Raw genomic sequence first — 109,390 nt, forward strand, 5'->3', positions numbered from 1 at the left:
GATATTATTCCTAAACTAATGAAAGATATTATTCCTAAACTAATGAAAGATATTATTCCAAAACTAATGAAAGATATAATTCCAAAATTAATGAAAGAGACAGATCCCGAATTAATGAAAGAGACAGATCCCGAATTAATGAGATATAATTTCAGAATTAATAAAAGAAATAATTCTAGCATTAAAAAAAAAGAAACAATTTCAGCATTAATGAAAGAAATAATTTCAGCCTTAATGAAAGAAACAAATCCAGAATTGATGAAAGCAATTATTTCAGAAGTAATGACAGAAATAATAATTAATAAAGGAAATAAATCCAGAATTAATAAAGGAAATAAATCCAGAATTAATGAAGGAACATTTTTGAGCATTAACGAAAGAAATTACTCCAGCGTTAATGAAATAAATTATTCAAGTATTAATGAAATAAATAATTAAATCTTTTTTCACCTTTAGATGAGTTCACGATCCTGTTTTTTAATCGTTAAAATGCAATATTTACAGACCAAACTCTTCATTTCTATGGGCAAATTGCCAGGCGGGAACTTTGTTTTCACCGAGTCCCGTGATTTCCTTGCATTCGATGGCGCTGCCGTCGCTGCGGCTGGATGCTCCCTCCAGTAACGAGCCGTTAAAACCCAAAACGGCTCAGTGATATGATTGGCTGATGAGGGAGTGACGTCAGTATAAACGTACTAACGTTGTTTCATTAGTTTATCATATTTGGCAAGAAATTATACTTTTCCATCTTAGAAACAAGTCGCCAAGATGACCTTATGTTGCTATCTTTCAAAACAGAACTGCATCTGGAAATCGTATGACCATGTAATCTGTATTTTACGGGACAAAATTACGTAGAACTCAGAAAATTGCAAAATTTCCCCCGTTATCACGTCATTTCTCAGAAAAATACACATTTTGTGGATTTTCGTCTTCGAGAGAATTTTTTTTTTTTTCAAACCGTGAATTTTTAATTCTAATGAAAATTTCCCATCCATGAAATTTCTCGTTTTGAGATATTGGTTGCATTCAATACTACTGTGCTGTTGTTTCATACATGCTCGAACCATGGCCAACTGTGGTCCTCGGACTTATCTGATGTGGCCAGCGACCTCAAACTTAATTTTGTAAAAATTTTCAGATCACTTGAGTGACCGCCGCACAGTTCCAGAGCACACTTAAACGGTCCGTGGCACATTTACAGAGAACTTGAATGGCTCTTGGAACAGTTTAACATCAATCACTCAAGTGACCCGCGACATATACACAGGTCACTTACCTGCGGCATGGTCTAGAACACTTGAGCGAACGCGACACATTTCCAGATCATTTTAGTGATCCGCGGCACATTTTAGATCACTTAAGGGGCCTTTGGAACAGTTCACATCGCTCAAGTGGCCCGCGACACATTTACAAATCAGTCAAGTGACCCACGACATATTTACAGATCATTTAAGTGATGTGCGGCACAGTTCCAGAGCACGTAAGCGGCCTGCGGTGCAGTTCCACATATTACTCGTTACCCGTGGCTCAGCTCCAGAACACTCAAGTGGCCCACGGTATATCTCCACATGAACTAAGTGGACCGTGACACATTTTCAAATTAACGAGGAAGTGGCCCGCGCTCTCCTAAAGATTGAGTATCCTTGCATTACAGTAATGTTGAAGCGAAGGGTCAATGGCAAGATTCCAGTTGGTCCGTGTAATCACACGGACTAAACTTTTTTCACTTCCAAGCTTATAAGCGAAAAAAGTTTCGTCATGATTCTTATGAGTATAGTGTTTCAACAATAAGAGAGCAACTACATCAAATGGACCCCAGGACCAGGGCAGCAAACAGATTTGGTGCCCCGGACCAGAGGGGGCGCAAATATAATCTATTAACCCCACCTTCATTATTAGAAGGACGAGGCACCAAAATGCGTGCTTGCATCGGCTAACTAAGCATCTGTAGTTGCGGCCCTGTCCAGAAATTTATTTTTGAGGGGAGGGGACAGAATAATAGAGAACAAACGAATGTACCATGTTATAACATATATCTCTGTCATTTTCTTAGGTTTTGAGGGGATGGACCCCCCCTCCCGGCACTGATGGACAATTGAAAGCTTTTACCGATTCTCAAAATTTTTTTCAAAAATACAATTTTATAATTACTTGTCATAAATTTTCAATTGCGTATTTCTTTCATTCATTCTAAATTTTCAACAATGGGGTTATAATTAACTCTCACATTAGATTTTAATAATGTATCTCTTACAATTCTAAATTTTCATAATTTTTTACTTATTATATGTTCATATTTTTAGTTTTCATCATTATATATATACTGAGTATGCTGTACTAATGTGCAACATGCTGAAAAAAAAGCGCAGAACCGCTGACGTACGCAAGATGGGGTTCAAAACCCCCAAACAGAAGGCTACGCAGGGGGGTGCTCAGGGAACCTATATGCCCTCCCCAAGCTATCAGTGTTTTTTTTTTTTTGCAGTTAAAAAAAATGAGCACCTCTCCTTAAGAAAATCCTGCGTACGCTACTGAGCAGAGACCAACGGAGAGATCAGTAATTTGGCAGATTTTTTTAATTGCTGGAAAAAGAGACGTTGACACAAAATGAAATGTTGTTCAAACAACAAACTATCAAATCAAATTCTTCGGTGCCAGTCTTTCTATGCTTTGGTTTTACACTTGAAGTATTGGAAATACTGCACAAATAAATTGAGCTATTCAAAATTTCGTTTGTTTGTATGCGCTCGCGTTATCAGGTTTCACCCAAGTTTTGTGCTTTAATCACTAGAGGAATGATGGCTTGGATGGGAAAACAAGCAACCTATTGTTTTTACATTGCTTTGCACTAAATATTATGGGAAAAGAGTTAGTGGCCCCCTGCTGTAAAGACAGTGCAAGAAATATTGTGTCACTGGCGTTTTTCCTCGAGCTAATTGACTCGGATTCCAGAAAGCACAAATGTGGTAAACTTTTTCTCGCTGTAGATTTTTTTTTTTAACTTAGTGAGTTCAGCCCTGACTTTAAGGATTGTAGGTGTGTTATCATTGAATTCAAGGTCTGAAAGGGTAATAACATTCTTTTGTATAGGCTACCATTATTGCCAAAAAAGCAATACCTAAATACCTTTATATTTTCAAAATTCAATGTTATTCAAAATATCTTCCACTTCTCAAATATCAAAATTCATAAGCTGGTGAATATAAATGAATACAGTAACAAAGGATAGGAATCAGACTTGTTTAGAAAAAGTTCAAAAGCACCTCCGCTCCAAATCCTAGCAAGTCAGTGAATGAAAGAGTTCAATGAAAATTTCACATCATTTTTGTAAATAAATCACAAAATAAATTGAAATTTAAGTATTTATTGATGAAAAAATATCAACTAATGTTCATTTACAATACATATGATTGCAGCCACTATGCACATGCAAAAGACTTTCTAAACTTTCGATCATTTCTACTTTCTCCTGTTGGATGTTGTGTCTTTTTGGTGATTAAATGTTTCCTCTCCAGAACTGAAACTAATGAATCTCTGATATCATCTAGTGTTTTGTGGAGAAAGACCCCAGCTTTCATTTTATCTGAAAAGAGAATGAAAACAATTGTAAAATACTAGACAAGCAGTTATGATGAAAAAACATTCATTTAACAATTAATAATACAAATACAAAATGTAAGGCCACAACAGGGAAATTTCCCAAGCGAGGACTGATGCTGGGAATAGGTTTTTAACTCAAGCAAGGACGGCGAGCAAACAGATGGTGTTTCAAAAGAGATGGGATAGTTTTAAAAAGATGGCAGAACAGGTGAAATCCCATTTTCACCTTAGCATCCTGCATGGAACAAAAAACGTGCTACAATACACTTGAGCAGAATTGACTTCTGAGAGGGGGGGTGCGGACAAGGAATTTTCTACAGAAAAACTTTAAAAGTTACCAACCTTTAAAAAATGATTTAAATCAATTGAAAATGATTACAATAGCACGTAAAAGGTGTTTTCTTTTGTAATATTTTTTTCTGAAAATATTTGAAATCATTATTATAATATATTTAAAATTTTGCTGACAAGGGAGGTGGAGGGTATCGGAGGAGGCCAAAATTCTTTTTACACAATACAGTAGACGCGGTTTATTGAAATCATGCATAATGCTATCATTTGGATATTGCTATCAATCACTAATATAAAATATAGAATGGACCAATATTGTAACATAGGCAAAAGTTCATTGACAGTTATCAGGACTTATGGCTTTTGTTATTTTTTTTTTTTGCATTTAGACGCTGAGATTTAACCATACTTTTGTAGATTAAAAAATGTAAAACCCCCCCCCCATTGACAAACATTTCTGTATTCTGGATGATGATTTTTGTTTGCACATGACATCATTGATAGGCTATCTGAATATTACTAGCTGCTATAATCCATGGACGTGTGAAGCTGCTTTTGTAATGAGCTTCTGGCAATGTAGGCACACTAAAGGTAAGATCAAAAAAAGAAACTTCAAATTCTCAGTCAATAATCCAAATCGAGTTTTTACTTGAAAGACTATCTCGAGGGATCTATGGAACACATACAGTACATAAATTAAACGCATGACTGAATTAAAAAAAAAAATTTTAGCTTAAAGGGAAAAAAAACCCATCATGATTTTTCCTCAAAACAGTCCTAAATAATGTTTTTCGACTTTTCAGAGACTTAATGACTCCTCCTGATGTTGAAAGGCACACTGCAATAAAATCAGAAAATTTTGTGCCACCCTTTAGACTCCATTTTAATAATCACATGAATATCAGGCGACCATTTACCCACTTTATAATCACCACATCGACTGAGATTTGTCAAGCCCTGAGCTATATGTAAAATGGAGTTGCCCTGTTTTCATGTATCCTGTTTGACCAAGTAGGACTCAAGATCATCATTTGGCTTCTGGGTTTCTTTCGGCTATAGTTATCAATTGGTTATTGTTATCAGAAACTATACGAGTCCTCATTTTGGAAGAAAAAATATTGGTTTGTTTTTTTTCTTCATTTTTTATGAAAGCCCCATTTTTTGTGATTCCAAAACAGGCCTTTGACGCTTAGAACCGAAGCTATGCCCACTTTAGAGTTGCATTTTTACCAGGATTGGCAAGTTTTTGACGGTTTAAACATTCCCATCAAAAACCTCAAATATTGCTTTTCAATATAAAAATTCTCATTGGAAATGCACATGTTAATTACATGTAATGTTCAAAGTGACTGTTATACAAAGAATAAATACTTAATATGATTGTAAAATAACTTTCTACTCTAAAGAATTATTTTGGACAATATATGTTTTCTTTCTTATAAATACACTTCTAATAAATATACACTTTTTAATAAAGCATAGCATAAATGCTGAACGAAAAACTATGGAATGATTTAATATTCTTCAATCCAAGATTATTCTTGATCCTCCATAATTTCTTTAACTGCTTATATATGTGTATTGATATAAATCATCTGCTGTACTCTTTTCATAACAGAGAGGTATTTAAAAAAGTTCTTTTACATCATATATGTAATGTTGTTTTCTGTTATTATTAAATTATCTAAATAATCACTGATATTCAAAGCGATACCCTTATCGTGCATAACATTAGAATATATCTAGCAATCAAAATAATAAATTGTAAGACTAAAATTTTCTCTAATTTGGCAGTGCTGGCTTGTATATGATGCTTAAGAAACTCTTGTAACTTAGTGCATGAGTAAGGATAAGTTTTTTTACTATGATATGGTATATTTACTAGCATTTATAATGCAATGGTTTTTTTGACTGAAGCTGTAATCTAAATATGCAATGGGCATCATGTCCTGCCAGTTCTTTGATTAAAAATACTTGTTAAAACTCTGGATTTATATGACCTAAGATATAAAATTTTTAGGTGAGAACAAATAAGCACAATTAGTGTATTAACAGATGCTACACGAGAAATTTTATATGGAATAAAATTTTGTGGGTAGATCAGAAAATTTAAAATATTAAAATAGATATTTTGTGCTCAGTAATTATAATTCAAAATATAAAAACATGTAAGTGTTATTATTACATGTTATAATTATTACATTATTATTTGTTGTATTACACTACATAAAAGTGTTTTGTTATTCAACCTATCTATCAGGTTAACAAAAACTATTTGACATCAGAGTATTTGACATCATAAGTTTTTGACTGTTTTAATACTGAGCTAATTTCTGAGGTAAGAAACCTATCCCTGATCTCTTATCACACATATTTTGAATAAACAGCTCCACTTTGCTAAGTAAATTGAAACACAGGTAATCAGTAGTGTAGATAAAATTAAACATATGAAAGTGTTTTTCATAATACAAATACAAATACAACGCCACAACAGGCAAATTGCCCAACGAGGTGGCTGACTTAAGAACATCATGGATCCCGAGCCATTTTTTTTTTTGGAGGCCCTACCCACTACTGCTACACCAAACATGCACCCCGCGGAACCCCCAACGAATCGGTACATACGGGAATGTGCGTGTACGTGTAGTGCAACCTGACGTAAAGTTTGTTTCTGTGTAATGCCTGTTATGTGTAGTGCTACCATCTGCCACCAGTTTTTCTAACTATGAGTGAAGTGTTATGATTGAATGATTTATCGTTGTAGGACTGTTGCTCTCTGTGGCGAGGCTTTTTAACGGGGAGTTATAAGTATATAATGTTATATACTTATTGTGTTCAAAACATTATCCAAAACAATTCATTTAAGATTTTGATGGTTCAAACCAGTTTTTGACACTTATGTCAAAAACCCAACCCTGGTTTTTACATCAAGTAATCTGTGAATGAAAATTTTAATGCCGTTTTATGAAGAATGTTATTTCTGACATTTTACTTGGGTTTAAAACACAATTTCTAAAAATCTATTGACTGTATCATTGCAAAATTTTATTATATTTTGCCATTTATTGTTAAGTGTCATAAACAAAAACCTAAGGTGTATAAAAATCTAAGTATTTGTCTAATTGCAGTGTTTTACATACACGATATGTTAAGTGAGATTTCAAAAAACTCCCATGTACATCAATTGAGTGAAATGATATTTTTGCCAAAATTTGGGATTCAAATCGGAGTGAAAACGTAGTGTAGTTGAAGTTATATGATGCATAAATGAAATATAACTTTTTTTTTAAAAAAGTATAGAGAATAATTGAAGCTAAACCTAATCGTAATATAAATGAGAAAGTATTATAAATTAGTTATATAAACAGAGTTACACTGTAAATAAGTGATTTCCCAAATTGTCTGGAAATACAATATCCTGTTCCCGGAGGCTCAAAAATGTCAGAAATTTAGAAACCCTAATGCCAGCCTCTCTCGCAAGAGTTTTCTTTAGGGGCAGCACACAAGGCTTTGCGCCCAGGCCGCCGTTAAGCTCGAGCTGCCCCTGGTTGAGGGGGCCCATGGTACTATTTCTAATATAACATTGATTTTTAGATTGTTTCTGTAGTTTTCATGGCTATAACATTTTTGGGGAAAAAAAAAGAAGGCACAATTGAATATAGAAAAATGTAGGTTAGCGTGTTAATGACTTCATTGCTACCAACATGTCATTAAATATAGAGGTAGCTCAATAACTAGAAAAGATTCATTAAGGAAGGGGGAAGAATCACAATTTCTTACCTCTCTGCTTTGGTAAGAGCCAAAGGTTTGCCCAAAGTGACTTTGCCAGTGCTGTACTTTGATTCCTGAAATTTCAAATAATATTATTTCAGCAGGACACTAGACATTCATCTTTCCGCTACCCTGACTTTTGCAACCTTTATGGCCAGTGCATCTGCTGGTGAAATTTCCTGACCTATGACAGACATAGGTCTTCCACATTCATTCTTTTGAATCATTCTGATGTTGCTTTTGATAGAAATATTTTGACTGCCTTTCCAAAGATCAAAATCTACAAAAAAAGAAAATCACGTATTTCAAAAACACAACTCAGGGCCAGAACTGAAGGGGGGGGGGGGCAACAAAATTCAGCAGGGCTGCTAATTTTACATGGGGAAAAAACACAGTTGCAAAATCATTAATCAAATTCTAGTGGTGGGAGCAGCAAAATCACACTTGGCCCCACAAAAATCACAGTAAACCCTTACAGCGGCAATCTTGAGATATCTTGTTAAACTTGATCTACTTTATTTTGGTCACACCGAAATATCTCTGGTTCTTTTAGCACACTTTTATAAACATAAGTGGCAATTGCGATGCACATCAGGAAAAATTTAAAAACTGCTTAAAGGGTTAAGGTTCTGGCATAATTTCCATTTTCAGTCATTTTAAAGTTGTCGCCACTGGCGATTTCATAATGGGGTGAACAAAAAAAAAAAATGTTTTACCTTTATGTTTGCTTTACATGCAAACAAACATATAATTTAAGAAATATGTCAGATACTAAAGATATTTGTTTACGTAGATTAAATGAATTAATGGAAATACAGTGAACAAACGTTATAATGGCCACGTTCTTATCACTACCCGATTCTTCAACGTTTCCTATTGTGGAAAAACCATTATTTTATCCTAATTAGCTTATTTATTCAATATAAATTGAAATCAATTTTTTAAATGTATCACGATATCCTCATTGAACCTTGGTTTTCCCGCATGCTGGAAATGGACTGGACTACAAATTTCAATAAGCTGGATTCTCTCCTAATTTTTAAGGCATACCATTAAGGCAGGAAATTGGCTACTGTAACTTTGATGCCAGTGTCATCTTAATGCATGGGACCACCCCAGCGTGTGGTGTCGCCGCCGTCGACCCCCCCCCCCCCCCCCACCCACAGACTTAGGGCCTCGAGAGCAGCATGACTGAGATGCGGTTTAAATTAGTAAGCATGGCAATTGGTGGGCAACAATTTCTGTCCAGGTGGGGGTTCCTCATTTTTTCCTAATTTTTGGTCGGTTTGGGAAGGGGGGGGGCCCCCCGGCACTGCGTACGCCTTTGGGGCCCGTGATGCCCTTGCCCAGCAATTTTAATGATGGTCGTATCACGATTTCCTTGATTTAAGGAAGTTTCTGTGCATATATCTGCATTAATGTCGCCCCCTCCCCTCCCGATAAAACAATTTTCTCAATTTAAGGTATGGAAATGCCGGTTTTACACAATTCGTTTAATCGAAGTTCGACACTTTATTACGAATAATTTTAACAAACGAATCAACTCACCCAGGATCGATGAGAATACATGCTCCTCGCATTCAATTTCATGTCAATAGCTTTCAATCAGATGATTGCGAAGAATGTTGAGCCGAATGTTTCCACATTCTGAACGCATCAACAGTAGTCGAAGTAGAATGTATTGTTTGTTGGCCGTTTATTTTCGTCATGGAATGACAATTACGAATTAAAAAACCGAGAAAAAAACAAGCGCAAAACGTGAGGGAAAAATGGCGTTACGATCAGCGAAGAAGGAAAGCATAAACAAAATGAAATTTCGACGCCAACCATGTACTGCCACTTTCTTCACCAAATCCCTCGCAGCCGGTAACCCATTCATTTTTGTTACATCATCGGCAGCCAATCATATCACGGAGCCGTTTTGGGTTTTAATGGCTCATCCTCCAGTAGTATAAGCTCGACGTAAACATCAATAATCTCTGTCGTCTGCGTCTCTCCAGGTTACTTGTTTTGGACGTCTCCTTGTGTCCTGAAAAAATAACCGAACTGGCAGTTTAAACTTCCAGGTCCGTTTGTGAGCTCAGCTTGTAGGGAACCGACTTCTTGTCTGTCGTCTGCTCACTAAGAGGCAATTCGTTTTGGACGTCTCCTTATGCTCATATGAAATAACCGAACTTTCAGTTTAAATTTCCAGTTCAGTTTATGAGCCTTGTTTATAAGGAACTGAACGGAATAAAGAATATAGTTTTTTTACTTTAAACTTCATCATCACCACATGAGTCACTTTTAAATTCAACACTAGATGGCAGCACATTACTTTAAAGTGGAATGTGGAAAAATTCACTTTTTATGATCTTACCTGTGGTCTGCTTGTGTGGAGAGTGTTTTTTCCTCCGTTTTGGATGTCTCTTTGGGCCTTGAATAAATTACTCAATTGGAAGTTTGATCTTTCAGGTCAGTTTATAAGCTTTGTTTATAAGGATCAAAGCTGAATGAAGAATTTAGTTTTTTATACCTGAGCTTCGTCCTCACCACATAAGGCACTTCTGATTTTGAAAGTAGATAGCAGCACCAACAATAGTTTTAAAAATGAATGTCCTAAAGTAGGGGTCTTCAACGTTTTACGCTCGAGGGCCACATAAAAAATTTGTCGCGTTCCGCGGGCCACTCATTAATGGCGTAGGGGGGGGGGGTACGGGGGGACCCCCCCTCCCCGTCCAAAAACGATCACAAATTAAATATATTTCAAAATATTTTACAGAATTTAAACATTCAATTCAATTAATTTTAACAAACATTAATTTTGAATGATTTAAAAAAAAAACATTTCAAATTATAGTGTCAAAAAATTCCTTTTTTGCTATATTAATACATTTCTGTTACTGGAAAATGCTTTTGAAAGTTGGTAAATCTGAATTTTTCTCAGAGATTTCTTGTGCTTCCAATCAATTCAGTGTGTCCCACACCCCTGCCAAAGGTTGATCCCACGTACGCTCAGATACGAAAAATTAAAATGAGACGCGTACTGCATACTTTATGATTTCATTATGTAGCGTTTTAAAAAATTAAGCTGAATTGAAGTAAGACCAATTATTTTAGGTATTTTTTACATTGTATGAAACAGAATGAAAATGGATGATTCTATACATATATATATGTTGAATTAATTACGCACCAAATAAAAAAAAATCTTTGGTTACTTACATTACGAATGCGATTGGATATAATTCCTAAATTAATGCGAAACTTGGCTGTGTAAAGCTTCAATGTTAGGTAAAATTTGTGTTGCCATTCGTCAAGTATCCTCCAAATGCTGATCAGTCAGACGTATTCTAGTTTTTGATTTTGTATTCTTAATTCGACTAAACAACTATTCACATATGCAAGTGCTGCCAAATATAGAAGATATTAACAATGAATATTTGCGTATTTCTGGATACTTTTGTTCGGACATATACTTAGAATAAAAATCAATTAATGAAGGAATTTAAAAAAAACAACAACTTGCATTTAACTGCAGAGTCACATTGCAAATCCACAAATTCTAATTGTAGCTTTGATGGAACACTTTCAATATCGACTGAGAATGGTGAGGTAAATGAGGAAAATGTTTTCATAGAAATTTCGTTCTCGCGGAAGTCGGAAAATCTGCTTCTGAATTCCATGCTCAGATTTGAAATGCACTGTCCATAATCGTCCAGTTTCCAAGTTGTAGATCTATTTACCAACTTCAATAATTTTGCATGCAGTTTTTGTTTTGCAATTGACGTTTCCAAAGGACTAATTTAGTTTCGAACGCTTTTACGTTGTCATAAAAATTATGGACAAGTAGGTCTTTTCCCAGTAAGTGGTAGTTTAGATCATTCAGATGACCAGTGACATCGACAAGAAATGTGAAATTTCCCCCTCCCCCCACTTTTTATCTTGAAACTCTCCAGTAAGTTTTCCTTTGGATTTCATGAATTCATCACCTTCCTCCTTCAAGGAAAACAGGTGCTGAAGCATCTAGGGATGACCACTTTTCTTGAAAAAATGTCTCATTTTTTCTTCAATTTTCCTTTTTTTTTAATCACGGTTATCCAGGACCCCACCTTCACCCAAGAGAGAGAGAGACCCTTTCTATTTATCGAATGTAATTCATTAATAAAAAGTAAACTTGTAATGATCAAAAATTTTATAAGATCGATCTCTGGGACCCTGGCACGGATCTGGAACGCGGGTGATCATCTCTCCCAACAGTCGCTTTTTTTTTTTCGGAAAATAATGAGTCGGTGTGAAATACGGGACAATCCATCGAACCTACACGATAAATCAACCCTTCCGACTCATCACACTGGGTCTGCGCCTACCATGGGCGGAGATACGGGGGGGGGGACTATTCCCCCCCCCCTCCCAGCGTCAAAGGTTGAGTCGACTGATCTAATGTATATATGTATATATGAATTGACATCACATCATCGTGCCCCCAGCAATAATGACCCTGCCCCCCCCAGACTTCCAAGTCTATCTCCGCCTATGGCACCTACCCTGGGCTAGAGTTCAGTGAGCTTCCTTCTTGTGGAGGTTTTACACATGGCCATCTAACCATCATAGGGTCTTTCGGAGGAAAGTGATGTTCTGGGGTCCCATACCTTCCTGGAATTTAAGTTTTTTTTGCATATTTATATTTGAAAATCATAGCACTAAATCTCATTGTGTAGCCCCAACCTTTAAATATGCGGCACCGAGTTATACCTGCATGGTCCGTGGGTTAAGATGGTCATGGTTCTTTTCGACAACTCTTCTGTGGATTCTGAAAATAGTCGTATGTTTTTCGACCATACTTCATTTGAAAGCTTTATTTCTTCACAGCTCTTTGTATCCCACCCCCTTTACCACTTGTCGTGGCTCCCCCTTACATCTGATTTTCACCCGTGGCCCCCCCCCCCCATAGAATATCCTAGGACCACAAGGGTGCCGTATAACCCCAGGGTGAGTAACACTGATCTAATTGATATTGGAATAAGTATGAATTCAAAATTTCTCATTAAAAAATATAGTATTATTAATAAACTCCAGTTTTTCAGCGTAGTGCATGTCTTTAGTGATTTAGTAAATTTAAAATTATGTCAACTTTTTCGACCACAGATCAACAGAAACATTCTCGCAAGCAGCCTATTTCTTCTCTACAGAATTCTTATTAGCATAGGGTGACCAGATGTCCCGGTTTTTCGTTATTAAATTCACTATCTCGAAAAAGGTTTTCGCGGGACGGTTTCCCTTTGCGCAATTAAAGAAATAGAATTACTGTAAACCTCATTAGTTCGTTGTTGGTCATATGATGGACAATACGAGATATGGTCGTTTTAAAATGAGTATAAAAATGAGATATGAATGCTTACGTTTCCATATTATAAGGTTTATTGCTCATACATTAGAAAAATGATTCTATTGTTTTTATCATTGAGTATCTGTTTTAGTGTAACATTATGAGTAATAAAGAACTTAGATTTGAAATTCACTATAAAATAGTATAGCAATGGTGAATTACATTCATTTCATGTTCATATTGCAGCTGAAATGGTATAATAATAAATGTGCAAAATACGTTAAGTTATTGAGAAATTATGACGGTTTAAGCGGATTAACGACTTAAGCGAAATGCCTTCAGTTTCAATGTGCAGTATTGTGAAAATCGTATAATTTAAAAGTTATATAAAAAAATTTAAAATACGAATTAAAACTACAACATCAACGAAATTTATGTATTACAAAAGGAAAAAAAAACGAAATTCTGTGACCTTTTTGAGCTATTAGTAGATATTTTACTTATTATGGTAAAATACACTGCTACATTTATGAATAATTCATGATGCCGAATACAACGTCGAACACGGGTGCAATTTTGACTTCAGGAGGTCCTATAGGCAGGGCAAAGGAAACGCTTTCTTTTTTCCTTTCAAACCTATCACCATCTATGGGCGATTTACTACCTAGTGAGTTTTGCCGGAAGTGTAACTGTGTGTGTGTGTACCTAACAGTCTGAGTGCGTATGTAGTGTTGTGTTTGATTTTTCAGTGTCGTCATCTATATTTCAGAAGTGAAGTGAGTGATGTGTTATGATTGCATTACATTTGCATTGTTTGTAGGTCTGTTGCTCTCTGTGGCGAGGCCTTTTTAAAGGGGAGATCGGCTCGCATTTGCGCCTTGAAGTTGGGAACCACGGAAAACCAACTTCAGCCATCCAACACTGCGGTAACGGTGGGGTTCGAACCCGTCACTATGACCACTCGACCACCACAGTGGCGCAAAGTAAACACTAGAAGGCCTCAATTGGGGAAAAAATGTCTGTTTTAAAATGCAGGTATATTTGTTTATTGCCTATATTTTGTTTAAATTTCAAGCCTTAAATCAGGGGGGGGGGGCGCATGCAGAAATCGGGTCAAGCTAGAACAGTCCCCTAAAGTTTGTAGAAATTTTATTTTTTTCAGTTAGTAAATGACTTCCTCAGCGTAACCTTCATTATTGAGCAGTTCCGTTGTGTACATAAGGCTTTTATGGTCACTTTTGAAAGTATGGCAATGCTGTTACCAAACTTTTTCTTTAAAGGGAGCCATAGAAATCATCTGTTCCTCTCTATCAAACTTTTCCACAGTGAAGAGTCAACTGAAATAAGCGACGAGTAAAAGAGGGTTATCTATGAAAGCTATACAGGACCGAAGAAAGATGACGACTCATTAGGGTGACGAGTTAATAAGGTTTTACTGCATGTTCAATAGTTTTCTTGGCAACGCTATTTAATTCTTAAATTTCAAGCTACGTGCGTGCTTTTGTAATTGAGAACAGTCTTGTGTAGGTATCTTTGCTGTCTTGAGGTTGCAATGATCATAATTTCAGAATCACCAGGGTTTTAAGCCCATTCTGGTGGTGTCAGAATTTGTGAACGAGAAAATGGAGGATCACCGCGTTACAAATGCGATTTGCTCTGCAAACTGATGAATGACTCGTTGGCTATGAGTACAAAGTTGGCCAGCTTATCTTCTTTTTTTATTTGTCGGACATAATCACAAAAGTATTCTATCTTGTGTTTTGTGCTTAAACATGCGTCACAAAAACAGATTATATAATTTCCTGTGTATGACGCATAACAGTTATCGTTCGCTGAAAGGACCTATCAGTTCGGGACGTACTGGACATACTATACTGTTTACAGGCTATTTTGAAAGGTTAGACACACATTCTTAGACCAATTAGCGGAAGCCCAATATAATATGCGTATATCCCTGGGCCTCACATTTTGAAGCAGGGTCCTTAGGCTGGGATGTTTGGTGGGTCTGCAGGCCAGACTTTACTCTGGCCCTTCTATAGTGAATTTATAGAGAGAGAATTTATTTTTTTAAGAATTGTCTCGGTCCCCAAGGCTGGAGCCCTGTCAGCCTCATCTTTGGGGGGGGGGGGACCATTCGTATAACACCAGTATATATAAATATTCCTCTCAGGAATTAGTGAATGCTGGAAAGTCTTGTATATGTTACTGCCAAAGTCCGAAGTTGGCTACTTATCGAACTGGCCAGCCCAATTGACGCGGCCCATGTCCGAAATTCGTGCTTTCGCCGGACTTTGGCAGGCCCCTGTATGTCGATCTCTATACGTCCCTATATATCGGGATCACTAAGATATCGATACTCAGATTTTTTTGATTGATAGGGTTGCCATAGCTAAGCATAATAACAATGGTTATCTTCGGCCGCTAATAAATAACCATTATTATCACAAAAAATACATCAACGGGGTGATGACCCAGAATCATAAGAATCGATACGAAGATATCAATATATAGGGGGCCGGCCAAAATCCCGAATTTCGAACATCAACCAGGCTGGAGACTGGAGAGACCGCGAAACACCCAGGCTCTGTCGCAAAAAGCAACGTATGCTCTTCACCCCCCCCCCCCCCCGGAGGAGAGTGGTCCAGGGCAAAACCAAAATTTATTGATACGTCAAAGATTACATATAGTGCAAGGAAATTAAAAATTATGCAAAACGAAGAACCAAATTAATCAAGTTAAAGTCAAAGTGCAACGCGGACACGGATAATAAATAATCATAGAAAGTTGTATAAAACCTTAGCCTAAAAGTCTATATCGCAAAAGGCGCGATCAGAAATTTGATTGATCAAGGATTGCATGACAGAAGGGCAGAGCACCCCATTGCGCTCGGGCAGTTCAATACACTCAGTCCAATTCGCTTTTGAAAGGCAAATAGGGGTAACTAGGCTGTCCAGATCGCCAAGTGGCCGAAAATTCAGTTTTTGGCAGTAACATATATACTTATATAGTACTTCGGAGGTCTTAACACATATGCCGAATGCCGCTGATTAAAGAACTTCATGATAACCTCGTATTGCAGTTAATATCACTTGTGATTATAGGCAAGGCATGGGTGACAATACACAGTTTAACCATTTAAACCAGTTTTGTGGATCGACACCATCCCGAGGCACCAACGGGTCGGGCGATCAAAAACGCTACAAATGCGTCCCTACAAGCATTTTATAATTAGCGTTAATATATATATTTTGAAATAATTACTGTTTCCGGTAATTCAAGTGCTTTTTGGCACAGAATGGGGAGGGGGGAGGGGAGTTGCTAATTCTTAATTAAAATGGTAAATTTACTTTCTGCTCTTACCGTTGTAGGAGAATTTTTAGCGACAAGTGGCAGTATTTTGCCGAACTCAAGATGCCAATTTCTCATATTTTCTCAATAAAATGAGGGACACCCCAGTCACGATCAATGCCATTTTTTCTAAAATAAATCAATGTCTATTGTCATTTGCTGTGGTTCTTCATTTCTCTGCCCTTCAGCGATTTTAACAGAAATTAGAAACTTCAAAATATCTTTTTTTCGGTGGTAATTATAGATATATTTCTAGTATTTAGGACCTCAATTGCCATGATATCGATGAAATATGGTCATCTCAAGTGTATGTTATGGTCTTATGGGGCGATGGAAGACTCCAGGGGCGGTAGAAGCTTTGGGTTTAGTATATAATCCTATAAGGGGCCGTTAAATTATTAAGTTAGCAAATTTTTAGCCATTTTTGACTCCCCACCCTTGTCAGCAAAACTAACCCCCCCCCCGTCGGCAAAATTTCGTCATCACTGCCCCCTACCTCCTAACGCATATTGGAAGGATCTGAAACGTACGCGGGAGGGGGGGGGGCATAGGAGATCGCGTGCTTCCCCCCCCCCCCAAGAAGGAAAAAAATATTTAAAAAAATTTAAAATTTCGGAAGAAAATACCTTTATATGTTATTATAATCGATTTCTGTTACTTTCAATGCTATGTGAAGGCATAGTGACGGACTCCCGACGCGAGGATCCGGGTTCGAACCCCACAGTGGTGGTCGGCTGAAGTTGGTTTTCTGTGGTTCCCAACTTCAAGGCGCAAATGCGAGCCGATCTCCCCGTTAAAAATTCTCGCCACAGAGAGCAACAGTCCTACAACGATAAATCATTCAATCATAACACTTCACTCATAGTTAGAAAAACTGGTGGCAGATGGCAGCACTACACATAACAAGCATTACAGAGAAACAAAAAAAACTTCACGTCAGGTTTCACTACACGTACACGCACATTCCCGCAGGTACCGATTCGTTGGGGGTGTGTGGGCGGGGTGCATGTGTGGTGTAGCAGTAGTAGGTAGGGCCTCCAAAAAATGGCTCGGGGATCCAGGATGTTCTTAAGTCAGCTACCTCACCTCGTTGGGCAATTTGCCTGTTGTGGCATTGTATTTGTATTTGTATATTTGTATAAGGGCAAGAACTCCAAATTTCTCTTTAAAAAATTCATTGCGACCCACCCTTTAAGCCATATATGGTAAGCCCTTGACCCGCGGACCAAATGTGGCTCTGAAGTTTATCTGATGTGGCTCGCACCTCACAAACTTAATTTTGTAAAAATGAACTAAGCGGCACACTTACAAATTGCTTAAATGACATTTAGAGCACTTAAGTGACCCCCCCACTGCGGCTCTACGTCATTCAAGTTACCCGCGGAACATTACCAGATCACTTGAATGATGCGTGGCGCAGTTCCAGAGCACTTAAGCGGCCCGGAAACATTTCCAGAGCACTCGAAAGAACCGTGAAACATTTAGAGATCATTTAAGTGGCTCTGTAAGGGAATGTTGGTTCAGGTGCCCAATAACTAACGAAAGGTTTTTCCGTTTATGGCGCACCGAATAAGATGCCATTGAGAATATTTCATATCTTCATAATGAGTGGTTGATGCCGTAAGCATCATCCAACCCCCCCCCCCTCCCCCCTTGTCATCAAACGTCAGCAAATCGGAAGCCCCCTCCCCACCCATCGATGCTGCTGTAATACTTGAATGCTCCCTAAGGAGGCTTGAGTTGGGAGGTGATGAGAACAAAAAATTTTGAAGAACTGGGGCGATGGATCAAAAAGTTTCGGAAACTATTTTCTAATACTTTATGTGAAGGTATAAGAATATTACTACACTTTGGTCCATGGATACGAAAGCGAGGGAACCCCTTTGCCAAGGAGGCCACAAATCCTTACAGAATGATATTATCACATACATAATATGAGTTATATAAATTGAATATTTTTTTTCATTTTTAATTAAACAAGAAATAAATAATCAAGTCTGCGGCCCCACACAAAGCCGTAACTAGGATTTTTGCCACCCGGGGCAAGCATTGTTTTGCCCTCCCCCCGCAATTTTAAAATTCGATAATTTTGTAACAGTAATTTTGTAACTACTTGTTCACTCTTTTGATCACACACTATCTACTGTAGGTCACGTTTTGGGTTACTCCAATGCTTAAACTCGCTCTAGGTTACTCTTTTTGATCACTACCATGCTCTCACACTCTCTGACCTGGGCTCTTGCTCTATAGGTCATTCACGTGATTTTCACGCTTGCACACACCCTAGGTCACGCTTTTGTTCTTTGTTTCCATCTAAAACTGCCACCCCCTAAATCTGGCCGCCCGACACGCAGTTACCCCCCCCCCCCTGCCCCCTCTAGTTCCGACCTTGGGCCCACAGGTCAAGAAACACTAGTTTACAGAGTTTAGTGATTTTGCGTGCGTGTACATACACCTAATCGTTTCCACTGCCCGGGGCAGTAACTGTGGGTTTTTCCCCCAGGATGGGTGAAAACGTAATTTTAATAATACATGGCTCTCTCTCTCTCTCACCTGTGGCTTCTTAGAATAGTTTACTAGATATTTCCACTTATAAAAGAACCACTTCAAAGTACTAATTGGCTCACAAATCAATATCTCCAGCACCAGGCCCATAGAGACATAGAGAAATTTCGTTAAGGAGGGACGCGATCAGTGACAGAACAATAGATTCGGCCATATTTTTCGGTCATTTTCTCACATTTCGAGGGGGGGGGGAGGAGGACTTGGGTTGTCTACTTCACCAAACATCAGCTCTAGCCATATCGCTATATTGCAATTTACTGCCCTTAATGAGATTGGTTGGAAATGAAGGCGCTGTCTATAGGTGGTCGCCTCAAGCTCGTTAGGAAAAATATCTTACCTATATATTCTTCCTTAGGTTTGAACGCGGGACCATGACAGCAACCTTGGGAGACGAGCATCTTGCCACCACGCCACTCGGGTGCGACTTGGGGGGTATGGTCCCCCCCTCCTCCCCTCCTCGCTACGGCCTTTTTCAGCACTCCGTAACGCCCCTAGGAGCCTTATTGATTGTTTTCTCATCAAAGCTCACGAACATGGCCGTAATGTGTCTTCTTGGGGCAGACTTTTTCTTGAAAGGGTTACTATTATGCAAAATAAGTGCATATTTGTGCGCCCTGCCCCTGTTGTCCCGGCCTAGTTACGGGTCAGCTCCCGAATACCCAGAGGTGCATTTATTACTTTTGTCGCCGTTCTCCTATGCTGGTCTAGTTTTCTTGACGATTCATTCCTCAGATCTGCTGCCATGGGCCATAGGTAGACCCAAGCCCCTGTAAATACGCCCCCTATCTTCGAGTCATTATTTTTGTCACTCATTAGCTAGCGTGCTCTTTTGGTCATTATCATGCGCACACACTCTTTAGGTCATTCACTGACCTGCAGCGGCGGATCTGTGGTTTGTTTTTACCTAGGGGGAGAGTACGCAAATTTTGCGACCGCTCATTCCTCGGAATTTGAAGCCCTCCTCCTCCGAACTTTCCACCCTGGGCCTCCGTAAATACGTCACAGCAGATACCTTTGAATCTCTTCAAATACTTCTTGAAAGTCCATGATAATATGATTTTATTATACATAGAATCAAATTGTTACCCCCCCCCCATGCCCAGCTCCTGGCTGATTGTGGGGTTACGAACGGGCCCAGTAAGGCCTATGAAGAAGGGGGAAAAAAATAGACTGTCAGTTTTGTAAGATAATTAGTGTGTGTGCATGTATGTGTTTTGTGTGGGAAAGAAAGCAGTCAAATCCAGGTCACGGTCATAGCTATACAGAATTTAGCCTAAATGCAGATAAATCACTAAGAAAATGCCACCACAACTCTTCGATGACACGTCACTTCCGGATGGTGATTTTATTATACATATTTGTAGTCAATAATACCTATAGTATGATGCTGTAATTATCAGTTAGCTTACGATGCGTCTTATTGGACTGAAATTCATTATCAAATAATTGATGGAATATTTTAATTATGTCAAAAAAATGTTAACTCTAGTTATTTTAAACTAAACTATGGAAATAATTTAATTCATTTATTATTTTTTGTCGTTTATTTCATTGATTCATTCCCGAAAATACTTTTAAGTGATAGTTGGAAACAAACCCAGTAGATGGCGCTAAAACGCATCTGGTCCGTAACGAGTAAAAAAAGTATTCTTGAATCAAGTACCGCGCGTAACTTCCTTCATTCATGATTTCGTGTCCATTAAAGACGGATGGTCATCTTTATTAGTGGACATTTAGTTCCATGGTAATTTTTTTGTGTTATTCGGGTGATCATGTGAACATTACAGTGTTTTCTCATTGACACAAAGGAATTAATTAGTGACCGATCAGTTCGATATTGCTCAGTGGATATTTCTTTCGTTTTCATGGACTTTACATACAGATTCTAAACAGATTAGATTCTTCATAAAAGTAAGTTTTCTAATTTTTGATAATTATTTATAAAATTAAATATTTTAGTAAAATTAATTAGTAAAAGAAAGCGATTAGTTTAAAATTACTTGAAAATTGCAGAATAAACTATTGATACGTAATCATTGAATAAATTTAAAAAAAACTTGAAAGTTTTATTAAATATTAATGATTGCAAAGCTCTAAATGCCTTTGTATTTTCATTTCTTCATATCACAATATTTTGATAATTACATGAAAATTTTAATTTCTCTTTTATGGAAGTAAACGGTAATTAGAACAATGAATTAATGATAAATTCATTGTGTATAATAATAATATGAATAAATATTGCTGACAATAATTCTGATAAAGGTGATTATTAGGTAAAAAAAGATACATAATTGAAATTTTTTATACATTAATAATCACATTTCGAAGAATATTATAATAGTAATTGGGGCAGTTTTAAGAGTTCATTGGGGCAGTTTTAAGAGTTCATTGGGGCAGTTTTAAGAGTTCATTATTCCCCGATAGGCAAATTTACATGATTACTCTGGAAAATTAAACCAGATATTATTTTTGTGCGGCTTCCTTTCTATGAGGCTCACGGGCCGTGCCCTGGTAGCCCCATGCGTTAAGACGGTACTGATTGGAATATATATGCGTCTGGATCAATGGTCCCACATCCTGAAAAAAAAGTGGGCCGTTATCCACGATTTTTATACAAACATTTCTTTATGCATAATATTTTCAAACACGCACCCCATAAATACGGTACTTTTACAAACCAAACTGCTTTATCATGCATTTATATCTTTTATAAATAATCGACAATTAATTAATCGAAGGATTAATTAACAATAAATTCAAGATAAAAATAAAGAAATATTAATTACTAAAAATAAAATAATTAAAAAATTCTAAATCCGAATTTTTTATATCAGTTAAAAGTTATTTAAAGAGTATTAATTTAGATATTCTAATCAAACTTTTTTAATACTTCGTTCACAGGCCTTCATAGCTAGTTTGAATGCTGACAGGCGGCCCATAGGGCTGGGAAGCAGCCAAAATTTAGCTCTGGTCTGGTTTAATACTTCTCATTGAATGGATAGGTAGATAATTATACGGGCCTCTTTGCAACAATATTTTGAATCAGAATACAAATGTGACCGTGGGTTTTTGGACTGAAGTACTTTTGTCGGCTCTATTACGAGTCAGATAATAACTTCTTAATTCAGCGTGAATTACATTCGGTTTTCCCGGTTGTTGGACCAGGGGTTCTCAAACTTTTTCACCCGCGGTGCCTCTTTCCCCTAATCAAAGCTTATCCGCGGCTTCTCAGAGCAGTGTTTAACAAAAAGTTTCTTTTCGAAAAACCTTTGTCAGGGCCGCCGCTCCACTGCGCACAGTTTCAGAACTCCGGTGTAGGGCCATGGTCTAAGAAATTCAATTCTTGACGTTTTGACACATCTGTGGCAGTGATATCTTCAGACAAGGGCGTTAGAGCCTGTGGGTGCTCTTCTTGGGTTTCAAGTAGGAGATTTAAATTTCCGAATCAATTGTACTCTGGGTGCTCGGACCAGCTCCACAAACTTTCGTGGGAGCTTCAGCACCCCTGGCGCTACTGTCTTCAGAGGTTTAGGCTCTAAACACACAAAGGTTTCTTCAACAAGCGAGAAAGGTGTCGTATAGGTTCTTAGGGAACATTGGTTGCATTTTTTTCCAAGTTTTGTAAGAGATCTTTTATCAAACTTTTATACAGTATTTACAGATTCTGACGTACGGCTGTCAGAACTCGGAATTAGTTATCAGATAATTCCGGTATCTGATAACCGGTAAGGTTTTTAAGTATATTTATTTATCTCATGATTATCTTTATAATTATGATAATTATTAAAAACATTGGTATGAGAAATATTGGAAGCTAATAAATATCAAAAAGTAATTAGAAAATAATGTATACCACAATAAGACCTCTCTGTGAAGGGTTAGAGATTATTCGGGCCAATTATTTCTTTTTTAGACCCCCTTATCTTTTTGTATTAGCTCACTTTTTATTGGGGGGGGGGGGAGCGTTCCTGTACCGGGCCGTGAGTGTCATTTGGTATTTCTATTTTCCCCATTTATTTACCATCAATCGTGTGCCTGACCGGGCACCCATAAAAATGAATCAACCGGGCCGCAGTCTTCCAAGGGTTGAGGTTGAGAACCACCATATCAGGAGGGAGGGGCACCCGGCAGTTTTTTTTTGAGGAATGGACAGTGGCCGTCCTAGAGAGGTCTCAATGTATGTCCGATCACCATTCGCAAGATCCTGATAATATAGTCGCATTCCGTTATCATTCGATTGATGAACCCGGTGTCTGGGTAGCTCGAGGGCCTGAACCACAACAACCCGATACGCCTCAGTATCATTTTCTCATCCGCTACGAGCACGTGACCTTCCCGTAATAACGCGACGCGTCGCGCATTATAACGACACATATTAGTTCGTATACACGGTATAAAAAAAAATACGTAGAGTTCTTCTCTACGCTTTTTAATGTGTAGCCTGTACGGAACTGTTTTCGTTATAAGCCCAGGGGATTAGTACACCCTACACTCACCCACACAACCCGAGCCTTTAAAAGCCTTCTATTTACACTCCATATTTAATCCGTTTTTTAACACAGATAACAAAAATAAATAAAAGCCTCGAACCAGAAAATAACACCAGATAAGGTCTCAGCACCATTTCCCTCATTTCTTTTTTGCCTTGCATTGTATGTACCGTATCAACAAATAGCGATGGACCCGTTTTTATCGTACGTAATCCTCTTGTTGTTGTCCTGCGCATGATAACTGGAGTTCCTGGATAGGATTGACAATGTAGGGGATCAGGATATTGTATTGTTTGGACTCCTAGAATGTTAGTACGCGTACGGACCCCCCTAGGAGTACCTGATGGGCTGTTCAGGGGTACGCAAATGGCAGAAAAACAAGAGGAGGTGATAATAAAACTCAGAAGCGTTGGTTATGGCCGAATCCTTCTCTTTTTTTCTCCAGCGTGGCTTCGTTAACCGCTTATGGGGACAGAGTGCATAGGCGGAGATAGACTTGGAAGTCTAGGGGGGGGGGCAAGGTCATTATTGCTGGGGGGGGGGCACGATGATTATGATGTCAATTCATATATACACATATACATTAGATCTGCCCACTCCACTTTTGAGGCTGGGAGTTTTCACATCCCTCCGTATCTCCCACCCATGGCAGAGTGGGAGCCATATTCTAGTTTGTGGTGCTTATGGCCGAATCAAAGCTGTAGCTGCATATTTTCAACCAGCTTTCGGCCGAATATATAGGAACAAGCATCCTAAGCATTGATAGGAGTACGCAAGCATTGTACTCATTCCAAGGCTTGTGGACGCCCTCTACGAATTTAAAGGTCTTGATTTTCTTATCCAGTTTTTTTTAGAAAAACGCAAACGTTATAAGCATATTTTTTTTCGGGGGGGGGGGGGCTACGCAAGCATTGGGCGATTTTTTAAGTGTTAACTGTGCGATGACGGTGCTTGAGTTTCTCTGAAAATGGGTAAGGGGATTTCGTACCTCTTTGGAATGCGTAGATGGCATTCACAACCCTCCCAATGCGTACGCAAATGTTCTCAATGCACAAAATTCCCCCAATGCAAAAGTGGCTAGTGTGTTCGAAATGCGGGTGCGTAAATTATCGACGTCGATTTGTAGGACGTAATTTGCACAGTAATTCACGTCAGCTATATATAGTAATGCTATGCTGAAATTATGAGATCTGCGAACTTACCGAAAAGTTATGCACGCAATGTACGCATTTTCAAGGATATGAAAGCCTTTTCCAAATTCTTAGAAATACGCAAGCATCGTATGCATTTTTAGGGATATGTAATTTGGGGAGGAGAGGACATACGAAGACCTTATACCTATTGTAATTGATACGAAAGTCTTTTTTGGAAATTATAGAGTTAGGCTTGCTTTAATTCGTAGAGTGGCCTGATACGGATTTCAAGTGGTACGCACGTCTTCGCAATATTCAAGCCTTTTATACCCTTTGTCGAGGGGTACACATGATTTCTACGTAATCCTGGGAGTATGCAAGATAACTTAACATTTCTGGGTGGGGGGTACTTGATTGTATTCAAGAATCAACGCTATGCTGATATGAGCTCCAGAATTATAAGGCAACGGGGCCGGGGTGCCGTAGGTGATCGGGCACCGGCACCCATTTTTTATAGAACGGGCCCGAGCACCCGTATAACTAATAAAAAATTTCTTACGTAAAGCTCAAGTCGAGCACCCGCATGTCTAAAACTCTTCCTACGCCCCTGGATGGAGGTACTCTACTTCCGAAGATGGACATAGAAGACTAGGGTCTCGCTCTACCAGAGGACCTGGTGCAGAAATGAAGGCTTCTCAGTAGCAAAGCCGCTTGTAAGTGTACTCTTAATGCAGCTTTGCTCAGTAGGCTATATCATAGATATTCAAATCCAGGGGCCCGTCGCTGCCGTAATTGCCACCCCCCATTCCCGTAAGGGCTGCTATTGTATATACGGTGCACAAGTTAAAAAAAGTGAAGTAATCTTTTTAGTTATCTTGACATGATCTAAAAACTTCTTTTTAGAGATTGACTACAAAAGATAGAAACTTTTTTTAGCCATAAAATATAGCCGAAGACATTCCTCAGAGTTCTCTATGGGGACCCCTCCCCCCCCCCCCCCCAATTGTGATTATTTTTAAGAAGCCCCTTTAAGATATGATTGTGAACTTACTGTCTTTTTCAGCTGCATTCATTGCCCTTGAAAAAGCCATATGCCCTTGGTCTGTTTAATCTTTAGGAGTGAAACGTAGATAAAAGAATTAGGCAATACAAAGGTACAAAAGCCTCTAGAAAACGGAGGGAGGGTCATCATGACCATTTCATGTTTTTGTTAAGGGTCATTTCTTTGCACAATGCAGTAAAACCTCTCTTTAGTAGAGATAAACGCAACTCTTTAAAAATGGCTCTTGAGTAGAAGTAAATGTACCTCTATAAAGTGAAGGTGATATCTCTCTTTATAGAGTCACCTTCACTCTTTATAGAGTGAAGTGACTCTTTAGTAGAGCTTTCACTGTATTTTTGAACGGAGACGGGGGTTGCGTGAAAAGTCTTGTCTTGGGTACCCTTTAAAACTTAGCGCCGGAGGACAGTGTTTCTCAACCGCCGGGCCGCGGCCCAGTGCGGGGGCCCTAACTAGTGTTACACAAGGCCGTGAGTGATTGCAGTTTCATTTTTCCTATTAATTTCACGTCAGTTGTGTGTATGACCGGGTCTTTCACTTACACAAAAGCCATTTACCGAGCCGCGGGCTTCCAAAAAGGTAAGAGAACCGCTGCCGTAGAAGACCCGTATTTTATTTGTTTGCAGAATGCTAATCGCAATGAAATGCGTGTGAATGTATTTTAACATGTGTTACGGTCCTTAATATCTTGCGGTCCTAAAAGAAATCTGGGGCTCTTTTTAGCAGTATACGTGATCAGTGTAATTAATTAATACCGACCGTGAATATCTACAGTAGAGTCATCTTAGTGTATGCGTCATGATCTCTACATCGAGCAGCAGGGCCCCTAGGCTGGAATCTTTGGTGGGCCGGGAAAATAAATTAAGAATCTTCTCGGGCCCCTAGCTTGAACCCTGTCATCCCCACCCCCTGAGGGAAGGGGCATGGCATGCGTTTACTAGACATGGCCCTGAGACATCGAGTACATAGGGGACCTCATGAGAATTAGATCGGATCATTGGCGTACGCAAGGGGGGGGGGGATTCTAACCCCCCCGTCAAGATTATCTTGCGTCAAGATTATTGTGTTATTTTGCAGACCCCCCCCTCCCCAAAGGAAAAAAATCTGAAAACACCCCCCCCCCCCGAAAAAATTCGGCGTACGCCTATGGATCGGATACAATCGTTCTATAAAGTAAATACAGTGAAACCTCGGTACAACGATACTCGGTATAACGATAAATCCCCTTGTAATGATATTTTTTCAAGCCTAGTTAGTTTAGAAATGTTTGTACTACAGTGTCAAACTGCCGCCTCTCGATATAACGATAATCGTACTGCAGCGATATTTTTTTCCTTGGTCGCGCGGAGTATCTTTATATTGAGCTCTCACTGTACGTCAATTCGTAGGCAGGTACTACTAGTCAAGTAGAGGGCTCTCAGAAAATATCGCCAAATCACTTTGCCTGAAGGTCCATAATGACTGTAGGACAGCCCTGAGCCCTATCCCGGAAACTCAAGGTATATAAAAATATTAATATAAAAAATTATTAGAAAATTATAATTATTTTATTATTAAGCTTATAACGTTCCCACTCAGAACATTTTCCCGCTTAGTACGACTAAGTTTCGTGATCTCAACACTAATTCTCATAAAGATTTACCGTTTATAAGCGTTTCTCGGTTACAACGTTTTTTCGTGATGTTTTTTTTTGTAAAACGTTATTAGCGGGATCCACTGTATTCTCGTAAATCAATATAGGACCCGGTACAATTTTCGACATGAGGGGCTGATAAAAAATTCTTGCTTAGAAGGGATCCGAACGTATGCGGGAACTAGAACCTGATTCATATAGGACTTCAATTTACGCAACCTTATAAACAATCTTATCTTTACGATTTTTCTCGTAAGAATCCATTCTCATAATTTCACAACCACGGACAATGGAGGAAAAAGAAGCCACCGTAAATCACGTCTCGTTTCTCTTGTGTATTATTATATTATGCGGGGGCCTCGCGACAAAAAAATATGAATATAAAATATGAAGCCCCCCCCCCCTCCTCTTTTTTTACAGCTGATATAACTATTATTCACGCGTGTGATGTGGTTAGGGTTAGCAACAATCCTTTACGCATTTAATCACGCGTCGTAAAAAAAAAAAAGGAAGCAGCATATATGAGCCTTATCATTGGCTATGGTGCTTTTCTGTTGTGAAGGTCATTCGTGTGTAATGTCTTTTTATTACCCACCTAGACTAGATGACGGCTATGAGATGGTCATGCTATTTCTTTGAGAATAATAACCCGTGGAAGAGATGAGTTCCACAAAGGCACGTTTTCAGGATTACAGCGTGTATGGACGTTAAGGTGAAATCCACGAAATCTTGCTGTTCGTGATCCTTGAAGTTGTTGGGGAGGTGCAGCTGCTTGTCTTGATGAAAAACAAGCGTCTGCAATGCGTTATCTTGAACAGTTGGTTTCTAAAATTTTGGTCCCTTGCCGTAGTAACAAAGAAAAGTAACATTTATGCGACTCTCTTTGGCTTAATTGGACTTTTTACCGCTGTTTTTTTGCCAGAGTGCGGCCTTTTTTCAACAACGTCTGTTTATTTAAGGCTTCCTTCACCCTAGTGTTGTTGTTCCGCGGCTTCCCTCGCCATTACCGTGGCTTCCTCACACCAACGGAACTATGATCGCGGTCGTGTAGGCATCACGGCCCGCGATGATAGCTCACACTTTGAAAGCCATTGCTCACCTTCATCGAAGTGACCATTTAAGTTGTAATGTCTCACGATTGGTGTGTCTGGTTTTGGTTGCTTGTTGTTGCCAAAATGGCTGGCTGACCGCTCTCATTACTGATACTTATCACCTTTTCTGAACGTCCTTCACTGGTAATCTTTCCATCGGCAACGGGCCGCATTCCGTTATTTTTTTTTTTTTTTTTTTTAGGCTTAGAATGGCCGCGATTTGATCATCTTTGACCAAGTGAGTTTCCTCACGTAGACGGGTCAGCGGTAGGATTTCTGTATAGCAATGAAAGGCTTGTGTGTGAATGCAGGTTATCGATGGACACCATCACTGGACACTCGCTCTTGTTGCTGGGAGATTCCATCGTCACACCCGGTTGCGCCCTAACAATTGTGGTCACAGACAGACGGAATGCGTACGAGCTCTCCTTTATGAAACAGCCAAAATGGAAATAACCAGAGCCCTTCCGGGGTCGGAATTCCTCGTGGGCAAGGGACCTTTGCCCTCCCTCGGGGCACGGAAAGCCTTATAAATAGAATGAGGTGCTCGTACGTTTTCAAGCCGCACGAGTCATGTGGACAGCGAAGAACCTTAACAGTGGCCTCTAAATGAAGGCCTCCAGAGAAATGATTCCAGACTATGGAAAAAAAAACCAAAACAATTTAGAATGAATGAAGAAAAAAATATTTAGAACTAATGAAAATTCAAATTTAATTAGAATTAATTTCAGAACTAAGAAAGATTCAGATTTAATGGGGAAATAATTTCAGAATTATGAGGAAAAAATACTTTTAGAACGAATTAAGGACAGAATTACTTAAAACTGAATTATTCAAAATACAAAAAAATATTGAAAATTTAGAATTGATGAAGGAAATAATTTTCGAACTAATCAAAATTCAGATATAATTTAAGGAAAATTTAAATTTACTGAGAAAAATAATTTCAGAACTGAGGAAAATTCAGGTGTAATGAGAGAAATAATTTCAGAATTAGTAAATGAAAAAAACAATTTTAGAATTCATCAATGAAAAAATTTCAGATTTGATGAAATTTTTTCAATTATACAAAATTGTTGAAAATGCAGAATTGATGAGGGAAGTAATTTCTGTATTCTTCAGAATTCACGAAAATTCAGAACAAACGAAATACATGCATATAATGTCAGAATTTATGAAATTCGGTGAAATTTTTTCAATTATACAAAATTGTTGAAAATGCAGAATTGATGAGGGAAGTAATTTCTGTATTCTTCAGAATTCACGAAAATTCAGAACAAACGAAATACATGCATATAATGTCAGAATTTATGAAATTCGGTGAGGAAAACCAATTCAGAATCACTAAAAATTCAGAATTATTAAAAATATAAAATTACTGAAATTTTGGAATCGATATCATTCCAAACTTCACAAAAATTGAGAATTAACGAAAGAAACAATTCCAGTATTTTGTGCAGAATTCACGAAAATTCGGAATTAATGTCAGAATTACCGAAAATTCAGATCTAATGAGAGAATTAATAATATGAAATTATGTGCGGGCTATTCTTCTATGTGCGGGCTCCGCATCCGCACATAGAAGTTTTGACAAATTCGGAGCTATTCACACGATGCGGATGCGGAGCGAATTCGTCCGCATCTTTGGCTACTTTTTGAAGCTTGTTTTGCACTGAATTTTTTTTAATTATTTGCCATAAATACCCTTAAAAACACCATATGATGGTCCCTGCTCATTAATATAATGTACCTACATACGTCTATCCCTCCGTTTCCTTCTGAGATTGAGATATAGCAACTTTAACTGCCTTTTGTCCATATTTCACAATTTTATACAATAAAACCTGCCAACAACGGCCACTGACGGGATCAAAACTATAAGCCGTTCTGTTCATTACGAATGTTTAATTGACTACATACTTTAATAACTTTTAAATTTAATTTAAAAATTTTAATTTTTTTTCTTTTTAAATTTTTAAAATTATTTAAAGAATATAAAAATATTTGAAATATTATTTTAAATATTTGTTATGTTTTTAAATTTTTAATCTGTTAATTTTTTTAAACTTTAAAAAAAATACTTTTCATAAACAACGTTATCCACGTACGGTGTTCACTCAGGGCCGGATTAAGACGTTTGAAGACCCTTGCACTTGAATATTTTTGGTGGTTCCCTCGATACCTACAAGTATATTTTACTCAATATTTAGTCTATAAACTTAAAAAAATGAAATTTTATATTTCAGAAGTGACTAATCTAAGGATGGGATTTCACTCTAAAAGGTTTATGAAAGTTATTTTATAAAACTTGAAAAAAGCAACTAATAAATTGCAAATGCAACCGATAAATTTATTAGTTGCTTTTTTAAAGGAATTATTATAAAATTTTTATAGTGTAATCCCGGCCTAAGACAGAATTGTGATGTGAATATTTTTCTAAGCACAGACATTTTGAACGTTCCCACCCCTCCCCTTTTCTTCTACTTGCAAATTCTTTGATATCTCCTGAATTTTTTTTTTCTTTTTTTGGAACATCGAATGTTTTGGATGTTTTTGGATTTGATTTTTCGAACATTGGATGTTTTTGGAATTTTTCTTTCATATTTTTCCGAAAAGACAGAATTTTTTTCAAAATCTTTTGAACATATTTTAAGACATTTTCTCCTAACGACTACTTGTGAGGATCGGAATGAAGATATCTTTAGATCCATATTCTATGGGGCTCTAGACTAAACCACCAAAGAATGTCTATGGGCACTGAATCAGGGGTAAAGGAGAAAAATAATTACAAAAATTGCGAAAAAATAGTTTTTATGCGCGAATTTCAGTGCTCGTGTGAAAGGGTATGCGGACCCGCGTCCGCTCCGTGTGAAAGGGGCCTTACTTGGCATTTCTAGCCACGTAGAGTGGTCTCAGAAAATTCGCTTTGTCCGGGGGCCCGTGATGCCTTCAGAACGTGGCTCCACCCCTAGTCAATAATGTCGAGAAAAACAATCGTAAAATCTAAAAAAAAAAAAAAATTTGCCCTAATATTCGATATTCATTGCTCTCGTGAAAGGTCTTTGTTATATATTCTGTGAAAGATTTCGATCTAGACGATTTAATTCGTCTCGTCTCACGCCACAGGGTGATTCAACCAGACACCCCACCAGAGACCATAGAATGTTCTAGAAACTGTGTGTGTGTGTGTGTTTTTTTCCTTTTGGGGAAAAAAATGGAACGTTTTTTTCGAAAGAAAACCTGCTTTTTGAGAGTACATTGGCATATATTATGGGAATAAAAAAAATGGCCGTGGATTAAGCTGAGAAATTTCGTTAAATTTATCTTTTTGGTTCACGGGTGAATTTTTCTGGTTTAAGGACATCGTCCTTATTATCCATAATTACAAAATAAATTTGCATACAGTCAAACTCGATTATAACGACATCGGAGATTCCGTGGAATTTTTTTTCGTCAGAACCAAGGTGTCGTTACAACCGAGGTTGACGTTTTTCACGAATCTTTTATAAGTATCAAAAATACAATCACACAGTGCAATAAAGCATGTGGTGCACAACCTGGTCTGGGCCCACGAATGGTTTCCCATCCGACCCGCTAAAGTTGTCCCGATTGAAATGTATCAATATACACACAACACGAAAAAAGCTTAGACTGACCATAGCCATAAAAATGCAGGAAATCGGCATCTATAGGTAATTATCGTACAAAAATTGTCTAAAGTTGCCAATTCTAGCCAAAAAAAAAATGATCAAAGGCAAGTAAAGCTGCCAATTATAGCAAAAAAAGAAAAAAAAATTCAAAGGCAAGTAAACTTACCAATCAAAGCCAAAAAAATGTCGAAGTCATGCAAAAAGTTGCCAGTTACAGCCACAAAGAATTGTTTAAGGTTAGTAAAATTGCCAATTACAGCCAAAAATATTGTCAAACGCATTAATTCACAAGTCATGAGAATAATCTCAATTTCTAGATTTCGGAAATTCAAGTAAGCTTTGCTGAAAATGTGGGGGGAAAATGAGACATTCTTAGCCCCATTGGGACGACAAAAAGTACGGGAATGTCCCGTAAAATTCGGGTCATAGGGCCACTCTATATATTCACAAGTTTCTAGCTCCCCGGGCGGCAGATTACCGCATATCTGGTTGTGCACCCTCCCAATAAAGTATGAAGTTTTTAATTTCCCATAACAGTCAGTGTGGCCATACGTTATTGAGAAAAATACGGGAAATTTAGATAATAAGCACAGGCTATCCCCAAATTCTCACCAAATAAATGGTGCCAATTGTCAGTGAATTCGCCAATTATTGTTCATAAAAAGTCATTGGCGAGAAATAAAGCACTACAACAACGCTGCAGTGAATTAAAATGTATTCACACTGAAAAAAAAAGTTGAACATGAGCATAACATGAATGTTAATATTTTCGCTCAGTCATATGCATGACAATTTAATTTATGAATTATTCAAATTATCTTGATTTTACTAAAGATTATAAATTTAAAAAATAAATAAATAAAATACATTTTAACAAGAAAAAATCAGAAATTGAAAAATTACACAAAAATATCGGATTGATATGTCCCTTTCACGGGTCACATCAATGAATCATTGGAAATGAGGGCGTCATCTATCGGTAGTCGCTTCAAGTTCGTTAGAGAAAATATCTACACATATTCTCAATTGGGTTTGAACCTGGGACCGTGGCAGCAACCTTTTCACAATGATAGATAATCATCTTACAACCGCGCAAGCTGGGCATCTTGACATAGGTGCTGGAACCAGGGGCTGTTTCCCCCCTTGATAAATTCTGTTCCCTCCAATAGTTAATGAATATACAACGCAACCTTCCCTCCTGCTTACGTGCTGCGGTCCCGTATATACAGGACGTCTGGTAACATCAACCCCCTTCAAAGCTTTCTTCATGGCGGCACCTCTGGCACTGCGAATTTCTTGAGGAAACGCTGTAAAAATGGAAGAGCGCGTTTTCATCAGCGTTATAAGCAAGGTTCATCAACATTATTTCCTCTTGAAATCAGTAAGGACTAAAAATTTATTTACGTTATAGCCGAGTTCGACTGTATTTGCAAAATTGTTTTTTCAATCGAAATTTCTAATATCAAACGTCGTCGTAGTCACCGACTTATATTTTGAACATCAAATCGTAATCTAGCCATTATCTAGCTTTACGACGTTATAAAAACTGTTAAATATGGTGTCACGGCACCATAATGCTGTTCCAATATATCATCCGGGTATCTCTCGCTCAAAGCGTTTATTGCTCATCAATCCTCTCTGTGATAAGAGGAACCCAAAAACACATTTAGATTACCTACTTGGCGACGTTTCCGGTTGTTGCAATGCGTTTCAACTCTTTCGATAAGGCTGTGTTTTTCAAATTTTTGGCTCCCGTGGGCTTTTTTTGAATTGGAAACGGGCTCGGATGCACGAGGATTAACTTACTTTGAAGTAAAAGCCATAGTGTGATTGAAAGTGCTCTAACTTTTGTCTTCAGTGAATCTGTTTGCTTTAATGCAGTGGTTCTCAACCTGGGGGCCCCCTTGCGGTCCTGGGATATTCTAGGGGGAGGGGACCACGGGAGAAAATCAGAAGAAAGGTGATCCACGACAGGTGGTGAAGGGAGTCATAGTGAGCTGTGAAGAGAAAAAAAAGCTTTATAAGTGAAGCATGGTTGAAAAATATTACTACTTTCAGAATTCATCAGATCCGTCCATAAACTAACGAGCCATCACACGGTTAGTTTATAAACAGGGGCATCTTAACCCTTGGGTCTATGTGGGCATGACCCGGGTCTTCATATCTTTAATGGAGGGGGAGGGGCTGACTGCAACTACAGTCGAATCCCGTTATAACGAACTCCAAGAGACCGGAGAAATCAGTTCGTTATAACAAAATTTCGTTATAAAGGAATTTCAGGTTTTTGCATTGTTCCCATGTAAACTTATCTGAGGGATTAGAAAAGTGTTCGTTGAAACGAGATTTTCGCTATAACGGTATTCGTTAAAACGGGATTCGACTGTATATGGGACTAGCCAGGATTCCAGAGATTGATCTGATTTATTAAAATTTCATTCATAATAAAAAAATAGGAAGTATCTCCCTCTTGGATGAGGGTAGAGGGGGCCCTGGATAGGACAGGGGGGCCACGAGAAAAGAATGCGATCCGCAGGAGGGCCGTGAGCTGAAAAAGGTCAAGAAACACTGCTCTTGTGGACATGCATCCGCGGCTTTTCGGAATAGTCAAACAAAGAACCGCTTCATGGCATTGGATAGGAACACACATTAATAAGGGCATGGCTCTCCGCGGAGCCCCTGAAAAAAAAAGGACGACGAAGTCCACTTTGAGAACCAATGCCGCAGAGGGACGTTGCGTCCCGTATTTTTTTTAACGGGACAGAAACATTTTTTTCTTACCGTATTCTCCCGCATTAGCTGGCATGACGGGAAACAGCGGGAAGACAAGCATGCCGAGAAATAAATACGAGTCACAAATTCTGGGAAATTCTTAAGTATTCTAAAAATCTATTGAATTGACTGAATGCATATTGTGATCTGATCCTTGTTAAACTTTGTTGTTCCCGATATGCCGGGAACGGAGCAGCATTCAAACCCCCCCGCCCCCTCCCCAGGAATAAAAAAACTGGTGTCCCTCGAGTTTCACGGCATGCCGGCTAATGTTATCATGAGTTAGTTTTAATTTATCTTTAACCTATTCCTCAATTCATTTATTTAAGACTTCGTACTAGGCGCCGTGAAGAGAAGGGGAAATTTTCCCTACCAAAATGAAAGAGGTGGTACAACCCAGAGTCCGACATTTATCATTATCAACTATAGATCTCAATAAACACTAGACACAAAGAGTCAAGTCCACACTGAGGAAATTTAAATCCAGACATTTTAATAACAGGAAAAACATTATTCAGAGAATTTAATGGGAGATCCCCGTGATAAAATTAATATCAATTATGGGGGGTAGAACACCCTATCGCCTTTGTCGACATGAAAAATTTGGGGCGTGAGCGGTTAAATATGTTAAGGGGAAAAGGCCTCGATTTGAAATCAAGTATATCGCGAGAGAGACCTTAAGATAACAGGGGAGGTGTTTTCGGGTAAAGATAGAAAAGGGATCTGTAAATGGGCCCCAGGAGGATAGATCATAGGATCTACTTACGTTTATGACAATGTCAGTCTCTGGAATCCGGGAGAAGGCACTACACTGACGGACGGTTCTCCGGACGAACTGATGTTGGCTAGAGGTGGCCCTGTCGGACCAGTTTCTCAGGTGAGCACCTTTTCGGCTTCTGAAGTGGCACTGAAGGATTCTGCAGGACGGATGATTGCGATACTTTCACTAGGATAGTTGACATTGGAGGATGAATCGATGTTGACGAGGGGAGGCTCTGTCGGACCAGCTTCTCAGGTGGGCATCTCCTCGGAGCGGAGGAGGGGATGCGGCGCCAGCGCCACGCAGTAAGTCGAGAGTTCGCCTTCTCTCTCTTCCAGCGAAAACTCCGGGAAAAAAGCCCCGAGAGCCCTTTCCGTGGGGTATATGTATATAAAAAACATAATAATAATAATAATAATAATCTCTAACAATAATTAATAATTATGTGTAGTGTTTTTCTTGTGGCATTTTGTGTGCGAGAGTGTAGGTGTACAACTGGTATTACAAAATCACATAACTTTCAAAATACTACTAATAATAATTGCCACCTTACGGCATTTATCCCATTCTCCATAACACTAATGCGGGGGGGGGGGTACGGTATATATTTTTTGCTCTTTAGTCTTGGGGGGCATAGCAACTGCCTAAAAAAATAATTTTTTCAGCGGTCTTTCCTTATTACTCTAACGATCATTTACCCGTGGTCTCTTGACCCTAAACTCCATTTACCCGCGAACCATTGGCCATTACAATTCATTTGACCGTGTCCCTCTGTCCCTACACTACATTTACCACGGTCCCTTCTACCTGAACTTAATTCATCGGGTCTCCCCCTGCTTATACTGGAGCAGGACCCGCGAGGTCTCCCCCCACATACTGGAGCAGGGCTCCTAGGCTGGGATTTTTTGCGCCCCCCCCCAGACGACTTTCACGGGCCCCTTTATGGTGAATTTATAGCGTGTGAAAAACAAACAAAAAAAAATGATGAGAATCGTCTCGGGCCCCAGGGTTGAAGCCCTGTGAGCCCGACTTTTAAGTGGTCGATGGTTCGCGTTGAGCCATCGATATTGGTAATTAATACTCCAATGGTAAACCCACGAGTGTTTCTCAATACTTTTTTTTTGCTCATGGCACCCGCTTGAATAATATTTCCTTCGAATTGATTCCCGCCCTCTTCAGGAACCGGTCTAAGTATTTTGCGGTCCTCAAGTGTCCGTGGGCACACGCCAGGTGAACATTGGCACCCGAGAATGACTGTAGAAACTACTATTTCGTGGAAACGAAAAAGACGTTCAGCAAATAAATTAAGCAATAGTGCAGCTGCCCAGGGAAAAAAATTGCAAAGGTGCCCACACAGGACCACTATTCTACAATATCTGCATGCGAGGAACCATAATGGAAGGGCTGTCGAGGCTAGCCGAATAGCCACCCGGCTGCATATAGATACTCCTTCAGACGGAGCAAACCTTCTAAAGCAGCAATGAAGTGCATTTTGCCTCACCCGTGTAATTTTGAATTATGTAATGGTTAAAAGAAATCGTCCCGTTTGGTACAGCGCCCGGGACACAGATCCACCTGCAACTCCACCCTCTTGGCAAGTCTGTCGAAAGCCTGGTCCTGAGGGTTCCCTGTCTTTGGTTTCAAGCTATCACGTACTGTGTTGATAAATGGGATCAAAGTATTTTTATCCCATTTTGTGGTCCCTAAAATTTAGCGACGCGAGATACTTATAGATAACCCGAGTGACACTGGCAGCACATTTGCAGGTAACTCAAGTGGCCCGCGGCACATTTTAAAACGAATAAAACCGCCCGCACTTCCCAGAAGGTTGTGCACCCTTGCCTTTTTATACAGGGCGCCCTTTTATACATAAGCGCCCCTGTACAGCGCGTTTATACAGGGCGCGAGTAATTTGCGGGGTATCTATGACCCGCAAATTACTCGAAGTTCTCACTGAAATTCCTATATTTATACTTCTTTCAAGAATTTTGAAGAATTATTCGCATTACTTTTTCACAATAGTTTTTCATTGAGTCTTGAATAATGAATTTCCTTCATTAATTTCGAATTCTGGTCAATATTAAATTTTCATTATTAATATTTTTTGATGTGTTCATATTTTTCTATAGGTACTTTTCAGTATATCTGTGTATTCTGCAATTATTTTATACATTTTTAGGGGTTGCTGACTCCTCCCGAAAAATACTATGTTTATATTGACAAGAGGGACCCAAAAATGTTCAGTCCCGGCCACCATAACCACTTATACATCCCTGGAAACCAGTGTCTGAGCATGATTTTATAACTAGATTACAAATGTTGCAAGGGGTTGCATAGTTATTTCAAAAAAAAATGAAACTCTTTTACTTGGTCGTCCTGTCCTTAAACACCTAATTAGAGAAAACTGTAGCCCTGTCTCTCCTAAGGCCAACAAAGAAACTTCCACGTTTTCAGGTACAATATCCGCTGAGATATTTGAATTCGAAATCGTGAAGAAGTTCATATTTTCCTAAAGGTAAAGAACAGCGGATAACGCACTTTTCCCTCATTTATACTGTTCTTTCCCATCTTTTCTCCGATCTTTGAATTCTATATAGTATTTCAGTTAATCTTGCACTTGAAAAGTAGAAAAAAAAAAAAGGGCTGTCGTTCGGAATCGGCAATAAATTGCAAGTCCCGGTCTAATTAACCATCGTGTGCTGAAAATGACCCTGGTGCGACAAAAATGATCAGGCGAGCGGGACACTGATGCTTCCAAACGACACCAACATATCTACATTGGAATGAGATAGAAGCCCCCCGTGAATTTTCGTAATGTAACGGGCGACGTGAAGGATAACTCACACTTTATGCGTGGGAGTCACACACAAAAGAAATCTGGAGCCAGAGTCACCAACAACACGTGGTGGAATGAGCGCCGAAGAAACCAGACAGTGACTCCCACTACCTGGTACCACGTCAAAAATACAAATCACGACGGTGTTTTATTATACAATCTTTTCAATAGTTACTCTCGGGGTTGCTGTCCGTCTGCATTTGCTCGGGTCCGCTCATCATTCTCCTCCGTTATACAAGGCATTGTCCGCACGCCACTGAGAGAAAAGAAAAGGGCTCGGAAACAATAGGGCTCGAGCGTGACGTCGGTGATGGTGATGATGATTCTCGTCGACGATCCATTGAAAATATATATGTGTATGTGTCTTGTGAGAAAGATGATGATGAAAACAGTTCAGAACCTTATTTTCCTAAAGGAACAATGAAGATGTTGAGATTTATCGACCGGGGGTATCGCAGTGTTGGCGTCCAGTTTCTAGATGATCATGGATTGGCAGTTACTCAATGTCTATGTGGACAGTGACTCACAATGCGATTTTGTATGTTCCGGGAGAAAGTGTAATGTTGGATGCTCAACCTTATACATTTAGGAGAGTGTTGGCCACTTGGGCGATCTGAAATGTGACGCTGGTAACGTTGTTGGGGAACAGCGCCGCGGGCCTTAAGTGCTCTGCAACTGTGTAGCGGATCACTTGAGCTATTTGGAAATGTGTCGCGGGACACAGGTGTGATCTGAAATGTGCCGTGGGGGGCCACTTGAGATATCTGGGAACGTGCCGGTGGTAGCGTTGTGGGAGGGTGGGGGGAACGGCACCGCTGGCCTTAAGTGCTCTGGAGTTGTGCCGCGGGTCACTTGAGTTCGGGGGCTTTTAATTGATCTGTGAATGTGCCGCGGGTCACTTGAATGATCGAGAAATGTGTCATGGATATCTTAAGAAATATTAAACTGCCCTGCGGGCAGCTTAAGTGCTCTAGAAGTGTGCCGCCTGTCACTTGAGTGACCCACAAAGGTTTCTTTCGGCACTTCGTTGGTACAGTTCGGGCTTTATAGCTCCTCTCCCGCAATGAGAATGGTCCCCCTGCGGTTTTTGTATAGCCTATGAATTTTTTTAAGAAGCTAGTTTTAACCATCACATAACTAACCATCACAGGGGCCTTCCCATTATCGTAAGGGACCTTTGCAACAATGAAGCACCGTTGTTTCCTGATTTAGTTCTACGTCAAGTCCACCTCGACATACGATCGCAAAAGGTTAGTGGTGTTGACTCACCGCACGCATTGGTCAACTTGTCCTTTTTGACATTCAAAAGCCACCTAAATGATCTAGAAATGCGACCAGAGCCACTTGAGTGATGTATAAAATTGCCGTGAGCCCCTTAAGTGATCTGTAAGCGTGCCAGGGGCCACTCGAGTTATCTAGAAATGTGCCACGATCTACTTAAGAGAACTGATAGCGTGACGCGGGTCACTCAAATGATTTCGAAATGTGCCAGGGATCACTTAAGTGATCCGGCCATGTGCCGTTGGTAGCTTAAATTATCTGAAATGCTATGCGAGTTAATTAATCTAGAAATTTGTGTGTCACTGGTTACTTGAGTGATTCGATAACCTTTCGCGGGCCATTAGAGTGACTTGGTAATTCGTCACTAGCCACCTCAGATGACTCGAAGGACCACATTCGGTCCACGGGTCATGGTTTGAGCATGTATGTTATAAACGGTGGTCACTATGATCGAGTTTTTGGGAATCATTTTGCTGGCCAAAACGAAACAGTCCGCCCTGATTCGGTTCGGCAGCGAATCTTGAAATTGATTCTTAGGCTATTGCATGTTGATTTTCTGGGCTACTGGATATCTTGGGCTATTCTATGACCCAGGCTATTCATCATCCCAGAAAGTGAAACCTAAAACGCCATTCGATGACCATTAAGAAAGAAGCAAACAATCCCGTTCCAGATTTCCTTAAAAAAAGGAGGTTGTTGTTGGTTCAGTCTCACAGGAATCTATCAGTTACGCCTCATTGGCTCCTGTTATTATGTATTTGATTATTTATTTATAGCCTCGTTATATTATCGTCGTTTTGCTATAATTATCATCTTTTTTTCCCTTGAGAATTGTTTGTATTGTCTCTCACCATTATTATCATTATATTTAGCGGTCAATAAACTGTAGATCTTATAATAACCATCACGCGAAGATACTGACGATTATTTTTCACACCGGTTGCCAATTGTAACAATCGTTATGATCGATGTAAGATGGAGGAGGAGGAGGAGGTGTGTATTTCTTCAAGATGTAAATAATGATTGGATGCTTTCTTATAACGGATACTTTACTATTCCATCGTCTCTCTATTGAGAAAGAGCGCTTGACCGCCTGATGTAAAAGGGGAGAACGTAGTAGACCAGTCTCTTTCAACCTGTTGCTCGCGAGCACCGCGGTGTTCCTCTGAAGAACTAAGACCGTTCTCAAAGATCGTGTCTAATTCTGTGCTTGCGAGCACCTGGTCAACTTCCCAATCAAACACCCTATACTAATTGCACACATTCAAGGAATACTATTACCCTGATTTCAGGCATACGTTTGTCAAACTTACCGAAAGCGTGCTCTAGTTTTAATGATAGGTATAGGACGTACTCGTGACTCTAAAAAAAGGTTGAAAACCCCTGTAGTAGACCAAGGGTGCTCAACCTTTGGGAGAGTGAAGGCACTTCATAAATGTGAAAACGCGTTGCCACCTAACTCATCTATAAATGTGCCGCAGATCACTTAAGTGTTCTGAGAATATGTCGAGGGCCATTTAAATCATTTGGAACCGCGGGGTACCTAAGAGTTCTGAAACTATGCCGTGGGTCACTCAAGTTATTTACAGAAGTCCCGCGGTTACTTTCAGTGATCTGTATATAAATGGGGCCGTGGTTCCCTTAAGAGATCTGGAAATCAGCCGCGGGTACTCGAATCCGAGTCTCTCGTATGCCGGACGAGTGCTTTACCAACTAAGTTATGAAGGCAGAATGTTTGTCAGGTTACTTTTTTAGTCACTCACTGACCTGGTTCCTTGCTCTCTTGTCACTTTTAGACGCTCACACGCTTGCACACTCTTTGGGTCGATCGCCTAATGACTCACACTCTAGGTCACTCTTTTGATCTCTCACATGTTTGTACACTTTTTAGGAGACACTTTTTGTCGCTAGGAAGGAAGCGAATTCATGGTTTTGATGCGCTTCACCCATTCTACTCCTAATTTCTTAATGTGATCATTCATTCTTCAAATTTGCCATCCCTCTGAACTTGCTGCCCACAGCAGCCCACTTAGCTCCCCCCTCCCCCCATCCGTAAATATGCCTCCAGCCCTACCATTTCATTATCTTATCATTTCTTCATAATGTTGAATCAGAATGCTTATGAAGTTTTGAATCATCTAATTATTTTTCGTTTGGCGAACTAAGACCAACCATGGCTCTTAAAGCGTTAAAGACACAGCTTCGAAGACACCAAATTGTGTCAAAATATATTTCCACCACTCATTTTGACTAGACTGGTTAAAGATATGCGCTCATTCTCACTGGCACACGTCATTAAACACATTTTACGCAGAAAAAAAAAAACCCCAGTAAATAATGCATTTGTTATCGCGATAAAATAAACATCTATTGGGAAACACATTATGATTGCGTACAGAAAAATGTTCGAAACTCGAGGAAAAATAATAAGTAATAATCATTTTTCCCATGGAATTTTCTCATCAACGTGTCCTCATTGTCTTCAACGTCAAGCTTTTTCATTGCCCCCGATAATGGAAAGTAATTGCAAAACATCCTCTTTTATCCTTAAAAAAAGGACAATGCTTTTTTCTCTATCTCTTATCCGAAAGTCTGGTGTCAAAGGGCTAACCTGTAAAACATTGCGTATAAAAGCACTTTAATGCGTTGACCATGCGTCCTGAATTTATGACTTTTATCTTTGGCGTGATTTGGCTTTGTTTTGTGACAGGTAAATTAACCTTCTTCTTTTGAAGCACGTGCATCTTGTAAACATTCCTCCGAAGAAAATTAATTTAACCTACCGCTGGCCCGGTAATTGGTGATGATTATTAACGATATAATGGGAGATTGTTGGCTGAATATACATGTATATTTTAAATTAGCTCGCTTACCCCCGCCCCTGCAAATATCCTGTTGACTGTAAGTCAAGGATTTTTGTCGGGGAGGGGGGAGCAAACACGATTTTTGCCACCCCGCAACTGTAAAATTCGCTGATTTTATAACTGTTTTTTTGCCACAGGCTCTCTAAATCAGAGTTTCTCAACCTATGGTCCGTGGACTAGAGGTAATCCACAGGCAGTCTTGATAATTCGATTCTAACTGAATGAAAAATTATTCAATTGCTGTAATTGATGCTACTGATATCAATATGGGTTCAAATAAAAATTGCATCTTCATACTTAGGTTCATCATACATCAGCGAGAAAAATGTGGGAAATTGGGGTCGTAAATACAGGATATTACCGATTGTAAACAAAAGACGTAATTTATGATAAATTTGCTAATTGCTGAGAAAATGTCTCAAGAGCGTTGAAATAAACGGCTGCTACACATATCGTAGTAAACAAAAATATATTTGAAAAAAAACAAAACATTCAAATGAATAAAATGACCATATTTCATTGAGAACAATAAGGGGAACTGGGATCTTAAATGCGATCAAATACGGGACAACCGTCATCAAAAACATTAGCATAAGTCGGCAAACATCTCTAATAACAATTAAAATCGCTGAAAAATTGAGGAAAAAAAAAAACATTGAACCTGACATATACGTAAGATGAATATTTGTACAGTATTTATAGCCATAATTATCATAATAATTATGAAACCGCCGTTTATTCACGATTTTAGTAAACTTCAATAAGCATTGTTGAAAAAGCTGGACAAATGTATAAAACAATTCGTAGCAACTGAAAATAGTGAAATGCCCCGTAATACGGGACATAAGTGGCCCGTCTAATTGTTTTAGAAATTTTACTGCTCCTTGGATTCAGAAAGGTTGAGAAACGCTGCTCAAACCAATCTTTTTCATAGCTCACTTATTTGTTACCTCGTTCTCTAGACGGGGCGGATACATGGTTTTACTTCCTGTGGGTTCCACAAATTCGCCGCCTTTCTCCCATTCAACGAATTTTCTTGATCATTCATTCCTAAAATTTTCCCGCCTTTGCTATATATATATCCCGCTAAGGCCCGCCCCCTCCCGTAAATACGCCTCTAACCCTAAGCCTTTATTATAAGCAAGGGCTTTAGGGTTAGGTTTAATTTAATTACTCTTTTATAAGGCTTATAAAAGACCTTTTTATGGAATCCATGGCTAAAGTCTTGGCATCCTTCTCCACGTGGGGATGGTCAAGAACGACGAATAATTTAACTTACTCATCAGGGGGGTATTGGCAAGGGTGACCTAAGACCACGACCACCTAGATAACCTAAGGTTATATAGGAGGTCGTGCTAAGAAAGACTCGATCATTTCGAAATTTTCAGTCGTCCCGACATTTTTATACCAAATGTCCCTTTTCTTTCCGCATTTCCAATGAAGCCTACTTGAGTTTTTTATTATCGAAATCAAGGGTGAAACCCGTTTTCAATAATTTATAAATTTTAATTCTAGTTGAAGATTATTCCCACGTTTGACCACTTCTTTGGTGATAATTTTCGTTCTCTCATGTTCGGAAGGGTCCTCAGGTTAGCTCAATACACTTTTGGTGTGATCACACGTCCCCCGCATTTAAACGGCTGTCACGCATTTCTGTCATTTTTTCGGCTGTCCCGTCTTTTCGGTAAAATATGTCCCGTTTTTTACCCCCCGAGCTATTAACGAAGCCAGATTTAATGTATCATCTTCACTGAAATCACGTATGTATAATTTAATTATTATAATTAATGGACCGACATACTAAGACGGTTGTTAGTAGGCATCAACGGGAACAAAAAGATAATTTGCTTAATTTTATAAGAATTTTGAAATATTTACGCATAGAAAATTGCATTTTCTGCGGAAATCAGCATTTTATTTTCCGCTAGTTGGCGATTCTTTTGGTGTCAGTCAACAATTTTTACTAGTTTTTGGGAACAGTTTTTTTTGTTTGTTTTGTTTTTTGTGACAATTTTATGTTTCTCAATTTGTCGTTTGGACCGTTCTAAGGGTTGACAATATTTTTTTGAATTCAAATATGCAACTTGAAGTAGTCAATATAGAACACATAATTTTCATAAAAATGATCGCCAACTGTTCTTAAACTGCCCAAACATTCTAAAAAGTCAAAGAAAGTAGTCAAAAGAAATTGATGGGTCAATTCGCCCGTCAAATTCAAGTTTGTACTGTCAAAATCATTAATATAATGTGTTGGAGCGTAAAAGAACGTCCATTAACAGAACACCATACAGGGTGTTCTTTTAATAGACCGACAAACTCAGACAGCTGTAGACATCAAGAGTAACAAAAATTGCAATAGAACATAGTGTAGAAAATGGGTGAAATCGCGAAAAACGCATGCAGGTTCCGACGTCACGTTGGAACGACAAAAAAGTGCAATAAATAACTACAAAATGATTTATTTGATTAATCATTACAAGAGTTGTTGGAAGTGGCGGCCGCTGACGTCATTGCACAGTCTACAACGACGTAAAAACGATTCCTGGACGCGCTCGAAGATACCAGGTATGTCTCCACACGCGTTGCATAAACGAGTGATTTAAAGTGACTCCATTGGAAAAAGCCACAAGGATTGAGATCCGTGAGCGAACCCACGAACGCATTCAGTGATAAACTGACATCCATCTTTCGTCTCCTCTGGACTCAGAGCCTGCATGCGTTTTTCGCGATTTTCACCCTCTCGAAGGGGTTTGCGACACCATGGTCCGCTGCAATTTTTGTTGCTATTGATGCCTACTAACAACCCTCTGAGTTTGTCGGTCCATTAACAGAACATCCCCCCCCCCGGGGCCGTCTTTTCAACTTTCTTTTTCCAGGGGGGGGGGGCGCAAAGAGCATGTACATATATATATATGCATACCGTACGTAGTGTATTTTCAAAAGGGGGCCCCCCTGCCTCCCCATAAATAACGGGCCTAAAAAGAAAATTAATGTTGGAATTTATTTACTCATGAAGTAGCGAAAATTATCCCACGATTTCCTTCTTCAAGTAAAGAGATCGGTTAAAATGCAATCAATATCAAGTCTACCTTGATAAAAGGCGAAATTTGGCTCGGGATTCAACGATTTGGCACTCTTCCTTCAAACGCTAAGACCTTGCATTTTATCGGTGTGTAATTTATTGACTAAATTCATAAATCTAAAGAGAGATAAGATCAGACCTCAAATCAGCACCTCCTAGATAGAAGGCCTCCGCACGGGGGGTTGCTATAAACGTCACTCAGACTACCTAGCAAGTTTGCCACATTTTGAAATACAGCATCCTATTTCGTTTCTTATTTTGGCGAAGAATTTCCCTGATTGGCTCCCAAAATACCATATAGGCCTAGTGATTGGATGTGGGGCATAGAGAAATCGCCAATTCTGAGCCCGATCATTTATTTTCGTCACAACGATGGCACTGGCACGAGCAGGGAATTTTTTCCCCTGATTATTCTGCGGGAAAATGGACTACTTACTGACGTCACAAGCAGACTGCGGAGGCCCATCTCTAAAAAGTGCTGCTCAAACTCGATTGCTTCAAATGTCAACTTATCCGAAAAATACCTGTTTTTTCACAAAATTCTGGATCTGAAAAGACCTCTTCGAAAAATTCTGGATCGGAAAAAACAAACCTATCAAAAAATTAGAAACCGGAAAAATTTGGCTTTTCTTTGTTTTTTTTGGCAGATTTCGCTTCTCACAGAATTTTTTAGTTTTCACAAAACTAATGACGCTTTCCACAAAAATAAGGAAAATTTTTACAAAAACAGGACCCTACGAAAAAGTCTGGACAGTCCCCCTTCGACGTTCACGTATTACATACACTCGTCTTCCTCATAATCAGGCATCCATTGTCCGAGAGAGTTGCAGCCCAATTTTTCATGGCATCTTTCCTCCTTGGAGCATTTTTCAACACTATAATAATATAACGGACCGACATTATATGTTGAGGTTTGGTTCCCAAAATACAGCCAACGCCCTATTTTTTTCTTCTGTCTCGTAGAGATGAGATAAAAGAGAAAGCCAATCTACACACACACAACATTATCAGTGAACCGTCTCGAAACTTTGCCTTATTATTAAGTAGGAGTCGGATGGAACTTGTAAGACGGGTTCGATCCTTTCTTGTGTGTTTGTGTGCGTATACTACACTCAAGGACGATTATGTCGGTGGGAGGATCTGGAAGTTTGATGACTCCTCTCTTAATAAATCCATCTCCGTGTGGTGGGAGTTGGTCAATTTGCATTTTGTGCATGTGGTGTATTGCCTTTTTATATATATATATACATACACACACACACACACACACACATACAAACGCAATTAAGTTCGTTCGTCTTAAGAAACGCGCCCGAGCGATCCATCGGCAATTATTTATGGTGTCTTCGACCTATTCCATCAGTCAATTAGATTGCGAGAAAAATAGATGTCAAAAATTGGTTTGCGGCAGTTGCTGCGCTCGAGGATCCCTTGCCTCAGTCACCGTTCGTCCGAGGCTCCCAAGGGTAGTATAGCAAAGAATTCAGGCACACATCAATATCAACTGCTCGCCACGACGCATACTTTGAGAACCGCAGGTTTACGGGAATGTGTAAAGTACGCGTTATTTTTTTCTGGTTGTTTATGGCATTTGATCTTTAGCTGGTTGTCATAGGCCAGTGGGCGGCAAACTCTTTAGTCAACAGAGCCATATATCAACAATACAACGATTGAAATTTCTTTTGAGAGCCAAATTTTTCAAACTTAAACTATATAGGTAGGTACATTGTTATTCACTTAATTAAGGTACTCCAGGGGAGTAGCCAGAAATTTCGTTCGGGGGGGGGGGACCACTTTCATTTCGGGGGGGGGGACCAAAGTGACAGAACAATGGATTTGGCCATCTTTTTCCCTTTTTTCGGTCATTTTCTCACATTTCGGGGGGGGGGGACCAGACCCCCCAAGTCCCCTCCCCTCGCTACGCCCTTGAGGTACTCCTAAACTGGCCTTTGCTAAAAACGTCCTCGATCTGATTGAGGTACGTTCGCTGAGGTGGACCTCTTCCAACTCTCCCGTCCACACTCGTCTTGTATACTTGTTTCATCTATCTCTTTTCGTTCATCCTCTCTATATATCCAAATCATCTCAACATACCTTTCTCAATCCTCGACACATCTTTTTTTCACTCCACAACGCTCCCTAAAATTAACTTGATAAACTTTAAGTAAGGTTTATTAAGTTATTATTTTATTTGTTGTCTTACGGATATCTGGCTCCCTTCTCTGGGAAATGTGCGGAAGATGGGTTCACTGTAAGCTCGTCCGACGAGATGTTAGACGGAGGACGTCGTCGATGGGGCGTCTTGTGTGGCAAAGGCCCCAGGAGCGTCGCTTTCGGTTGGTCGCCCCTGATGGATTGCATCAGCAGCGATGATGGATGTTGGATGCAGATGAAGAGAGTTGGCCACGGGAGAATCGTCATGCAAGGTGGTGGCCCAGGAGCATCGCCTTCTACGATCTGGTAGGGTAGAGGTGGACGTTCCTTAGTATGAAATACATTGCATGTCCCCCCCCCCCCCTTCATGTTTTGAAAGGAGACTCGTCTTTTGCGTCTATCTACCCCGAGTACCTTAGGAAAAAGCCTCGTTTTCGACAGCTTTTTCCCGAACTCCCCAGTTTCCACCCAAAATCCAGTTTTTATTGGTCGCGGAAGTGACATTAGCGTCAGGGTTCAACTCTTTTTTTTCTGCAAAAAACCGTGAAAAAGATGACTCACTTGGGAGGGGAGGGAGCGAGAACAAAATGTCCAAAATCAGTGTCCAAGATGATTTTGCAAAAATCTGGAACTTTTGTGCTCCCGCACGTGGTATTTTGTGGAAGAGCCCCATTCAAGGGGCCAAAGAGCCGCATGTGGCTCGCGAGCCGCGGTTTGCCGACCTCTGTCATAGGCGAATGCTTTTCTTGGCGATATAGTAGACACCAAGACAAAGAGATGATTCTGGTGATCAGGACCTCATTGGATTAGGCATCATCAACATGCTGCTTATGAGCTGAAGCATCCGAAAGTGCCCGATTCTTATGCTTCATGTCGTATTCGCGAAGTCTTAGGCCATACTCACACGATGATACTGAAGTCACATAGATACCAGGGAGACTCGGTATCCAGTCGATCCAACACGTGCATTTCTATGGCCCACTTAAGGCGAGGAAATTTGCGTATTTGTGATGAGAAAACCTACCCGCGACGGGGTCGCTGGCGACTTGGTGCGCTAGTCGCGCGAAACCCCAGCCTCACGATTGCGAAAATATTTCTTCATATTTTCGTGGTGGAGGTTAAACGATGGGTGATCAGGAGTTCGATTCAACTTGTGCATTGCATAGAAACGTTCCCCGATGCGACAGACATCGTAATTTTCCTCTTCACTGGAATGTGCAGTAAATATGTTAAGAAAATATAGGTCCACACACAAACAAACGAATCATATGCGCGCGCGTATGATTCGGTTAGCCTTCAGCTATTTACGATAATTAAGACGTTTTATTACAGTTTGACTGGAAACAAACCGACTACATGAACTAACCATAGTTGTGGAGGTATTCTTTAACCCCTTCGCTTACAAGCAATTATCAATGATCTCTATTTGACGAATCGGTGATAAATATGGTCACCTTGTCCTACTAACCGCGCGTAAGAAAAAAAAGGAGATTAAAAAAAAGCAGAAGAAAGGGAAGACAAATTTTAAGGAAAACAATATGATAGATAAGTTGTGTGATGAGAGAGTACGTACGAGAAGTAGATTTCTCTCTTTTCACCCTCACCCTGCCTGTACATTTCGTTCTAATATGTTTACAGTAAATCGCGTGTAGGGGGGGGGGAAAGCACTAATAGGAGTATAGAAATGAAAGGAGGTAAAAGGAACAATTTTCTTTCATAGGGTTACAACAAAGCTCCACGACGATGAGGAGAGAGGAAAGAAAACAACTTGCTTGAATTTATACCACTGGCGTTTAGACGCAATATTACGTCCTCGATCGTAAAGTGGTAAACCATTCAGAAATTTCAGTGAAACACTGAACATCTTTAGCCACGCACGATCTACACTATAAATCGTTATCGTTCTCACATGTCGGGAAATACAGTCAAACTCGGGTACAACGAATTCGATCGGCGGGGCATGTTTTGATTAGGAATAACGACTTCGGTTGTAACGGCACCTCGACTTTAACGTCAATAACTGGCGGTCCGGGCTGATTCCCATGGAGAATAATATAATGAACCACGCTTATAACGGCAATGCAAAAACAACGACCTCGGATATAACGATGTACTTTCATCGTTGCTGCGTTTATATAGCGTTATCCCCCAAGAAATTCCTAGCATTATTCATCGCATTGGAGGAATGTTTGTCAATTGTAGTTTTATTCATACCTATCGTTGAAAAAGAAAATTATAACATGTTTATAAACGCTCAGACTTTCTCACTGACATATCCGTATAAGGAACGTTCCCATATTTTTCAGTGATTTTTCCCTTCCCGACGTTTTTCCTTATAAAAATGTGGCTTTTTTTTTTTTGCAACGAAGATATTGATTCATAATTTTTACTAAAATCGGGGATGAAGGTGATTTGCGTAATTTATAAATTATATTAATGATTGTCATGATTATATAATGATGTTGACGATTAAGATGATATAAATTCATCTCATATGTTCCGTCAGAAATGCATTTCAATTGACAGCAGACTTGCCGTAGCACTGGATTTCTCGCCAAAGGTCATTTTTCTCAAGCTCCATTAGCAATACAGTGTTTGGCAATTTCGCCAAATTTTTTTGGCGAGAATTGAACTTGTATTTGTTATTATAATTTCCCGTATTTTTAATCGGACAAGAGGAGTTTGATGTTACAGTATGCGATTGTATCGGATTATACTTTTAAATTGAAAAGGTCCTGAAAATGCACAAACCTCGGCCGTAACGGCAACTCGGTTATAACGATAAAATTTCATGGGAATCTTTAATGTCATTATAATAGAGTTCGACTGAACGGATCCGGGTATAAACTTTGATCCTGACTGCGCAGTTTGAACGCAGCATATTCCGCGGATCAGAAATACCAGTAAAGGACTGGTTCCAATGTTTTTCGGATATGTATCGAAGATTATCTACACAAGCAGACATTAGATTACATCGAAAGCCGTCTCGATATAGGCCCCCATCATATCATGTGATATTTCCCATGGTCCCATTTCATATTTATATAGAGGGGAAAGAGAAGTATTCAAAAGAAAGGAAATGTACATCTTTTGAGCTTAACAACAATCGAAGATACCTGTTTCTTCTGTGGGATAAGACACGTCCAGGGATTTAACTGGAATCATTCAGATTATAAGAGAGAGAGAGAGAGAGAGAGAGAACGAACAAGCCGTTTTACCAATCGAACCGAGACCGAAAAAAAAACTACTTCGATGTAGAAAATATATCTACGGTTCAATAAATTCAGAAAATTGTATGGAATAGACACATTCTTATATAGTGAAGACTTTTTTTTCCTATGCAATCGCCGTTAGGTCATCGTTTCTGTAACGATGACCGATTACGTAAAAAAAAAAAACACAACTACTACTACTACCACCACCCCTCCTTTCTTCGTCGTCACCATCGTTAAAATGATTTTTGATTTTGTGAATAATTTTGTAAATTTTTAGAGCCATCTGTCGGCAACAAAATTTGCATTTTCGCGAATCCAAAAGTGATTTGTTTTGTGATTCCTCAATCATAAGAGCGATGATATTTCCGGTCATAGCAACAAAGTTTCACGATGAATATGTGTATAGCTGAAAAAAACCATATTATTTATATATTAGGTAATTTTTTTTTAAATTATTATATTTAAATAACAATGTGATTTATGTAATCATATTTTGTTTTAACCAGACAGTTAAAAAACAGAGAAAGCATTGTTACTTTCTTTGCTTACATGAAAGAATAGATAGAAGGCACTCAATACTTATAAAGCTAATGTTTCCGACGCCATGAATATGATGTATTGGTTGTACATGTACAGTAGACTCTCGTTATAACGACCCATTCGTTCCACGGGAAACGGACGTTATATCTAACGTTTTCAAATAATCACAAAATTTAGATTCTCCGCTTTTTCCCGAAATTGTTGTAATTTCTGCTTTCGTAATTGAATCACGGTTTTTGAGATTATGGTGAACAAACAATTCTTTTGGAATATTCAATGATTCGGCTATTTTGTGACTTCCGACATCAATTTCTAGTCAACTTCCGCCAGCACTTTCAATCAATTAGAGACCTTCCTTTCCGCATTAGCCGGCGTGCCGCAGAATTCGAAGGACACCAGACTATTGAATGTTGGGGGGTCTGGTCCGTTCCCGACATGCCGGGAAAAGTGAGGTTTTCACGAGGACAACATAATGCATTCAGCGGTTTCACTGAATTTTTAAAATAAAGATATTTAAGAATTTCCCCACAGAATCTGCGATTCGAATTCTTCGGTGTATGCTGGTGTATTCCCGATGTTTTTCTAGCATAACGGCTGTCTAAGGACCGTATTCACCGACATGGTTTAAACCAGTGGTTCTCAACCGGGGGCCATATGGGCCCTAGGATATTCCAGGGGCGCCACGGATGAAAATCTCGCAAAAGGGGAGCCACGGCTACTGATACGGGGATCACGAAGAAGTTTATGAAATTAAATTTTTTTAGTCACTCTGACTAAAAAAATTTAATTGCAAACAAAATGCATAGAATAGCATACCTATAGAATATCTTTTTCGCAAATTTTCCCCTATTCAAGTAACATTAACATGAGGAAGAAAATAAAATAAGTTCATGTAATCTCGGTGGTTTTAAGACTTGGGGGGTGACAGTAGGCCCTGACACAAACTATTAGAACAGTTTTAAGCAAAATAGAGTAACTGTAAACACAGAAAATTATATGTGTTCGAAGATTTTTCATTCAAAGAGGGCTGCCATAAAGAAAGCGGACAAAGATTTGTTGACCATTCATTGACATTCTTTTGAGTGCTGGTAGTAAATGCAATCCAAGAAGTCGATGAGTGAAAAATGAAAGCTTGTAAAAAAAACCATCGTTTTCATGCAATTACAGACGGACAGCCATCTAGTTTAGCACAAAGCTATCTTCAGCCAGCACTGAGTGGTCTGATGGGGAATATATTTATAAAAATCGAATAAAGAATGATTGCTCTGGGGTATTTTTTTATGAATTGTGAGGGGGGGGCCAATTCATTGCCTTTGCTGAAAACAAATAAAGTCGAATTCAGTTATAATGAACTCCAAGAGACCAAATCACGCATACATGAGGAAATATACCCGCGAAATTTAATTTTTTGAAACTACATTGCTGTATAACTATAATTGCATAAAATTACTATTGTTTCAATCGCAAGTGTTCATATGCCATTCCTTTCAATTTAACAGGAAAAACGTAATTTTGAACAGATTTAAGACGGTCTTAACGTCATTTGGTTTGCTGATTGTTGTCTATATGCAATCCAAGAAGATAATGTATTAGAACTTCTCTCTTCTAAGATTAACACTACACCTTTAAAGTTTTCTAATCGATACTGCAATGCTTCCTATTAATTAACTGACCTACTACTTAAGCCTGCTGCTGGCCTAGTACTGGCCTTTGACCTTTGAAGACCAAACACACCCAGCTTCCCATCTCATTGAGATATCGAAGCGTTCCCGGAGGATGGGTATGTACGGAAGTTTTATTAGATATCTTCAGGATAATAAATAAAAATATTACATATAGTTTGCACATATAAATTTACACATAATCAATGTTCGTTAATGGACGGATCATAATATACGGAGGAAAAAAAATCAACTATAAAATCTACATCATAATCTTCCGAAAGTTCTTGATTCCATCCGAAGATGAATACTAGCGTCCATGCGCTCTAAACAGCTTCCCTTGACACTGTGGTCATAGCCTTGTTGAGGTATAATATTATTAATCTCAATTTTTTTACAAGTTGATCAGACATTCATCAGTACGAAATGTCGATAGGCGCCTACCACTGGCCTGCAACATCCCAAATAATTTCAATGCAATTTTCCTATCCTGCAAGAACAATGTTGTGGACATTAGAAAAAAAAAAATTCTTAAAGGGCGTATGACCACATTTAAATTAATTTAAATCCGTTTATTTGAGACTCACTGCGTCTGCTGATTTCTCAGAAAAGTGCAATAAATTCTCACGTAAGTCTTCACTTTGAAGTGTCAGTAACAGGCTGAATGCATCTCTTTGTATCTGTCAACCTAAAATTTATGGTTTTTAGTGTTGATAATACGCATGCAAAACCAATTCAGCGACGCATTTTTCACAATCTGCAAAAACTGCGTGGACTTGATAGTTTGAAATGATGTCTAAATGCCAAAGATTTGGAGTTCGAGTCAAAATGAAAATGTCAAATAATTTAAATTGTTCTTCGTATAAATGAAATATTTTAATATTGAAAGCTATATAGAGATTAATCTCGTGCCCGTAGTCATACGTCTCATAAATGTGAAATTGTGCAGATCAAATTGCTGAAGTTCAATTACTTTAGTGCAAAAATGTCAGATTTTTTTCGGGGGGTAATACAGTCAAACCCCATTATAATGAACTCCAAGATACAGGAGAAATCACTTCGTAATAACGAAATTTCGTTACAAAGGAATTCCAGATTTTTATATTGTACCTATGTAAACTTACCCGGGGATTAGAAAAGTTTTCGCTAGAACGATATTTTTTCCCGTTATAACGGGAGTCGACTTTATTTCGTCTCAAACTATTTACATGTATATGCAGGCTCATGGGTAACAGGGCGTATGGCACTTTACTGGCGGGCCGTTAGTCTTAGAGACATACCCAACTAGAAAAAGTATCTAAATCACGTGTCCAACTCAGATATGTCATGCATGTTGTAAGGGGTTGTATAGTTATAAAGTAAAAAAAACTTTTTATACCATCCCCGTGTGCCAAAGAACCCAATTAAGACGTTGTTGCTCTGCCTTTCCTGATGCCAACTAAAATAATTTCCCGTTTCTAAGTGCGATATTCACCGAGATATGCGAATTCGAAAAATTGAGGAAATTTTGGAAAAAACAGCAACGGATATAAAATGGTTTCCCCGTATTTAATGCTGTGTTTTTCCAACTTATTTCGAATATCTCAGTGAATATTGCACTTAGAAACGTTGAATTTTTTTGTTGGAGACAGGGAAACAAGTTTCACATTGGGTTTTGGGGCACAGGGTGTTCGCATAAAGAGTTAACATTTTTATTTTAATACCATGTAACCCCTGGCAACATGAATCAAATATCTGAATACTACACATTATTCGGGTACTTTTTCCAACTGGAAGTATGCTTCTAGGACCAATGGTTCGCCAGTAAAATGTCATATGCCCCGTTACCTATGCGCCCTGTATATTAAATATAGTACGGACTGTTATGTGAAATATTGCCCTGTGTTTAAGCCAACTCGCACTTTGCTTCGTCCGCCTGCGAGAGAGCGGTCACATCATGAACCAAAAAGCCACTTGAAGGTAGCTTGTCATCCAACGAAATATCAGATTTTCACCGTATCAAAATTGAAGTCAACAAACTGATAATTTTCTTATTTGAAAATCTGGTTATTTATATTTTCCGATGGGCTTGAAATCCATATAATGAATCATTATTATGTTCACACAAACAGCTTTGTCACTGCGTAAATGGTTTTTCTGGAATGAATGGTTCAAACAAATATTTAAAAAAAATTCACACGTATTTTAGTTAATTTTTTGAAATTCATAGTAGGGCTACAACATGAACCTATATCCTTGATACATGTATTATTGTTGAAAACGATGTGGAAGGTTGAACTTTTCAGTTGTGATTCATTTGTGTGGCTACTCCCTCATTATATACTACTTTTATCCCCATGAAGAGAATAAAATTAACAAAATTGCTTGCTACCACTTTTTGCGATTTTTATCATTATAAGAATGCGTATTTTGGAAGCTACAACTGACATTTCTCAATGAAACTATAATCATTTTACAAACAAAAAAAAAACTAATTTGGAAATAATACAAATTTCATCCAGTACAGTAACTTGATGACATTGTGCCGTCTTCAAGCGGAGAGTCTAAATTGACTGAAAATAATTTATTTTATTTTTTACTGTATTCTGTTTGTTTTGCTTTTTCATTATTTTCATAAATTAAAAATTAATCAAATTAAATTGAAACATATTTATACTTCAGACAATTTTTGAATAACTATCGGGAAAATATCGGGATATAATGGGAAAACGGGGGCGTTCCAAAGACAGCCATGTTGAAAATGAGCGCACACACAGACGGCAATTAGAAATATCTTGTACGCTTTGTCAACCATGCGACTATAATTAATCAACTAATATTGATAGTTCGCATGTTTTGTTGATAATTAGATCACGCTGATTATTCCTGCCGGAGCAGAAATGTTTTATTAGCCAAAGGATCGAAATTAATCAATTAATATCAACCGCTAGCATGTTTTTATTCTCACAGATTGGCCACTAAGTTCGTAAATAATTGTGAAAAAATTCATAAAAATTGCTGGATTTTTCTTTTTTTTGGAACGGAAAAAAAAAATACAGCAAAACCTCGTTCAGTCGTCGGTTTTCTTCAGTTTCTTCGAGCTTTCATAGACAACAACGTTATTAAACCCTCGTTTACTCGTTGGCAATTTCGGTTAACTCATTCAGGCCGGTATTCACAGACATGGTTTAAGCCAGTGGTTCTCAACCGGGGGCCATATGGCCCCCTTGTGGTACTGGGATACTTCAAGGGGGCCACGGAAGGAAATGGAGAAAGGGGCCATGACAGGTGGTTTAGAGAGCTGAAAAGAAAAATTAAGGTGGGAAGAAATAAAGATTTTATGTTAGTGACTAACACTTACAGTGAGAGAGAGAATCCAACAAAACCACCCATAAAGCCAGGGCCTTCTATAGGGCATGGACCCACCCAGGCCTCACCGCCTACATTTTGCAACAAGTTCCCTAGGATGGGGTTTTTCTCAAGTCCCCGGCTAAATTTTTCAGACCCCGCTTCTCTATATGAAATTTATTGTATGAAAAACAAAAAAAATGATGAAAACCATACAAGGCCCCTGGCTGTAGCTCTGTCAGTCCCACTCTTGTGAGGGGTCATGCCCAGGGGCCTAATGCCCATAAGTGACCCCACCTTATGACATTTTCTATAGTGCAATTAGTTTTGAAAATAAGTAGGAAATATGTAGGCTGTTTATTTTCAACTAAAGTATGGGACTACCATAGCATCACTTTGCCTAAGGAAGGGCCCCCCCCCCCCCATGATGTTGAGACGGTCCTGATAGAACTCGGACTAGCGGGGAGATCAATAAATTTTAGGCTAGTGGTCTGGAGGCCAATTTTCTTTCAAAAAATCATTTCAATATGTATAAAGTGTTTTGCTTCTAGATGAGAGTTGAAAACTCTGGGTAAGACAGGGGAGCTACGGGAAACAAATATGGTTCAAAGGAGGCCACGGGCAAAAAAAGGTTAAGAAACACTGGTTTAAGCTATAGTCACAATTTTTTGATAAAAAGATCGACACGGATTGGTTAAATTCAGGTTTTTAACCAATCTTTATTGATCTCTTATCCAAAAATTGTGACTACAGTTTAAACCATGTCGGTGAATACGGCCCTTAGCGGCTGGAGCCGTGATAGGTGGTTAACGCATTATTTACCATAGTCCCTTGTTTTTGGGACGCTTGTTTTCATGTTTCTTTGAGCAGTGGATTTCTAAAAACTTTTCTAAATGTGGTTGCTAAGAGTGACACAAAATTTTCTGATTCCATTACGCTACGTTTTCTAACATGGGGAAAGTAAAAGAAAACACATCACTTAGAACTTTTTTCTTGATCAAAAAACAGCTTTTGGCTCCTCAGAAATTGGGCTGGCACCTAAATATTTTTTTTTCGATTTGCCCCCCCCCCCCGGTTAAGGGGGCCACGGAAAGCTGCGGAAAAAATCTGTATATAAAAATTGAGCAAAAGTGAAAGGTTAATAAAGTTCTTTAAAGAGGTAAAAAGTTAAACTATTCTCAGTATCCAACACCTATAGAGCTAAGGGCATCCTGACCCATGTGGACATTCCACAGACCATGGCTCATAAGCTACACGACAAGATCTGGACTCTGATTTCCGAGAATGAATAACAAATATGTAACTTGCTACTCTCGGGTGAGTACGGGGCTATAAAAAAATTCCTTCACCGATGATTCACCCCATGCCGCCCCCCCTTGAAAGTCTGACCAAGGGGCCCACAAAAGATCCCAGCCTAGGGGCCCCGCTACAGGATGTGGGGGCCATGATTCTCCCCACCGCTATTGAGACGGTCCTGAATAGAACCAAGACAACACAAAAAGAAGCTCAATGAAAAAATCCGGCTCAGGTGTCCGAACACACAGGTCTCATTCGTTGAATATTTTCCCCCATTATAATTTCTCTAAAAAAATTGATTCAATGCGTAGAAAAGGCGTCGGATTGGGTTAGGGATCCCATGGATGACAGGGGACGACGGGAAGAAAATGTGATTCAAAAGAGCCACACCCATGGGAACGGGGTTCACATTTGCTGGCGTTCGATGACAAGACGCGAGAAGGGGTTCGAATGACGATTACGTAAGCAATATGGTACGGAAATTTTAAATTGGGAAATGATCTCCGAAAGTATGTCTGTAAATTGGAAGGTCTTATCCTTCCGGTACTTGCAATCAGGTGGAAGGGCCACAGAACATCATTTGGACTGGGGGACAACCGATGCTGTTACGTTTTACAGGCGTGGGTTACAGCAAGATTAAACTTGGACTGGGGGGGGGGCAATCGTGGGCGGCAGTATTGAGAAGGTGGAAAATTTTAGGGGTGCGGAGCTGTTTTCAAGTTTTCCTTTCGATGGGAGAAAAGGGGGGGGGGCCACAAGGTTGATCGCAGATTTAGGTGGGGTAGCGTAAATCTGCTAGAGAGGATTTAAATAACTAGCTTCCAAAAAAAATTTTAAATTAACATAAATCGATTAAAACAATACATGACCTTTTTATTCAATATTTAATTTTGTTGGGGAGGGGGGATGGCCTGTGCTGCACAGCAAAGTCTCCTAGATAGAGACCAATACCAGTCTAGTGAGCTTTCTATCCAGCTTAATTAACTTATTTACTTAATTTCGCCGACGGGAGGGAGGCCTGTGATTTACTTGCTATTGCTGACAGGGCGGGGAAGGTGAATGTCAAAAATTGTGAAAATTCTGCTTACGTAGTACTTGAATAGCCCCTAATTGTCATAAAATGCAACACAAACAGTGCATCATTACGTTCAAGACAATTTGCGTTACAACCATATTACAACACATGCGCATCCTTTCATTCGTTTAGGTGCAGCTGGAGTTAAAAAGGGCACTCATTTTGAAATATGACAGTATGATATTTTTATGTAACGCATTGATTATGCACTGTTTGTGTTGCTTTCATGTGTTATGTCGAGTTCATAGTGCCACCTGTGAGTGAAATTTGAACTTTTTTTTTTTAAATTTATCAAGGAAACTAGGCCATGGTAAGTACAGGGTGATTATAATTAAGGTTCGTTTTTTGAAAAGGCTGTAAAAAAGAACCATTGGTCAGAATGACCTGATATTTCACCTGAATATACTTGAAGCAATGGGATTTTGTCTGGCAAAAGAAGAATAAAATATGTTCAAAAACTGACCGATAGATGGCACCGTACTTGCCATAAGATGCAAATTAAAAGACGTGACCTTAAGAAAAACCGTAGAAAAAGCATACAGCGATGAAACCATCAGGAAAAAAATGTGGTAAATTAGCTTCTACTCAAGAAATGTTCAATATGCTGTCTACCGTTCCCTCCCATGATCCGAAAGCGCACAGCAGATCGAAGTGTATCTGGGGTGATGTTGTGAATGCGTTGCGTAATGCGGTTTTTCAACTCAGCTAAGTTCGCAATCGGACCACTGTACACACAACATTTTTCTTTCACTAACTTAACCGACCTTTATCAAAACTAATGAAATGAGAAAGAATTTTCCGCACCCTGATTTCTGTGATACAGCTCATGTCAATTCATGTTATTGTATTCCATCAAGAAAAACACATGTGCTTTATTAAGAACTTCTTTACAAGCTTGCCACAAAAATGGTTTTTATTCATATTTATCTCCAACCCTTTTTTGTCTAACTGAAAGGAAAACAGCGCTGAGATTCCAGAAGTAAAACGAACATTTTTAAATATTTCACCTCTGTGAAGTCAGTTAAGATTCTCAAAACTTGCTTCATGAAAGTAGAAGTTAAAATTTTGAATTGTTTTAATTTTTGCCACTGGCAAAACCTATTTTTGTTGTTTTCTTCCATGGTTTTTACCGCGGTCTTTTCCACCATGGCAAAAACTTGCCAATCCTGACTGGTTGATGACTCGTTATTAATATTTAAAATGTGTGCGAGACTTCTCGTTCACCCTGTATTTCGATGTATATGTACGCAATAAGGACGTCTTCTCATTTCCTTGTAGCGAATTCAACAAAAAAAAAGCGAACCAAACTCCTCCCTCTTATACCAAACAATCTTTTGGATAGGCGCCGTGGAGAAAAAACAACTAGAGGAAACAAATGAATTCTGTGGAAAAATAAGCAAATCCCATGCCCAAGAATTGAAGAGGGGGGGGGGGAGAATGAATAAAAAAGAGTCTATGGCAATCGGATACTTCCGCGTGGGATCAACGCCAAGGTCTGAAGAAAACAATGGAATAAATGAGGTGTAAAAAACCAAACACACAACTGGTACGAGACTGGATTTCAACACACACACACGCATAAAAAAAAAACCTGATCAGAAACCTAGTGATTTAGAAAAATCACTAAAGATATTCCATCATCGAAATAAGAGATATTGGGAAGAGGGGAGAGAGGGCTGATACATTTTGATTGGTCTTTTTTGCCCCGTTCGAAACCAGATCGGCATCATCGAAGATATTAATTAGACTCGCGAATTATACGGACATCGAAACGATACTCTCGTGGGATCGAAACCCAATACGGGACAGGGGTTAAAACACAAGATGGTAATCAAGGGTTGGAAGAAGGAGTTTCGAGAACACTTTGTTCGCACAAGACTCCGATGCGTAAAAGGAGGTTGTTTGTTCGTGGACCGAGACCATGGGAAGATTAGCAAGAAGAGTGAACAGCATTTATATGTATGATAATCGGGATTGTGGGGGGGAGGGTTAATGCATCATCGGCTGTGACTATGTCTTCTAGTTTTTATAATCGATGTTTCAAAAGACACGAGCATTCCTCACACGGAATGCAAATCGAAACTAAACTAAGGCTGCGCCAGACCATTATGAGAATTGCGCAACGGTGTGTGTCAACCGAGAAGAGGCTCATTGTGTTTTTGATGACACGCTCCAATGAGTATCCGTTTAACATTCATTGTCATTATTCATAGGATTATAATGATGACTATTCATTATTCGAAGTAAAAAAGAGAGGGTGGCATCATTAATATTTTCGCAAGTATCAATAGAATTCCGATGAATCGGGATTAATTAATTATTTGGTTCGTCGGGTTTCTTCCTCATTGTGATTGTAATTCTGGGCGAGATTCGTCGATTGCTGCTGCAAATGATTTGCATTTCGTGGTTGTTGTGTGCGAAGGGGCGATATCGGATAGTCCCATAGTCTTGTACCGTCAAAAACTTGTTGCGAAAGGGCAATATTCGCGTGCCTTTGATCGGGTAGTCTCATAGTCTTGTTCGTTTCGAGCATTTGCGTATTGTTATGAACGTATTGTATGATTGGGTTAGTCTCTTTGATGTGAAATGGTTTATGGCCGGAATTACACTGCAAAGGTTTTCGAAAAGTTCATTTATAAAACTTGAAAAGGGCAACAAGTAAGCGCAGCGGTTACACGTCACAAATATACTTATGGGTTACATTTTTTAAGTTTTATCAAAGAGCTTTTACAAAACTTTTATAATGTAATCCTGTCCTATGAAAGTTTGAGTATAGTCTTCGGCCGGGATTGCATTATAGAAGTTTGATAAAAGATATTTTACAAAACTTGAGAAAAACAACTGGTAAGCCCATTGGCTACTTTCGCTTGAATGCAACCGGTACGCTTATTTGGATTGTATTTTTAGAATTTTTGTAAAATAAGTTTTATTAAACTTTTATAGTGTAATCAAGGCCTTATAGTCTGGTGAAAATTATAAAGACAGCGTATACGCGCATGGTTGTGATCGATTGTTATCGTTGTTCTGTCCTCTTATAAAGTTTTGAACGTCGGCCCATGCCTTAGGAGAAACAATTTGCAGACCGGAAAAAAAATAAATGAGTGGCAGAAATAATTTGCGGTTATTTAGTGTGTAAATAAATTTAAGAAATAATCTGTCTGCGCCGATAAAAAATGAAGTACAGAAATAGTCAACGTCAATCAATAAACATAAAAATAATTTGCAGACCAGCAAACAATAAATTAGTGGGTTAAATATTTGCGGACCAATAACAGATAAACGGAAGAAATAATTTGCGGTCCGGGAAAGAAACTAAATCGAAGAAATAATTTGTGGGCCGTCAAAAGAAATAAATAAGTTGGAGGAATAGAGTTATACAGCGTATAGACAATCAATAAACTGAAAAATAATTTGCAGACAGCGAACAATAAATGAGTGAGTGAAATATTTGCGGACCAGCAATAGATGAACGGAAGAAATAATATTTACGTAAATTACCGGCAACGGCTAAACCCCCAGAAGTAAAATTTACGGACTGGTAATAGATAAGTGCTGCTAGAAATAAAATTTGCGGACCGGCAATAGATAAACGGAAGAAATTATATTTAAGGACCGGCGATAGATAAACTGAAGAAATAAAATGAGCGGACCGAATAGATAAACAGAAGAAATAAAATTTCCAGACCGGCAATAGATAAATGGGAGAAATGATTTGCGGACCAGCAATCAATAAACGAAAGAAATAATTTGCAAAAGGAGAAAAATAAATCAAAAATAAATAAAGAAATAATGTACAGACCCGGCAGGAAATTAAATAATACAATTTTCAAACCTGGCTAATGGCTAAGACAGAGATAAAAAAAAAACTATATATAGAGGCAGAATAATATTCAAAATTAAATCTAAAATTAAGCAGCGGCTATATGGATCAATCGAAATGTTTTGCGGACCGTTTCTTCATCCGCTTGACAGCGGACCGATGGTTCAAGAATATTGGTTTAGACTCGGCGTTGTATTCGATAGATTAGTTCAAAGAAAAATTGCGGTAAGAAAAAATAACCAAATTACTATGAAAATGAGAGAAATATCTAGATATAAGCTAAAGATTAGAGGCTAGTCTCACAATTCAATCTCATTTGCGAATTGGAAATTGCCACATTATTACACCAAAGAGACTATTCACGTGTATATAATATAAACCTTCCATTTCCTCATTCCATAACCATTTCACGCGCATCAGAACAACGGGCTTAAACCACGAGTGTGATTCCAAATAACACTGTATTAACCTCTTAGATTGGGTTCAAACCTATGCTTTCCAGGAAATCGAAGACACAATAATCATTCAGCTCTTTGGATTTCGGTAAAAAAAAAAATGACCGGATGATTGACGATAGAGAGCGCCAGAAGCAACTGATATATCAAAATTGACGGATGGTTCCCATTGTGATGTCATAGGGGGCGGGGGGGGCAAAATGTTTCAAGAAGGATAAGGGGGCGGGGGGGGCCAAAATGTTTCAAGAAGGATAACTTTTTCCTTCAAGATTTTCTTGCTTTAATTGCCCGAGCACCTCCCTCCCCCCCTCGACCGACGGATATGGAACGTTTAAGGCTGGTGTGAACAACCTTTCCAGTCTGCGGACCAGATGTGCGGTAATTCTACCGCTCACGGGCCAGTAATTTGTATATATGAGGGGGGGTCCACAACCATAGTAGACCAAGTCCATTTATCTTCATTATGGGTGATAACACCTTATAAAGTTTATTGATAGATAATTAGTTCAGTTCAAGTGATTTAAAGGAATTAAATATGTCAAAATTTAGTTTAAAATATAATTTTTTTCCGAGCTCTGCTTTTAAAAATAATAAATCAGTATTTCCGTTGTAAACTTATAGTCTTTCTTTAATGATGAGGACTTGGTCCACCATGGTTGTGAATTGAAGCTTCTACATGAAAAAAATATGATGCTACAATATATAAGTGAAGAGCATTTCATTATGATTTATTTTATATTACGAAAATTCTTGATTTTGAAATATTTTCATTAGGTATATTTAAACTAAAAATCAATTACATAATAAAATGTTACCATTTGTCGTAAATCAATCACTGTACAAAATATTATCATCGTCATCATCAATTCTAGAGGAAGTAGTTTGGAGCCTAGTATTTGAACATGAAGGGACAGCTCGCAGCCATTTGATACTCAACCAACTGACACGAACTCCCTCAGTGTCCTTCTTTCTGTTAATGGCAGCTTCTTCCAACGCTGTGGTTAGAAACAAAATCAGAATTTTTAACTTCCGTAACGCAAAGTTTTGGACATCTCCTCTTTGCATTCTTAATTATTCCCTTCCGATCACCATGAATTTGAGAACAAATTGACTGTGCTGCTGTATGTTGGGCGTAATTGGCAACTTTACTTGCCTCTGGCAATTTTTTTTTTTTTTTTTTTTTTGGCTGTAATTGGTACTTTAATTGCGTTTAATAATTTTTTACGATAATTGGCGAAATCCAGAATGGTTCCCGATTTCCCGCATTTTTATGAGTGAAATATGGTCAGCCTGGACATTTGTGTGTATTGATACTTTACTACCAGAATACATTTCGCGGGAAGGAAATAATCTTTCGGCGGGCCGTATTTGACCCGCGGGCCGGAAGTTGCGCACTCCTGGCATGGGGTGTCCCAGAAATTCGTAAATAGTTTAAAAATTCATGAAAATTGAAGGAATTGGTATATTTGAATGCGGTGTTTGTAAAAAGTTATCACGAAGGGGTGATTTTTATTTATTTTTTTATAGAAAAAAAAAAGTTCAAATTTGTGTCGATAGAGTTTGCTGTACGGAAGTCTGACAGCAGTTATTGGACTTCAACCTCTCTTTGATTTCTTCTGTGTCCGAAACGTTCGTAAAGCTGCAGCCGGTGGTTCGTGGTTGAGGTGAAACAACTTCGAAATAGTGTTTTATCCACCAATGTTAACATCGCAATGGGAACCTTGACCGTTAATAACGGGAAAATTTAGAAATGAGCTGTCGATCGTACATAATAAGTATATGTATATAATAAGTATAAGCAAAGTATACCTTGCATATTTCCAGTGATTTTGCTTATGTGCAGCGCCCTCTATCGGTAAAAGTTTGGAACTTTTTCTGTACCAACCCCCCCCCCCCCCCCGCGAAATTTCGCACACAAAATCGCATTCAAATTCATCAATTCCTTTAATTTACATGATTTTTTTAAAACTATTTACGAATTTATGGGACACTCTGTACAAACCTTCCATTTCTCCACCCCATGACCATTTTACGCCCATCAAAACGGGGCTCAAACCACGAGTGAATTCAAAACAAGGCGGAAACTAGAGTAAGGGGGAACAGGTGGGTCTTGTACCCCAGGCATCAGACCAGAAGGTTGCGCACAAAAATTTCACCCTTTACCTTCTCTCTAAACATAACGGGGTGAGGGTGCTAAAATTCGAGCTTTGCCCGGCTGACCAAGCATCTAGCTGCGGCTCTGATTCCAAATAACACGGTATTAACCTTTCAAATTGGGTTCAGACCTGAGCATTTCAAGAAACCGAAGACCCGATAATCATCCACAACCCCCTTTGGATTATGGGCCAAAAAAAAAAATGACCGGATGAGATATTGGCGACAGAGGGCGCCAGAAGCAACTGAAATATCAAAATTGACAGATGGTTCCCATTGTGGTGATACCATAGGAGGCGGGGGGGGGGTGGTTACTGTTTAAGGAAAGATAACTTTTTCCTTCAAGGTTTTCTTCTTTTAAGCCTTTTTCCCCCCCCCTTCGAGCGACGGATATGAAATGTAATTCCATCTGTATTTGAAAGAAAAAGGAATGAGATGAAAGGCATCATCGTCTCATCATCGCCACTTGACCCCTTTCAGTGGAGGTCATCGCCATCATCACCATCACTTCTCTGCTATTCATTTCAGTTAATTGCGTTCACATTGTGTGTGTGTGTGTGTGCGCGCGAACACTCCCTTGGGAAAATGTGAAAGACGATGACGCGTGAACACTCTCAAAGAGGGTAACGAGGATGACGGTGCACGAAAACAATTGGATACATACCATGTAATGGATAATGTTGAATGATTTAGGCCCAGCCATCTTTAAACTGTCCCTCGCGAGTATACCATGGGGCTCCCCGAAGCACTGCTCAATTCTCAAAATTTCGTGCTCGCGGGCGATTTTGTGATCAACTCTTCAATTGAATACAGTGCAAAAATTGTATTCGAAAAAATTTAGATTTCAAGCATACTTATGTAAACGTTACAAACGTTGCCGGAAGGCATACATACTCGACTCTTGGTCCGCAGGCATAATGTAGGCCTCGGAGTAATATAATGTGGCCCGCGACCTCAAACCCTGATTTTTTTTTTTTTAAATAAACCAAGCGGCACGTTTACAAGTCACTTAACGGTGATGACAACGACGATCACTGACCCGCGGGTGCAGTTCTACATCACTTAAGTAACCCCACGGCAAAATAACAGTTGACTTGAGTGGCATATGGCACCGTTCCAGATCACACAAGCGGCCCGCGGCATATTTGTAAATCACATTGGTGACCCACGTCACATCTCCAGATTGTTCCGCGGTATATCTCCACATCACTTGAGTTAGGGGCCCGCGACATTTGTACAGATCACTCAAGTAACCCACAGCACAGCTTCAGATCACCTAAGCGGCCCGCAGTACATTAAAGATCACTTAAGTGACCCGCAGCATGTTTACGGATCACTTCAGTGACCCGCAGATCACTCAAAAGGCTCGGATTTTATTTTACAGATCACTTATCTGTCGCGCGATACGTTTTCAAGCCAATGAAGTGGCCGCACTCTTCTAAAGGTTGAACACCCTTGCATAAGGGTGGTTTCTGTTTGACGCTAAGCAATAGGCAGTGCTCGCGACTCGAGAACGGTTTAAGACTCCTTGATTTAGACAAATCCTGTTTTCCAACAGGTTTATTCTCGAAGCGGCCTTGCGATTTCACTTATAGACAGGGTGACTTTTACAAATCTTGGATCCAACAATGCCATGCCGAAGTATAGTCAGAGGTAGGGTTATGGCTTTGCCGACTGTGCGCTACATGAATTCAGCCGCCTTCCTCTCATTCTGGTCTAGTTTCCATGATCACTTATTCCTCGAATTTGCCGCCTTGGGCTAAGCACACCATCTCTGTGAATACGACTCTGGGTTTATTAATCCATTATTTATCATATTGTAACCTTTTTTGAATCGTTTCTTTTCATAAACAGAGAAATTTTTAGTTTTGATTGTTGTACCTAAATTTGACTATCAACGTTACGAACTCAATAAAAATGCATAGGTGCCAATGTTTCCGATTCACCCTTCCAATTTTTTAGCCTAATTAAAATCTTCCGGTCATAAATCTAATTCTTCAGATTTTTTTGTATCATCATAGAAAAATCCCTAAAAGTCTTCAAATTGAGCTTTGCTTGAAAATGGGAAACCCCTAAAGAAAATATTCTCTCAGCCCTTGCAATTTCAGGCTGACCCTGTTTTCTCAGGAAAAATATGGGGAAATCACGATTTCAAGTACGAAAAATCGGTAGTTCTCGCCGAAATTATGATACCAAAAGCAAGCGAAGTGTCTAATTAGAGCTAAAAAAAATCGGGACAGCGAAAACTGCGTTCCGGAAAAACGGGACTTATATATGGCCATCCATTGAAACTGCAAAGACAAAAAAGTGTCCGAGTTTTCCCCTTTTATTTGCTTGACATGTTTTCTTTGAAGCGGGATGCGTCATCACGTGGTAACTATAGATTTTTCAAGTCCGTGAATGACCTTTTTCAAGACCTATGAAAATGCTTCAAAATTTTAAAGGAATAATGATTAATTAATTAATAATTTAATAAAACTTATTTTCCCAAATTGTTTTCCTTTCATATGTCATTCATATTTTCATTTTTGTGTGTGAATTTGTTTTTCTTCTTCAAAAGTTAAAAAATTGAGTTTTGGCAAAAAAAAAAAAGGGGGTGGGAACGGAGGGTGGGGGGGAGGGGGTTAACGAAATGCCTTCTCTCTTGGCCAGAGGACGCAGTCGCTATCGCGCCTGTGACGTCACGTGAGGTAAATCCCATATAAAATGACAGCGGGTCACATTTGGCCCGGTGGCCATGTATTGCGTATGTATGCGTTAGGGTCACGCATACACTCAGAATACGCATTCTGGCATGTGCCAACTAGTTAGAAGTTCCTCGGAGGAATGTTCGCGAGTTGCGTGTACGGTTAAGTATTACTACTACTGCTACTATTGGTAGTGCCGACAACAATCCAGGCCTATTACTTGGGTGATTTACTATCTGTTACTCCCGAAGGGGGTGGGTTGAAGCGGAAACTTTGACAACAGCCGCCACAAGAGCAGCCCTAAGCCTCCCCCCCCCCCGACCTAATATTCTCAGGGCGGCAGCCACCAGGTGAGAGCAACATTCCTACAACGGTACAATCGCTATACTTCACTCACAATTCGAAATATAGATGGCAGCAAGATCAACTTATTCACACACAATACTATATACACTCAGACTGTTAGGTACACACACTTGCACTTCCGGCACAACTCAATTGTTAGTAACATAGTAGGACAATTGTCCATGGCCATAGACGGGAAATTTTTTTGTTCTCGTTTTGAAAGAAATAAAAAAAAAGACTGACTGCCGTCAACCGCGGGCCCGCTCCCTCTCTCACATCCCCCCCCCCTTCCGTCACCATACACCACCACACTCGGGCCCCCATGCAAGCACCGCCCAATCGTCACCCATCCAAGGCCAGAGAGCAAGACGAAGTCACATCGTTCACCAGATGAGTCCCCGCCCCCTGGCGCAAGCAAGCCCGAAGGGGGGGGGGGTAAGTTATTCGACTAGTAGTAGTAGAAAAGCCAGACGCGTCCCCACGTTAATGTTCACAAAACTTACTCGTAGTAATAGCCAAACAAATTCATATACAGATTGGTAGGCCGTGACCCAGAACTTCTATTTAGCCTAAATGTACCACAAGACCGAGCCAAGATGGCTACTCTCAAACAAACTTGGCTTCAATAATAACTTGATAAGCTGCTAGATGGAGCCCTTAAAGTGAAAGTAATGAGGAAGAGGAGGGAATGGTGGCCCAGCTGACCGCTGCAGCAAATCTTAAGCCGGACAAATCAATTTCGTTCCCTGGCCCTTTCACGATTTCCTCTCTGCATCTTGAAGTGCCATTCTTCGTCCTCTCTATTATTATTATCACGTGACAGTCTATAAAAGAAGAATTGCTCCCGGAATGTCAAGATGGTCAAGGCCAATGATGATGGAGTATGTCGTACATATGCGAGCACATATGCTGTGTTGTTTCCTGATTGAGCAACCAATTCAAGTTTGATGAGGAAGGATTGCAACTAGAAACGCACGCGACAACTTGTCATTTGTCTCATGTCTCGCTCAATGGGCAAATTGCTTCTTTGCTCGTTCAAGGAAAGTCTGATATTTGGCATTTTCCGTGTATTTGTATTCGAAAATGTAGGCCAAATTTATGAAATTAAGGTAAAGTCGGGGAGATACGTATGAATAGTGTACCGTCGAACTCGGTTATAGGCTATAACGTCAATAATTGGTAGTCTCAGCTGATTCCCGATGGCAAATAATGTTGATGAAGCTTGCATACATAAAAATCTTGTCTATGAAAAACGCAACCACCTCGGATATAACGACATATTTTTCGTCGCTTTTGTTTCCGTTTCTACGGCATTTTCGTTAAGAAATTCCGAGAACTAGAGCCGATCATATTCAAGCAAATGTTTGCCTGATAATGTATTGATACTTAACGATGAGAAAATAGATTCATTACATCAGAAGGCTTGACTCATCCCAGGCGTAGGATCGCCATGGCGACAATAAAATCGGTATTTGCCGCCTAAAATTTTCTATGTGTGATTGTTATATTGGTGTCGAAGGATGACAAAAAAATTTTTCTGATTTCGTAGCAGCGTGTCTTCAAAACATTAAGGTTTCAATAAGTTCAAGAAAAAGGTCGGAAAAACATCATTTAGGGCCGTTTTTCTTGAAATTCGGCCCGGCCTGAAATTTTTTCTATCTGTCGAGCCCTGTATTACACGTTCGACGCTCGGACTTGCACATTGATATGACCTGTAAACGGAATATGTTCGTATTTGCCTGTATAATTTTGCTCTTTCCGACTTCTTTTTTTATACAGGGTGTCCTGTAAGTGCTAGCACGTCCTTTATCTCATCAACCATCCGTCGTAGAGGTATGATTCCAATTTAAAAAAATTCTCAACAGACGTTCAAAAATTACCCTGTACCAGTTTTGAGAGTGAAAATACAGTATATATATATATATATACAGGGTTACACGGTGTTGCCTTGAAGTAGCGATATAGTATATAAAACAAAATAAAACGATTATAAATTTTTATTCGGTCCCTCCTGTGCTCAAGAACCCAATTGGAAAGTTGTTGCCCTGTTCTTCCCGAGTCCAATAAAAGAAATATATGTCTTTAATTGCAATATTCACAGAGATATTCAAATTCGAAAAACGGAAGATATTCGGGGGAAGAACGGCGTTAAAACATTTTTTTCCCGTATTTAACGCCGTTTTTTTCCCCCATATTCCCTCCGTTTTTTGAATTTGAATATCTCTGTGAATGTTGCGTTTTGAAACATGGATTTTTTTTTCCTTTTTTACATTAGGAGAGACAGGGTAACAACTTTCTAACTAGGAGTTAGAGCACAGGGGGACCGTGTAAAAATTTAGGTTTTCCATTGAGTTACACACGGTATTTTCATTCTTAATACTGGTACTCGGTAATTTTCTAACGCCTGATGAGCATTTTCTAAATTGGAATCATACCTCTACGACGGACGGTTGATGAGATAAAGGACGTGTTAGCACTTATAGGACACCCTGCATACACGGTGGTACCTTGAATTGGCGACAGACTCAGAAGGGTGATATTAGGCATCAAGAGGAACAAAAAAATTGCCATAGAACATGGCAGTTCAGTCAATCCATGTTTAGTCGGTAAAAATTGAACTGTGCTGCACAGGCTGTGTTGTAATCATGCTGTCAAATAAATCTTTTTTTCCCCCACTAATTATTGGCTTTTTCATCGCACGCGACGTCGCACCCTTCATAAATGTTTTTGCAGTTTTCACCGACTGAACGTGGTTGACGATACCATGTCCTACGGCAAGTTTTGTTCCTCTTGATGCCTAATATCACCCTTCTGAGTTTGTCGCCACTTCAAGGCATCACCCTGCATGGATAACAACACCCCCTATGGAATATGCCCCGGGTTTTTATTTTTTCAACGGAGACTATTTTAATTTATAATATTTGCTAAGATCGGGGACGAAGATAATTTGCGTAATTTATAAATTGTATTATAATATGGGCGATACTTTTGAGTCGGCTCAAGTCTGAACTAAGATATTTTGCCGCACAGTTTTTGCACGAAGATCAATGTGTAATCGTATCCGTATGCTTTTGTGAACTAGACTAGCAGGACTCTAGCCTGGAATCTGATCGAACCTGAACCTATCAGTGGGGGGGGGGGGGGGTTCTTTATCGTTCTTCCAGTCGCGAGCACGAGCACCTATCAGATAGAGGATCAGATCTATATTCCCCCCATGGGACAGCTCCCGCGCCATGTCTGGTTCTACAGCACCTATCAAAAGAAAAGCAGCCACACGAAAACTACAGGTGCTCAAACTAAAACTGGCATGATGTTTATCCTTAGAAATGTAGCTTGATTTTTGTATGAAAATTTATGTCTATTAAATAAAATTTCGCACCAGAATCTTCCATTATTTGGTGCATCTATGAGCACCACGGGTGCTCGCGAGCAAAAAAGTTGAAGATGGCTTGTTTAAAATTCATCTTGAATTTCTCATTAGCCTGGTGGTTTAACCACGATCTGATCCGAACTCACAACGAAAAATTAACCAAACTAACATAATAGCGTCATTTAGAGAAGTGTTTCTCAACGTTTTTTTTTATGCCATGGCTCCCCTTTGGACCATATTTCAATCTCGTGTCCCCCCCCCCCACCCCCGTCTTACTCAGGGCTCCACCTACCCTTAAGCAGGAGCCAGACTCTTCCTACTTACTGAACTGAATTCACAGTGAAAACTAATTTTATAACGAACAAAAGTTTTATAAATAAAGTCTATCTCTGTAACCCGACTAGGCACGGGTCCAAAACGGGGGTAGGAGGTAAGCACGTGGTTATCATCCCTCCTAACAGCAGAATTATATGGTGAAAATAGGTCTGTGTAAGATACGAGACGATCCAATCAAACTACATAATTACCTTACCGGCACATCACTATGGATCCGTACCTAATTTGAGCTAAAGTTCAGTGAGCTTCTTTCTTGTAAGGATTCTATGTATGACCGTCTCAGCATCATGGATACCCGGGCAAAGCTATGTTTCTGGGCCCTTAATTGCTAGCAACCGTAACAGAAAAAGCCTGCATATTCACTCTCGAAAATTCAAATCTCATCATGGACATGAGGACCCTAAGTTATGAGTTATGCCCACGTGAGTTTAGATGACCCAGGTTCTATGGGCACAGCTAGATTCTGAGAAAATAATACATACAAGTCACATTTCCTCCCCCCCCCCCCCAATATATTTCACTTGAATGCTTTATTTCTTCGCATCTCTCTGTGGCCCCCTTCACCACTTGTCGTCGCTTCCCTTTCATCTGATTTTCAAACGTGATCCCCTCTTAGAACCCAGGGTCACAAGGGGGGGAGGGGCATGTGGTTCCAGGTTGAGAATCACTGATTTAGAGTACTTCGGTGATTGGTTGTAATTTGCTCGCTGTCAATACTGGCTTCTTAGACCATTGGAGTATTCATAAAGGGATCAAATTAGGAATCTTCATCTTTCTTTGAATCGTGAGCACCGCATATGCTAGACCTCCTGGAAACCCAGGGACGTCAATTTCAACTTTTTCCGGGGGAGGGCAAAGAGTACATTCTATTTGCCCCCCCCCCCCCATATATATATGTATATATATATATAGTATGCATCAAAGATATATATATATATATATCATTTTTAGTGTATTTTCAAAAGCTGGGGGGCCCCCCTGACCCCCCCCCCCAAATGACGGGCCTGGGGGGAAACCCTAAGCTGACCCATCGACCAAATTTGTGCGAAGTGTGACGTCAATATTATCGCTAAAGCCAATAGTTGTCCCCTATGCGGTTTTTTTAATAGACGTCTTTGCAAATGGTTTGCCACTCATGGTATTCACCAACAGGGTTTAATCTACAGTCACAATTTCTGATCGACTTGGATTGATTAAATTCAGGTTGTGAACCAATCCGCGTCGATCTCCTATCCAAAAATTGTGACTATAGTTTCAAGTTAGACCATAGTTCCCCAAACTTTTTCTTCTCATCGCCCCTTGACTCAAGCGAACCCATAGGATTTTATGTTATAATTGTAGCTTGTATCTTTGGACCATTCCATCGCTCATCGGGGGGGGGGGGGGGGCGATATTGCTCACTTTAGAAAATACTGATTTATACCCTGTCGAGATGAATTTTTTTCCACTCTTTTTATTCAGCTCCTCTCCTAGAGTGGGCACCACACAAAAACTATTTTCCATAATTTCTTTACTCCCGGGGTTAACAAACCGTGCACCCTGGTGCGCCACCAACCTTTGTCACGGGTGCCGTGGAGCTGTGGCCCCTGACAAAGGCTTTTCGAACAGATTCTTTGTTAAACTGCTCTGGGAAGCCGCGGATAAGCGTTGATTAGGAGAAGGGCGCAGCTGGTGGAAACAGAGCGCGCCTCATGCGGCCGCAAGGCCCATGAGCTACTCCTGCTCTTACCATATGCTCCAACTCAAACTATCGTGATGGCTTGGATGTGTTGAAGATACATCTTGGTCCAGATGGTCATCGATGATCTAGATACCCGTGGTCCCCACAATCCATCCAAACCCACAGCTAAAGCGGAACCAAACTAACATAATGACGTTAATTCTAACACTTTGGTGATTTGTTCTAATTCTCAGCCGTCGGATTGCACACAAAGAGAACAAATTAAGGAGGATTCGTTCTTCTTTGAGACATGAGCACGATCTATGACTATCATAATCAGAAGAGCACCTATACAGCTATTCTAAAAACATGCTTAAAATCGAACTATCGGCTATCCTTGGAAGTGTAGCTGGATTGATACTATAATCCAGGCACCTTCAACCTGTTGCTCGCGAGCACCAGAGTGCTCGATGCGTGTGTCCGATTTCTTTGCTCTTCTTTTGATAATGGGTACAGGCAGTGCTCGCGACTAGAAATAGGTTGAGGATCTCTGCTTTAATCTCAATACCTTTAGTGATATAGATAATGATTTTTTTTTCTCTCCCCACGATGCATCAAATCAATACTTTCTGGATATTATGCCGAGGTGAATTTGGAGAAACATTTCCGTCGTCTCCACCGAGAATCGAACCCAGAATCTCTTGACAACCAGGCAAGCGCACTGACCATCATACTGTATGACGAGATCTTTTTCCTCCCTTGAAATACTCACAGTAACGTGACTTGCTGAGTAGAAATAGACCTCGCCTCTATAGTATAATTGCCGGAGCGCTTATCCTGGTTCGCAAGAGCTCCTAGAGATAGAAGGTCCTCGCACGCTGCTCGTGACGTCACACAAGTAGTCCATCCTCGCTCAGAATATTCAGAGAAACAAAAAATTCCGCTGCAAGTCCAAGTATCATCATTGTACGAAAAAGAAGAGAGTTGGCGATTTCTATGCTTCACATCCAATCACCATGCTGTATCTCTGACAACAATTTGTTCTAACCCGGAAGATTCCACGACAAAATGAGAAGAAACGAAATAGGATAGAGGATGCTGTGAATCAAAATGTGGCAAACTTGCTGAGTAGTCTTATCGGACAACTATGGTCCCCACATCCTGGAGCGGGGCTCTAGGCCGGGAGTGAAAAAGCAAAAAATGATGAGAACTGTCCAGGGCCCCTGGGCTAGAGCCCTGTCAGCCCCCTCCCCCCTTTGTGGGGGCCATGCGGACAACTCTCGTGACGTCACAGATGAACTTGGCAAGCCGCGTGGAGAGGCCCTCTATCTCTAGGAGGTGCTGGTTCAATACCAGGTAAAGACACCGGAATTTTTTTCCCAAGTTCAAATGCGTTTCATGAGATTTGATTCGATGAGCACCACGGTGCTCATGAACAATAGTTTGAAGATGCCTGAAGTAATGATTCGGATACTCTTATGTTCCTCCAACCAAGATCCAGTCTCACCATACCAACAGCGAAAGCGGAACCACCACCAAACTAACATAATGGCGTGTATTCGAGCACTTGGTGTGATTTGTTCTAATTACTCTTACATGTATAATAGAGAACTATGTGTGTACAAAGAAGACGAATATGAGAGAAGTTTTGAGTTCAATGTCCCGCTGCGAACGAAAACGTATTGAACAAGCGTCAAATACGGTTTTCTCTTCAACAGGTTCCCCATTCAATGAAGGTGCGTTGATCCCTAATCACAGCGCAAGTCCTTTGTTGGAATAGGTCTATATGCGGTTGAGATGTTTGTTAGGTTTTTCTTTTTTAACATTTGATTAAAGAGCGAAAGTGTTTTGCTTTCTTGTTTGCGAGAAGAATACATATACTCTCTCTCTCTCTCTCTTCCACCTATTGTGCTGCCTGCCAACATGTTGGTGACCCCGTAGCTTTTGTTTAGACGAGAGACCCTTTCAAGAAAGTTTTCTGTTTGTTCCGTTTCTCTTCCCCCCCCCCTTACATAACAACGCTAGGGGGGTTCCTTGAAGTTTGTGCCTAGTTGAGATGGCCCGATAGATCGTTGGCCTTCGAAGGAAATGACCTTTTTCTTGCCCGGCCTAGGTAATGAAATTTTACCTAAGAGGCTTCAAACCACGGCTGACATTGCAAGTTACTCAATACTAAATCTTCATCTTCTTCTGAACCGTGCACAACCGTAGTCTATCGCCATTGTCGTCAATTCACTACTGTTTTACCAACGCCATCTATAGCAGAAGGCCTCCGCGCGAAGCTCGTGACGTCACTCAAGAAGGTCATCTCACCTATAGCCATTGGATTTGCAGTCTGACGAATGCGTCATCTTTACCTTTTTTTGTAGTATATCCAATGGCTATAGGTGAGATGACCTTCTTGAGTGACGTCACGAGCTTCGCGCGGAGGCCTTCTGCTATAGATGGTGTTGGCTCAGCATGGGGTCCCATGTCCTCTACATCCTGCAGTAGGGAGTCTAGGCTGAGATCTTTTGCAGGCCCCAAGTCAGACTATTATGAATTTGTAGTGTGAAAACAAAAATTGATGAGAGAGAGAGAGAGAGAGAGAATTATCTCCGGGCTGGAGCCCTGTTAGCTCCCCCTACCCTGTGAGGGCTATGCGAAGACCACATTGCACAGGGGCTTCTACGATATGATCTTTCACAGTGATTTAGGACAATACATATGTATATTAAAAGATGGTGCCTAAACCCCTCTTCAATTTTGCCCAAGGGCTTTGAAACAGCAGTAGGGACTTCTTCTTTTTTTTGATAAATACTCAAATATTCGTTTGAGTTACGTAGAACAGTCTCATCATCAAGACCCGTGGAACAGTTTCGTCATCATCGAGGGATCCACGAACAGACAGCCTTATAACTATCAAGGGTTCCACGAGAAACTTCACGTTATAAACCCACCTGCTGTATACCAATGGTGAATTTCGGGATTTTTTTTTTGTTTTGTTTCCGACCGCGCATGTTCGCAACTTGGATGGAACATCGCTACATTGTGACCCACAAATCACATATCCCTACAGAGATTTCTGGGCCACTACCTCCTTTCCGATCACAGCATCTTGCCGTAGTCTCCAGAGCTAATAATTTTTCCTGGTGGCGAAATTCCAAACCATCAAAAACAATAATAATAACGGCCTAATCAACCACGTCCCAGATCCTTAAATAATTTAAACGCATCAACCGACCACCAATGATCTCCTCCAGCCATTTCTTTCCGAGTCCAAAAAATTAATTTTAACTAAAATCCACCCCAAAAAAGACTATCAAAAATAGCTACTGAGTTAATGGGATTAAACGTTCAATGCAGATGCCGCATAAGAGACAAAATTGCTACCGATAAGAGATGGCAGTCAATTAAGGCAAAATCAAAATAAAACGAGAGTGAAAGAGGAAGATTTAGGGCATTTTTGAGGTCTAAAGAGGAGGTCGAGAACCGCTTTGCTTCTTCTCCTTCAAGTGGAAGCGAGTCCTCTTCCAATAACCACGAAAGAACAATGGCGGATTATATTATATTCGTGACCTGCTCCATCAACAAAATCCGCCATTTGACCAGAGAAACTGGAATATATTGAAGAGTTTTTACTCTCGAAAAAGTCCGAAATGAACCGAATAGATTAAGGACAGGGTTTGTTTTTTTTTTAGTGGGGGAAAAGATCTGCAGAAAAACGAATCATGTGAACTGTGCCAAGGTTGGCACAAATATACGTGGTGGTGGTGTTGCGTGTATGTGTACTTTTTTTCAAGTTCGGTTGCCGAAAGTAAAAGACTGTTCTGTTAAGTGTGTGTGTGTGTGTTTGCGGGTCTGCAAAGTTTGCAATTAAACTCGTGCCATGGATTTCTCGACGCCCGTCGCTACCCGAGTGTTGACGAGAGTCACGCGATGGTACCGTTAGTGAGTTTTCCCCCCCCCCCCCTCACCTTATTTCAAGGAAATGATGCTCGTTTTTTGCATCGCACAGACTAGAATATTCATGGATTCGTTGTCACTATGTATCACGTAGGAAAAAAATGTCTGGTTGTCTTTGGCTCCCGTCGGGTTGAAGCCCTAAATGGTTGCCTATATTTGGCGTCTTTTTATCGATCCGATCAAGGTGCGAGATTGGAGATAAGGAGTGGGTTGGAACAAAGGACGCCGTTTGGCACTTGCGAGACACAACTCGCAATATTCTGATTCCCATAGTGAATAATGTTAATGAACCTTGCTTATATAAAGTCGATGAAAAGCAACCACATCGCATATAACGACAAATTTTTCGTCATTTTCGTTTACATGTCGTTTTTTCCCGAGAAATTCCTAGAATTAAAGCGTCACATCCAGGAAATGTTCGTTTGTTGTTCTATTTATAACTATCGGTAAAGATTTATTACATGTTCACACTTCGACATGCTCATTGTCATGCTTATCCTGAACATTTCCGCACTTCTCGATTTTTTTTTTCTGTAAAAATGTCCCGTTTTTCAACGGAGATTGCTTTCATTCCCAATATTTATCAGAATCCGGAATAAAGGTAGTTTCGTAGGTGCCAATGCTTCCAATTTCCCGGATGCCTTCTGATTTTTTTAACCTTATTAAAATATTCCAGTCGGAAACCTGATTTTTCTGATTTCTCATTCTTTATAGAAAAATCCCTAAATATCCCCAAACTGCACTTTGCTTGAATGGAAAATCCTGAAGAAAATGGCCTTTCAGTCCTTGCAATCCTGTGCTGGTCATATTTTCACTGGAAAAATATAGGAAAATAAGGTTTAAATACGATGCCAAAAGAAAACAAATTTGCCAATTACTGCTAAAATCACCGAAAAGAAACCGCTAATGGCGGGAAATGGAAGTGCTACTGCAAATTACAATGAAATAAAAAAAAAATCATCAATTATGACTAATATGTGAGATATCATTTTGTGATTAAAATTTTGAGGAAAAAGCATTTGAAACAAAAAAATTTCACATTTAATTAATTTCCGTTAAAATTAAGAATTTTCAAAATCTTTTAAGAAAAATCAACTTTAGGGGCGGGACACCCATCAAATTACTGTAGAAAAGACACCCCCTTGAAATTTAAATTTAAAAAAAAGAATAAAATGTAAGTTGTAAATTTTTTCATTAATAAATTGAAATTTGAATTTAATTTTTCTAAAAAATGAAATAAGTAATAAAAACATGAATTTTATTTAATTTATTTAAGTTTTTGTAGACAGTAAAAAATTATTCAATGAAAATACTAAAAGATTTAGAACAAATAGAAATTCAATGTATCAAAATAACCGAAATAAAAAACAGTTTGCAGGGTTAGCGTTGCTAGGGTCACGGGAATTTTTTCAAGACGGGGGAAAAAATAACTCAAAAACAGCCGATAGGTGGCGCTGGTACGTGAGACTTCGGTGGAAGTATGCAAATGAGACGGTTATAGGAACTTGCGCTCCTAGTCCACAATTAGTTCACCGTCGTAAACCGTGTATGTGGACCTGCTGCACTCTGCCGTTGCTGGATTTGTGACTCGCCTGCAATGTGTTATTGCCTGTGGTGGTGGTCACGTGGAACTGCCAGTCTTCTTAGTATGTATGCGGTGTAAGTTGTTACCTCGAGGAACAATATAATCCACCGCACCCGGGCAAGGGTCATAGAGCTCTTCAAAACTCGCCCTTTAAAATACAGTCGACCGTTCTCGGCGATAGCACCGAAACGAAGTGTGATGTAATGCCATAAAGATCCAATCTCACCACAAGCACACTTCGACTTCTTGAAACGTTCTAGATATGTCGGCAATGAGCAGTTATCATAATCACTTTCTCTCTAGACCAAATGGTCGCGTCTGAGCGGTGGGAGCGATGACGAGTTCCAACCGGCAAGAGCCCCAGTGATTGATCTTAAGATGAATTATCATCTCCGACCACGTCAGCGTCAACAGAAGTGTCCGGTGAATGGGAGGGTCTGAGCGCGTTCACCTGTAGAGACGGATTGGATCATTGACGACAAGGACGTATCAAGTGTGATTTATTCGATTTAATCCTGTTGTAATCCTGATTACCCATTGGCTTAGATTGTTTATATGTTTATTTCTCAGTAATACGATTGCCGATGTTTTAAGACGTGATTGTACCACTACTTTTTTTTATTTACTTTATTTTATATTTTGTTGCCTTCGTCTGAGGTGACTATGCTTCCTTGATTTTCATAAAACTTTCCGGATACACCCATCCTTCGGGAACGCTTCGATGTCTCTCCGAGGTGGGAAGCGGGGTGTTTCCGGTCTTCAAAGTTCACGGGGAACACATACTGCTGTAATGAACGATTTGGAGGCCTTCTGTTCGATATTTGCGTATCTTTTCTTTGACTTGTATACGTCAGCGCCACCTATCGGCTGTTTTTTTGTTTATTCCCCCCCCCCTCCCGTCTTAAAAAATTTCCGTGGCTTAGCGATGATAACCCTGCAAACCGTTTTTTATTTCGGTTATTTTTCTGGTTTTTATGAATTTTTAAAGTTTTCTACGGACTTTTTGCCCACCCTGTATTTAAAAAAATGGGTTACTGCAATACACATTAATTAAATACTGTATAGAACCTAAAAAAATGATGAAACGAAGATCTACGAGTGCACTTGATAGAGTAGGCTTACCGCATGTACTTGGTGCATAAAAATTTTAGTAAAATTTACTTATCCTGGAAAAATTATTGAAAACTGAGCACACTAAAGGTGATTATGAACCAGTGAGAGAAACCATTCCCGCGAAACTAGTGAATATTTTAGGCGTGATAAATTAAAAGAAATAATTTCAGTACCAATGAAAATTCAGAGCTAATGTAAGAAATGATTACGGAGTTGATGAAAATTCAGAATGAACAGCATGAAAAAACATGTGTGAAAAATAATGAACTTGTATATGAATATGTATTACCGTGTTAAAATATGTATTGCAGAAAAATCTAAAATTGCGAAAAGCGGAAAAACACATTGAAAAAAAATTAGAATAAGAAACATAAACGAAAAATGTTCCCGAAATTTCAAATAAACGCTATATCTTAAATTTGATATGACATTGATTTGACAATAATTTTTCAGTCCAGTACTTGGTTCAATAATTGTATTTGAATTTGAGTTGACAATACCTTTCACTAAATTGTTATTTAAGAAAATTTTGATTCATTTTTGTTTCGTTTATAAAACATTTAGTAGAATAAGAAATGAAAACTAACAATATGCAGAAAATTTAAAATAACTGAGAAATCATGAATTTAAAAATCTCATTGATAATTGTTTTTAAATTTATTTTAAGTTTAACAATTATATTTTAATTTGAGAATACTTTACCTCTTAGTTGAAGTGCAATTTTGTGTTTTTCATTTATTTTTCCATATTGTTTGAATTTATTATATTAGTTATTAGATTATCGATGTTATATATACTTATATAATGACTTTTTTTCCTAGGATCTCAGCTGCTCCTACCGTGATGGATAGAAACATTCCTCACATCCGGGACATCTTCTCCTCCTCGAGGAAGAAATCCGGGGAATTCCAGGACCTTTGCGTTTACGAGAAATCGCCCAGGAGCCGCAGGAAAAACAAACTCCTCGATTTCGGCAATGAATCGGACCAAGAAAACAAACAATCCTCTCTCCGTAAAAAGACCAACGACAACAAGGGCAAAGAGAACCACAAATACAAGAACTCCGACGAAGCCCGTCTGATCCAGGACAGCAAGAACTCGTCCTCCAACAACAACAACAGCAATAACAATGCCAACAGGACCTACTCCAGCAAGACGTTGACCGAGAGGGACATCCGGCACCTGGAGCGTCACCTGTCCATGAAGAAGACGATCAGGAAACAGATAAGCAGGAACCTGGCCCAGGCGCTGGTGGACAATCCGAATCTCTTCGAGCCGGACAACAACAACAAGAAGGACCCGGCCAAATCCGATTACGGACGTTCGATCTCCAAGGCGAAGCTGGCCAAATCCGAACAGGCCGTGCTGGATATGCTGAAGGTCAGCATCGACGACCGCGATTCGGGCCACTCGAGCCCGACTAATGACGTCCTGGCCAGAGGCGAAGAAGACGGCTTCATCTCGGATAACTGCTGTGCCATGGACGACGGCAAGGACTGGAACTGTGACCATAGGAACAGTGAGACCAAGCTATTGACCGGCGAGATGTCCGAACCGAAAAGTTACGACAACAAGAAGAGTTCCATCTGGAAAATGTTCACTTCCAGGAATAAAACTAAAAGATAAGATTCTTCTGGACAATATTTAATGTATTTTTCGGGAGATTTGGGTTAAATTTATCGGTTTAAGTGTTGTCAGGGCCGCCCTTACAAGACGCGGGGGCCAGGTGCGTCTCAACAATTTCGGGAAGCACCAAAAATGTTTAGAAACCCCCCCTTGCCCAGACTTTTATGAGGAAAAAAAATCGTCATCAATAATTTCAGCATAATACGGGAATGGTGACAAATATCCATACACAGAAAAATTTTAGAAACACAATTAAATGTAGATTAACATTAAAAAATTGATGAAAATTCAGCAGTAATTTTAAACTAATGAGAGAAAAAATCACCGAAACTAATGAAAATTTCAGAACTGATGAAATTAAGAGTTAATGAAAGAAATAATTCCTTCACTAATGGAAATTCAGAGTTAATGAAAGAAGTAAATTCCAGATTTGATGGAAATTTCCTAATTTATGGAAATTCAGAATTGAAGATTTGAAAAAAAATTCCAGAATTGATGGGAATTAAGAATAAATTAAAAAAAAAAAAATTAAATCCAGAATTTGATGAAACTTTGAATTAATAAAATTAATAATTTCACAACTCAGTTGAAAATTCAGAACTAACGCTATAATAATTCCAGAATCGATGAAAACGGAATAAATGAAAAAAAAATTAAAATTCCAGAATTACGAGAAAAAAAATTTCCAGAATTAGGAGAAATTTTTTTTTTCCAGAATTAGGAGAATTTTTTTTTTTCCAGAATTAGGAGAAAATTTTTTTTTCCAGAATTACGACAGAAAAAAAATATTTCGGCGTTTTATGAAAATTAAGAATTAATGAAATTAATAATTTCACAATTGATGGAAATTCAGAATTGACGGTATGAAAAAATTCCAGAATTCATGAAAGTTCAGAATAAATTTAAAAAAAAAAATTAAATCCAGAATTTGATGAAACTGTGAATTAATAAAATTAATAATTTCACAACTCAGATGAAAATTCAGAACTAACGCTATAAAAAAAATAATTCCAGAATCGATGAAAACAGAATAAATGAAAAAAAAAAATTAAAATTCCAGAATTAGGAGAGAAAAAAATTTCCAGAATTAGGAGAAAAAAAAATTCCAGAATTTGTGAAAATTAAGAATTAATGAAATTAATAATTCCCGCAAATGATGAAGATTCAGAATGAACGGTGAAGAGAAAAAAAAATTCCAGAAATGATGAAAATTTAGATGTAAATGAAATAATTTAAGAACTGGCGAAAGCCTCCCCAGTAATTTAACGTGGCCTCCCAAAGCGCTGGGACCTGTCGCAACACCCCCGTAGGGGCGGCTCTGAGTGTTTGTTGCCTGTACGTTTAAGTTACAGTCAGAAAAACTCGAACCAAGACCGTCTCCGAATTTCAATGGAGATCGAAACTTTTTATCACCAAAAAAACATATATATATATATTTGCGAAGCGATAACGAATTCGTATCGTGTCGCCATCTACTACTGAAAATTGCAACTACAAACATTTAGATGATGTCTACCCGAATTTCTTATTGAAAAATTGATATTTTCGAAATATATTGTACAGCGTTGATTATTTTTGACGCGGATTGACATCAGCAACATTTCGTGTGCTGCATGTAATGAATTTATAATCAAGGTATACAGTGTATTGTGTATTTTTTTTTTCCTCCGAATAAATTGTATTTGTTGAAATACGTATTTTTGAATACTTTTTCTGTGTCTTGTTTTCTTGCGGATAATCTGCGGATTAAACGTTGAATCAAGGTTTCTTAACACTGCGCTTCCCTCCCCTCCACACACGCACACACAGAGCCATCTTGACAGCATCATGGGAACTGCCGTCTCAAGCTATGGGCCTACCCGGGGGCCTCACAAAAAACAAATGTGGTTGAAATTGTTGAGAATTCGCCTGGTAGGACCAGTGCCGTCTTAATGCATGGGCCTTAGGAAAAGAGGGACCTCAGAAAAACGAGAAGTATTTGAATTTTTTGAGAATTTTCCAGGTAGGGCCTCGGGAAAAGCACTTGGCCCGGGGGCCCATGTGATCCTCTTAAGACGGCGAAATTGAAAGTTTCTATTCACGCCGTACGTACTGGAGTCGCACCACGTACTCGGGAGGCCGAAGGCAGGGTCGTATTAAGAGCATCATCGTCCCCCGTGAAAAGTGAATTTTTCTATGGCCCTACGTGGCAAATGTTCGAAAACTTCACCTACTTCTCATTTTTCTGACCCCCCCCCCCCCGGCCGTGCCCGGGTGGGCCCATTAGTTAAGACCACTGGAGGAAAGATGTGGTGCATCGTATATTAATTAATTATTGCGGGAGCGGAGTCCCACAAAATTTATTGGGGAAGGGTTTAAATGGCGTCAGTCCCTAGTTTCCGGTACCTATGGGTCCTACTTACCAAATTTATGATCTGGCTATAAAATCAGGTTTCCAGGGACGTCTGAGTGATTGTGGTGGCCAGGATTGAACATTTTTTGGTCCCTCTTGTCAACATAAACGGTATTTTGCGGGAGAAGTCAGCAAATAATGAAAACTCGTCTAAATAATGAAAATTTAGAATTGACGAGAATTCGAAATTAATGAAGCAAATTCATTATTCAACACCCAATAAAATAATTATTGTGAAAAAGGTAAATACGAATAATCCCAGAATAATGAAAATTCGGAATTTATGAAAGAAGTAAATTTCGGAATTTTAGTGAGAACTTCAAATGAGATTTGCGGCCTCTGTTTGATTCGAGGCCGCGGGCTCAGGCTTAGAAGCCACAGACTGGTTTGACGAAACACTAAACATAGTTTGTCAATCAAGAATACAGTACTACAGTGAAACTCCCTTCTAAAGGACACCCCCCTCAGATGCGGACATCAATCTTTTACAGCTAAATAATAATTTCTCCCCTTGTATAATGTAAGTATGTATTTCAACCCCCCCCCCCCCTATTAACTGTCAACCCCCGTTTTACAGACGAAATTTTTTGTCCCGCCGGTGTCCGCAAAAGAGAGGTTTTACTGTATTTTGTAGCGATTATTGAATACAAAATAGGTCGAGATGGGTCGCAACAGGGCCGTTATTTCAACTTTTCCGTGGGGGGGGGGGGGTAAAGAACATGTACACCGGCGACACCCACCCCCAAATGTGACGGACCTGGGTCACAAAGAGTTTACGTCTATTTCATAAAGAAGAAGTAAACAAAAATCCATGTACAGTGGACGCTACATATAACGGTACCTATGGGGTACATATAACGGTATATAAGGAGTACCCCACTTAGTCCCGTCGAAAAAAGACGCTATATTTGGAGGGCCGTTGTATCGAAAGAGAAACGATACATATATGATACGAAGGTTTTAACAACTGGATATTGCGAAGATATATTTTGGAAAGAGAGAAAATTCAACTGCCCCTGCGGGAATCGAACCCACGTCCTTTCACTTTCCGGGTGAACGCACTGAACCTCACAGAGGCACCGAAACTCCCAATCTTTCCTTGGAGCTCGTGTACACTGAAAGGGACCGTACATGGACGGCCGGACCAGACTCAGGCCAAGCATATATGATAGTCCAAAGCATTTGGGACTTATCCTACCGGTCGTTGTAATATAACGGTCGCTATAACGTGAGATCGTTATAACGAGCGTAGATTCTATAACAGTAAAACTTCTGTTTTACGAGCACTGCGGGACAAAAATATTCGTCCGTGTGTGAAAGAGGGGGTTACCGTTAATCAGGACTTTAAAATACAACGGAACTTCGGTTAACGAGCAATTCGCATTACGAGCAAAAATTTTCTACTTTATTTATTGTCACGTCAACACAACTGATCTGATGGTTTTTCGCTTTCGTCCACATGCGTACTGTGGAATTCTGGGCAATATTCGTTTCCGCCCTACAGTGAACACGCAAATAAACACCCGTGTACGGGTTCGACTGATTACGATACGAAACTACATGTCGCATTGTAACCACGCGTGTGAGCGCTTGGAGTTTTGTTGTTGTTTTTTTTCGGAGGGAGGGGGAGGTTTAAAATAAATTCTGCTTGACCAGGAGGTGGCTGTAGACCAGTGGTTCGCAACCTTTGGAAGCTCGCGGCCCGGTAAATCTCTATTGCGTAAGTGAAAGGTCCGGCCATACACCCAACTAACGAGAAATCAATGGGGAAAACGAAACTCTCTGCGAATCAATCACGGCTTGATGTGACTACTGTTAGAGCCACCAGGCCCAGTATCAACTGGGCCGTGGCCTGTCGGTTGAGAAACACTGTTGTAGACAAACTGTCGACCTCCATTGCCTGCAACAGCAAGCTCTTATGGAGGGTACCTTTTCTGAGGAAGAGAGAAGTGCCTCACTTTTCAAATAATATGAGAGCATAGGCATACGGGAGGGGGGGGGGGGGTTCAATATTTGTTTATTCTCAAGGTGTGGGGGGGGGGGGGTACGTTTTTTCTGGCAAAATAACACTATAATCTCGACTACACACGTTCTTTTCAAAGTTGGACAAAGAGAATACTTTGCAGGAAAAAAGTGGGCCACCGAGTCGTCCAAAACACTAGTAGTCTCTCGTCGTTTAGAGCAGTGTTTCTTAACCTTTTTCAGCTCGTGGCTCCCCCATGGATCAAATTTTTTTCTCGTGCCCCCCCCCCCCCCCGTCCTATCCAGGGCCCCCCTCTACCCTCATTCAAGAGTGAGGTACTTTCTATTTTTTTTTCTTATGAATGGAATTTTAATAAATCAGATCAATCTCTGGAATCCTGGCTAGGCATGGATTCAAAAATGGTAGATTATCATCCCTCCCAGGAGTCAAATTATATGGTAAAAAATGGTCTGTGTAAAATACGGGACGATCCAATGAACCTGCACGATAAATCGACCCTCCCAGCACATCAAATGTTGCTCTGGCGGCCCTCCATACTTACGTATGAATAATAACAGCTTACGTATGAAAATCATAGTACCAAATCCCATATAGTGCAGTCCCCTCCCATTATAGACATGAAGACACGGATCATGCCCACATAGACCCAAGGGTTACGAAAGAACCCCTGGTTCTATGGACGGATCTGATAAATTCTGAAAGTAGTAATATTTTTCAACCATGTTTCACTTTTAAACCTTTTCTCATCACAGCTCTCTATAACTCTCTTCACCACCTGTCCTTCCCAGGACCGCAAGGGGGCCATATGGCCCCAGGCCAAATTAATTTGAAAACATTATCGTACTCTGCATGTTTATTTATGGCGTTATCATATCATACATATTTTATTGTATTATCGAACGAAGCGCGAAGCCATTTTTATTAGTCATTTTCACGTGGAACGAATTATGCGAATTTCAATTATTTCCTACGGGAAAGTTTGATTCGGATAACGAGCGATTCGTACAACGAACACACGTTGGTGGAACGAAATAACCTCGTTAAACGAAGAAGTTCCACTTTCATCATAAAACGGAAAATTAATTTTTTTTGGCCGTAAAAGCGAGGGTGGGGGGGGGGATGTACGTTAAGAGGAGGTTTAACTGTAAAATCCATGGTCCCCCCAACAAGGACACCGGGGTGTCTAGGACTCCTGGGCCCCCAAGATGATTTTTATCTCCTTTTTTTTCACGCACAAAAATTAATAATGTGGCCCCGACGAAAATATGATCAGGAGGCCCTTGAAATATTCTAGCCCGGGGGGGGGGGAGGGGCCTGCGGTAGTGTGTGGGTGTTTGGACGATGTTGAAATTATAAAAAAATAAAAGAAGGAAGACCTGTTTTGTTGATGGGGATTTGGGTAAAATATTAAACACTAATTTTCGCACTTGAATTTAAAATTCGCAATTTTTCAAAAGCTATTGTGCCGCAGAGCCCCACCCTCCTCCCAGTTCAGCCAATACATTTTTTTGTGTCACGTTACAGAGGCAAAAATTCCAAGCAATAAATTAACCGGGGGGGGGGGGGAGAAAAAAAAATTCACTGGCAGCGGTGGGATTCGAACCCACGCCTCCGAAGAGACTGGTGCCTTAAACCAGCGCCTTAGACCGCTCGGCCACGCTACCACGTTCCGAGTGAGGTTAACTACTGTATAATTCACTGTCACGAACAAAAGAAATCTGATTTTTTCATACATTTGCTCGAGGAAAATACGAAATATTAAGCTTTGAAATACGAGGCACATCGCCAAAAGATAACCAAAGTTGCCAACTCATGCTAAAATCACAGAAAAGTCACCAATGAGTGTCGGGAAATGAAGCTCTACTGCAAATGAATTAAAGCGATAAAGAAACATGACTTCGCTGTCCATATTTGCGCGAGAAAAATACGGGAAAATAGAGGACAACGCCAATTATTGCTAAAAAATGGTGCCAGAAAGTGAGCGAAGTTGCCAACCCGTGCTGAAATCGCAGAAATGTCACCAATCGCGGGAAATGAAATCCCACTTCAGATTGCAATGAATAAAAAAGAACCTAATAAATATTCGTAATTTGAATTCAAATTCTAAGTAATTGTGCAAATTCTAAGTAATTGTAATGCTAATAATTCTAAGTAATTGTAATGCTAATAATTCTAAGTAATTGTAATGCTAATAATTCTAAGTAATTGTAATGCTAATAATTCTAAGTAATTGTAATGCAAATAATTCTAAGTAATTGTAATGCAAATTCTAAGTAATTGTGCAAATTCTAAGTAATTGTAATGCTAATAATTCTAAGTAATTGTAATGCAAATAATTCTAAGTAATTGTAATTCAAATTCTAAGTAATGGTAATGCAAATTCTAAGTAATTGTAATGCAAATTCTAAATAATTGTAATGCAAATTCTAAGTAATTGTAATGCAAATTCTAAGTAATTGTAATGCAAATTCTAAGTAATTGGAATGCGAATTCTAAGTAATTGTAATGCAAATTCTAAGTAATTGGAATGCGAATTCTAAGTAATTGTAATGCAAATTCTAAGTTGGGAAGATAATTTTAATTGTTGATTCGAAGAATAAAAATTTTCCAGTTGTCTTCGTTGAAAATACGTGGAAAAACCGGGACGTCTTCTTGCGGGAAAAGACGGGACAGCCACAAAAACAGAAAAACCCGGGACAGTCCCGGAAAAATACGGGACGCATGATCACCCTAGTCATATTTGGCCTATTTAATATTCAATTCCGCCGAATTTCTTAAATACAATTTCGTAACGCACACGGAAACGATTCAACGAAGCATTTGAAACTCGATGAAGTCGACGAGTCCGAGTTCTTCAGCAGCTTCTCGAGCGTTCTCTTGTAGAATCGGGTTCGCGTAACAGGTAAATTCTTGTTTAAGGTAAACTTAGCATTAGGCTCACAACACGTACACGCACCGTCTTATAGCAAGTGACACCCTGTGTGCAAAACCAAATCACCCCCCCCCCCCCCCCGACGTGGATCCAAGGGGGTATGCTTAGGAGGGACGCGCTTTATTATCTATTGCTATTCACCCACTGTCCATAAAATACGGGACAGAGTCATTCTCAGACATTATCGGGCCTTTGGAGGCGATCGTCCCCATGGGGCTTGGGGGGGGCAGGCACGGATCCAGATCTGGGGAGGAGATTAGAATTGCCTCTTTAATGCCTACCTAACAGTTACAGTGCAGCTATATTCATTAGGTTCAACACGATGACTCGTATTCCCAAACACTGCATAACATAGTATGGGGGGGGGGGAATACATGTTTTAATAAGCCCGTGTCATGCCCTCATGCACGGCCGCAACTGGGGGAGCAGGCGGGTTTCGTGCCCCGTGCGCTGGACCATGGGGGGGGGGGGCTCAAATTTTATTTCGACATTACAAGGGGGGCACCAAAATGCGCACTTGCCCCTGGTGACCAAACATCTAGTTGCGACCCTGCCCTCATGGCCCCAGCGCTAGGAACCAGGACAAATTACATATATAATATTTTGCTTTTTAATCACGCTATGAATTCCCTACACGGAGGTCCCTGAGAAATCTGGCCTGTGCCCGACACAGATCCAACCCAGGGGTCTGGCCTCTGTGCTGTCGTGTGACCATCGTAAGGATTCAATCTTAAATCCCGTTGATGCCACAGTGGTTGTCACATGAAGTCTGTTTCGTGCAGTTTTTCCAACTTTGAAGCATGGGTGGAGATACGGGAGGGGGTGGCAGGCCCCCCCCCCCAGCCAGTGCCATCTTAACGCATGGGCCCACCCGGGCACGGCCCGGGGGCCTAAAGAAAAGAGGGGTCTCACAAAAATGAGATCTGGCTAAAATTTTCTAGATTTTACCAAGTAAGGCCTCAGAAAAATCACTTGGCCCGGGGACCCCATAATGCTCTTAAGACGGCCCTGCCCCCAGCGTCAGAGGTGGAGTCGGCTGATCCAATGTATATGAGTATATACGAATTTACAGAATTGAGATCATCATCATCATAATACCCCCCCCCCCCCCCAGCAATAATGACCGTGCCTTCCCAGACACTTTCGAGTCTATGGTTCGAGACGCAAGTGTGAGCCGATCTCCCCGTTAGAAAGTACCGTCGCAGAGCGCACCAGGCCTACAACGGTATAATTATTCAATTATTACACTTCATGCATAGATAGTAAAATCGATGGCAGATGGCAGCACTACACATAAAAAAAAAACATTACACAGAAACGAACTCTCCTCACGGAAGGTTACTACCAACATGTACCAATTCGTTAGAGGTTCCGCAGAGGAATATGGACGAGGTGCACGTCTAGTTCAGTAGCTTTCCAACTGGAAGGAGTGATTTCGAGCCGATCTCACCCAATTAAAAAAGCCTCTCCACAGAGTGCAAGCAGACCTCCTACAACACGTTAATAACATAATATGAAAATACAAGCATTTATCTTCTTTTATTTCAAAATATGGAAAATTGGTGGCAGCACCTACAAGAAAATGAAACGGTCACAATTTTGGCAAAATTGATACGTCTGTGAGTGTAAAGAAAAGGCTGTGCCGTTCGGCTTGTATAGGTCCCGGTCTAATTATCCTCCGCGTGGGCAGAAAATACCGAGTGTGTGTGTGTGTATCATGACCAAAATAAGTATGTTTCGTATGTATGTAGGTGCACTGCTCATCGATTCTTTTCCTAAAAGAATATAATCGTAATATACACGCAAACATTCAATTTTTTTTTCATCTCCGGCATTTTTCATGTACAGGGTGTTTCAAAAAAGAATCACCCGATTAAAAAAAAAGACATCATAACTATTCAGCTTTTAGTCAGTTTTCATCGAATAATGTATAGGTAGAAAGAGGGAAAATTTAGAGTTTTACGCAGTTGCCGACAGGTAGCGCTAAAGCTCTTCCTTCGGCGGCCACTTCAGTGTTTGTCAAGATGGCGACCGCACAACAGAAATCGTTTTGTGTTCTAAGCTTCGCGAAGTGTGAGTTCCGTAACAACAGTTCATCGTGCTTTCCACCGACAATACCCAGGTGTTGAACTTCCTACCGCTCAAAGCATTAGGCTATGGTATAAACAATTCCGAAGACACGGGTTGTCTGTGTGAAGGGAAATCCCTTGGCCGTCCTCGCATGTCAGACAAAAACGTGGAGTGCATCCGATAGAGTTTTGAACGTAGTCCACAGAAATCCACCCGCAGTGGATGCAAACATGCTCGCAAAAGTTTGGGACGAATTTGACTACCGTATAGACACATATGCCGTGCATCCCAATTCAGCACCTTTAATTTGGTTTGTGAAAAAACTTTATGATTAGCCATGTAATATAAAATTTATCTTAAGTGTCTATGTTCAATATTTTTCGTAGTATATGCATTTCAAATCTGATCATTCTTTTTGGAACACCCTGTATATTTCGTAAAGTAATTTTTAAAAAATATCTTAGGTATTTTTATCTAGAGATGATTTTTTCCCCAATTTGTTGCCCCTTATTATTTGGCGCCCTGTGCAATCGCGCAGGTCGCACCACCCTGAGACCGTTTCCGCCCAGGCCAGTTGAGTCCCCTGCAAATGTGTCCTGAGCCACTCAGTTGAGCTGAAAGTGTACTTCAGGCCACATGAATGATCTCAAATGTGTAGTGCTCAATTTAAGCCATATGGAAAGGTGCCAAAAGCCACGAGAAATCTAAATGATCTGGAAATGCGTCAAGAGCTACTTGAAGTGATTTATAAAAATGCAGGGAACTGCTTAAGTCAACTGAAAATATGCTGCGAGCCACTGAAAATATTTCAAAGCGTGGCGCTAGCCTTCTCGAGTGATCTGGAAATGCCTGCCAGCCGCCTAAGTAATCTGTAAACCAAATAGTACCACGTGCCAAATAAGTGAACTGGAGGCGTGCCACGGGCCACTCAAGTGATTTAGACATGTGATTCTGCCCGGCTTCCCACAAGGGCGGGGCTGACAGGGCCCGGGGCAATTCTCGTCATTTCTTGTTTTTTCACGCTATAAATTCAATATAGAAGGGCCCATGAAAAGTCTGATCAGGGGCCCGCCAAAGACCCAGACATAGGGGGGGGCCTGACCTAATATGTACGGACCGAGCCATGATCGCTTAAGCTATCTGGCAATGTGCCACGGGTCAATAAATTGATTTTACAATAATTCGTGCGTCGCTTGAGCAGTTTGGTTATTATTCATACGACTAAAATGTTGCCCGTGGCCACGCGTTGAAAATTAAATCAATGGGGAAATGTGCTGTTTTTTTCTAGTTAGTCCTAGCATCGATAGAACGAAGAGGACATTGATTGCGAATATTGGTTTTTGAATGCAATTGATTGTGGGGGTGTGTGTATTTCACATATTTTCAGAAAACGAATTATTTAAATGAATCATTGAACTTCTGAATAACGTTCCTCAAACAATTGGCATTTGAAAGTCAATTTCTGTCGCATGTTTCCGACGAGCATGATTCCGACGAGAGCGCGACATCTCTGGTGGTTCTGTTCTAGTAGAAAGAGCCATTTCTCCCATTAATTTAACGTTGCGTGCATAAGCTCGAATAAACAGCTGTCGAAAATCAAATATTCTTCCTAAAAACTTAAAATAAATGTCTTGATAATACAGGATAGTTCAGGCTTCCACACAAAATTTTTTTTAATGTTTTGCGAATAATTACCCTAGAAAATAAATCATCAATCAACAGTAGTTTTACATTGCTTTATCATTAGAAGATGTCATACTATGAATCCGATGACGTCACTAAAACCTTGGAAGAGAAAATTGAAAAATCCGGTTTTATGGCCCACCTGACTGATGACGTCATAAATCTCTTCAATGATTCGTTCCTCATTTCTTCGCCCCTCCTACAAGTGATGTCACTGCACGTTCTGCGTTTCTCATTCGTTCTTCGATCATGACGTCAGGTAAGCGTCACGCTGAATCTCAAGACAGACTCAATTACGAGGTCGCGGCTCAATTCAAGGCTTCTAAGTCTAGCCACTTCACTGATTTGAAAACATATCGCGGGCCACTTAATCAAGACATGATATGTAAAGATGCCGCTTTTCACTGGAGTGATCTGGTGATGTTCCGGGGTAATCTCTAATTACTCTTCGAGTCACTTAACTGATCCGGGAAGGGACCGAGGAATACTTTAGTGGTCTGGAACTGTCCCGCGATCACTTGAGTGATCTGAAAACGTGCTGAACCGTTTGAGTGATCTAGAACTGCTCGGTTATCTTCAAATGTGTCGCGGGCCATTTAAGTGATGTGAGAATGTGCCATGGGCCACTTAAATTATTTGAAACTGTGCTGCGGATCACGTGATTTTTAAATGTACCGTGATATCTAGAACTGTGCTGCGGGGCGACTTTAGTGGTCAGGGAATGTGCTGTAGGACATTTAAATGATGTGGATCTGCATCGCGGGTACCGCGCTATTTAAATGTGGGAAACGTGTGGGCAGATGCATGTTTACAGAGAGGAGAGAGATATATAGCGGGCTATAGCAGCACCTTCTATAGCAGAAAGCCTCTGCGTGAAGCTCGCGACGTCACTGAAGTCGTCCATTTCACCTACAGTCATTTGATATACCGCAAAACAAATTGAAGATTTCGCATACGTCGGCCTGCTTTATCCAATAGCTACAGGCAGGGCCGTAAGGGCAACTGCCCCGGGCGGCATAATTTGGGGGGGCGGCAGTTTTCGGTGGGAACAAAGAACACCATTACAAAATTATCGAATTTTAAAGTTGTGGAGGCGGCAAAAATCCTAGTTACGACCATGGATCGCACACTGTGTCCAAAGGGAATATAAACTCATTGTCACATTGAACATTGAAGGACCGGAACTGGAGAAACCGCGAGACACCCAGGCTCTGTCGCAAGAAGCAACGTAAACACTTCGCCCCCCCCACCCCGGAGGGGGGGAAACAGGGCATCTCCGGTAAAACCAAAATTTATTGATACGTCAAAGATTACATATAGTGCAAAGAAATCAAAAATTATGTAAATCGAAGAATCAAATTAATCAAGTTAAAGTAAAGTGCAACGGGCACGGATAATAAATAATCATGGAAAGTTGTATAAAAATCGTATCGCAAAAGGCGCAATCAGAAATTTGATTGATCAAGGATTGTATCAAATGACAAGAAGGGCAGAGCACCTCATTGCACTCCGGCAGTTCAATACAGTCAGTCTAATTTCTCCGAGACGTCATTAATTAGGTTTGGGATTCATCCTGCTCCTCGCTCGCAAACAGTGCCACCAGGCCGGCATCTGCATTTCATTCACACCCGCTGGAAAAGGATGAAACAGTTGACACTTTTGTTTTCTTGGGCGTAAATTATATCGATTATTAGGTGTCGGTGAAACAACCGATGCTTTTCTTCTTGGCCGTAAGTTATACTTTTTAATAAGTAACCGTGTTACCTCTTTTGTTGGCTCGTAAGACGGATCCTCCGAGCGTGAATTTCGTCCCCTCGATCCCGCAGCTCGCGTCTTATTGTGGAGTAGACGTAGGTTACGGTCCAGGAATCGAATCAACCTCTGCAAACGCTGAAATTTCAGAGAGGGCTGTCTAGAATTCTTATCTTCCAAGCCAGCATTCTGGACTCTGGCAGTTGGCCAAAATGTCGTTGTGGTTGCTATAGATTTTTGGATAATATGGTAACCAATATTTTTTTCTAATTTAAAAATTTCAAACGAGGAAAAATCTGTTCAAAACGATATTTTTTACAAAATCATTAAAAAAATTGAAATATTCTGTATAAATGATCACACACATCATAAAACTCCGATTTATGGGAACTTTATTTTGCGGCGAAGGAGTACACTTTCTATTTTTTTCTCCACTGCAAAGTTAACCTGAAACGGACTATAGAGCGTTTAAAACGCAGAAGATACACCGGAAAGGGGCCATGCTCGGTGATAGCGATTGTTTTCTCTCTAGGCCATACGTTCAAATGCCAATGAACTCGCCGTTGTATCTTGTAGGCGTCCTTTGTATGAATGTATTCCAATTGGTCTGCCATTCCTGCAACACGTCCTCTCTAAGCACCCGATGGACCAAACTCCCTGGCCAAAGGTGGTCGTCTTGAGACGGAAGTTTTGTGGCCTCCTTGGCAAGTTTGTCGGCTATTTCATTGCCAAATATTCCTGCGTCGGCTTTAACCTAGACACTCATTGTCACAGACGCGTGGTTTGAAGCTGAATTTTTTACGATTTCAAAATCCATAAAAAAATCCCTATAGACAGAATATGATTAATAATATTATGCAAACAGGCCATGCAGATATTCAAACCACTAGCTCAATCGTTACTCAGTGCGATGCCTTAGAATAGTGCTTCTCAACCACCGGGCTGAGATCAATCATGCCGAAAGAAAATAGTCTATACCAGTGGTTTCCAAACTTTTCGAAGCGTGACACCCCTCCTTTTGACGAAAACATTTATTGGCGACCCCCTTGAGCGTGTTGACCATATGTCCCGGAAAACCGGCAAATTATGATTTTTTTTGCCTGTAAGTATGTTGTCCGAAAGCATTTTTCGGAATGCATGTTTCGACTCTAATTAAACGATGTATTGATTTTTAACGTCTTTTAATTTTTTTTGAAACAGGGTCGGCAAAAAGTCCGTAGAAACTTTAAAAATTCATAAAAACAAGAAAAATAACCAAAATAAAAAGCGGTTTGCAGGGTTAGCATCGCTAGGGCACGGGAATTTTTTTAAGACAGGGAAAAAAATAACTCAAAACAGCCGATAGGTGGTACTGATGTAATCATTGATCATTTTTGCCGCACCACGGTCATTTTCTGCACACGAGGGCTAATTAGAGAGGGACCTACAATTTATTGCCGATTCCGAACGGCAGGCTTGTTTTTTATACTAGTCGAGGGGTTTGTGCGCTAAACCCCCGATGGGGGACTCCTTGAGGTAGCAATTTTTAGGTACTGATGTACACAAGTCAAAGAAAAGATACGCAAATAACGAACAGAATGCCTCCAAATCGTTTATTACAGCAGTATGTGTTCCACATGACCACCACCACAGGGGATAACACATTGCAGGCGAGTCACAAATCCAGCAATAGCAGAGAGCACATACACGGTTTATAACTGTGAACTGGTTGTGGATTAGGAGCAAAGCCGCTTGTAAGTGCTTAATGCAGCTTTGATTAGGAGTGCAAGTTCTTATAACCGTCTCATTCGCATATTTCCACGGAAATGACTCGTACCAGCGCCACCTATCGGCTGGTTTTTAGTTATTTAAATTTTTTTTCTGTCTCACAAAAATTCCCGTGACATTAGCGATGCTAACCAGCGCCTCCTAGAGATAGAAGGTCTCTTCAGTGTTTGCCATAAAAGTCATTCAGACTACCTAGCAAGTTTGCTACATTTTAAAACACAGCATCCTATTTCGTTTCTTCATATTTTGGCGTAGAATCTTCCCGATTGGCTCTCAAATACCGAACAGTAAACGTCATGGGCATGCTCAACAAAATCACTTTCCCACAAACGAAACTTACCACCCACAATAAAACTATCCCCTACAAATCTATCCTTCGTCCCACCATGCTATATGCTTCCCCAGTATGGGCTCCTGCAAGCTCAATATCAAAACACTTCAAATCAAACAGAATAAAATTCTCCGACAACCAATGAAATCCCCTTGGTTCTTACGGAACATTAATATCCGTACCGATCTTCAAGAATCTCGCACCTGTGGCCCTACATACAAGAACTTAATCAAAGCCGATAAGAATAAGAACTTAATAAAGCCTTAATCAGTTTGACAGGGTGGGGCGAGTCAAGATACCCCCACATCAGAAGCATCGTTGATTACTCCACTGAAGAAATTTGGAACTTCCGGAGACCAAAACAAATCTGGGACCTTCAGTGGCACGATCTCTAATTCCTTCCCCCCCCCCCCCAACAAAAAAAAACTGAATTGTATATAACACTACCGTAATCGAGAATTTCAAACACTGGGCGTTCTCTATTTAAAGGGGTCTGATAAACACTGTAATCCAGTGATTCCCAGCATGGGCGTTAACGCCCCCTTGGGGGCGATGGAAAGTTCCAGGGGGGCGGTAGAAGCTACGAGTATAACATAGGATCCTATGGGTTATAGATTGCGTTGGGAGAAAAAAATTTCTAAAGAAGGGGCGAGATGGAACAAAAAAGGTTGGGAAACTATGCTGCAATCCAGCGGTTCTCAACCAGTGCTCCGCGGAGCCCTTGGGGCTCCTTATGCACTCCTATGGGCCTACGGGGCTCCGCCATAGAATTTTTTTACTAAAGAGGGCTCCGCGAGTCAAAAAAGGTTGAGAACCGCTGCTGTAATCCATGGACGTAATCTTGTCCGACGCGGACCGAGTAGAAAGCACGAAAAAGCATCCAGCTTGATGCAAAAAAGAAGAAAGAAAACATTTCGCTCCCTTCCTCCGACGTCACAAGTAGCTGTTTGACGGCCGCGGAGAGCAGAGTTGCCAGGTCCTTAAAAAATTTCCAGCCAAAATCCTCTTCAAAAGTAGCCAAAAAGTAGCCCAAAATATTTGAACTTGTGCTGCCATCTATGAAGTAACAAGCGAGCTACAGTTTGACGATATTCTATCCTGCAAAAGTGGCTTATAACTCTTTTCCTGTCACTAACTCCCCCCACTTTTCACTTTTTCGTGAAAAAATATGTTTTTTTAGAATTTTGCGAAAGTCAGGGCTATACATTCTCTCTCCTGGAAAAACGGCCCAGATGTGGCCTCAAGTGTAGGCCGTCTTAAAAGCATCATGGGCCCCCGGACAAATTGATTCTGCTCAGCCCTCTATTCAGACTGCAAATTCCAACTTACCAATTCACATGCTTAATCTCGCAAATCTTAACCATATATCATTTTTTATCCCCCCCCCCCCCCCCGCTCTTCATTCAAGGCCTCCGTGACGTGCCCGGGTTGGCCCATGCGTCAAGACGACACTGCCTCAAATTGTGCATAGGTGCCTACGAAATTTGGTACAATGATTTTAAAAATTAGGTATGGGTCCCAGACCAGATTTTTCACGGTCTAGTAAACAAAAAATTTAAGAACTCTTCTGGGTTCCTGGCAGGGCCGTTTTAAGAGCATCATGGGCCCGAGAGCCAAGTGATTTTTCTTATTCCCTACATGGAAAATCCCCGAAAAATACAACTACCTCTCGTTTTTCTGAGGCCCCCCCCCCTCTTCTCTTGAGGCCCCGGGCCATGCTCGGGTGGGCCTATGCGTTAAGACAGAACTGGTTCCCGGGCTTGAGCCCTGCCAGCTCCACGCTTGTGGAGGCTACGGTTTCTTTCACAGGCTTCTGTGGTCTAGATACTGTTTCCCATCCGTCAGGCCAGAGCAACACCTTCTATAGCAGAAGGCCTCCGCGCGAAGCTCGTGACGTCACTGAAGTCTCCCTTATAGTGTTGGATATATTATAACCGATTGGCCGCGGTATCATGAAGGTTGGTTTTCAAACTTTGATCTAGAGCCTAGGACAGTTCCAAAGTTTTTGTTTTACGGTACCTTCAATCATTGGGTGGCAAAGGCATTATGGTTGAAAGTTCTGGCTTTCCATAGTTGGGTGAGATGTTCCCACCCCTTCTGCCTTGTCAGGAAGAAAACACAACATGAGGTGGGGACTAAAGTGAAAAAAAGAAAAACTTCTTTGCTCGCAAGCAAAGAAAAATAGGGAGAAATTCGCCATGAACACAATTTTGGAAAAATCGCCCAAAAAACCGCCACCCGCCAAAGCCAAAAATTTCCCGCCGAACCGTTTTCAAACCAGCCCAATTTGGCGGGAAAACCGCCAATCTGGCAACTCTAGCGGAGAGAGAGGAAAAAGGGAAAAGAAGACAAGAGAAGCGCTTGGCTCTCTGCCAACAGCTGTTCTTCCCCCCCCCCACTTTTTCTTCCTCGTCAGAGGGCGCTGGTGTAAAAAGAGGGAGAAACTATTAATATTATTATAGTGTAAGTGGGCTTCCCTTACATACGCCAAAAAAAAAAAAAAAGGCTCAGTGGAAAAGGCTTAGCGAGTAAAGTCGGCCTTCCCGCAAGTATCGCTCGCTTCGGGAACGACCGCTCGCCCCTCACGGCTCAGGCTTTCGAGCCGCTCACGATCCGAACATTCGGACCGGACCCCCCCAACTTCACTTGATATATACTGTATATAAAACTCATTAATGTTCGAGATTCTCAATTATTATTAGTCAAAAAAATTTTCGTTTCTCACTCAACATTCCCAGAAATTTTTGTGCAATTTTCTTGCACCTCATAAATTTGTCCTAAAGGGCGGAATATCCTCCTCTCGATCCGTGGCATTTTGTTTTTCAACATAAAACTTTCCATAAAAATTTTTAAGTATCGGCAATCACAAGAGCTAGAGAATATCACTTTTATGTTGTTGCTTATGTGATTTCATGCCTCCTCACCCCCCTTTCCTATGTCACTTCTCTCTCTCTCTCCCCCCCCCCCCACACAAAACTAACCCATTTTTCATACCACCCCCCCCCCATTTTGTTCTTCTACATTTCCAAAAAAAACAAAAAAAACCCACAAAACTTGTCGCATTGTACTGACAGAAGCCGGACATCATCTCATCGAAAATTCTTCGCAGCTTATTTCTCTGTCTTCTTCAACTTTTAAAAATACCACAGTCGTATCCCGTTTTAACGAATACCGTTATAGCGAAAATCTCGTTTTAACGAACACTTTTCTAATCCCTCAGATAAGTATACATAGGAACAATGCAAACAACCTAAAATTCCTTTATAACGAAATTTCGTTATAACGAAGTGATTTCTCTGGTCTATTGGGGTTCGTTATAACGGGATTCGACTGTAATAGGAGGTTGCGGCGCATTTTATCTGCAATCGTGTTACCAGACCAGTCTTTTATTTTAAAATTTACCCCCCATCGGACTTGACAAAAGTTTTCCTCTTTTACACATGCACTTAAAAAAAAATATACACACATACTCCCTTGTCTATCTCTTCACACGCAGTCCTCGAGGCTACGATTTGTAAGCCCGCAGATGGTCCGGGAAGATTAATCTCATTCTGGTCTGGTCTGATGGCACTAGCAGGAAATGTTTCCCCCTGAATATTCTCAGGGAAAATGGACTACTGACGTCGCAAGCAGAGACTGCAGAGGCCTTCTATCTCTAGGAGGTGCTGTGCTAACCCTGCAAACCATTTTTCATTTCGGTTAGTTTTCCGGTTTTTATTCATTTTCAAAGTTTCTACGGACTTTTTTGCTCACCCTGTATTACACAGCTGCCACCTTTGGAGAATGAGAATTCAGGAGGTTTTCGCGCGGGGATCCAAATTACGTACAAAAATAAATGTAAAAGGGATATTTTAAAACATTTTAGGGATTTTATCATTAGTAAAAGAAAAATTTTAGGGATATTTTTCCATTGGAAAAATCGTGACACCGTGCAAGCCATTCGCCAACCAGTAGGTTATAAAGTCCTTGGGTTTAAAAATCACCTCTCAAAAATCTCAAATCTCGCAAACCAACAAAAATTCCTGTCGTGCCCGAAACGGGACGTATGGATAAAGTAGATACACGCGATCGTACCAATTTTGGATTTCAAAAGGCCGGACTGACGCTTGCTGATTGGCGAATTTTGTGTTTTCTCCCCAAAAATGAGATTTTTTTTTTTTGTGATTTGACGAAATTGCGACAACTTACACAACACTTACGAAGCAGCACCTTTTTGTTTCCCGGGTAAATTCTAGGGGAATAGTTTTTCCCTAAATGTCGGAATTTTTTGTAGCCACGGGTGAAATTCGGGAAATAAAATACTTTTCGGGAGGCCGGGAGTAGAATGGAGTAGAGGGATTTTCGTATACAGGGTCGTTAAGAAAGAATCATCCGATCGCAAAATGATTCTACGCTTGACATCGAACATTTAAAAATTTTTAGAGAGATAGATGGCTTTTTCTCAGCCCAAGACATCAAGGAAACATTTTATTTTCTGGATATTATGCTGAGGTGAACTCGGAAAGAAAAGTCATCTTGTCTCCGCCGGGACAAGATGACTTGACAAGATGACAAAAGCCATCCCACCTGGGGGGCCAATTCCCGAAGTTCAGAGTGGCTACTAATATCTCTACTTCAGTACCTCACGCCACAGTGCGTGAAATAAGGAAGGCAGGGTCGTGTCTCCAGTGGTGTAGACGGTAGCGTGCTTGCCCGGTATGCAAGGGAGCCTGGGTTCGTGTCCTGACGGAGACGAGATGACTTTTCTTTCCGAGTTCACCTCAGCATAATATCCGGAAAATAACAGTTTCCTTGACATTAAAAAAATTGTTCATAAAACGTGATATCATCTGTAACTCTTTTATATTTTTTTATTTTCCATTAGAGCCCGGAAGTTCAGGCAGAATGACATAAATGCCTTTTTTTGCTTATTTTCAACGTTTTTTTTGGTAAAAATGCCTTTTTTTGATATTTTCTTGCCATAAATGTGTGCCTATTTTAACATAGTTTCAAGTTTATTAGTGAATTTCAGAGGAAATAATTTGTAAAACTTGGATATTTTGGGCATTGAGAACTTCAAAAGAATCGCTCTTAGTAAAATTTTCCAACTCTCAGTAATAATTATCATCAGAAAGCTCCCAACCCCATTTGTCATGTATTAACTGTGCTTTAACCGGATGGTGTTAGACGTGAACATGATTTCGTTCCAGAGAACCCAGCCCATGTTACAAAAGCTGAGGAAAATAAGAAATTCGTGGTTTCTCCACAGGCTTCACATAATGTCTCACTCAAGCACTAGACTGCGTTGTATGTGTATAGCGGACCGGTGATTGTTCCAAGAGGTCAAGAATTGACGTCATGGCTCACACATGGCAGGATAGGAGCAGACATGGCTCTGTGACCCATGTTGTTTTGATTTTATTTTTTGTGTCATAAATGCACTGCAAACAACCATGGCTATTTATTAAACATACATATTTGGTATTCCATTAAATTGTCCAGAGTCGCCCCCGGGGGGGGGGGGGGCGACAGATACGGGCACACAGGGCAACGCGCTCGAAAGAGTCCCGCAAACGCGGTAATATTTCGCAAAAATGGATAAGTGGAGCAAGATAGCCATGCTTAAACTATAGAAATGATAATGATTATTCCAAATGATACAACAAATAAGCGGGAATTTATTCGCAACTCAAGGGAGCAGCACCACAGCAGATAATTTTCATTACGGGCTCCACGTCTGATAATGGTGGCCCTGGAATTGGCCTAATTCTGAGGGTCTTCTAACATTTTATTTTCCGCTTGAAATAAATTTGACATGGATAATAATGCAACTATTAACTAATTAAAACAATAGACGGATTAAGTACAATCAATTTTTCAGCTAGTTTTTGCACCTTTAATACCTTAGTTTTTAGTTATTATTTTCTGCTTTCAAAAATTATAAATGCCTTTTTTTAGTGCCTAAACTTCCGGGCTCTACTTATTATTCTGTATTCTTAGTTTTTAAGAAATATGCATTTTTGAAATCGGATGATTGTCTCTGAATCACCCTGTATAAGTATTAATTTGATATATTGATATCCGTAGGCAAGGCCGCAACTAGATGCTTGGTCAGCCGGGGGAATGGGGGAAAGCACGCATTCTGATGCCCCCCTGTAATGTTGAAGGGCAGGTTAAAAGGTGAAATTTGAGCCCCCTTTGGTCCGGCGCCTGTGGCACCAGACTCACCTTCTTTTCCCCCAAGTTGCGGCCCTGGTCGCGATACATAAGTCAAGAAACCCGGGCTGTTAATTAATTTGACCGACATATGTCGGAAGACCCTGCGAGTCAAGTTTGAATCGTGACCCGTAGCTGAAGAATCTATGGCTCTAAGGGAATTTCCACGACCCACATGGAAGCCCTGAGACGACCCTGGCATAGATATGTTGAAGCCCATCTCAGTTTTTCCTGTGTTAAGAAATCAAACAATGAGCTATGAAATTTCCATTGTTGAAGCTTTTGGAACGAATTTTTTTCTTAAACAATGTAAAAATTCCATTGTTTTGATTGGAAACACGATGTTTTCAGATTGCTTCATTCTTATCCATCCCCTCTGAGGAGCGCTCCACGGCTTTTGCCCGTCCCATCTTCGGAGACAGCGAGTTTGGATGACCAATCCCCAGTTTGCCCCCGTGTGCAGCTGGTCGGTCGCCATTTTTATCGCGCGCGAGATGGTCGACTGTCAAGGAAGCCGGGGCAGAGGAAGCAGCCCATGTCGAAAGGCTTCTTTCCATCGTTGGGCCGAGCCATACGATCTTAACCGGATCCGGGGCTCGGCCGAAACGTGGCGTACGGGCGAGGCCTCTACCAAGGCACCCAACCAACTTGCGGTTGCTGCTCTGGGGCCCGTCGAGAGAAGATCTTCGATGGGTTGTTCAGGATGAAGACGGAAATATGCCTACGTGGGAACCCGCCGTACACAAAGGGGTAACGCGCCTGGCACCATACCTCTTGGGTGGTGTGGAAAATGGTGCATTTTTTCCTATTCTCGCGAGCATTCTTTGCATTTGACTAATTCACGTACAAGGTTTTGGCGAGAACTTTGGATTATCTCTATTTGACGAATCGGTGATAAATATGGTTACCTTGTGCTAACCTAATCTCACGTTAGGAAAGGGGAAAAACTTATGTAAAAGGGAAAAAGTATAATATATAAGGTAGATAAAAGAGTGTTTAGAAAAAGAGGGGGGGGGGAAATAGAGCAACTTCCTTAAAGATATGGTCAGTATAAAGCTTCATGATGATGAAAATACAGGAAAGAAAACGGAGAACTTGTTTGAATTTATTCCACTGGTGTTCGAACGTAATATTACGTCAGGGATCGTAAAGAGGGTAAAGCCACCCATACCTATGAATCCGACGTTAACTAAGTATCATGAGATATCGACACCTGTTCGCTGTGGTACGTTACAATTAGAGAGTTGACGCGAATCAACCAAAAGAAGACATTCGATTCACTGAGGACAAGGTAGAGCAGTGGTTCTCGATCTGGAGCCATATGGAACCTTTGCGGTCCTGGGATAGTCTAAGGAGGCCACGAGGGAAAAATCAAGTGAAAGGGTAGCCTCGACAGGCATTTAAGCGGGGGGGCACAGAGAACTGTGAAAAAAAAAATCGGCTGTGAAGTTTTCTGTGAAATATGGTCGGAAAAAATGTGACTTCTTTCTGATTTCAGCAAAGCCTGGACCCAGGGAGGTCTTAGCATCATGGGGCCCCCATGGATAAAATTATTTTTCTGAGGGACTTTAAACGATTAGAAATGCCTCTGCCTATCAATTTATAAGCTTAATCTGGAAAATCTTAATCATATTTGATTATCACGAGGCCTCCCTCTGCATTAGAGGCAACCGGGAGGATCCATGCGCCCAGATAACACTATTTGGACTATCTTAGCACTGGGGCCCACCTGAGTATCATACTGAGGGGCCTCATATCCATAGAAGATTTCCATGATGAGGCCACGGATTTTCACGAGAAAGTACGCAAATATATAAGCTTCCTTGAGTATAGGGCCCCACAACATCACTTTGCTCCTGAACCCATGATGTTCGATGGTTCTGCATACTCTGAATGCCTGCAATCTTTCGACGCAAGAGGGAAGCTCACTTAACTGTAGCCCATGGCAGGCAAGGATCTAAGGTGGTTTGGCAGGAGGGGGGGGGGGCGATTGATCGTTTAGGTTTGTTGGTTCCGTATTTTATGGGACAGACAAATTTTTTCCGTATGGGGAGATTGATTTACATGAGAGGGATGATTGCCCGCCCCCTTCTGGATCTACTCCTGGCCCGAAGATGGGATGTGTCGAGGATATGAGACTCGACAAGCTCAGGAAAGCAGTGCCATCTTTTGATGCCTGGGCCCAGTCGGGAACTACCCGGGGGCAATCAAGGGGGGGGGGGTCCATTTAATTAAATCTGGTTGAAATTTTCGGGAATTAGCATGTAAATTGGTAGTCTAGAAATTTTTAGCCAGGTAAGGTGACCCTCAGAAAAATATTTTGCCCGAGGACCCATGATGCTCTTAAGACGGCCCTGTAATAATTTTTTTTAATATATAAACCAATAAATTATTTTAATATAGTTTGAAATACATAGATCTATATCATGAACCTGACAAAGATCTATATCAGGTTCTCGATATAGACCTGATACAGATCTGTCTTAGTAGACAGATCTATATCCTGGATCTGATCTGGAAGCTATTAACCAGAAAATTACCAATTACCCACTATCCAAAATTTCATTCCGATTCCACTGGAGAATAGTAGATAGACACGGTCACAGAGGAAGATTTATTGTTTTGCCGCTTCTGGGCTGTGCAAAGTTTTGCCACCCTTTTGCCATTAATACAAAGCGCCGCCTATAAAAACAAAGAACAGCATTTTTTTTCCAACCAAAACACAACTTTTAATATTTAGGGTGTACATGACCATTAGGGCGTACACAACCCATGGGCTTCGGAGTCATCTGATGTGACCGGATGTGACCAGCTGGCTCAAACGTAATTTTTAAAAATTAAACTTTAGCGCACATTAGCAGGTCGCATGTATAGGACCGCAACCAGATGCTTGGTCAGCTGGAGAAAGCACGCGTTTTTGCGCCCTCATGTAATATTAAAGGAGAAGTCAGTGGGGGTGAAATTTGTGCCCCTTCTGGTCCGGCGAACGGAGTACCGTACTCGTCTGCTTCCCCTTAGTTACGGCCCTGTCCGCAGGTATACATTTCTGCTTAGTCTGGGAAATATTAGCGCATATATTCTCAGGGTAACTCAGGGTACTCTCAAGGGGTGGCAATACGTGGCCCTTGGGGGTCATCTGATATGACCCGCGACCTCAAATCTAAATTTTTAAAAATTTACTGGGTGGCACATTTACAGATCACTTGAGTGACCCCGTGGGAAATTTTGTAGAGCACTTAAGTGACTCGTGGCACATTTACAGATCACTTGAGTGACCCCGTGGGAAATTTTGTAGAGCACTTAAGTGACTCGTGGCACATTTACAGAGCAACTAAGTGCCCGTGTTACAGAGCAACTAAGTGGCCCGTGTTACAGTTCAACATCACTGGCCAGTGTTACAGTCACTCATAAGACTCCCATGGCGCACTGACAGGTCTCTTAAGTGATCTCCACGGCACATTTATAAATCCTTCAAGTGACACGCGACACTACTCAAGTGACGCGTGGCACAGCTCTAGATCACTCACCGCGGCACACTTCTTGATCACTCAAGCGGCCCACGGCATGTTTTCACAAGACTTGAGTTGCCGCGGCACAATTCCAGAGCACTTAAGCGGAACGCGACACATTTTCAGATGCATGACTTTGAAAGAGAGGTGATAGCATATGCGGGGTTATCGTTAAGAAGAGATTTTATTGTATTAAATTGGTAGGCTTAAAGTAGGATTACATAGACACTGGACCAGATCCTGGGGTCTCATACTGCGTCAGGCTCCCCGATAAATGTTGTGACGGTGTATATGCACTCGAGTCCCGTTTATACGGGCCGATTGGCAATTTCCAACCCTTTTCCAACGCTTCCGGCAAGCAGATGGCATCAAAGGGCGTCGGAGCCGGGGTGCTCGAGCACCCATGGTAATTTATGAAACGGGCCTGAGCACCCCCAGGGGCGTACTTATGATTTTGCCGCTCTTCTATCATTCTAGTCAAATATAATTTTCTTGAATACTCATTCATCAAATTCGCCGCCCTGTGTTATTTAACCCGTTTGCCCCCCCCTCCCACCTTTAAAATACGCCGTTTTTGTAAGTCCTTCCTTTGGTCACTCACATGTTTGCATACTTTTGGTCTCTCACGTGCTTGCGTATTCCTTTGGTCACTCCCATACTCACACACTCTCCGTCACTCTCAAGTTCACATATTCTCGAGGTCGCTCTCATGTTCGCACATTCTCTAGGTCACTCTTTTGGCCATTCACATGCTTGCACACTGTTTTGGTCACTCACATCCTTGCCAACTGTTTCAGTCACCCACATGCATGCACACTATTTCAGTCACCCACATGCTTACACACTGTTTTGGTCATTCACATGCTTGCATACGCTTTGCATCTCTCCTTTGGCCATTCACATGGTTGCGCACACCGTAGGTCACTCTTTTTCTTACTCACGTGCTTGCAAACTCTCTAGGTTCTCAAACTCACTGACCTTTAGTCTCTCGCTCTCTGGCAGAGGTGGATTCGTGGTTATACAATTTTGCCGCCGTTCTCACATTATGCACTAATTTTCTTAGACACTCATTCCTAAAACTTTCCACCTTCGCCGCCCCCTCCACACGTAAATACGCCACTGAGCACCCATCCCAGAATTGATTCACACAGAAATCGAAATTTCCAATAAAAAATAAAAAGCTGAACACGAGCACCCGCAGGTTCGAAACATCTCCGACGCGCCCCCTGTCAATAAAGCCATTTGGTAAAGGAGTCGTTGAGCTATAAATTTAAACAATTTAATTATTTATTTTAGTGAGGATCAATGTCGCCAAAATTGGCGATTTTTTTCCGTTTATTTACCATTTACATTCAGCTTAAAAACACATACACCATTTTTAACGTTAAAAAAAAATCAGTGATACACAGCGATGTAATACGTAATAATAATACGGGAAGTAGTTGCCGGAAAAATATTTACTCCCCAGAATAATGTAAACATGATTAAAATAACATGACGACAATGGGCGATGAGAACATGGGAAAAAATAAATACTATTTATACACATTCTACACTCCATCCAGAAATAATAAAATAGGATGCTTGTATACGAACCGACGCTGTGTGTTGATATTGTTGCTCATCCTCGTTATCCAAATAACATGACATCGCATGAATATTAAACTCCTACGTGCATGATATCCATGCACTTATTATTATTACGGTGCTCTTTCACTCACGACTCACTGATAAGGAAGTCACGGTGCTAGTCATCATTTTTAATAATAGCAGTATAACTTTTTTCGGTGTTTTTTTTTCGTTCGTGATCTTGGACGAGCGAATCATGGTTATTATGTTTCTCTACTTGTAGTATTTTCATGATACCCTGTAAATATCCCGTGTAAATAAGAAGGGGGAAAAGCGTGACCGGCAGGTTTGACTTGACAAGTGACGAATCAGTGACTTGATCACTGTGGAAATTGGAGCAAAGCTCTTTAAAAAAAACAACAACAAAATAACGATGTCCGCGACGAGAATAGCCATCAGGAAATGGAATAGTCTCTTGAGTTAGAGAGATTTCAACCTTTTGAAGAGTGCGGGCCACTTCATTGGTTCGAAAACGTATCACGGATAAAAAAAGTAACCCTAATGTTAAATGCACCGCGGGCCACTTAAACGATCTGGGAATGTGCCGCGGGTCAATTAAATGATCTGGAAATATTCCGTGGATCACGTGAAATCTGAAAAGATGCCACGGGTCACTTATATGATCTGCAAATGTGCCACCGGTCACTTAAGTGACCTAGAAATGTGCCGCGGGTTACGTAAGGAATTTCGTTATGCGCTGCTTGGTTCATTTTACCAAAATTAAGTTTGAGATCCCGGGCCACATCAGATTACTCTAAGGCAGGACTGTAACTAGATTGACTTGATCAGCTGGGGCAAGCACGTATTTTGGCGTCCTCTTATAATGTTGAACGATAAGTCAAAGGGTGATATTTGCGCCTCCTTTGATCCTCAGTTTCGGCCCTGCTCCAGGGGCCGCATTTTCTCCGATGGCCATGGATTGACTATGTTAGAACTCTAAATTTATTAATTTCAACAACTCGTACTACTACTACTATTACAACTTGATACATATGACATACGTGGATGGGTCATTAAGTAAGCCCCAAATCGATACGATATGTCTTACACAATTACTTTCACAGTAATTGTTAATCACTTAATACCAAAACTGTATAAAAAAAAAGACTCATTTATACCGAAATCCGAAACCATAATTGGTTTTACGGGGTTCCAATGGGTAGTGATAACCCTCAAACCCCCTTCATCAAGACTCTGCCAATTCCTGTTGCAGTAGTGCGCTTTGCAATGACAATTAATAACTA

The 109,390-nt window shown here is 40.1% G+C and overlaps 1 protein-coding gene, 1 long non-coding RNA gene and 1 other non-coding gene across 4 annotated transcripts; 1 reads left to right on the plus strand and 2 right to left on the minus strand.

The window, feature by feature from the left end:
* Positions 1-3,351: 3,351 nt before the first annotated feature.
* Positions 3,352-9,593, minus strand: LOC149080732 (uncharacterized). 2 transcript variants are annotated; one of them, XR_016193381.1, is made up of 3 exons: positions 9,214-9,593; positions 7,675-7,945; positions 3,352-3,586 (listed from the first exon to the last, which is right to left on the minus strand). It is a non-coding gene; the product is annotated as an uncharacterized LOC149080732 (long non-coding RNA). The 2 variants fall into 2 exon arrangements; XR_016193380.1 differs by having other exon boundaries at positions 7,675-9,593.
* Positions 9,594-20,566: 10,973 nt separating this feature from the next.
* LOC149080733 (uncharacterized) lies at positions 20,567-83,599 on the plus strand. Its single transcript, XM_089237417.1, has 2 exons — positions 20,567-20,797; positions 81,098-83,599. The coding sequence occupies exon 2, from the start codon at positions 81,120-81,122 to the stop codon at positions 81,900-81,902; it is 783 nt and encodes a 260-aa protein (XP_089093543.1). The 5' UTR covers positions 20,567-20,797; positions 81,098-81,119; the 3' UTR covers positions 81,903-83,599.
* Positions 83,600-87,860: 4,261 nt separating this feature from the next.
* Positions 87,861-87,942, minus strand: TRNAL-AAG (transfer RNA leucine (anticodon AAG)). Its single transcript has one exon. It is a non-coding gene; the product is annotated as a tRNA-Leu (tRNA).
* Positions 87,943-109,390: the final 21,448 nt, after the last annotated feature.

This window comes from Pholcus phalangioides, unplaced genomic scaffold (genome assembly GCF_987345545.1).
Source record: "Pholcus phalangioides strain wild (caught in Gottingen) unplaced genomic scaffold, Ppha-v1.0 ptg000010l_1, whole genome shotgun sequence".
Taxonomy (NCBI): domain Eukaryota; kingdom Metazoa; phylum Arthropoda; class Arachnida; order Araneae; family Pholcidae; genus Pholcus; species Pholcus phalangioides.

Bases quoted from the DNA above. Each gene is read 5' to 3' on its own strand.
- LOC149080733 (XM_089237417.1), top strand. From the start codon at position 81,120: ATGGATAGAAACATTCCTCACATCCGGGACATCTTCTCCTCCTCGAGG.